Consider the following 144,179-nt stretch of genomic DNA (forward strand, 5'->3'; position numbering starts at 1 on the left):
ACGAGGTGGCAGGGATGTTCTTTCTTTGGGAGAAAGCACCAACGGGTACAGTGTGATAAAGTGTCACTTCAGGTGCCTGAGGCATCTTCCATTTACTTTATCTCCCACCTCCTCCTCCCTTCCCCTCCTTGTCCCCAACCTTGCACATTGATGCAGGACCGATGCTGACTCACATGCCCCCCCCCCCCCACGGGCCGGGGGAAAGGCCCAGGAATGGCTGTCATCTCCCCTCCTCTGTGGAGAGTGTCTCCAGCCCCGGCCCGCCTGTTGTACACACCGTGAGCTAATTCCTGATTATGCAAGAAGATGAGCCTCAGATTCATTTCTGATGTTCAATGTTATGAGACAAGCTCCCTGGCCATCTGCTCAAAGGAAGATTGTGGTACATATTTTGATTATTTTATTTTTATCTTAATCAAGTGGTGACTTTCCATCTCGACGCGTCTTCATCGGAGCAGTGTGGTGGGCTGGAACAGACAGCATGGAGAGGGAGGCAGGACTTACACCACCTGGCGCCATGTTGGAGTGGATGCTGCTCACAGAGGGTCCCCCTGGCTGGGCCTATCACCTTTCTTACTCCAGCACTTCAATGGCCATCGGAGTGCTCAGTGCTCAGTCTCCCGGGGCTCATGACACAAGCTAGGGCGGAAAGACATGAACATGGTGGTTAGGGTTGGAGGCTGAGGCCAAGGATCACCTGGAAACCTGGGAAGATGGCTGCTTCCTAGAGTAGCTACAGCCTCCCAACTCTAATCACATGTCTCAGACTTGTTCTTGATAGTAAGAGACTTTAGTCTCTTGTTCTAGAATCATCAGGCTTGAGTGAGATGGGACAGAGAGTAATGACTTACTGTGAGTCTAAAACGAAGCTGACTCAGTCATGTGAACTGACGAGAAGGAGATTTTGATATTCTTTCTTTGTATGTTGTGCACAGTTTGTGAGGAGAGAATAGAAGGAACCCCCTGCCAATCCAGTGCAGAGACTGCCTGAGGCAAAGGGCGGTCATATTCCATCCAGCTTCAGGGAGGCCCAGGCTGAGCCCAGCAAGGAGGCCCAGTTAGTACTGACTGCAGCCAGAAGAGGTTTTGTGCACTAGGCAGAACTGAGCTGCCCTGCAAAGGAATGTGCACTTGGAAAGATGGAGAAAGCTGAAAGGACTTTAAGACATAAGAGACAGGGTAGAGCATAGTGCAGGTGGGGATGGAGAATGGGGTTACAAACCAGGCAGTCGTAATGTACATCTGTAATCCCAGCTAATTGGGGAACTGTGATTGGGTTGATCATGGCTCCAGGTCTGTTCAGGCAGAACATTTCGAGAGACACCTTCTCAATGAACTGCTGTATGAGGTAAGCTCTTTCAGGAAGCTATTCTGGGAAGGTAGGTATGTGCCCAGTCAGGAAATGAGACCTGATTTAAAAAATAATCAGCAAAAAAAATAATAAGGGGCAGAGAGGCCTGGCTGAGCAGTAAGAGTGCCTGCCTAGTAAGCATGAGGCCCAGAGTTCAAACCCAAGTACTATTTAAATGGAGAAGTATGGGATTGCAAGCCATGGCGGTTTAAGCTGAAGGCGAGCGCTGGAGGATAGGTAGCCCTAAACACCAGACATAGAGCCCCACAGACAGCAAGAAGGAATAGGAGAGAGGAGGCCGGAAGCACTGATGACGGGAAAATTGTACCGTCTTTCAACACACAACCACAATGGAGAGGCTTGATTTCTGACATTCCTGAATGAGTAGAATTAGCTTATGAATTAGTAATGAATTATGTATCCTCAGCGTGGGCTGTATATTTTCCTAGGTGCTTTATACACACAACTAAGTCCATGGTTACCACAGTTTCTGAGATTGATCTCATTCTCCTTATTTCTAGAAAGGAGGAAATAGCAGGCTCACAAAGCTCAGTGTTAGTCAGCTATCCACCACTATATGGAAACACTTGAGAAACCACTTTATAAAGAGAAAAGGTTTAGGTCGCATGCTCATGCCTATAATCCTAGCTACTCTGGAGGCTGAGAGCTGAGGATCACAGTTCAAAGCCAGCCTGGGTAGGAAAGTCTGTGAAACCCTTATCTCCAATTGATTGTCAAAAGTGCCTGAAGCAGAGCTGTGGCACAGGTGTAGAGTGCCAGCCTTGAGCAAAGGAAGCTTGGTTCATCGCCCATGCCCTGAGTTCAAACTCCAGGACTGGAAAAGAAGAAAAAAAAAAAGAAAAAGTTTATTTTGGCTCCGGTTTTGGAGGCTCCAGTCTGTGAATAATTGGCCATGGCTTTGGACCCATGGTGAAGCTGGCGCATGTGGCAGAACAAACTGCTCATCCGATGACAGGAAGCCAGGGAGAGTGATAGAAAGGGGCTGGAGTGCTGGGGTCCCCTGCAGGTGACCTAAAGGCCCCCCCGAGCAGGCTCCACCTGGCAGTAATGCCAAATTGACTTAGGGACCGTGTCATTTGTCCGAGGTCACAGAAGTAGTAGGGACACAGGCAAGAACAGAAGCCAGGTGTCCCCAGCTCTGAGGGTTACTTAATGTCCCGAGTTTACTGCCCTGCAGATGGGAGCCTGCCACTCAGCCTGCAGTAGGGGCGGCCCTGGGAGCCAGAGCCAAGCTCGCCTTACTAAGGGCCGGGCCGCCATGGCGCGGCTGCTGCTGAGTGACCACAGGACCCCAAGAGGGTGACCTCAAGGTCAATGCCATCCATAGTCCCCCCGTGGGGCACAGTGCCCACTCTCTCCACCTGACACACGGCGGGGGGGAGGGGGGGGAGGGGAGTGGAATGCCCCACACTCCTCACAAGCAGAACACCCCCGTCCCCATTGCTTCCTGCAATGAGATGGGGACACCTCTTCTTTTTTTCTTTTTACAATAACTCTCCTTTTCTGTGTGCACGGAGAGGTGCTTGAAATCCCCACGCTTGGTGGCTTACCCTAATGGCTGATCACCAGCTGTTGTGTTGGCATGTTGTATGACAATTTATCGCCACTGTCTCCTGGCCGTGGGCAGAGGCAGAAGCCGGTTGTGGGGGTCACGCTGACGCCTCTTCCTTCTGTCACCAGGGCCTGAGATTCTCTTCAGTGATAAGTAGCTCAGGCTTAAGGGATGCTTAAGGCTATGCACAGTAGCAAAGACGCCATGTTCTTCTGTGTCTGTGTTGATGGCTCAAAGCCAAAATCATGGGTAGGGCAGTTCCAGGAAGGGAGGGAGGGAGGGAGGGAGGGAGGATGGGAGGGAGGGAGGGAGGGAGGTGGCCAGGTGTGTTCTCTATGGGAATCACATTGCTTTGTGAAGAATCATCATTTGTGGGATTTATACCAACACTGTTTTCTAAAGAGCAAATCTTTTAGCATCAGTTCCCGAACAAAACCAGGAATTGAGGATCTAGACAGGAAGGCATAGCTGACATCGCTCATCTGGTCCCTGTGGCCCCACCTGTGTGAACCCCTCTGCCTCCTATAGTGACTACTGAGAGGACATGGAGTTCTGGTGTCTTCTAGGAAGCCATTCAGGGACATCGCCTGGCATGGGCCTGATCACGTGATCTGGGCTGGGCCAACCAGACTTTCCCACTCAGGACTCGTTACCTAGAACCTAAGCTTCGAAGATGCATATATGAATAAAGGGCTGGTTAGGATTTATCCACAGGGCCACCACCGTGTCCTGCCGAGGTGGTGGTCGTGGAGGAGAGGCGGGTCCTGGGTTTCCACAAATGGCTTTGATCCAGGGTGGCTGTGTTGCTGGTTCTCAGGGGTGTGTGTGTGTGTTCACGCCACTTTGTGCAACTGAAGGTGAGTTTCAGAAGAGAATGGTTGGGTCTCAGAGTTCCTTCAAGTAACCTGCTGGCCAATGTTCTTCCAATTGTCAAATAAAAACCAACACTGGGCTCCCTAAGACTAGACTTCATTTGCAGGGCTGTGGTGGGGATGGGGGATGGATTGAGGAGGGACTGCTGTAGTGGTCCTTGCCCTGACCACCATACACATGAAATGCATTTGCCTAAGGTGACTTTGAAATGGGATGAACAGAACACAAGTCATCTCAAAACACACCCTCACCCTCTGCTATTGCTATTTCTTGAACAATCGAAGGGGTGTCTTAATTTTTCATCTTGAAAGGAAACCCGTTTAAGACAAAACCTTACGTTCAAAAATCCTGCAGAAGGAAAGAATCTCGACTGAAGTCTGGCTAGTGAGTGCTTCTTATTTCAGTAGTTCCTGTTGAGCCTCCAGGAACAAAACAGGTTCAGCCGACCCCATATGCAGTGCAGATCACGGGTCTCCCTGTCTGGCCTTGCCATAGACAAAGGAGGCCTCAGGAGGCTTTCATGTATCATCTTTGCACTATTCATTTTCCACAACAGAAAAGATGGGGACACATTTTTTTTTTAACCTTCTGTGTTTTCCAGGTCACAGGGCTCAGGTTAAAAAAAAAAGTGTCTCTGTCTTTTCTGTTGTGGCCTTGACCCTGGCCTTCTCAGCACCCCCAAATGGTGAACAATGCCCTTCTATTTCCCATCATTCCCCTAGTTCATGACATTTGCTTGTAGCAAATTCAGGAAGAGCATTAAAGACTTCCCTAAGGCTAGGGAACTATGGAAAGGGAATTGCCCAATCTAAGGAAGAGGAAAGGGCAACTGGCTTCACACCAGAGAGGGTGTCATGCTCCTTCCACCTCAGGGAAAGGAGTCTGGGAGGGGCTCTGCGTGGGGGTAGGGGTGAGGTTGTGGCGGCATTGGCTGATAGGTAGTGCCACCAGGAAGACACCTGCCTGCAGCAAGGTTGAACACTTCTGCCAGGCAGAGATGCCTGGGCTTCTTTCTTTGGCTGATGTACTTGGCAGGTGCACTCCAGGGGGTCCCTGACTTGCTATGCACAAGCATTCTCTGTGATCTGGGGTTCCATTGTGGAGATGGGAAGAGGCTGGCTGGAGGTGACAGAGGCCTGGGGCTGTGTAGATTCCTGCTAAGACAGCCCAGGAACCCTGAGGTGGAGGGGGGCCTGCCAGGACACTTCAAACTGAGCCCGTGGCTGTGGGAAGCTCTAGTACCTTCCTGTGTGGCCACAGAGGCAGGGACTTTTCCACAACAGTTCTGCCAGTCCTCATGTTTATCTGCTCATGGCGTTGGGTTCCTAATGAAATCCTCCTCGTACATGATTTAGGTTCATTTATATAAATTATACACTGATTTATTTAATGACCTACTTGGAGCACTATAAATTCTACAGCATCCATGCCATTTATTATTTAGATGCCATATAAATCATGTAAGATGAGGAGACAGAAGTGTGCGTTGGGATAATGGGCTTGGTTCGACGTGTCTATGGAAGCTGGCGGGGGCTGTGCTGGAGTGTGGAAAACAGACGTGTGAGCACATTGTTTTGTTGGGAGTTTTGGGGGTGGGATTGGGGACCAGAGACTTCTGTTTTGTGCTGAAAGAGGGAGGTCCCACCTATTCACCTGACACGGGGGTGGGGGGGGTGGAGGGTTGGGGTGGGGGGATGGGCTGCTAGCAATGGCAGGAACTCTGCATTTGGTTCTCTGACATTCCCAGCTGAGAAGTAAGCCCGGCTTGGTGTAGACATGGGCGTGTTAGGCCCTGGGTGTCAAAGCCTTAGCACCTTTACTTCAAAAGTATTCTCTCTGATGTGGAGTCCGCTGCCCCTTGGTCTTCCCTCGGTTGGTGGAGTCCTTGTATTTCCCGGCAGGCAGTAGTGGGAATAGAAACCCATGGCTATCTATCTATCAACAGATCTGTTCTTCATCCCCGCAGCTGTGGGGAGCTGGCACCTGCTGACAAGTACAAGGTATGGGGAGGCTCTTGGTGTGGCACACGCATTGTCCACACACACAGACACGGATTCAGCCATGCACGCCTCCTCCTTTCAAATAGCAGCCAAGTTCTTTCTAAATTCTAGGTACTGGGTGTATGGGCAGGTTCTAGAAGGAGCTTCTGTGCCTAGGGGTGAAAGGGCATCTTTATGTCAGTCACACTAGAGTCAGATGGTTGTGGAGCTGGGAAACCTCTCCAGTTCCCTTGTAGGTGGCCTTAGGAAGTCCTTCATGCTCTTCCTTAGGGTTCTCTACTATGAAGCGTGGCCAGTCACCATCTCTACCACCGGAGATCATTCTAGAAACATAGTGAGATTGTGAATATGAAGTGGTGAGCATGGGCCTTGGCAAGTAAATATTATTATGTGGTATTATGTTATTGTTTGATCCGATTTTTGTCTCTTATTATTTTCTATCTACCTATTATTATTTGATATTGTTATTACTTGATACAAAGTTTGCTCTTAGGAAGTGAAATGTGGGAGGTATTGAAAACTGTATATAAATAATGATGATTAAGATACAGAGGACATGAGCTAAGGTTTTCATTTTTTATTACTCAAAAACATTTTATAATGAGCAAAGTACACATATAATGCAAAATTTAAAAGGCACAGAAAGAGGTGCAATAAAAATCGAATTTCCCACAGCAGCTAGTGCAGCTGGGCAGACAAGCCCTCTGGAAGCAGCCATACAGTAATCTCTTGTGTGTTCTTCCACAGTCTGTACATCGATTGTGTGTGTGAGTGTGTGTGTTTGCTTTACACACAAGCCTCAGCACACCACCACTGACCTGAGTGCTTTTCTGGGCAATGCTTCATGGGGCCATGTGTGCTGGAAGTCATTTCATGCGTGGGTTCATGCGTGACCTGCTCTATATGGATCTAATGCAGGGCAGGGCATTGCTGAACCAAGTGGTTCTGCATTTGTGGACTTCTAGATTGCTTCCGTATTATGCTGATGTATCTATCTATCTATCTATCTATCTATCTATCTATCTATCTATCTATCTATCTATCTATCTAAAAGCTGCAGTAAACACTACTTTTTGTTGAAATATTTTATTATTTATTTGTCCAGTGGTACTAGGACATAGGATGGTATACTTGCTAGACAAGCACTCTACCGCTTGTGCCGCCCCTCCACCCTTCATGGATTTTGGTTGTTTTGATAGGGTATCAAGTTTGCTTTCCCCCAGGCTGGCCTTGGACCATGACCTTCCTCCCACTGTCTCACACATAACTGGAGTGATAGGCACGCACCGCCAGGCCTCGCTTGTTGGTTGAGATGTCTTCCGAACTTTGCCTAGGATGGCATGGAACCATGGCTCTCCCGATCCCTGTTGCTCGAGTAGCTGGAGTTACAGAGGGATCCCTGATGCCTGGCTTGATGTATTCACAGTTTTGTAATTAGGTGTGAAATTGCTGGGTTGGAGACTATATGTATCTGTATTATTATTATTACTATTATTTTTTTGTGCTATTAGGGGATTGAACCCAGGGCCTTATGCGGAATAGTCAAGCATTCTTCCACACAGCTACATTTCAGTCCTGCAATTGTTTTTTTTTTTTTTTTTTTTTGTCAGCCATGGGGCTTGAACTCAGGACCTGGACACTGTCTCTGAGCTCTTCTGTTCAAAGCTAATGCCCTACCACTTTGCACTACAGCTGCACTTCCGATTTTCTGGTGATTAATTGGAGATAAAAGTTTCAGGGACTTTCCAGCCCAGGCTGGTTTTGAACTTCGATCCTCAGATCTTAGTCTCCTGAGTAGCTAGGATTAAAGGTGTGAGCCACTGGTGCCCAACCTGACCTTTTCCTTTTAAACAGTCTCTTCATCTTCCACGGAGAAGCTGGCTTTCCCAGTGGATTGGACAGTTTTCACCTAGTAAGGAAACTGGCTCATTGTCAGGTGTTACAATTGCACCACCTCTGGAGCTGTCCTTGGGCCTGGCAGGAGGGGGCGTGGCCCTGCCCGCTGTGGCTTCCTATGGTGGGTGCTTCCCCACAGGGGTGAGGAGTCCACAGAGCCAGCTAACCACAGGGCCCTGGTATTTCCAGCTCAGTCTCTAGTCCGTTACCCGGCCTCTTTCCCAGCTCTGGGGAGTGGACCAAGCAAGCTGCTAGCAGACTTGTCCTGGGGCCCACTGGTGTGTGTGTGTGTGTGTGTGTGTGTGTGTGTGTGTGTGTGTGTGTGTGTGTGTGTGTGTGTATACAGAGCATGGATATACAGGCTGCATCACACACAAGCTTGTGTGCCAGCCTCATAGTATAACAAGTCAGGAGGTGAAATAACCATGTCTCAGAGCAGCTCTTTCTGCCGCCCGGCGGACTTCAAGAATCTAAAGTCCAACTTGGCCTTGCAGGTCATCTTGAAGGCCTATTTGTCAAAGGGAGAGAGAAAAGCCTATTTTATCTTAGTAGTGATTAGCTTGATTTATAACTTGTAAATGTATGACAAATGGCACAGGGGCCTCCATTTGTAATCTCGTTCTGGGCCCTGGAAAGGTCAGGCCAGGCCTGGCCATCTCCGCTTCGTAGGGAATCCTTGGGGATGAGTTTGCCTGTTACCCTGGCGTGAAATCACAGGCTTCCAATGTGGCAGGCATTCCTATGCAGATGAGAAAGTCTACCTCGTGAGTGAGCGGGACAAATCGAAAGCCTTGTTTTACAGCTGGGGTCACCAGGGCTCAGGGTTCAGTGGAGGGACTGAAGCCGATCTCTACAACACATCCAGCCTTCACTGCGTAATACGATCAGATAGCGGATCCATCTCCGTCTGGTTTAGAGGCAGGGATCCAGCCTGTGCACGCTGAACCCCAAATGCCTTCTGAGGCAGCCTTCCCATGGTGGCTTCCCACCGCACAGGAGTCTCTTCCTCTCCTCCTCCTGTGAGATGGTTGGGAAGCACACGCGCCGGAGAGCTGGAATGATGCCGCTAAAAATATTTATATTAGTGTGGAGCTGTTTGCATCTTAAGTCTGTGCTGGCTACCCTATTAGCACAGTGGCGGACGTGACATTTCCTCTCAGGTAATTGCAGAATCTGGAGGGAGATTGCCGGGAGGTGACTGTTCCGTTGACGTGGGAAGCATAGCCGATAGGCGGGAGGTTCGAGGATGGTGAATGTGAGACCTTTTAAAATCGATTTAGTTTTCCTTCCTGGCAATGAGACCCCGCAGAGATCCAGGCACTAACTTCAAGCCTGGGAAGCAGCCCCAGGTGAGAGGCACCCGCCCCCCCCCCCCAGGTGCATCAAGGGCACAGTACCCCCTCTTCCTCCTGTGCTGATTGGCATGGCAGCAGCCTGGGCAGGCAGGGGGACCTCGGCGGGGGCGGCCCTCCCTCCCAGGATGATCATCATCTCACGTAGCTATAGACCAGGGCCGCCGCGGGCCTCTGCAGGTCCGTACTGCCCACCAAGGCCAAAGGCACTGTCTCCACAGGCACAGGGTGGAGATGGGAGGCCCAGGGCCAGCCAGGGGATTCTAATCTCCCTGCCACCCTGTCCCGGTTCGCATCGGAGATGGTTGTAAAAGCTTATAGTTAAAAAAAAAAGTCATGAATCCAGGTCCATTAATCAGGCTGTGCTCCAGTGTGAATTCCAAACCCAAACGACAGCTCCTCAGCCCGGGACCTTTCTCCAGCCGGGATCCTCGCCTCCCTCCTCCAATACTGCAGTAATCACACCGTGTCCTCCTGTGCCGTGCCTCTCCATTCTCCCTCACCTCGCTGTTGTCCCGGTCTCCTCTGCCAGGAATCCTCTCCCTAGACATACGTGCAAGAAAAGCCTTCATCTCCAAAGCCCCTGTCTGCGACCTCAAAATTGGTTCCAGTTTTCTTCTTCTTCCTTTATTTTGGCCATACCAGGGCGTGACCTCCAAGCCCTGCAATGTGCGGCTCACTTGCTTACTGCTTGAGCCACGCCCCTGAGCCCTGCTTCTGGCTGGTTATTTTGGAGATCGAGTCCTGTTGACTTTTCTATATAGGCTAGCCTTGAACCACGATCCTTGAGATCTCAGCCTCCTGAGTTGCTAGGACTACAAGCATGAGCCATCCCAGTGCCTGGCTGTTCTAGTTTTCTTAACTCTCTTCTTTCTCCCTCATTCTTGCCCATGGTTTCATAAAGATTAGGTGGGGTCTCATCTTGCAGGACTGAGTATCTTGAAGGCCAGGGTATTTGATTATCTCTGGGGCTTAGTCTCCTGTAGTGCTGCTGACTGTTCATCAAGATTGAATGACGATACGGGCCCCAGGGCGTCGGATGGTCTGGTGTAGAGTTTGTGGGTGGACTGGCATTTATTAACTGGGCTTTTCCTCTCTTGTTTCCCCAGACCAACCCAGTGCCAAATAGAGCAGGTTTCCTGATGGCCAGGCCAGCGAGCGCAGTCAGATCACTGGGAGTACAGCCTCTTCCCACACCAGGCTGTTTCCCAGTAAGTCTTTGGGGTTCAGGCTGCTGGAGGGATGAAGGAGGGTGGATACTGTTGAAACAATTTCCAACGGTGAAGGTGGAACAGGAAACCTGTTGGGGATTTTTTGGGGGGGAGGAGGGGAGGGAAAGGAGCAAGAAGTGTGACAAGAAATGTGATTGGGGGAGGGGGTGAGATCAGGTAGAACACATTGTAATTGTGTGGGAATGTAACAATGAAATCTCCCCTAATATAGGCTAATGAAAACGTAAAAAAATAAAACCCCAAACAAACAAACAACCAAAGCCCAAATGAACAAATCTCAAAATTTGCACTTTGCTTTATTTCTAATTTGACTTCTCATTGTAAAAAATACTATATCCAAGTAGGCACTGGTGGCTCACACCTGTACTCCTACCTACTCAGGAGGCTGAGATTTGAGGATCACAGTTCGAAGCCAGCCTGGGTTGAAAAGTCCCTATGAGACTCTTATCACCAGTTAACCACTCAGGAGCCGGAAGTGGTGCTGTAGTTCAAAGTGTAGAGCACTAGCCTTGAGCAATAGAGCTCAGGGACAGTGTCCAGACCCTCAGCTCAAAGCCCCACCCTCCCAACCCACAAAAAAAAAAACCCCAAACAGGCTAAACCAAAATGAAACACCACATCCTCTGTTCACCTTTATAATAACAATTTAAAAAATGAAATAAGTAAAAAGCCCCACATAATACCCCTAGCCCACATTCATTCCCTTGGCAAGCAATGAAATGATCACGGGAGATTTGGATTCTTGGAATGTACCAAGCAAGATATTCTATGCTGCTTTCTCCAAGAAACAATCGCCTCTGTGGGTAGTGGATAAGACACGTGAGCATGTGAGTGAGCACACACGTGTGCATGTGTGTATGTATGGGAATGTACGCATGGGGTGTGGGATTTTTGAAAAGCTGGCAGCCGGGGTTCAAATTCAGCTGGACCGCTTGCTCAGCGTACGGTGCCAACATGGCCCCATGATCCGAAGTGACATGGCCTATGCCGGAACTTGGGTGAGATCCAGGGAGCCAGAGCTCTGTCCAGTTCTGGATTCTCAGACTTTCTCTTTTATTTTGGAGAAAGAGGGTGTGCTGCGCCCCGCCCCCCCACCCTCAACCTCTGTCTCCCGGACCCCCCCAGTGGAGCCTGCTGTATTTGCCCTGACAGTGATGGGCGATGCTTATTGTAATTCATAGCCGCTCCTAACTTGACCGGAAGCACCTTGGGGATGGGTCCGTGTCTGACACTTGCAGGCAGGCCCTCTTCATTAGGTATGTGTGCCAGCTGGGTCCTGACCCCCTCAGGGAGCCCCAGGAGATTCCAGATCTCTCTGTTTCTGGTTCTCACTCCCAGACTGGGAGAGGATCCCAACACCTAAAGATCATTCGAGAAGCTGCTCTTCAGCCCTTTATTTTGTCAGCAGCCCGAGCTGGGTGGCAAGATGGGAAGGAAAGGATGTGGGCTTCAGTTGCCAAGTCTGCCACTGGCAAGCTCGTGGGTGTGTATTACAGCCCTTCCTGGCCTCAGTTTCCTTTCACAGAGATGGGGGCAAGAACACTGCCTGTGGGACTCTTCTAGCATGAACTGGGAAGGCAGCAGAGCCCACTAACACAGGGCCTGGGACCCATGCCAGCACTCACATTTTCTTTTCAGTACCATTGGATGCATTGATAGATCCTTACAGTGCTCTCATGATGGAGGGGCTGCATTTCCCTCCTCATCTCTCTCTTCCCCAGTGTCTCTCAGCTGGACCTCCAAGACTCTACTTGTGTTTCATTCTTTAGCCACGCCTAGTGGAGGCAGGATTCCCTCCTTCGTGTTAACCCCACCATCAGAATCAGTCAGGAAGACAGAAACCAGGCTAGGCACACGTCAGACACTGGGGATTTAACTCAGGCCGTGGCATGCAGAAGCGCGGCAAGACTAAGAGACCAAAGTAACTGATGGCGTTCCTCTGCAGGACACAACCGACCCAGCCAGAGCTGGAGGAATAGAAGGACACGGGCATATTTTACTAGAGACTGGGGGTACAGAGGAATAGCTGCAGGCATGGAGGGGGCACTGTTGCAGCTGAGATGATGAAAATAATAACAGAGAAAAACAATGGCATCTCCTCCCCCCCCACCCACCCCCAGGCCTTCTCCTCTCTCCCAGCATCTTTCACTGTGAAAGCTTGGTGATAAAGTCAAATGACAAAAGGAGCCTGAGCCTCACTGCATCCAGAGAGGGCGACCATGACAGAACAAGTCCACTCAGGCAGTTGAAAAATAGTTATTAAGTTCCTTGAAAATGCCAGGCACTGTGTGGTGCTAGGGGCTAAGCAGAGAAGAAAACAGAAAAAAAAAATCCCTATTGTCTGTCTGTAAGCCAATGTTTTAGTTAGGAGATAGTCAACAAAAATATAATAAGACAGACTATCCGATGGTTGGGAAGAGCTACAGAATAAGGGACTGGGGGAGGGGGCAGGGACGCTCTCACCCAGCGGGAATTATTAAGGGAAGACTGGAAATAAGAAAGGCTGAGAGCCCCAGGCTGTCAGGGTAGGGGTGTCACAAGCTAGGTTACAGCAAATCCAAAGACCCTGAGACTCCCAGGGCCAAGCAATTATAAAAGGGCTTAGTGTGAGGGAGTTGGAGATGAGGCCAAGGGCTGGAGATCCCTTGGAACAAGCAGATGACCTGAAACTCTACCTAGACTTTTTGGTGGCTCCCAGCATTCCTGAGGGCTGACCTGGGTTCTGGTTCTGGTCTCCTCTTCCTCCTCCTAGGATCCTCCATGAGACTAGAGGACAGAAACCACCTTGGTTACTATGCGGAGTGAGATAGAAAACCATTTGACCCCAGGCCCTGCTCAGTACCCACTTTCGGCTCCCTTACCTCAAATCAGGACGAGAGGTCTACTTTGAGATTCTAACTGGGGCTCTCTTCCTGCAGATCTCAGAATGTGGGTATGCACACACATTCTCAGCTGTGGGCTTCTTGCCTGTTGGACGTATCTGCTTGTGGCATGGGGGAAATGCTTAGTAAGTGTCTGGTGAATGACTGAGGAGCTAAGCAGAGCCTCGTGGCTCACACTGCCCATTAGCTTTGTGAAAGGCAGACTCAACCGACTCCATCACAGTCAGTGCCAACTGGGGGTGTGCAAAGTCAGTCCGACAGGCTCCTTGGAGTCAGAACACAGCACATGGGCTTACTTGGTTGAATTTTGAAACTTAGTAACGGACTGGCAAGAGTCTCTGTCATCTGGAGCACTTCAGGGCCAAGGTGTTACTACACCGATGTGTCCACCCCACTGCTTTCTGGTAATGACAGCGGCTTCCACCCTCTCTGCTTCCCCCCCCCTTTTTATTAGTGATGAAAGGTTTGTTGGAGCTAATTGTATTTTGAGCAGCACAGTTAATGAACTAGCTAAGCATCATAGATGGAATCATAAAACCATTAAACACCCAGAGCAGTAATGGGCAAGTGTGTCTGTTGGTAATGAAATTAAGTGTCTTTATGAGGTCACTTTATTCCTCTTCTCCTCGGCTCTCTTGCCCTCCTGAGAACATGGCGGCTGCTGCTCCTAATTGCTGCCTCGCTCCTATGCACAGGGATAGCCATTCTACTTTATCTCAGTGTATTTCTAGGGCCATCAGGATCATTAAACCCTCCACCAAGAGAGTGTACTCGAAATGATGGTTAGAACTTCTCGACATGGCCCAGTGATGGAGAAGAATGAGGGCAGCAGGGAAGGTTGCGAGGGGATAAAAGAAGACCTTCCTCCTTTCCTTCTTTCCTTTCTTCTTTGCTATGGTGGTCTGAATGCGGCCCCATGAATTCTTGTAATTGAAAAATGCCCAATGCCTGGGCATAGTGGACATGCCTGTAATCCCAGCTACTGGGAGGCTGGTAGGAGGAACCTGGTCAGACAAGGAAAAAGCATGAGAGACTCTGTCTGAAAAATAAACAAAACAAAAACCCTAAAAGCAAAAGGACTTAGGTGTGGCTCAAATGATAGAGTACGAGGCCCTGAGTTTAATCCTCAGTACTGCAAAGAAAAAAGAAATCCTTACTGTAACAGGGTTGGATTTGGGACTTCACGGGGAATTTTAGGTTGTAAGATGACTGGTGCTGCTAGTAAAAGGGCTCTGGGGACAGGGCTCCCTCTTGTGTCTGCCCTGTGCCATGGGGGCACAGAATACAGGCACCCTGGAGTGATGAGTGGACTTGTGTGATTCCATGGAGAGAGTAGGGCGCCATTGGAACTCCCAGGGGAAAGTGGTCAGCTCTGCCTGGAAACATAGAAAGCTTTCTTGCAGGAGATGTAGCCCAGTGCGGGAGGAAGACAGTAGGGTTTGGGGGTGAGATAAGAGGGATTCCAGGCAGAGCAGGGGGATTCTACAAAGGAAGGAGAGAGAGGTGCATTCTGGGAGTTGAGGTTTGGTGCCTCCGTGATGGTTGTTGTTTGCAGTCTTCTCCTGACAGGGCTTCTATGGGCTCCATCACAAAGAAGCTGGGGAAGCCGGGAGCGCACAGTGGTGATAGAACAGGCATCTCTGCTAAACTTTCCCATCTCTGAAAGTTCATACGCTTCCTATTCATGCAAGTCCTAAACCAATTGCCTCGTGCAAAAGCAACGTGTTTTCAAATAGCACAGAAATGTAATAGATTTCAATCAATAGACTCAGAAAAATTTCCATTAAATCTGCTTGCTTATTTCCTTAAACCTTTTCTCCAGGGGGGAAGTGTGCCCTTTAGAGGGGATTGATTGGGTTGATTGTGTCACCACCACCGGCGCTCACACCCCTCATGTTTTTTCTCTCTCCCTCTCGTCTTCCTCTTTCCCGTTGTTGTCAAGCCACTGCTCCCAGCTGAAATATCAGGCAGGCGTCATACTTTTTCTCATTGTGGGTGTTGTTCAGATGTGTGCACGTGTGAAGCGATTTCAGCATTGCATTCTCCCAGCAGAGCCTTCGAGTGTTGTATGATGAGGATGTCACGCGCAAGGAATTCACCAGCCCAGGCTGTGGATGGGGAGAAAGCAAACCACAGTGTTGATAGAGAGGTCTTAGTGAATGCTGACTTGTCCTTCCCTGTAAGGCCTTTTGCAAAAGGGCAGAGGCAGATTGCCCCGGGGGAGTACGAGTTCTCTTGGTGTCAAGAGGCCTCCTGTGGTCCTTCCTTGCTAGTAGCTCAGTCCTCCATGGTGGTCACCGGAGGTGAGAATCTTTGGCTACTTCCACACGAGCCCAGGGAAGGCCTAGAGCTGTTGGAGGGCGAGGATCCCGCTGCCTTGGACTCCACACCCCATCGATGCCCTCACCTGGCTCTTCCTGTTGCTTCCGACACCGCTTTTGAGCAGGTTTCCTCATCTGTGAAATCACTTGTTTACTTGCTCATCCCTAAGACTCTATTTTCCATAGTAGTTCAAAGAAGAATACATTTCATTTGTTCATGGCTGAAGTTTATGTTGTACACCAGGAGGAGATCTGTGAGCGAACCAGGGTGGTTTGGGGGGAATAGACCTTGGGGCTCCCTGGGTTTGTCATGGTGTCCAGAACCAATGAGTTCTAGACTTTGGGTTTCTTAGATTAATGTGTACACACACACACACACACACACACACACACACACACACACACACACACACACACACACACAAAGACCCGGTGAAGAAAGGGACACAGGGTCACTGGCTTCTCCCTTTTATCTAGTAAAGTCATTAAAAATTTCCCATCTGCTCTTTATCATCTTGACAAAAGAACATTCTAAGAGCATTCTAACAAAAAAGAAAAATAAATCTTGAGTTTAACAAGCTGAACAGTATAAAAGCTTACTATCTGTCCCTTTTTCCCTGGAATCTGGGAGGCCTTCATTCCCATGGAACACTGTGAGTCATATAAAGTAGACGCTCTTGAACTGGCACCTTGGACTCCACCCATAAGGGTCAGAGGTCAGAGGGCCCATGAGCTTGATGTTTGACCTGCTCAGTCGGAAATGAAACATTTCCCTCATTTGCAAACACAGCAATAAGCCAGTGGTGTGATTTTGTTTTTAAATCATGAATAGAAATCACAAGTATTGTCACATCCCATTCTATTTGCTGTAGGTATCTGTTATGTCATTTACATCCACTGCTATTTCAAAATTACAGCAGCTACAAGGCTGTGTGGAAGATAGTGCATGATGGAAAGCTTCCTCTTGCTCCCTGCAGTGTGGCGGTCAGGACGCTAGGAGGTTGGGGCATGGGGTGTCTGAGAGCAGAAAATTCAAATGATTTCACGTGCAAGACCCAGAGTTTTCAATGTTCTTTTTCTAGCACTCTACCACTTGAGCCACAGAACCACTCTTAGCTTTTTCTGAGTAGTTTATTGGAGATAAGGGTCTCAGGGACTTTCTTGCTGGGGCTGGCTTCCAGCTGAGATCCTCAGATCTCAGCCTCCGAGTAGCTAGGATTATAGGCCTAAGATACTGGTGCCAGGCTATCTTCAGGTATTGTTTTTTTTTTTTTTTAAATCATCTGAATGAGATGACTATGTCAACTCAAGTGGGCTATTATAGAGAATAATCCCAGCTCTCTTGGCTAGGCTGATGTCCGGAAAGAAAAGTTGAGCTCAGTGAAAGTTAGAAATGTACCTCCACAGTAGACCTCCACACCTGGGAATACTTTAGAACTCTTTCCCGAATGGTTTGTATCTTGGTGGAAAAATCCTGAACTCTGTTGTCACCTAGCCTTCTTCTTGCTAATGGAAAGCCTCAACAGTGTTGACTTTGCTAAAGACCAACTTGCTGATCCTTATGCAAAAACTGGTTATAGCTAGAGTTCCAATAAAAAGCTTTAGAAAATTCTGGCACTCCTGGAGAGAAATCTCTCTAAAAAAAGTGTGGAAGTCTTTTTTTTTTTTTTTAATTGTCAAACTGATGTACAGAGGTTACAGTTTTATATGTTAGGCATTGGATACATTTATTGTACTGTTTGTTACCTCCTCCCTCATTCCCCCCTCCCCCTCCCTCTTTTCCTCTCCCCTGATGAGTTGTTCAGTTCACTTACACCAAACAGTTTTGCAAGTTTTGCTTTTGTAGTCATTTGTCTTTTTATCCTGTGTCTCTCGATTTTGGTGTTCCCTTTCACTTTCCTAGTTCTAATACCCGTGTGCACGGTTTCCAATGTACTCAGACAAGATACAGTGATAGTGCAGGTACAACCACAGGAAGGGGATACAAGAGGATCATCAACAATAGAAGCTACGGTTTCACATGGCATGTTGAAAGTAATTACAACAGTGATATAACAGTCGTTTCCATAACATGGAGTTCATTTCACTTAGCATCATCTTATGTGTATATAAGGGCATAGCTATTAGGCTCTTGTGCTCCTCTGCTGTGACTAGCCTAAACCTGTGCTAATTACTCCCTATGAGGGAGACCATAGAGTCCATGTTTCTTTGGGTTTGGCTCACTTCATTTAGTATAATTTTTTCCAAGTCCTTCCATTTCCTTACAAATGGGGCAATGTCATTCTTTCTGATAGAGGCATAAAATTCCATTGTGTATATGTACCACATTTTCCTGATCCATTCGTTTACTGAGGGGCATCTGGGTTGGTTGGAAGACTTAAATCTATTTCTAACAAAATATCTTTGAGGATTGGACTGTTAGCATGGTCACTACATAGACACATGAAAAGCAAAATTGATTGGATGTACAAAATGACAAATGTATTTGTCCATTGTTGTCTCATCCTAATATTTGGTGTTCTCAGACAAGCAAAGCCAAACTTCATGTCTTTCAAAGACTAAAAAGGAACTTTAATTGGTTTGTATATAAAAGGTGGTATTAAAAAATGCGATTCAGAGAAGCAAATTGATTCTTACGTAGTATTTTGAGAATGGTATTTCAGAATACTTAGTTTTCTGTGTAATCCTGTCTTTTGGTTTTATGTATTGGAAAACATAATTCTAAGAAAGGTCCCCAGGCTTTGCTTTTTGCTCAAAGGATCCAGGGCAAAAGAGTAGTGAATTCCTGCCGTGTTCTCAAGTTGCTTAATGGGAGAAAAGACAGATTGGTATATATTCAATGGAGTCTGGAGAATGACCAGCTCCCCTTACAAAAGGCCAATTCAGCCATGTGGCTCCCTGTGCTTCCAGGAAAACCTGGTGTTAGCTTTCTGCACTGGGACAGATCCCTGAGATAAACAGAGGGGACTAGTTTGGTGCCCTGGAGGCCTATGGTGAGATAAGTATCATACTGGAAAGGAGTGCCACAGTAATTTGGTGTCAGGAACCAGAGCATAGGGTGGAGAGATTGAGGAGGGTCACCATCTCTTTCAAAAAGCACCCACAGTGACCCACTTCCTCTAACTAGACCCTGCCTCCAAAGTCTTTGCTACCTCCCAATAATGCCATCAGATTAGGAGTCCATCAATGAATCCATTGACTAAAGGGATATCCCTTATGTTCTAGTCGCCTCTCAGTAGCACTGTCAGCTGGAGACTAAGCCTTCACACAGGCCTTTTGGTGGGACATTCCATTTCCAAACCAGAACATTCACCCCAGGTGGCAATGTCAAGTGTTCAACCCCACCACTGCCAGGGCAATGGAGGAAGAGGAGCGCATGGGGGGATGTCTCTTTTCTGCTCTTCCTGTGATGGTTGATTCTAGGAAACCAGCCACTTTCAATCTGCCTGGTTGGGAAGATGAAACCCATCACTGAGTTCTTCCTGTATGCATAGCATGTGATATGGTAGGCCAGACAGAAGGGCACTACAAGGTCCCTTTCCCTGAGGAGTGAAGAATTCAAAGGTGGAGAGAAAATTAGTGCATAAAACAATTAAGGGGAATTAAATGCAAGGCTAGAAGGTGTCTTGAGAAAATCCTTCCTTGGCTTTTAAACACAGTATCTCCAGAGGCTAGAAAAATAGCTTGGTTCATAATGTATGCTAGAAGAAAAAACTTCATTGAATAAGTAAATAAATGACTGAAATCTTAAAGGTAATACCTATTATGGGACCAATACAGTTTCATTAAAGAAAATTTGAAAAGGAAAACAGAGGATCACCAGCCAACATTTTTTTTCTTAACTTTTTCCTAAATACATGCAGAATACACACTCTCTCTACCTTTTGAGAATTAAGACTTGAGTTTTATAGCCTAATTTTTTCCCCTTAAAATTATATTGTGATCATTTTTCTGTGCCATTGAATATTCTTCAGAACATTATTTTTAATGGCTGCATTATACTGTATTCTATAAATAAATCATGGTACGTGTAGCCTAACTTATTAGCCACATCCCTATTGTTGAGCATTTACTGCTGGAAACATTTTATAATGCCAGGAAAATGCTTTGTTTTTTTGCTCTGCACCTCTCCAAGTATTAGGCTGATATTCTCCCACTATACACTTAACATCTTTTAATTCTATTTCATGGCAATCCAGTGAGGTAGAATTCATGACACATTTTAACAAGGGAAAACCTGGAGGTCAGAGGAATAATGTGTTAAAGGTTACTGTGAGGAAGTGACCAAATTAGGATTCCAATCCTGGTTCCATTTGATGTCAAAGTCCAAGCTCTCAAAACTAGCCTGAGATGCAAAATTCACATTCTGTAAGAGGATGGACATTCAACTAGGAAGCAGGAAATCTAGATTTATGGTAGTAAGAACAAGCAGGAACCAGCAGTCAAGTCTGGCAATGCATTTGCTGTATATTATTTCTTTTCCCCCAACAGTAACGATGCAGGGACCCTAAGTTCCTAGTTCACAAATGGGAAAGGTGAGGTCCAGAGAAGTAAAGAGGCTTCTCCAGGAGCTCTTAGCTGGGAAGTGGTTGAGCCTGAGCCTGACCTGTTATAAATATGCTCTCCAAGAACCACTGAAGCGGGGTTGAGAATATGGCCTAGTGGCACGCGAGTGCTTGCCTCGTATACATGAGGCCCTGGGTTCTATTCCTCAGCACCACATATACAGAAAATGGCCAGAAGTGGCGCTGTGGCTCAAGTAGCAGAGTGCTAGCCTTGAGCAAAAAAGAAGCCAGGGACAGTGCTCAGGCCCTGAGTTCACGGCCTAGGACTGGCAAAAAAAAAAAAAAAAGAACCACTGAAGTTAACAATGGTAGACATGAAAATAAAGAATTGCTTCAAGGCAAAATTTACTTCTGCAGAAGGGTGTGCCATCAGCCAAAAATCTAGCAAGCAAGCATACAGACCAGATAGGCTGCTCCTCTATTTATCCCTAATGTAGCAGCCCCTGCCTCTTCCCTCTGATTGGTTGAGCTCAGGTTCACAATCTGCTCGTGATTGGCTTGTTTGTACAGGGTAAAATACATTTACATAAGGTGGCTTTAAAATAAAATTAACAGTACACAAGTTGTCTCAAAATATACATGCACCCTTTGTATTTTTTTTTTTTTCGGAGGTGGATCTGAATTCCATCTTGAAAAACCAGTTTAAGACAAAGCCCTACATATCATACTCCTTCCTTATCCCAAGACAGTTCTTCTTTTCCTTAAGATGAGACCAGCCACCAGGCCAAAGCAGGAATTTCTAAGCACACACTTTGTTTTCTCTACACCTTGTACATTTTTTTTCTTTTTGTTTCCATATCTTGGGGATACCTCACACATTTTGCACCCAGCAACTAGAGACATCTTAAAATGCAAACCTTACTTCAAACCCTTCACCAAGACCCAGGATTAAACCCAAATTCTTCTAAAGCTTGGATTGCCCTTCCAGGAGACTTCAGGTTTGATTCCTAACTTAATACAGATATTCTTGGCTTTCTTGCTGTTTCCGAAACAGAAAGCATCCTGGCCTCAGAATCTTTAAACCAGTACTACCTAATATTTATAATGTTAAATCGTCCATATCCTTCATGAAGATAAGGATTGAATGAATGCGTGAATGAATGTATAATCTCCCATCCGCTTGGGGTAGCCATCCTAAACTTTTCTGCTTTCATGCCTCCCAGCTCAGCTCTGGGGATGGGTGGTCTATATCCAGATATATTTTATCAAGGCATAGGAAATTGTCCTCCTCGAAATCCTGAGTTGAAATGCATATTGCATTCCCATCACACTTGTGCGCACCAATGAATTACGTGGAGGAGTAAATACTTCTGAAGATCCAAGTTGCCCTGCCAGGTCTTTCGTCTTCTCTGTCAGGCCAGGCCGGGGCCATTCCTTACCCGTTCAACCTCCCTCATGGCACTGCGGACAGGCACTACCGAAGCTTCTAGCCCACACTTGAGGGCTCGTGGATCAATAAATCTATCTCGTGAACGTGGCCATCTGTACCGAATATCCAGGGAGCAGGCTAATTAAGCAGAGTTAGGTGGCTTCTTCCCAGGCAAAGCTTATGGTCTAGCACTTTCCCTGTGACCCATGGAATTTCTCCCTATAGGAAATAAATTCAAGCTCAGTATCCTTGAGCTGTGAGAGAGCAGATGACCCCATTCATTTTCTCGGTTCCCTTCTTTTTGGTGCCAACATCTTTGCCTTTCTCCCCCATGGTTATTTTCCCTTCATCTGTGGCATCCACCTCCCAATGCCTTTGTTAGTAAAACTGATATGGTACTGTCTACCCATCTCATGGTCTGCTCAAGATTTAATTATCACATTGTTAGGGTGTTAGCCTACCTAGTGCAAGGGGTGAATTGACAGATATTTACTCCTATATATGTCTAGGCTGGTCAAATGAGTGTTGGAACAGGTGAGTTTGCAGTTGCCCTTATGGGACTCAGAGAGCTGGCTGTGGACACCCATTTAGTTAATTTAGTATTAGTAACACAGGCTGATCTCGTCTGCCTTGCTCCTTATACATGCACGTCAGACACCAAAGGATGAAGAGACCTCAGCGCACACATTCTGTTCTTCTGTTCCTATTTCCAGGTTCTGCTGGGCCTCCGACCCACCTGCTCTGGGGCTGCTGACTCATTCCTCCTGTTAGGTCTTCCCCTCAGCACTGGATTTGACAGCCAGTTGCCCTTGGCCAGCCATAGGCCGGTCTCCCAGGCTAGCCATAAGATAAGTGGGTTGACTTCAGGCAGTTGTGGGAACCCAGAGGGTGACAGTTATATATGTCAGGCAAACTGTGCATTTCTTTTTGGACAATGTCACTCCTTCCCTTACTGGGAGTGACTCTTGCTTTTGCACTTTATTAGTTGTGAAATTTTGGCAAGTTTCCTTTTTTTTTGGGGGGGGAAGCTGTAGTTTCCTTCTCTATGAAATGAGAATTATTTGTGATGATCAAGCCAAATGACATTTATCAAACATGTGGCACTGGGTCTGGTTTATTTTCAGTGCACAAAAATGGTGCCTGGGTGCATCGCTTTTATTTCTGCCATGAGAAGCAGAGTAACGTGGTGACAAAGACCAAGGACTTGGGAGTCCCAACAGATCGGAGCTCATGTCCATATGCTGCCACCAAAGAGCTGCACATATTTCTCAGTTCCATGTTGGCAGGACAGGGACATGTCTTTTTTTGCCCCCATCAGTGGTGGGACTTGAACTCAGGGCCTGGGTACTGTCCTGAGCCCTCTACCATTTTGAACCACAGCTCCACTTCTGGTTTTTTTTTTTTTTTTTTAGTTCTGGTGGTTCATTGGAGATAAGAGTTTCACAGACTTTCCTGCCCAGGTTGGCTTTGAACCGGGATCCTCAGATCTCAGCCTCCTGAGTAGCTAGGAGTATAGGCCTGAGCCACTGGTGCCTGGCATCACTCATGCCTTCTTTTGGAGCTTGTGGGGTATTGAGTGATGTACATGGTGTTAAGTAGCCAGGAGAGGGACTGATATATAGTAGGCATTCCACAATGCCTGTCAGCCCTCCTTTTCCTCCCTCCCTCCCTCCCTCCCTCCCTCCCTCCCTCCCTCCCTCCCTCCCTCCCTCCCTCCCTCCCTCCCTCTTCCCTCCCTCCCTCCCTTCTTCCCTCCCTCCCTCCCTCCCTCCTTATTTAATTAATAAATAATTTATTTTTTTACTGGGGATGAACGTAAGTCCTCACCTTGCTAAGCAAGTGTTACATCACTTAAGCCATCCTCAGCCCTCCCTTCTTTTTGTGGCCCAAGTGAGAGACACAGAAACCGGCTTATTTGATAAGGAGTAATTTCTGTTCTCATTTTGTTTTTCATGTTGGCATACAAGCACTAGAGGAAACGGAATTTTCAGAGAACTGCCTTGGTTTTGGAAACACATTAGATAATTTAGGTGAGATATTTTATTGTTCCCTGAATTACTGTTGCAATCGTTTATTTTCCTTCTTTGAAGACAGCCAGAGTGTCTGGTCCGACACCCCAAAGCAATGCTTTTCTTTTGTTCATGTCTGATATGATGTGCTCGCTCAGTGGATGCCTTGTTTAAGTGAACTTGTTCTAAGCGAACTTTAATTGTTTTTAATGCTCTAAATTAATTATAGCCATTTCAGTGACTCCTCAGTCTTCACTGTTTCGCTGCTTCATCTCCATGGCAACCTCCCTTCCAAAGAGGAGTGTGTGTGTGTGTGTGTGTGTGTGCATTTGCATGTACACGTGTATGCACACACACATATGCCTTCTCTGTTCTAGATGTTGACTTCAGCTTGCCTTTCATTTTTATAATATCAACTCGATAAAGAGCAGGATTCTGAGGGTCACACATGAAATGCGTTTGTTGTTTTGCCTTCTGGAACAATATCTGCTTAGAATACCGGTGCTGACCTCTGTTCCCTTCCGCCCTGCTTCAGCTTCTCGCCGGGGAAGGGCCCGGGAGGATGGCACGGAGTTAATGCAGAGACTATTTAGTGCAATGTCTGCAAGTAACCAATGAATATTCATTGGACATTTGTGTGCCAGTTGTGGGTCTTCACCACAGTGAGTTGACTTGGTCCTTGCAGCCCTCTTCTAAGCCGGGAGCTGCCATTTTCATGGTGGAGATGAAAGAAAGACACACAGACACAACAAAACAAAAGGTGGTCAAAACTGCTCAATTCGTCTGTCTCTGATGTGAAATAGTGGGCTCTTTTCACTCTCCTTTTACTGAGCAGGGAACCTGGCTTTGCTCTGCTTTTATGAAGCTAGCAGAAAATGCTCCATCCGTTTTGAACGATTCCTGATTAAACCAGCACACTTTACCTGTCCTCCTCTGGGGTCCGAGCCTCTTAGCTTTTGGTCTTCTTTGGTGGCTTCTCTGCTTCATTGTCATTTCTGTTCGGCTCTGGTCTTTTCCTAGAAGCAACTCAAGGGCAGGCAGATGTGTTGTCATCCTTCGAAGCTCTTGGGCCCGGCTCAGTGTATCCCACAGGTGAGTATTTGGCAACTGTGGAACCAATCCGGAAAAATGCATAGGTGTTTCGGATAGTTACCCTCTATTGTAAAAATGGCAGCTGGTGATTATTATCTCTACTGTGTTTTCTTTTCTTTTCTTTATGACTGGTGTGGCTGTCACATTCTATGTTCAGGAGTCTCTGCAGGGGGAGGGGGAAAATTCATCCAGGCACGTTGTAAAATGAGCTGCCTTGCTGCATGGGCACAGCTTGGGGGACTCCTGTTTTGGGGGGCATCTTAGCCTGTCGCCTGCTAGTTCACGAGAGCTGGTAAAACCTGGTTGGCACAACATCTGGATCAGGAAATGGCAAGAGCTCAGGGTTCCTCAGATTGGGTTGTTCAGGCAGGAAAGGAAGGGAGGGATTAATGGAAAAGGCTATTGGAAGGCAGAAGGGAGAGGCCTGGATCCAGAAGTCTCCATCTTGACTCCCTTCCAGAAACTTCCTTCCCGTAAAAGCTGGTCATTTCGTGCAGGGGGAATCACACAGGGAATATATATGGAGCCTGAATGTGTGTGCCCAGGTCATCTGGCACAGAAAATTTCAAATGAAAAGCTTTCCTCTTACCAGGAAACACCAACACCTGTGCTTGATACGCCTTCCTTCTCCGGGCTCCTAGCCCTTCCTTGACCTTCTTTTCACCCTCCATGCCCTCTTCAGTCCCTTCCCTGGCTTTGAAAGGAGGCTTGGAGCAGAGAAGATGGACTGCAAGCTTAGGAGTGCCATTTTGCAGTGGGCATGTCTAAACAAGGTGGATGCATCTGGTTTTCTTGGGACAGTCATCGTTACACTCGTGTTATCTTGGCCTCATGGCACATAACGCACTCTATAAAAATGTCCCCATTGGGGGGCTGGGAATGTGGTCTAGTGGTAGTGTGCTTGCCTAGCATGCATGAAGTCCTGGGTTCGATTCCTCAGTACCACATAAACAGAAAGGGCTGGAAGTGGTGCTATGGCTCAAGTGGTAGAGTGCTAGCCTTGAGCAAAAAGAAGCCAGGGACAGTGCTCAGGCCCTGAGTCCAAGGCCCACGACTGGCAAAAACAAAAAACCAAAAATGTCCTCATTGGGATGATAAAGTACATGGTCACCAAGTTTAAAGCACACTTTACCTGCCATTGCTTTGCATAGCTAGTTTTTGTACTATCTCAAGGTGTTTGTAGGGTTCCTTTGGAAGGCTTCATATGCAGAGCTAGGGTCTAGCCTCGTTACTGAAGATGAAGCTGGGCGTGAATGATCTCTGGATATCCCTGGCTCTCCTCTAAGACCTTTCTATTCTGGAGAAAATTTCCAGTTACACAGGAATTCTCTTTCTTTGTTTTTCTTGTTGTTATTGGTTGTGGGACTTGAACTCAGGGCCTGGGTGCTCTCCCTGAGCCTTTTTGCTCAAGGCTAGGGCTCTACCACGTTGAGCCACAGCCACTTCTGGTTTTCTGGTGGTTTACTAGAGATCAGAGTCTCATGCACTTTCCTGCCCAGGCTGGCTTTGAACCATGATCCTCAGATCTCAGCCTCCTGAGAAGCTAGAAACGCAGTCGTGAGCTACCATCACCCTGCTACACAAGAATTCTTGATGACCCTTCTTCAACTGTCAAATCTCTAGGGCATGTAGCTGGTAGTCAGATATTCTGGGCACAGCCTCATGACCCAGTTGGCTTCTTCAAGCAGTCAGAATCTAGCCCAGGGCTTCTCCTGCCCTGGCAGCAGCCTGGGGGTATTTGCAGGCAACTGGGAGTCCTGAAAACCAGGGTCTTGACCTCTGTGTGTGGTGCTGGGCTTAGCTGGAGCCACCGAGGGTGGAGTTCAGGATCTTCACAGAGAAAGGAGACAGTTAATTTTCTTTTATAATTCACAGCTTTGCTGGAGCTCGGCTGTCTGCTTGATCACATTAGTAGAAAACACATTGTTTTGTTGTGTTTGATTTTGGTGTTAGACTGAAGTGGTTGAGAGCTGTTTAAAATTTAATAAGAAAAAAGTAAAATAAGGAAGAAAAAATTCCTCTGGGCATGTGGTTATAACTAGATGTGTTAACCATGGCTCTGCCTTTCCAGGAGCAGAAACCTGCCTCAGTGGATTTGGTATGCACCTGCTGTTGGCCCTGGCCTAGCAACATCCCCATCATAGGAAGGCCTCAGGGTCACGGGGCAGGTGGGAGCTGATGAAGCTCAGGAGAAGAGAGTTTCTAAGAAGCCTTGAACAACATTCCTTCCCTGGAAAGTTCTGGAAAGCTCCAACAGTCATGTTTAATCCTTCAGATTCATTTGACGGATGACCTGTGTACTTGTTATCTGCTAGGCAGTGCTATGTGTTGAGGCTAGAGGTGAAATTGGCGTGAATCTGTACTCAAAGAACACACAGGCTAGCATCTCGCAGCTACAGTGCAGTGTGAGCGCCAGGTGTGCAGGAGTCAACCATGGAGCTTCTGTGGGAATGAAGAACTTGGTCCCTGGTTGCTTGCGTGGGCTGCTGGCAAAGGCAGGCTGAGGGCCTTAGCTCCCAGCATCCTGAGAAGGCCCCTTTCTCTAAACATCCTGTCCAGAATCGTACCCTCCACCTCTTTGCACCAATTTGGTGTAACACATGTAGGGACATTCATGCCTTGGATACCTCAAGAGGCCCACTGAGGCCTACTGAGGCCTTTATGGGGGCTGTGTCACAGCTCACCTCCTCTTTTCTGCCCAACTCTACTTCCTTCCCTCCCACAGGTGTCAATCTAAGAGTGGCCACAGCTGATGGTTCTGCGCAGGAATCTTGTCTCAGCTCAGCTTCCTGGGGAGCTCAAGCTGCTGTAGGTCATGCAGCCAAGGTCCAGGAATACCTTCTGAGAGGAAGTGACTTGCAGGCTGAAGTGGATGGAAGAGTAAGAGCCAGTTTGGTGTCAGCAATGGATCGGAGGGGAAAGAGATGCTGGCTCGAGTCAGAGAACATACACAGTGGGATAGGCTAAAGGGAGCAGACATGTACAGGTGGAGGAATGGCAAAACCAGAGGTTGGGGCTCTTGTGAGCTGTAATAGGGCCTTAGGTTTTTATTATAAAGGCACGGAGACATCATTGAAGGTCTTCAAAGAGGGAGGGAAGTGCCATGACTGATCTTTTGTTTTTTTTTCTTTTTTATAAAGAGAATTCTGAGAAGATGGAGGTAAAAAGGAAGGCATGGTTAGTATACTTAAGAGAGATAATGACCTGACTGGAAGCAGAAAGAGGGAGGTGGATAGATTTGAGAGACATTTACTTAGGAAAAGTACCACTTCTTAGGATTTAAAGATGGACTGGATTTAGAAGGAAAGGAAGGAGGCACAGTTGAGACTTGAATTTCTGAGTTTAGTAGTTGGGAGGATACTCTGCTATTTAGTGAGAGGAGGAGGGACCAATTTAACGATCTATGGGAAGTGTACCTTGCTCCTAGGTGCCGGATTGGATTGAGATTGTGATATTCAAGCACAGAGTGGAGGCACTTGGGTTTCTGGATATAAAGCTTAGGAGAAGGAGTTGTAGTCGTGCACTGGTGGCTCACTCCTGTAATCCTAGCTATGTAGGAGGCTGAGGTCTGAGGATCACAGTTCAAAGCCACACCTGGCAGGAAAGTTCATGAGACATTTTGTTCTCCAAGTGGTAGAACAGAAAATCCTTGAGCAGAAAAGCTCAAGGGCAGTGTCTAGGCCTAGGACCTCCACAGGAAAAAACAACATAAAAACAAATAAAGAGGAGTTTATTTAGTTATCTCTTGCTTACAGTTAATTACCGTCAAAACTTAGTGGTTTAAAACAACAATAATAAGGGAACCTCTCCCCCTCCCCCAACTGTAATTGCTCACCCTGCACAGTTCTGATGAATGAGGAACCGAGCAGCGCCTTAGGCTGAGATCTCTAATCAGGAGGTCACCAGAACTCTGCTTGTGACTGCGGTTGTCCAAATGACTGAGGCTGAAGGATCTGCTTCCAACATGGTGACTTCAGTGCTGCCACATTGCTGCATCGACACAGGGTCTTAGCATCTTCCCTTGGGGACCTCTCCATAGGGGCCCAGTGATTTCATGATAGGGCAGCCCTTAGAGAGGGTGATCTAACGAAGTAGGGAAGAAACTGTAATGTCATTTACTGAGCTAGTTTCAGAGCTCATCACAGGGACCATTTTCTATTCACACAGCCTGACCCTGTTGTAACAGTATGTCAGGGTGGGAATACCAGACTTGAAGGAGCGCTGGAGCCATCTTTAAAAATCACTGTTGCAGTTGGAGAGAGAGGCTTGAAAGTCATTCGCATTTAGATGATATTTGATGGCTTGGTAATGGCGAGATCACCCATGAGAAGAGGAGGTGTGGAAGACAGAGAGCCCTAACAGGTATGAACCTTAAGGATCAGTTGAGGAAAAGAAGCCAGTGACAAAGTGAGATCATATGTCCTTGTTTGTAATTTGTTCATGTTTATATTGGATATGTTCATGTGCTAACTTATTCTCTACCATTTCCTCTTAAAAACACCCCTGGATTGGGTGAACAATATGCAGTGATTTTATCATAAAAAGCAGCCGGAGCAGTAGAGGGAAGGAGGAGGAGCTAGAGTCCCAATGGGAGCAGGACAAGATGGCCTCTGAGGACTGGAGTTGCAGATATTTGCACTCTGGACATAGGAACCGGGTGAGAGGTGAAGAGAGTTGAGTGTCATTTCTAGAAGGTTAACCAAGTCCTGCAGTGAGAACATGGTGGGAAATATTTTCTTCTAAAGTACCAGGCACAAGAATATGTGTAATGGGTGAAGAAAGGGCTGCAGGAGGGGGAGAAATGGAAGGTTTACTCTAGAGGTCTCAGTATCGCAAAACTTAAACCCAAGATGAAGGCGCAGAGGCTAATTAAAAGAAGCATCAATCCCACCAGTCCAAAAAGAACTTAATATAAGAACAAAAATTGCTTATAGGGTTATAATGGTAAATAAGTACTGAATACAGGGCTCAGGGTTGGTTGTTACATTGAAATTGTATCCTTTAGGGAAACTGGTTCAACTACTCTGTAAGCGGTATAGAAATTCCTCAGAAGGCTAAACATAGAGCTCCCCTATGACCCAGCAGCCCCTGTTTTGGGTATCTACCCAAAAGACCACAAACAAGAACACACTAAAGCCACCAGTACAACAATGTTCATCGCAGCACAATTTGTCATAGCTAAAATATGGAACCAACCCAGATGCCCCTCAGTAGGCAAATGGATCAGGAAAATGTGGTACATATACATAATGGAATTTTATGCCTCTATCAGAAAGAATAACATTGCCCCATTCATAAGGAAATGGAAGGACTTGGAAAAAATTATACTAAATGAAGTGAGCCAGACTCCAAAAAACATGGACTCTATGGTCTCCCTCATAGGGAGTAATTAGCACAGGTTTAGGCTAGTCACAGCAGAGGAGCACAAGAGCCTAATAGCTATGCCCTTATGAATGCATAAGATGATGCTAAGTGAAATGAACTCCATGTTATGGAAACAACTGTTATATCACTGTTGTAATCACTTTCAACATGCCATGTGAAACCGTAGCTTCTATTGTTGATGATCCTCTTGTATCCCCTTCCTGTGGTTGTACCTGCACTATCACTGTATCTTGTCTGAGTACATTGGAAACCGTGCATACTGGTATTAGAACTAGGAAAGTGAAAGGGAACACCAAAATTGAGAGACACAGGATAAAAAGACAAATGACTCCAAAAGCAAAACTTGCAAAACTGTTTGGTGTAAACCAACTGAACAACTCATTGGAGGAGAGGGAAAGGAGGAGGGGGGAGGGGGGAATGAGGGAGGAGGTAACAAACAGTATAAGAAATGTACCCAAGGCTTAATGTATGAAACTGTAACCTCTTTGTACATCTTTGACAATAAATAAGAAAAATATTAAAAAAAAGACAATACCAGTTGAAAGCTATATTCTAACTCAAACAATTTAGAAGAAGCCAGCTCTTAAGTCCATAATGTTGTATGCATGAGAAAATCCATTTCAGCTTAAGCATTCAAGACAACATATAGTTTTGGAAAACTAATATTTACCTACTTTTGATTTTATGTGACTTTGCAGCAAAGTTTTGAATAAAGTGGTATTCCGAAAAAACAAAAATAAAAGAAGCATCAACCACCCCAGTCCCCTGGAGCCCCCAGGCCTTCCTGGTGAGGACCGGGGCTTTCTTGCCTGGAGGTCAGTGTGATGTGGCTTGAAGGTACTCCTGAGGTCTCTTGAGCTACCTTCTGGTTCACATCACTCTCTTCCTGCGTCCTCCTCTGGAGATGCTCTTGCTTCAGCACCTGGCTGTGGAGCAGCAGAACCCGCACAAGGTCGGTTGCGTGCTGGGAAGGTGGGTGGGGACAGAGATATTAGAAAAGATCTGAGGGTGGCTCAGTAGCATGAACTGAAATGGATCCTTCTCCATTCCATTCCCGGTGGTGACGAGAGGAGGAAACTGGAAACTGGGCTCTATTGTTGCAGCCAGCTCAGGCAGAGACATTTGAGGGCTCTTTTCAATGAACTGGTCTAGCAAGGGGAGAAAGGATTTCTTTTTTTTTTTTTTTTTTGGCCAGTCCTGGGGCTTGGACTCAGGGCCTGAGCACTGTCCCTGGCTTCTTCCCGCTCAAGGCTAGCACTCTGCCACTTGAGCCACAGCGCCGCTTCTGGCCGTTTTCTGTATATGTGGTGCTGGGGAATCGAACCTAGGGCCTCGTGTATCCGAGGCAGGCACTCTTGCCACTAGGCTATATCCCCAGCCCAAGGATTTCTTTTTTAGCATACAATGATCAACAGTATTGCTTCACAAGGAACAAAGTCAAGGGCATGCAACTAAGATGAATATATGCTTCCAAAAGGAAATGAATTCTTGTGGTGCTGAGGTCGGCTTCTACTTCAGAAAGTGAGGAAGAGGTTGCTGTAGGGGGGAATGAGAGAGACCAATGTGCCTTTGAATGACCTGCACACGCTCTCTACATCCACACCGTGAGCGGAAGCCCAGGTGGGGAATGGCTTTTCTTGACTGATAGCTGAGACCCCATAAGAAAGGACCCCACTAAAACTGTCAGGACTGGGAAGGGGTGAAGGGTCTCATGAAAGGGGAAGGGGGCCTCTCTCTTACATAAAAGAGAGGCTCAGGGAGTAAGGAAGAGAGACATCAGCCTGGAAGGGCAGGTCTTGTCTTCCTCATGAGGCACAAGTTAAGGCAGCTACAGGCTCCTCTGCTGCCCTTGGAGGGAAGCGGTACCCGGGGTACTTTCGGGAGCCCTCCACTCACGTGAGGACGGCATCTGTTCACTTGACCTCACCTTGGCATTGCAATATGGATGAAGTAGGGCCAAGTCCTTGGACACCCAGTCCTCATGGATTCCTTCCTGTGATTCAGTGGTATACAACAGAGGGTGGAGAGAGGACATTTATCTAAATCCCTGGCCAGGAATCCTCCAGCAACTTGGGCCTGTGCTGAGAAGAGGCTGCGCAAGGCGTTAGCAGATGAGGGTCTTGTTGGAGGGGGGAGGGCCTATGTTGAGCTCATCCACTGCCCATGCTTGGCTTTGCATGCACACATAGGCACAACAATCCGTTGCCCCCAGAGTCTTGGCAGAATAGAGATCTCACTGTGTCTTGTAGAAACTGCCAGAAAGCACCATGTTGCATATCTTTCCGGCAAGGAGTCAACTCTTCCCGACAGCCTTATTATTTAAAAAGCCAACTAATATGGTATAATTGCAAATGTCTGGATTGTTTGGCCCTGACAGGAATTGTCTAAAGGCAAAAACAGCCCGGTCCAGCTGGGGGAGGCTGGTTCCTGACAAAACCATTCTGCTAATGTAAGAATGCTGTTACATCCTAACTCCTCCATTTTATGGCAGGATGTAAATTCTGCATAGGGTATTTTTTTTTAAAGAGTCCTTTTCTTGATGCTTGAATTCTGAATTTCATTTCTCCCCAGAGAGATGCTGAAATCATCCAGCCATCCTCCTCGTCAAAGTTATGCGCAATTTGACCCACCATTTAGCCATTTCCTGGAGCTGGCTGAATGGTTCTTTGGGCTGATTCTGCCTAGAAGACAACCCCCGGTGTGTTATTGCCCGTGCAGACGAGGACAGCCCTGTGACCACTGGCTTGAGACTCGTTACCCTTGCAAATGTTAATTCCTCCTCCACTGGACTGGTGAAGGTTTTGCCAAGTCCACAGACCCTAAAGGAGGCATGACCTCCTCCTCCTCCTTGTGACTAATTTCATTGTAAACAGCAAGGGGACTGAATAGACAAATCAAGGAGAGAATGGATCAGAAGGAATGTCACGGAGAGAGAAATCTCCTAAAGTCTGAGCCCCGCTTCTAGTGAGAGAAACACTAGCTGACCCCAGTGCCTGTCCTGGGCTCCCCACTGTGTTCCTTTGCCAAACAGTTGTTGGGCACTTGCGGTGTGATGGACGTGGAGGTGGAAATGAGGCTCTTCTGTGTGGTAGTGTAATCGGACCGATTATTTCACCAGGGTGTGGTAAGTGTGAGGGTCTCATGTGTATCTTGGCTCATTGTGGGAGGCGAGGTTTAGTGGTAGCAGTTGATGTTTGGCAGATCCCGAGTTTAATACTTCCAACATCTCAGTGCGCAGGTATCATTCATCCCATTTTATAGATCAGAAAGCTGAGCTTAGGATAAGAAACAAGCTCAGCTACACTGGCAGTAAGGAGCTACATGGGGCTCTAAAGCTAAGACTTATCTCCCTGGACTGGGAAGGAAATACTAGTGTGGGCAGGGGTCGCCTCTAGGGGTATCCACTTTCAGAGGGGTAGGGGTGGAGGGAACCCTGGTTCCCAAAGCAGCTGCCCTTCTCTTGCTACCAGAAGCTTCCATAGGAGGTTGTAAATTGGTGGTGATTTAACTGAGGAGTTTTTGCCAAGACTGGAACCAGCTGGAAAGGAGGAGAAAGCTAAGAGACCATCGCAGGGTTGAAGCTAAATATAGCCGTGCTGAAATGTTTAATTTTTTTTCTATCCCTATTTTCTTGTTGACTTTGAAGGAACTTGGCTCCCTGGAGGACATGTTTTTGGCTGGAGAAATAGAGGTTTTTTTTTTTTTCTTCCTCTAGTTCTTCTTCAGTGTAAATAAGAGGAAACAGGCAGCACAAATGTTACAGTGGGTTCCTTATTGATTAAAGTCCTAACAAGTTAAACAGCATCGCAGTTAGCCAACTCGCTGATCTTGGGGGAATTGCTGCCTTGTCCTCTTAGCTCTGCGGTCTTGGTTTCTCTGTACCTTGTTACCTTTGCCTGCTTCTCTGTATAATCCCATCCCTTTCCCTTCACTTATGTCTCCCCTCATTTTAAACTTATTTTTATCGGTGTATATTTTCATTGGTGCATAGTAAAGACCGTCATCCAAACACTTTCCTACAAGCACATCATGACCTTCGATCGTATCCACCCCCTTGGTTACTCTTTCCTATCCTCTCTCCTGTGGACATCTCTGGTAGTCCCTTTATATCACTCCTTTTATGCAATTAAAATGTCCGCAAATCTTCACCTCTCATGGGTTTTTCTGTTCTAACTTGGGATTCTGCAGTAAGCAGAGCAGACACAGACAGACTCCGAGCTCCAGGGGGTTAACAGGTGGCCACTCTCTGATCCTCCCAGACAGTTTCACCTGGTGACGGTCAGGTGTGCTTCTCTCATGCCGCCCTAGTGCTATGAGGAGGAAGATGGAAGCCCTTCGGAATCTGTTCCCAGTAGCTGTTTGAGAGTTGTGGTTACGGCTTCATGCCAGGTCAGTTTCTTACCTAGAGATCCGTCACTGAGTTCTACAGAGACGAGAGAGCCTGTGAAACAGTGAGCACAACTCTGAATAGATGTGTGTGTGTGTGTGTTTACTTTTTTAAACAATTTTTTTTATTTTGGGTGGTTGTGAGGGTTGAACTTGGAGCTTAGGTGCTGTCCCTGAGCTCTTTTGCTCAAGGCTAGCGCTCTACCACTTTGAGTCACAGTGTCACTTCCGGTTTTCTGGTGGTTAATTGGAGACAAGAGTCTCACAGACTTTCCTGCCTGGGCTGGCTTGGAACCATGATCCTCAGATCTCAGCCTCCTAAGTAGCTAGGACGATGGGCCAGAGCCACTGGTGCCCAGCTGTTTCATAGGTTTTGTTACATTCTCGGGGGTGTGTATGAGCCAGATAATGCCATGAACAACTACTCAATCAATGAGAATGGGTGGATGGCCTTGTCACTTAGAACAAAGAATTCAAGATATGTTCTTAGTGGTTCCCTTTCTCATTTGGAGTCTTCTTTACTCCTTTTCAAGGTGTCTGTAAAGACGAATCACTAGTCATCTTTGATCTTTTGACTTATTTATCTTAAAAGACATTAAAAACAATGTTTGGTCTTATCTGGGTGCTGGTGGCTCACGCCTGTAATCCTAGCTACCCAGGAAGCTGGGTTCTAAGGACACGGGTTTAAAGCTAGCCTGGATAGGAAAGTCTGTGCAACTCTTATCTCCAGTTAACCAGTAAAAAAGCCAGAAGTAGCAGTGTGGCTCAGGTGGTAGAGAAACAGCCTTAAACCAAAAATCCAAGCAAGAGTGTGAGGCCCAGTATTGGCTTACATACACATAGCTAAAAATCTAGTCTTGTCCAGGGATTGACTTACACGTAAAATATACAGTTATTATAAATGATATATATTATGGTATTTCCCCTGAAGTGTTCCTATGCCAGGGGAAGGATGACGTGTCTATTTATTGTACTCTTCCTTATGTCCTAGAGTTATAGAGGCTGAGTAAAGTTCCATGGAGCCTGCTGTACAGCCCTGACCCCTGAGGCCTCATCTAGAATATTCTCTATAACATTTCCAACAAGAGGCTGTACAGCTCCTTTTGGAGTCAGAGGATGTTTGGCTCATTGGTTCACCCAGCCATTCACCTGTAACCTCTCAAAAGCCATGGTGAGTGAGATTAATAATGCTGGTGTGCTCAGGGGGCTCATAAGCCAGTGATCTAGAAAGGCAGACATTGAGTGCACAGTGTGTGTTAGAGCAGGGAGAGCTCTGGGGCTCGTGGTGTGTGGGTGGTAGTGCGTGGAAAGTTTCCCAGAAGAAGGAGCATCTGAGCTGAGCTGAAGGAAGCATACAGATGAACAAGATGAAGGAAGAGAGGATGGGGGGAATATTGTAGGTAGAAAAACCAGAAGTTCAAGGGTCCAAGCATAAAAGAAAAGGACAAAGGCTTAGGGGGAGAGAGGGAAGTGAGAGAAGACTAGCATGGCTAGAATAGAAAAACTGAATTAGGAAAAAGAGGATGGTTTCCATGGCAACCCATTTCTGCATTTGATATAGCTCCAAGTCAGTGAGCACAACCTGACATACTTTTTAACCTTTCACCTGTGGCCTTTAACCTTACCACCCATTACCTACACTTTCAGGTATACAAAATCCTTATGGGACTTGTTACACACACACACACACACACACACACAACAGGAAAGCACACACTTACACACTTAGATGACTCTCCTCTTCCATTTCCATGTATTTAGACAGAATTTTAAAATAGAGTATCAAAATACACAAGATTTGAATACTTGCTTGAGGTGTTCCGTATCCTTGCCGTGCACTTTCCCTGTGTCCAGCTCTATCTACTCAGTGGTTATCTTTTGAGGGTTTTGTAAGTATGTTTTCACTGGTCACCTTCTGTCACATCGGGTGCTTCCGAGAGGAAGGGTCCAGACCATGTCTAGTTCCCTGGGGGACCAACATGGGACTCTGCACACTGCTGATACTCCGAGGGGGCTTTGTGGTGGAGGAATAAATGGACGAGTAGCTTGGATGCTGTTCAGTAATGAATCCTAAACACAGATCTCAGTGGGAAGCAGAGAGCCAAGCAGAGACATTCGAGGAGCCATGGCCGGCACTGTCTCATTCACCCCAGGAAATTGAGGTTCCCTCCAATGCCATGGATTTCATGGATGCCATGATTATTATAATCCTCAGCATATATTTATCTCCTCCCAAATCACAGTAGTTCCTCTGGTTGCACAGTACTTGGTTTACAAATTTAATATCATGAGATGTGTGCATAAGAATCACAATTAGATTTTAAAGATCTAGGGAAGTTTGTATTACCAACCAACAAAAAGAGCCCAGTGTGATGATAAATACTGCAAAGCAGAATGTAGGACTGGAGCTATCCAATTTGAAGAACAAAGGTCTTTGTTGTCTGTTCTGATTCTGTTATTTTTGGCTCATCAATGTGGTTATCTTGTCTTGCGTTTACTTGATATATTGTATTAGATTTATTATCTTGTCATCTAATGATATGATAAATATTGATATTAATTACATTGTATTATATTGGTAGCCTCCTAGATAGCATCCAAGAAAACCTCCAACAATCCCCAAACTGATGCTTTTTGTTGTTATTGGTAGTGGCAGTAGGGTTTGAACTCAGGGCCTGAGTTCATCTCTGTTCCTGAGCTCTTTTGCTCAAGGCTAGCGTTCTACCACTTCAAGCCACAGCTCTCCTTCCTATTGATGCTCTGAAATAGACCCTTTCTCTTCAGAGAGGATGGGACTTTTGAGTTTCATTGCTAACCCAACAATAGGCAAAAGTGATGCTGTAACACTTAGGTGGCAGGGTTATGAAAAGAGATTAGCTTTGTCTTAGGCCTCTATCTTTTACTGTTTGACTCATTTAACATCAGTAGAACTTTCATATTGTGAGCTACCTGCTGCAGAGGCCCACTTATCAGGGTAATACAGGCTGCACCCAACCAGCCAAAAGCAGAGAACAGAGGCCTTTGATGTAACAGTCCATGACAGGCTGAATTCTGCCAGCAATCATGTGAGAGACCTTGGAAACGGATCTTCCTCCAATCAAGCTTGCTGTTGAGACCCTAGGCCCTAGTGGGCTTGTTGGGTGCAGCCTTGTGATAGAACTTGAGACAGAGACATCCAGCAAAGCCCCATCTGTGTGGCGAGATAATAAGGGTTTTAAGCTTCTGAATTTGAGATTTTGGTGCATCGATACATACTTTATATCAACTATGATACCAAGGGTGGTTGATGATGTAAAAATATGTAAAATATAAATAGCCCCTTTTTAAGTCATTCAGGAGATGAAGATTTAGAGAAAGATCTATTAGTAAAAACACCTAAACTGAAAAGAAGAAGAAGGGAAATATTTGTTAGGAAGTGGTCAAGACTTAAACCTTTTGCATTTAGTAATGTGGAAAGTAGGAAATAATGCCAGGACCCAGGCCCCACAGACCAGGCAATGATGTTTATTGCTTTGGGTTTCTAAATTTTGGGGTAATTTGTTCTGCAGCATTTGACAACGAATATGATTGAAGCCATCATGATCATTATTATATTGTCTAGGCAGACAGAAGAAAGCTTATCTTTTGCTGCTATGGTGAAAAGGCAAAACGGAATTTCCATATCAAGAACCCAAGGAAGTTGAAGGAGATCTTATTGAATTGAAATAGGAAAGTTAAATAAAAGTTAATATACCAAATGTTGTAACCAGGAAACATTTGACCGGTTCAAGAAGAAAGACCTACAGAGATTCCTATCAATTGCCTTCATGAAATTTAGTGTAGACCAGATTGACTGCATATTTATTGTACAGAACAAGGTGAGTAGGTCACAGCCATAATCCCAGAGATCCTCATCAGTATTGTAGCATGCCACTTTTAAATGTATTAGTTTATCAGTCCATTTTCTGTTGCTGCAACAAAATGCCTGAGGCTGGGTACTTTATAGAAAAAAGTTGATTTAGGCCACCGTTTTGGAGGTTAGAAGCCCAAGATCAGGAGATTCCATCCGTTTGGATTCCGATGAGGGCCTCCTGGCAGATGCTGACTTAATGGTGGCTTCTGTGTGTGAGCTGTTCCATAATGAGACAGGAATCCACAGGCATCAGGGACCAACTGTGCGCTCCTTATGATAACTCACTTGGCAGGAACCAAGTCACTCCGCCAAACTCAACATCGAAGGCTTCTGAGGGCAAAGCACAAAGCTCCTATGACCTAATACCTTGCATTAGGCCCCAGCTCTCCCCCCTCAGCTACCCCCTCTCAGCCTCACCACACTTGGGACCAAGCTTCTTCTATCGTGTGTGTGTGTGTGTGTGTGTGTGTGTGTGTGTGTGTGTGTGTAGCAATCTGTTTATACTTGAGTAGGCGAAGAAGGTAAAATGAAAGTTGCAAACCAAACCCAAACGAGAGAAAGGTAATCTGGACGAAATGGCAGTTGTAAAGGATGAAGAAAACTTGAATCTATGCAAATGCTCAGAGACCTACGAGGAGACAGGGAAGCCAAAATCCAGGAGAGGACGCTGGGCAATAACAGCATACATAGAGGCGACCAGCAGCTGTTGGGAATTTAAAATTTGTTAGCAGAAATACAATCCTTGATTGTAGCATCCAAAGAGTGTACAATCACCCAGTCACTTTCTCTTTTCTCCACAGTGACATTTTTGGCCCTTTGGTCATTGCTTGGCTCAGAATCGGCCCTCTTAAACTTACCGAACACATGAATTGAGTGAATTATGATGAAGTTGGGTAAATCTTCCTGGAGCGGAGCACAAATACAGATGTGGAATGTAGAGAGGGAAATTACACATGGTGCAGTTAAGACCTCCAAGAGAGCCAACATTTCTAATGAGGGGTCCAGAAGGAAGGAATGGATACATTAAGTGGAAAAATAATAGCCATTTAAAAAAGCTATACAGAAGAAACACCTCAAAATGAATGGCAGGAATTTCTGGGATGACATGTAGAGGAAACAGCCAACCCAAGTCCCAGCGTGATAACATTTCAGAGCATCACCGACAGCCATGTTGGAAGCCAGCAGATTGATGGAGCAATCCTTTCAAAGTCTGTGGGAAGTGGAATCCCCAGATGGATCCACACTCAAACATTTATCAATCCTGTGAGGGTCAAGAGAGAGAAATCTTTCAAGACATTCAGGTCTCAAGACTATACCTTTTCTATGAAACTACTGAAGGGTGCATTGTAAAAAGAGGAAATAAATTAAGAAAAAGAGGGGTGAGATCTAAGGAATGGGTTGTGACACAATACCACGATACCCAGAAAATGGCCGGAAAAGAGATTCTCAAGTTCATTGCGTAGACTGCGTAAGTGGCCTGGGTGAACAACCATTCTGGTTTGGAGAAGGCCAGAGAGCTCCAGAGAGATATCCACAAAAACACGAAATGAATAGAAGAACATTGAGAGTGTATAAATCCACTGAGAAGATATTTATACATCCGAGAAGTACTTGGAGTTGAATTGGTGTTAAGTACGTAGGAAGCAGAAAGACCATTATTAAATGCAGGGGGGACAGAATATGCAGAAATAGAAAGCTTCTTGTTCTATGAGGAGAATGTGAACAGGGAGGTGGAAAGTAGACCAGGAAAACGTTATAAAAATTATATATGTATGTATATAAAATTATATTATATTGTGGCAGTCCAAGCATATTATTTATGGACAAAAGAGAAAGCTGGATAAGAGAGTTGAGAGTGCTCACCTCCAGGGAGTGGGAAATGGAACAGGGGTGGTGGGAGAGACCCTGTTGTCTTCAATTGCCAGCCTGTACAACTATTTATTCTTTAAAGTATACACATACACATCTTTGATAAAATACCCACTAAATTAATAGAAATAAAGGAAAGCAGGAAGTAAACCAGGGGGGTATAAGAAAAATAAGCAGGGCCAATGTATAAATAGCAGGACTCTGATTGTACACAGAAAATGAAAATTGTAAAGTGCTAGGAACAGAACCAGAGGGCTCTCTTCCATTCTTCACAGAGTCGATTATTTTTCCTGCCTGAAATGAGAAAGTTATTTTGACGATAGTGTGTTTATAAAAGAGCTTATAAAAGTGAAATATTATTGTATTAAAGAGCATTTTTTGGCTTAGGAAAAAATATGGAAGAGTCTCCAGAACAGAAGATTGTAAATCATGGAGAATCTCTCTTGGTAAACTTTTTTTTTTTTTTTGGCAAAATATTTTTTTTTAAGAAAACATCCCTTCCAAATGATTGCTTTCCTGACTCAATGTGTATTTATTAGGCATCTTATGCATGCCAAATCCTTAGTAAGAGCTTTGACATAGACCATGTTGCCTCATTTCACATCTACGTTGAGCAAAGGCAATTGCATAAGTGTTATGTATATAGGTGAAGACTTTGAGGTGGAGGGAGGGTCAACCACCTCTACCACTTCACTAGACAAGTTGGTGGCACCCACCTGGGTCTGTCTGATCTCAAAGCTGGCACCACAAGCATCATAGTCCTCCTGTGGGAAGAAGAAAAACAAAGTCCTGGATGGACATGGCTTGTCCAAGTCTGTGGACTTGGTGGTACTCAGGGTAATGGTTCCCAGCCTCCTAGATCATGAAAAGCCATGGGTCTAGAAGCCCATGTAATGGGCCAGGAAGTAGGTGACTGAGCTTTGGAGTAATAGATCTGTTCTTAAATTGCTGGTTATCCTGGCACTAGCTCCTTCATTTCTCTGCCTCTCGTTCTTCACCTTCAGAATATGTAGAGCCTGAAGATCTCCTCATTTCTTCTCTTTTGGAATACTAAACAATTCCATATTAAACGATTTCATAACTCATCTCTGGTGCATAAGAAACGTGAATGACACAGAGGTCAAGGACAGTGGCTCTCATGCGGGAACCTTAATGCCACTTGGGATTTCCACGCCACTGACCGCTCCGCAAGGCTGGGCGAAGAGCAGTAGTGCCTTCCTGCTTTGCTTCTCTCTCACCGCTGTCTCTGGCACCCACTTGCAGATCTGACTGCTGTCACTGAGTGTATGTAAGGGTGGTGGTGAAGAGACCCTGGTTTGCATGAGAAGACTTCAGTGAGAGCCTGGTGTTGCTGCCATGATTCATTCATTCTTGCATTTATTTGATCAGGCATCTTCTCCGTTACCGGGAGACATAGAGATGAATAAAAAAATAAGTGGTATGTGTCCTCTGAAAACTGCTCGTTTGGTAGGAGAGAGAGGTGTACAAACGAATGACTGTGATGCAATGCATCATCTGTCCACACAGGTCACCCATTTTTGCAGGAAAAGTGGGTGGTGGAGCTGGAGATCATCCTGCTGAGTGAAGGAGGCCAGATTCAGAAAGACAGGTATCACGTGTTTTCTCTCTCTCATATATGAAATCCAGGAGGGGAAAACAGTAGAAGAGATTCAGGAGGAAAGGAGATGAGAGGGTAATGGAGGTTAACATGACCAAAGCATGTTTAAAAAGGTCACAGTGAAACCCAGTGTTTTTGTACCACTAACATGCAGTAATAGGATGTTAGGATGAAAACATTTGTGCGGGACACAGTACATAGCACAGTAGACACAGGAGGCAGTGGGCAGAAAAGGTTGCTCAGAGAAGAGACACGAATTACTTTTTTTCCCCGCTGGGGCTTGAACTCAGGGCCTGAGCACTGTTCCTGAGCTGCTTCTGACTAGTGCTCTACCACTCGAGCCACAGCGCCACCTCTGGCCTTTTTCTGAGTCATTTATTGGAGTCTCATGGACTTTCTTGTCAGGACTGGCTTTGAACCACTATCCTCAGATCTCAGCCTCCTGAGTAGCAAGGATTACAGGTGTGAGCTACAGGTGCCTAGCCGCAGATAACTTTTGAGCAGGAAAAGGTGGGACTGGGAGCGGAGGTGGCAGACACTACAGGCAGAGGCGAGGTGGTCTGGAGAGTTCATCCCGTTCACACAACTACAGGAGGCTGTGCTGCTTGGGTAGAGGGCCTCACCTTTGCACGAGGAGGAGATGCAGGAACTGGGAAGGCTGAGTGGTCACGTGGGAGGAGAGGCTCAGAGGCCTGGCTGGGCCAGAGGGCTGCCTTGGAAGGAAGCGTGAGGCTGGGGGAAGCGCTGGCTGGTATGAGAGAGGGAAGAAGGGGTGGGGGCTGCATATTGGTCAGAGTTGAATATGCATGGGCTAAAACTGGGCAGGTGGACTCAGTAGTGTTGGCTGACAAGGGTATCACGCTGAGTAGGTTCCAGGCTGCTGGAGCTGCCAGTCTTTGGGGGTTCTAGCTGGCATAGGTTAAGACAGGCTGCAGCACTTGGGGGAACGGGTCTTGACGAAGTTTCCTGCCTGCATGGCTTGCTGCTCCGCTGGGCAGGCAGTCTTTGATCTCTCTGAACCTGTGGCTCCCTTGCCTTGAAGTGGAGGTGAAGATGGCAATAATAATACCTAATTCTTGGGGTTGTACTGAAGAAGAGCAAATGTGGGAGAGACTAGAATGATCAGGCAGGGAACTGTGAGGACTGGGGTTAATTTAAACTTCCAGAAGTCCGTTCCTTTCTGTGTGTTGAGGTGATCTATGTCCTGTAGCTTTGAAATTTAGTTTGAGCTCCCCTTCCACCTTGCCGTTTCCAAATCTATGTTCAGAGATCTGAGGTCTCGGCAGTGAATTGATCAGCAGTACCGAGGAGATTAAGCACTCCTTCTCTTGAGCTCATAAAACCTTGCTGCTTTATTCTTTCTGTCTCTCTGTCTCTCTGTCTCTGTCTCTGTCTCTGTCTCTCTCTCTGTTTGGACAGGGCATTGCTTAGAATGATTACAGAATTTGATATTCGATAATCTAGCTTTAAAAAAAACCTCATATATCCATATATAATGTTTCCTTACATACCTGTGTAGACATTGACCTTTTTATTCTCTAGAAAGTGCATAGAACAAAGTATGATTCTAGCATTTTATTGTGGATTGGTTCTGATCGGCAATTTCTTTGCCTCCCTTCCGTCTGTGTCTCTCCTCCCTTCTGATAGGTAGATTTCTGCCTTCGAAATCAGTGTGGCTCAGGCCTCCTGGGTCTTGGCGTTTTCATATCAGAAGACAAGAGGTGTGCTTGATACCTTGCAAGTGTTGCATCGCTGGACCCTAGAGTTCGGCAGCAAATATCCAGTCCATCACGATAGTGAGGACTTAGCCTTCTGCTCCATAGCTGAGGGACTTGAGAAGGCTAGCATTGTTGCCAGGCTCCCGTAGACTAGCGCCCATTGTCAAATGCTCAGGCATCTATGTGGGCAGTATGCTCTGGTGGTATTGGGTGGTATGTCATTCACTCTCCTGTGGTTCCTTTTCTTCCCTGTTGTCCCCTAACCTTGGTAGCATGTTGGCTGGATTGAGACTTACTCCTCCACCTTTATCTCCAGCAAAGGAGGCTTTAAGTTGGATCACACATTGGAGTGGAGCCTGGAGAGCCTTCTGGAATGGAAGCTGCTCTAGCAATGTTGCTGATCGCTTGCTCTCTCATGGCTCCTGTCTTTCTGTCTCTCCTTACTCCCCACTGTTCCTACAGGATTCTACACCTTCTATCCCCAAACATTTTCTTTTCATCTCTGGCTTGTCAGGACTCTTACCGGCTCTGAACTCTCAGGATGCCTTCTTGCCTTCCTCTGTGAAGACAAGTGGTCCATTCCTTTAGGGGATCCTGGTTAACATCCTGAGATTGAATCTGATTGGTTCAGCTCATAATTTGCCCGGTTCTGTCCAATCCGCTGTGGTTGTGAGGAACACCGCTCTGTGCGGCCGAACTTCACCATTTATGCAATGACACATTGCGGTGGGTCGGAGCTGTCATGGGAGAAACACACAAGGCAGAGGAATGCACCAGAAGAACTGCACAACACACTTTCAGGCAGAGGACTGTGATTAAACATCTTAATAAGTTAAAAGCTAAATCTAGACTCCAGGTAATGGCCTTTGTATTTATTTTGCATTAAAATTAAATGGCTACTGCATTACACTGCAGGTACCAGTAGTCTCCCAAGCAGTTAGGCGGGAATAAAAGAATCTCTAAAATTCAAGTCAATGTCTGTCCCCTTTAAATATGCCTCTGGGCTCTCAGTTACTCCTTGCTAGAGGGCAACTGGCTCAATTCCAACCCCCAGTGCAGACTTAGAACAGTTGCCCAGGAGACGAAAGTTCTTCTAATAGAAGGAATCCATCCGTCAAACACTTCCAGATACTGAGGTAATTTCTAGTAAAGGTTTTTTTTTTCCTTGTGGCATTAATTTGTTTTACTCTGACAACTTGATTAATCAGTTTTATTGTGACAACTTGTTTTGCTGCAATGCTGTCTAATCAGAGAGCTGTCACCAAAATACTTTATGGCTTCCCTATTTTCCATCACAAATCAAAAACTCCAGCAACAGCTCACCAACATAAGAAGCAGCAATAATTAAAATGCATTCCGATGGAATTAGGAAGCATTCAGTTGGATGATGTTTTTAGGAGAGATTGCGCTGGCAGAGAAAGGAACAATCAGATGTCACCCTTTCCAAGCAATCATGCCACTTCCCCGGTGAATCCCCAAAGCCACACCTGTGTAATGGCTCAGAGTCTGAGCTCACAGCACTGCACACACCTCTGCTAGATGCCCGTAGCTTTCCCCGCTGGAGTGGGAAAAGCAGGGCCCCTGCTCTTACAAGACCATCAGGAGCAGAGCCATCAGGATTCATGCAATGGCAGCAGGAAGTCGAAGAAACACAGGAGGCATAGGAAGTGACCGCTTTAGAGGATTCATGTAGTTTACGTTCCTACCTCTTTTTTGTTTACATTATACCCACAGCAGAGTGGTAAAGTGATTCATTGAAGGCCCAGTCTCCCAGCAACAGGAAATCTAGGTTGTTAATATTTATAAAACCCCAAAACATAATGATAATGGCTGCAATTTCTCTAGTGCTTCCAGCAGGCTGCCTCCTCTATAAGCAGCTGTGTGTACATTGCGTTGTTTAATCATCCTAACAATTCTACAACGGAGGCATGCACAGCTCCATTTTCCCAGGGAGGAAAACTGAGGCTCAGAGAGGTGAAGGAAGTTGTCCAGTGTCTCGTCTCCATAGCATGTGACTTAGAGAACCAAGAGTCAAGGTCAGAGAGGTCTGACTCCAGAGTTGGGCCATATCAGAACTCTTCTGGTGGTCTCTCTACCCTAGGTAGGACACATGGTATCTTTATCCCAGGGAATGGCACTAGCTGCTAGGGATTGTGGTCAGCTGTTCAGATGTGGGTAGAGAGCTCCCTGACTCCTGTCAGGTCAGTTCTGGCAGTGGGTCTGGCCCTGTGTGTGGAAGTGCCAGGACAGGAAAGGCCAGTTCCCTTCTCATCAGGCTTCCTGTCTTCTTGCCACCCTGAGCTAAAACATGGGCCTGGGAAGCTCTCCCAGGGAGGGTCCTGATTTGCAAGAGCTATGGGGCCGAACCTTATGATAAGCAGGACATTTATGTCCCCAGATGCCATGGGGCAAAAAAGTCAATATGTTACATGCTCATTTAGCATGTTTGACTCTAATGGAACAGGTTGGAAATAATTGGCTTTTAAAGAAAGGCTGCATTTCATTTCATTTCAGTCAGAAGGCATGCACCCACCGGGCGGTTGTAACTCTAGCCTTTCATAAGTTTACGTTGTTCTGAGATTGGCAAGTGAAGGCTGGTGGTGAAAGTAGATGCACATGTGAAGGTGGCAACAGGGCGAAGGTGTCTCTGTGAGGAACGTGGATGTCTCTCATGCTGGAGAAGGGTGGGGCTTCCATGTGGTCAATGACTTCCTTGCCAGTTGCTTCATGGTCTAGCATCCCTGACCTCAGATGACTGGAAATGGTTTCTGTTTTCCTCCTCCATTGATTCTTAGATGAAGTTTACGACACCATGAATGGCGCGCGTTTAACAGTGGGAAGTTTTATTAGAGTCAAGAGAAGGATGTACTTTGATGTTAGGATTGGGGTGGAAGAGCAGAAACTAAACCGGAGACTTGATTGAACAAGTGTTGGGGGCTGGAAAAGCAACACAGAAACACTGAGGTGACCCACAGGCAGGAACTACATGAAGTAGATACCATTCTAGGGCTAGGGAAAAAAAGGAAGCTGTTAGAGCTGTGGGAATCCAGAAGCTGGGAGTTGGATCCCTTGTTGGGACTCAGGCCCAACAGGAGGAAGGAGCTCTTTACGTGTGTGCTTCGGGTCAATGCTCAAAGAGAGCCAAGGCCGGAACTTGGGCTGTGTTTGCGCTGGTTCTGTGTAGCCACTTTGCCTAAGACTTAGTATCCTTGGTTAAATATAGTGGAAACTTTAATATCGCTCTGTGCATGATTTTCTTCCTGTTAATCTGGAGTCTTCAAAAGAAAAGGCTCCAATTGGTATAGGAAGTATGATTTGTACCACCAGGTTTAGATTCTGGGAGGAGTGTTAGGAAAACAAGAGGAACCAGGACAGAGTCTTCAGTGGAGGCTACTTCATGAGAATTGTAGAAATAGCTTTAAGACAGAGAGGCTGACTTGGAAGTCGGGGGGGGGGGGGCGGGCAGGGGAGATGTTGCTTTATTACTGTAACATGTGTGAGTTCATTTTTGTTTTGATAGAAAACCCTCTTGAGAGCTTTGACCTTGGCTTTCACGATTTTTGACTGTGAATTTCCTTAAATGGTTTTCGGAGAATAAGTCACAGAAGTAATTTTATACTCAAGAAAGGTGACTTTTAAAGTCAAATATTAAAACTACCAATTGAATACTTCTTTTTCCTTTTTCTTAGCTATTGGTCCTGGAACTTGAACTCAAAGTGTGGGCACCGTCCTGAGCGTTTTTGCTCAAGGCTAGCACTCTATTGCTTGAACCACAACTCCACCACTAGCTTTTTTGGTGGTTAATTGGAGACAAGAGTCTCATCTACTTTTCTGCCTGGGCTGGCTTTGAACTGTGATCTTCAAATCTCAGCCTCCTGAGTAGGTAGGATTACAAATGTGAGCCAACTGAATACTCTGAAGTGAACCCAACTACACTGCTAAGCAATTAACTTTGGCCATAATTTGGTTGAGAATAAAGATGACAGGTCTGGAGCTGAGTAAGGACAACAGGAAAGATGGCACAGCAATGACAATTAGGAGAGAAAACTTTGTCCCCAGAATTACTGGTTTGGGGAAGGTCCCATTTCCTTCCCCTTTATTTGGGTCATTTTGGAATCTTGGTTTTAGGCCCTAGGTCTCTGTAACTTCTGCCCAGTTCTCCTGGGAAGTTTCTGTCAGGCCTGTAGGAGATTCCTGCCTGGCTACAGCTGGGTCTAGCAGAGCTTAAAGAGGCAAAGCCATGGATAATGGAGAGGTTGGAACCGGGTTTCCAGACTCTAGACTCAAAGTCTAGGAGTCCTAAGTTAGGTTTGGCCACTCAACATCATATGCCAAGTAAAGAGGCATGGTAAAGGGCAGAGAAAGGAGATTTATGACAGGGAAGTCATGGGAAGGCAGGTCTGAGGATCATCTTCAGCCATCTTCAGCCATCTTCAGGGACACAGAGATTGGCTTCAGGCTAAACAGGGAGAATTAGGGGCAGGGAATGCCCGGAGAGGAGTATGCACAGGTAAAACCATCCCAGCTCATAGGTGTGGCTGAGCTGACCAGTAGCTCAGTCTTTGTCCATGGTGGAGGAGTTCAGGGAGAATCATGATCGCTTTACCACTGGAATTGGGACAGAAACAGGTTGCCTGGAAAGTGCGCTCCTGAATTTTTGTTGGTTTCCTTTAGGATGATAAGAAGAAGGCATTTCCCATTGAAGGATCAGTTTGCCTTCCGGGCAAGGCACTTTTCAGTGAATCTTCTCTTTCCTGAAGACCATGGTATTTTTTTGTAAAGTGACTGTAGCAGAGGATAGTTCAGATCCAGGGGCAGAGAGAGACGGAGAGAGAGAGAGAGAGAGAGAGAGAGAGAGAGAGAGAGAGAGACAGAGACAGAGAGAGACAGAGAGGGAGGGAGAGAGGGAGAGAGAGAAGAAGAAGAAGAAGAAGAAGAAGAAGAAGAAGAAGAAGAAGAAGAAGAAAAGAGAGGAAGAGAGAGAAGAAGAGAGAGAAGAGAGGGGAGAGAGGGAGGAGGAGAGAGGTGAGGGGAGAGGAGAGAGGAGAGAGAGTGTGTGTTGGGGAACTTTTAGTTGATTCACAGGGTCCAGTGAAAGCCTCTAACAGTTGCCTCTTACAGAATCAGATGGGACACATCTGTGAATAATCACTCCACATCTGTGATCCCAGCACTTGGGAGGCTGAGGCAGGAGATTTTTGGGTTTGAGACTAGCCTGGAGTACACAGTAAAATACTGTCAGGAAGAAGAAAAAGGAGGGAGGGGAGGGAGGAGGAGGAGGAAGTGAACAAGGAGGAGGAGGAGGAGAAGGAGGAGGAAGTTATTTTCTCTCCTTAATTCCTAGTGTCATTCTTTCATGTTTCTTACTCACAGGCAAATAGAATCATAAAAGTTGATATCCAGTCATTTTCAACACGTCGACCCTTACCTATCTTAATAAACAACAGGCAGTACTTCTAGCTTTTAAAACTTGCCTAGAAGTTATTATGTCCTATCTGCAATTCTACAGCTGGCTCTTTCGTCATATTTTAATTTTGAAAATAACTCAAGTCAACATATGCATAATTGTATTTTGGTTTACTTACTTGTCTGTTGAACATCACGGATCATATGTCAACACACAAAACGTGGCAAATCCACAGCGGGTGGTGGAATCCACACCTGTCCTTTCTCCTTTTTGCTGCTGGGCTCCCTTCCTGGGCACCCCTCAGCTAGTCCCTCCTCCCCCCAGGAGGGGCCTAGGCTCCCAGCAGCCCCCGGATTCCAGTGTGGTGGATAGGCTGTTAAGTCAAGTGACCATTAAGGATGGGTTTATGGAAAGTGAACTCTTCACAACTGTACTTTCCGCAGCTGCCTTCATTCTGTCCTTTATTTCGTGCTTGATGGATCATTTGTCTGAAGTTGGTTCTGGACTGAAATCATTTTCTCTTTAAATTGTGAAGACATTTTTTTTTTCTGTTGGAATCTAGGTGTTGCTGGTGCTCTTATCTGTCTCATTTGGGGGATTTGAAAGTTTTCCCCTTCTCTTCCCCCCTCTCTCTGTCTCTCTCTTTCTCTGTCTGTCTCTCTTTCTCTCTGTCTCTGTCTCTCTGTCTGTCTGTCTGTCTGTCTGTCTGTCTGTCTGTCTGTCTCTCTCTCTCTCTCTCTCTCAGTGTTGGTCCAGGGGCTCTGTCCCTGAGCTGCTTTTGCTCAAGGCTAGCACTCTACCACTTGAGCCACAGCTCCACATCTAGCCTTTTCTGTGATTAATTGGAGATAAGAGAGAGTCTCACCAAATTTCCTGCTCAGGCTGGCTTTGAACTGCAATCCTCAGATCTCATATCCCTTAATAGTTGGGATTATAGGTGTGAGCTGTTGGTGCCTGGCTTCTTTTTGTGGTGGGTTTTGTGCTTGCTAGGCAGGCATTCTGTGTGGCATTTCCTCAACTTTCTCTTTCAGCTGTTCTATTGATTTTCTTTTATTTCAACTACCACGCATGTATATTTAAACATTTTTAAACCTTGTTAATATTCTCAGAATGTTCCTTTTATAGCAGCCTATTTTCTCTCTTCTTGTATCATGAATATAATCTCTGTGAAGATTACAGTTTTCTTTTAATTCTCCCCTTTGCTGTCTCCAGTTTTGTGCACCTGCCCCCCATCCTGAGAAATTCCTTCAGAGGTCTGACACCAATGGTTGGCCCATTCTATGAAGGTGTCAGGCACCAAGGAGAGGGTGTTACATTATGAGAGTTGCTTGTTGACAGGTGTACACATTGGTATCTATTCTCTTGGGACATTGTGCTTCCCCAGCGAGCAATCTACCAGTACATTTCCAGTCTGGAATCTATTGACCTAGGATAATAACTTGCGGCTGAGCAAGGATATCAAATCATCAAATCTGGCTTCATTAGCACCTCTCCTCTTCTCTTGGTTGGTCTGGTCTTCCTCTCTATGGAAGCTCTGTGGTTTAATTTCACCACAGAATAGACCAGCCAGGACCATCTATTCCCAACCATAGTGGATTGGCAAGGGTTTGTTTCTTGATTTTGCAAAAGGAGGAAGGTGACTCAGTGATCTACTTTTTTTTTTTTTTCCTGGTCCTGGGGTTTGAACTTTGGGCCTAGGCTCTGTCCCTGAGTTTCTTTTTGCTCAAGGCTAGCACTCTCCTACTGGAGAGACTGCACAACTTCTGTTTTTTTTTTTTTTTTCTTTCGGAATAGTTTATTGGAAATGAATCTCAGGAACCTACCTGCCCCAGCTGGCTTTGAACTGTGATCCTCAGATCTCAGCTTCTTGAGTAGCTAGGATTATAGGTGTGAGTCACTGGCACCTGGCTTTTTTTTTTCCTTTCCTTATAACTTTCATCCTGTAAATCTTTTCCATCCTTCAGCTCTGCTTCTGTCGCTCCGGGCACTGTACTACAGAGCTGAGCTCCGTCCCAGGAGTCTGCACCCGGCTTTGACATTGACACCCTCCTCTGCCTGCACTTGACATTCAGCATTCCCTGGCCTGTGAATACCTTCCCTTCCCACCATCCATCATCTGGGGCTAGTTCTCATCCTCCATTCTCTTTGCCCTTGTGAGTTGGTAGCATTTTTAATCTCCTATTCTCATTTTAGTGGAATTTGGGGAGAACACTATGTACTTAAAAGCCACGTCTAGCACATGATTTGCATATCTGTTTCTATCTAATCTTCAGATGTTTACTCTTCCTCCTCTACTCCTACATGGACAAAACAGCCACAATCAATGCTGCTACTTTTAGGTGAGGCACTTTGTCCCATTTCTCTGCTTCATGTAGGAGACAGGTTCCAGGCCTTTATGAACACTTAAGACTAGTTTTGGTTTCTATTCTTCAGCAATTAAAAGCTACAGCTACTTCCCATTTCTGTGGCCCTATTGGCTTTATGACTCAACTCTAAAACAAACTCTCAGTGGAGTGCTGGTGACTCTCACCTGTAATCCTAACTACTCAGGAGGCTGAGACCTAAGGGTCGCAATTCAAAGCCAGCCTGGGCAGGAAAGTTCATGAAACTCTAATCTCCAATTAACCGGCAGAAAACCAGATGTGGTGTTGTAGCTCCAAGTGGTAGAGCTCTAGCCTTGAACAAAAGAGCTCAGGGACAGTGTCCCGGCCCCAAGTTCAAGCCCTGTGACTGTCAGAAAAAAAAAAAATTAACATTCCCCCCCCAACCCCAAAACTCTCCTAGATTCCTTTACTTGGAAGGCCTACTGTCATCCAAAATAAAACACACTTAAGGACAAACATCTCCTTTTCCTTATTCCTAGATTATTCCCTTTCCGTTACCTGGGAGTCTTCCTTGAATCCTCTATCTCATCTTCTTATTCTAATTGTGTTTGTTTTCAGGTTGTCAAGAAACAGAGACAAGGTCCGCTTGCCTCATGTACTGGGAGCTTATTTGTGCTGAAAGGAACGATGTAATGGCAATAATCAGGACGCCTAAGACAGACAACCTGAGCCAACCCAGCATCAGAAACCTCAGGACTGGCAGTGGGTGGGACTTGCTGGCTGTCGATAGCATGCTACCCTCTCCGACACTGCACTTTCCTATACTTTTCCTCTGTCCTGTGCATCTTTCCTCTCCATCTGTGGTTGTCCTTATATCTCTGATGTGCTGTGGCCTCCATGGTCCCAGCTCTTCTTCCTCCTCCTAGAGCATAACTTCAACTTGCTCTCATCCAGGTCTCCATCTTCCCTCTTCCCAGCCTGCTTTCCCCTGTGTTGAGTGTTTTAGATTCTGACGAGGCGTATGCCAGGTGCCCATCTCACTGCAAACACCTGGAATAGGAGGAGCAGGTGAATAGGATCTGAGATATGACTTGTTTGCCATTTAAGTGGTGCACATCAGTTCTTTAGGGGTGAAGCTGGTACAGCATATATTTGATCAACATTGCCTGTTGTATTCACTATTCCATCAAGTCTTATTTATCTTACGGGTTTTCAGACTTGTATCCGTCTCTGCATTTTTTTGTGTGATATTAGTGTTTTTAAACCTAGTATCTTGCACTTGTTGGGTAGGCACTCTATACTCTATCACTTTAGTTATGTCTCAAGCCCTCTTTTGCTTTTAATTATTTTTTCAGATAAGGTCTTGTCTCTGCCTGCCTAATTTCCTGCCTTCCTGTCCCCATTCTCCTCCTCTCCTCTCCTCGCCTCTCCCCTCCTCTCTTCTCCCCTCCTCTCCCCTCCCCTCCCTTCCCTTTCTCTCCCCTCCCCTCCCCTCTCCTCCCCTCCCCTCCCCTCCCCTCCCCTCCCCTCCCCTCCCCTCCCCTCCCTTCTTTCCTTGCTTTCATCTGAGACTGGGACTTGAAACTCAGTGCCTGACATGTTCTCTCATTGTCTAGTGTTTTCCTAACTGAGCCATGCCTCCAAGTCCAGCCTTGTACTTTTTGTCTGGAGTGGGACCCAGCACCCTACCTTGTCCTAGGAAGCTGGATGACAGTCTTGTGTACCACTTCCCACCTAGCAACTTCTGCTTTCTCTGTTTTCTGTCTTCTTTTCTTTTTTCTCCTCCTCCTCCTCCTCCTCCTCTTCCTCCTCCTCTTCCTCCTCCACATCCTCTAATTGATAATATCTATTTTAAAATGGCTCGACATATTGAATAAAATTTGTCTTTTTATTCATAACTACAATATCCGAGGAATTCACTTTCATTTCTCCCTTAAATGGAATCCAGAAAAGCTCCCCGTATTTTGTTGTTCTCTTACTTACACACCATTAATCTCTCTCTTCCCCGAGGGTCCGTGCTTCATCAGTGCTGTAGCCAATGTTTGCGAAGGCATCCGATCATTGGCTACAATGCAGCCTTGTCCATCCAGTCCGCCTTCTGCATTTCTTTCCCCAAAACGAGATCTGTCATGCTCCTCACTCCAAGGCCCCTGTGTGGAACGCAGGCCTGTTTCCTGAGATCGCACTGGGAGAACCCTCCATCCACACCCGCCTCTCCAGCAACGGCCCCCAGCTTGATCTTCTGGAGAACACTACACTAAGTTAGTTTCAGTGTCACTCTCTGTCTGTCCATTGGATTCATTCTATTTATCTTCAAAGTGAAAAATTCACTTAACGTGCTGTCTTTCTTACTACCATTGAGCTATTGATTTAGCTGTCAGACACAGAGCCAAGCTATACAGGAAGGTTCCAGAACAGCCTGAGCTATATAGCCAGACTCTTTCTCAGGAAAAGAAAAGAAAAGAAAAGGAAGGAAAAGGAAAGAAAGGAAGGAAGAAAGAAAGAGAGAAAAAAGAAAAGAAAAGAAAAGCAAAAAGCAAAGCTAGGCACTAGAGGTTCATGTCTGGAATCCTAGTTACTCAGAAGGCTGAGATCTGAGGTTCCTGATTTGAAGCCAGCACAGGCAGAAAAGTCCCCATGAGACTCTTATCTCCAGTAAACTGCTCAAAAAGAGCTGGAAGTGGAACTGTGGCTCAAGTGGTAGAGCACTAGCCTTGAGTACAAAGAGGCTCAGAGACAGTGCCCAGGTCCTGAGTTCAAGCCCCAGGCCTGGCAAGAAAGAAAAGAAAGAAAGGGAGAAAAAGAAGGAATACTGAACCAAAGTTCATTTATTTGTTTGTTTTTGAGAGAGTCTCACTATGTAGCCTAGCTGGGCCTAGACCTAGCTAGTGATGGTCCTGCCTCAGTGTCTCATGTGTGTGATAGGATTACTGGTATATACCTCCATACCCAGCTTTGAAAATAGTTTTGAAAGATGTTTGAAGAAACACTAGCTATTAAAAAAGTTTAAGGATATTTGAAACAGAAAGGCAGCAATGGTTCCAGAAAAGAATCATCAAGGAGAAATTCCCTGAATATTGAAAAAAAAAATTTTTGGCCAGTCCTGGGCCTTGGACTCAGGGCCTGAGCACTGTCCCTGGCTTCTTTTTGCTTAAGGCACTTGAGCCATAGCGCCACTTCTGGCCATTTTCTGTATATGTGGTGCTGGGGAATCGAACCCAGGGCCTCATGTATACGAGGCAAGCACTCTTGCCACTAGGCCATATCCCCAGCCCTGAAAATATTTTAATTAAAACAAAACAAAAACTCTAGCCTGAATAAGCTGAAAAAAGACTCACGAAGCTGAAAGATGGTGCTGAGAATTCACCTCAAATGCAGAGTCACCCTTTTCTCTGTGGTCAATACGGTCTTTCCTTCTTTCCTTCCTTCCTTCCTTCCTTCCTTCCTTCCTTCCTTCCTTCCTTCCTTCTTTCCTTCCTTCCTTCCTTCCTTCTTTCCTTCCTTCCTTCCTTCCTTCCATAAAATTATATATGTGCTTTCTAACCTGATTATAAAACACACACACACACACACACACACACACACACACACACACACACACACACACACACACACACACCCTGTAGAAAATGTGGAAAAATATATAGGCAGAAATCACTTTTAGCTCTATACCCCAGAAACATCTTATGAGTGAAGATCTTATTGTTCCCTTCTATGTTCTGTTCTAGGACACATATACTCACATTTGATGCTATCAATCATAATTATGGCATATACATATATGCATACTTCCTTTATTCTCTAACTCTATAGTGCCCTATCAGGCTGGGGATGGTAATGCACATCTGTCAAGCCAGCACTTAGAGGGAGCTGAGGAGGTTGTGAGTTTGAGGCCAGCCTGGCTTACACAGTGTGATCCTTTCTCAGGAAAACCATCCTATACACATATACATAAGTTTTTTTCCTTTGACATTACTAGTGGAAGCACCATAGGGTGTGTGTGTGTGTGTGTGTGTGTGTGTGTGTGTGTGTGTGTGTGTGTGTGTGTGTTTACCACACTTCTGCTGTTGAGTTTTACATTCTTTCTGGCTTTCCATTAATAGAAATAATATTTTATGTATTATTATCTTTATATCTCTGATTCTTTAATTTCCTCTCTTCAAGATATTCATTTCAGGAAAGTGTAATTTTCCAGAGCTTTTCACATGAATTTCCAGGCTTTTTTTTTTCTTCAAAAATCATGTTGTCAGGGAATATTTCTTGTACAATATACACATTAAGAAGTTACTGACGTTTCCTTTGTAGCTCAATATCAACTTCTGTAAATGTTTCATGGGAATATGAAAAGAAGGTGTATTTAGTGATTGTAAGGTACATTATTTGATGTATTTTCACTAATTCAGCCTATTTCCTTTATTTTTCAAATCCTTCCTAACTTATTTTTCTTTCCCCCTCCCATCTATTAAGAAAGGTGAGTGTTGATTATGTATACCAAATTTTCCTGTGTGCTCCCAACAATGTTTGCTTTTTTATCTGCTGAATTATCTGACTTATAAAAATTTATGAGTATTATATTTTCACAGTGGATTGTAACTCTTACAAATGTAAAGTGACATTTTCTATTTTCCTGAGTACTTTGTGCTTGGAAGGAAACCCTCTCAGAATTCCACATCACCATTCCTGTGTTGTGTTGTTCTGTTCTTGCCTGAGAAATCATTATTCACACTTTTATTTCACACAGTTTTCTTTGCTATTTTGCTTTATGTCTATTTCTTGTAGGCAACGTACCATACGATTTAAATTTGTAGCAGAACTGAAGGATATTTGTATTTTAATAGGGTAGTTAAACTTCTTATATTTATTTCAAGATTGATTTATTTGCTTTTTTATTTGCCACTATTTTATACTTTGCATTTTTATGCTTCTTTGGTTTTTCTTTGTTTTCCAGCCTAAGCTGTATAGAAGATGTTTTATAGCCTTTTATTTTCTTCAGTGATTTGGAAAACATATCCTATTTCAAATGTTGTTACTGATTACCTTGAGGTATTAGGAATATTTAAGTAATGTACTTTAAAAACTTTTTATTGTGCTGTTTAAGTATGTGAGGTAAATGTGTGGTATACCTAAAAATTACGAGATTAGATTTTTACACTTAAAATCTCATTGCATGCCCCCCAAATTAAGTATGTGAGATATGACAAATGTTAATTATCTTTATTTAGTTGTTCTAAAATGTATATTATATAACAAATCTTATGCACAATAAGCGTGCACAATCTGTAATCATCAATTCAAGGAAATAATTTTTAAAATGCATAAAATACACATGTTCAGTTTATTGAATTATTATTAGAGAAGTACCCCTATAAATACTACTTCTTACTTTCATTCTTTATTGTAATGGCTTTGATGGTGCTTCTTCCCAGAATGATAATAGCCTGTTTTTATTTTTAATATCACATGGCTTTCTTTTTCTTTTTCACTCTGAGTTTTCAGTACAATTTAGATTTAATGTAATTACCAGTGTTTGTGTTTAAATCTACTGCCTTATTTTTGGTTTCCATTTGTTCATCCAGTTCTAAGTTTCTTCTACGCTGTTTTCTTGAATTTGTTTGCACTTTTCGAGTATTTTGAATAATCATTTACTTTTTCTTTTGGCCAGCTTAGAAATATTTTCTCTTTCTATTCCTTTGATGTGCTCTTATCAAAAATTTGAAGCTATGTTGCTGTTCCCCTTCTGATATTACAAGAACCTCAGAGAGTGTTTCTTTCCCCTTTCTATGCTGGCTTGTATGACACCTGTCATTTTACCACACATGTCGCTACGACATTTGTCACTTTATGACAAGGATGCATTCTGGTAATGAATCCTGGGTGATTTCATCTTTGGGTGGATATCATGGAGATTTACTTATATAAATAACAGATGCCCAGGTAACCACACAATGATTCAGTCTTACAGGACTTCCATCGTGTGTGTGATCTACCATTGCTTATGTGTCAAAAGGTTGTAATCGTTTGTCTTACTTGAGAGAGGTTTCATTCCTTCCTGTGGTCAGAGAGAGATGGGAGAGATGGGGAGACTGGTTGGAAGAATGTTCATTTTGGGCTTCCCAGCACAGGAGAAAGAGAAAAAGGAATAGAAAATGTGTTAGTTTAAATTCCCATATAAGCGACACAACAAACGAGCCATCAAGTTAGGGACAACTGGAAGTTTTCTGTAGTCCTCATTAGAATATGTCCTAGGCCTGATTCTGGTGACGTTGGACATCTATTCACATTTCCCGTGGGCTGAGCCTCGTTATAGGTCCTGGTAGGAGTCGTAGGCTTTCATCACAGTCCTCTCAGAGTAGCTGGTTCCGAAAATTCCTGGAAATACGTCCACGTCCAGCCTTACTGCCCCTCAGGTCCCGCCTGGGTCTGGGTCCGATGGTAGCCGCTCTCTGGCTTCCTGGTGTTGCTCCCTCATTGAACCAGTCAGTCTTCACAGTCCTAGTCATTCCTCTGCCCCTCCCACCCCACCCCTGTGCTGCAGGAGTGCACACCAGGGCTGCCATGGCCCTGATTGATGCCTCATGGTGGGCCTCCATGGCTCCCCGCCTCGCTGTCGAGGATAGTCAGCTTCCTCTGCTGGCCAGCTCTGCTAGCAGGAGTTCACCAGACAGCGTTTTCTGAGCCTACCCTTAATTCTTATGTTTTTACCCCAAAGGTAAGCCCCTTGGCTTCCCATCCCGGCCCCAATCAAAATGGCTCCATGAAAATCAAGGAAGGTACCTTGGTACCCCCATCCAGGTGCCCTGAGCATCCAGCAGTGATTTACAAACTCCTAGAATGTTCTACGACCAGCACTGAGGAGGCTCATCTGCCTGAAAGTAAGAGGTACTTATGAAGTTAGAACCTCTGTTTCTAGGGAGACGAGCGTGTGAAGCGAGTGTGTGGCCTCCCCTCTTAGGTGAAGTTGGGGTCTGGGGTTATGACCTCACTCCCAGCCCCAAGAATCCCAATCTGAATCCCCAAAGTGACTGGGTTTCGCCCAGTGTGTGTGTGTGTGTGTGTGTGTGTGTGTGTGTGTGTGTGTGTGCTAATTTAACTGGCATCTGCACAGTGGCAGCATCTGCCTGAAGGTGGAGGGACTGTAATTGAAGTTCCAGAAGGATGGAGACATTTAGAGGAAGATTAACTTTGGGGAGCATTGTGTTTGCAGGAAGAGCAAGGTGACTGGCCTGGGGGCCTAGCAAAGGATGCTTCAGGATGCGCTTACCACGGACTGGCAGCCAGGTAGCAGCTCTTCTGTGTGATACACAGATACACCGTGTGTGTGTGTGTGTGTGTGTGTGTGTGTGTGTGTGTGTGTGTGTGACAATACTAGGGTTTGAACTCAGGCTTGAGCACTGTCTCTTAGCTTTTCCACTCATGGCTGGTGCTCTTCCATTTGAGACACAGCGCCACGTCCTACTTTTTGGTGATTAATTGGAGATAAGAGTCTCATGGATTTTTCCGCCTGGGCTGTCTTTGAACTATGATCTTCAGGCCTTGGCCTCCGGAAGAGCTAGGATTACAGGCTCTCACTCATACCTGGTGAGATATACCTTTGAATTTTAATAGTGATGCCAAATATCTTGGTACCTGTGGGTTGCGAATTTGTCTACCTGGCGGAAGGGTGTGTTTCAGCTTCTTGGAAGTCATCAAATATGTTCTGGAGCAGGGCTTCCTGCTGGTTCTTCTTATAAATGAATGAATCGCAAATCCCCACCTGAGTGGATGGGGGGAGGGGCTGAGCCACAGAGGTCACCCTGGTGGCTGCTGTCATTGCACAAGCGGTCCCCTACCTCTGTGCTCAGGAGATGTGTGAGTCAGTCTTGGTTGCTAAGCTGTCTTGGGACGCACTGGCTGCCTCCTCTTAATGCGGGGTCAGCCTTTCACCATTCTGTCAGGGGAGGGCAGTGTCGGGAAGACCTGGTGTGACAGAAGGGAGATGTTCATTACATTCAGACAGAGGGCTGAGAGAAATTGGGCCAATCTGTGATCGGTGTCTTATTCGTTGTCTTTGCATTAGGATGTGGGCTTCTTGTCACAAATGTCAATGTCCTCAAAGTTGGTTCCTCAGTGCTCAGACTCACGCACCCCATGCAGTTTTCTGGAGACCTGGGGTTCTATAGCACATGGAAGAATTTTCTGTGGCTGTGCGTCCCTTCTCCCAGGAGTACAGAAGTAGCTGGAGCAGACTGTGCTTGAAATCCTCTTGCCTGGCACTCTGATCTGTTCAGAGGCTCTGGAAAAGACAGGGAGGCCTGCTAGTCCTAGCACGAGGTCTCATGGGCTGGCAATGGGAAGGTGCCTTCTCTTTTCTCTTCTCCCATCCTCAAAGAAGTTCATATCCTCCAAGGCAGAAGAGGAAATTAAGCAAACCACTATCCTAGATGTTTATTTTGATTGCATAGTAGAATCTCATCTGCATGTGTTAGAGTGATCCAGGCAATAGTTGAGTGTATTAAAGTGTGTTTTCGCAAGATAGAAATCTCCTGGCTTTAGACAAAGGCTTGACATTGGTACTCTGTGGCCCATGAGTGATTTGACAATCAGAAGGAACAGATGAGACCTACCACGTCTGACCTCAGAGGGCCCCAGACAGGTGCTCCTGTTTCTAGAAGACTCCCCTAAGCTGCCTGCCACAGGGCCTGACATCCCCTCAATACTCATTTAGATGGAAGGAACTGAAGCTACTTAAAAAAATGTAAATGTTGTCTAGAAGGGGAACCTATTAAGCCATAATTTGCATTAGCTTGAATTAATTTATCAAGTTAGCACCAGACTCTTATGAGTGCTTGGAAGATGTGGAAATTGATTTTGATTGGGGCCGGGATGGGAAGCCAAGGGGCATGCTGGGAAGGCAGGGTGGGTGGGGGGTGGGGCCTTCGCCTGTGAGGGCAGCCATGGCCACTGGCCCCCTGATGGCGGGGGGTGAGGAGGATGCAGAGCTAGGTGTGCAGGCACAGGAGCCAACTTTGCACGCAGTTGTATTTTTAAGGGCATGCATATGCCACTTCATGCATATGCCACCAATGTTTTACCTACATGACCCCTCATTGCCATGTGCAGTTCACGTCTCCTGCCGAACCCAAACCTCTGTGTCTTTGTGTCAGTCCTTTCGATGGTCTCTGCACGAGCAGGGTAGCATTCTCACACCAAGGCCCAAGTCCGCCCATTGAATTCGGGATGGATGAGCTTGTGTTGTGAGAGTGTGCGTGTGTACAGTGCTAGGGATGGAACCCTGGGGGCTCTTGCACACCAAGCAAGTGCTCCAACCACTGAGTTACAACTGACGAATTATATAAAGAGTGCAACCCCAGTTTCTGTGGGCTCTACTGGATGGGGGAAGAGGGAAGAAAGCGGGCGTTTCCTCCACCCTCCCACTAGCTCCTGCCTCTATATGGTAATGAAGCACCTTGCACACACTTCCAGGACTCAGCCTACATAAGGAGGGAAGAGGAACTAACAAATAATGGTGCACAAGAAACACAGGTTGAACGAGTACATGAAAAATGGTATCCTAATACTCCTGGGTACGTAAGACACAAAAGAGCAATGGAAGATACCCTTACATCTTAAACGCGGATGGAAATGAGCTTGAGTCAAATCTTCATCCCCTCTGGGGTCTCTGGAGAAGCATCTAATACATTTTGTCTCCAGGACCGGAGTCTGGGGCAGAGGCAGGTAGGTACAAGTAGATAGTTAGAGCAAGGACTCTTCAACTCTTTCTGATGAGGGTATTAGATTCTAGATATGTTCTAGATCCAAGATTATCAGCTTACACATAGAGGACTATGGATGAACAGAAAAAAGAAAATCAACCATGTCCTTGTTACTGGTGAAAGAAATGAGGATAGTGGTAACTAAGCAAGTTTTTTTTTTTTTTTTTTGCCAGTGCTGGGGCTTGAACTCAGTGCCTAGGCACTGTCTCTGAGCTTCTTTATGCTCAAGGCTAGCCCTCTACCACTTAAGCCACAGTGCCACTTGAGCCCTTTCTGTTTAAGTGGTGCTGAGGAATCGAACCCAGGGCTTCATGGATGCGAGGCAAGCACCCTACCATTAGGCCCTATTACCAGCCCCTCTGAGCAAGTTTTTATTTGGTATATGTTCCTCACTGATTTCTCTTTATGTTTTTTCCTCTTCATTTTTATTTTGTCTTTGTTTTTCATTTTTCAGTGGTTTGAACTCAGACCCACAAGCTACCACTTGAGCTATGCCCCACCCCCCTCAACCTGCTTTGCTTTGATTATTGAATAGGGAAGACCATATTCTCACTGATTCTCCTGACCAGCATGGACCACATTCTATTATTTATGCGTTCTGCACAGCTGGGGTGGCAGATGTGCACCACCATTCCCAGCCTTTGGTTGGTTGATATTGGGGTCTCGTGAATGTCTTGCCTGGGTGGGTGTCAAACTTCAGTCCTGCTCTCACTCTCTAGTCTCTAGGACTAGGGGCTTCAGCCACTGTGTCTAGCTTTCTTCCTTTCCTTTAACCTGTTCTCTCAACATTAATACTACTGATAATTTGGGCCATAGATTTCTTTGTTATGGGATGGAGTTCTCTTGTACATTGGAGACTTTCATACACCCTCCCATTAATTTTTTTTCTAACTGTGAATAAGCTCTAGTCCTCCATTCCCCTAGACCTGACACTCAAAAATGTCTTCAGACACTGGGGGAAAATTTACTCCAGTGTGAACCATTTGGTTTTTAATGTGAGAATGTAAAGCCCATTAGAAGAGGAGACATATATATTTCCTGGAGACCCTAGACACAAAGGGCTACAGTGATGGTTGGAATCTCCAGCAACAGCCTTTTCTCATCTCCAGTTGGACTTGGGCAGGTAATTTGAAACGTCTTATGAAGATTTCTTCCTCTCTTGGTGGCTCATTGTTGTGTACGTGTTCAAGTTCATTGATTCAGAAGGTTGGACAGCATCCAACTCAAGTTAACTCAGGTCTCTCGGTCACTTGATAACTCATGGTTAGGTAATTCTGTTTTAGCCAAGGCCAAGTAATAAGCCAAGACCAGTGTTCCTGTCCAGAAGGAAATAAAATATCAGCCAGGAGGGCTGCTCCGGTGTCCTGGGGGTTTGTGCTATGATTCTCCTACTGGAAATCCCACAAAGCCTCCTGATTGGCTACAGACTCAAGAGCAAGGTTGGCTGGGCCAATAGCAGGGCTGTTCCTTGCCACCTTGTCTCTGGTCCTATTTTACACCATAGCCTTACAGGTCCTCGGCAAATGGGTCTATGTGAATGGCTACTGTGACTTGTGCTGCCACCCCAATCCAGAGAGCCTTTGAGGCCAGCAATGTGGATCCGGAAAGTGAGCAACCATGAGACATATCCTCAACTACTTTGTTCAGGCATATACAACTACTAGGAGAGGGACAGTTTCTGCAGAACTTTCTTTTAGAAGCTATAGAATGCTAATCCCTCCCTCAGAGTGAGAACTGGCAGGCACTACTTGCTGGGTGTTTTCCCAATGTCTAGTTCACATGCCTCTATCAATTATTAGCATTTGTTTTCTCCAGCTTGTTAATTAAACACAGATACTGTGCCTGCCTGTTTCAGTGCTGGAGTTGACACAGCATCTAATTTGCAAGAAAATAGAGTTAGTCTGGATCTTCTTTTCTGGGCTCAGTGTGTGGCAGGCAGCTCCTCACTTGAGCTCTCAGTATTAAGTGTAGCAACATGAAAAGATAATGACTATAGGCAACCTTCCTTGCTACCTGGTGTCCAGGAGACTCCCACAGGAAATCCGTTCTGCAGGGAAACAAGGCATTCCATGGCCAGGAAATCTGAGTTGCTAGAAAGTTCCTTCCAGATTGGATTTTGGGTAGTTAGACTTGTCACTTAGCACTTGAATGCCAGCTTATTCCCCTTAGGTGTGTTACTTTCAATTAGGAGTTCTAGTTTATTGTCGCAGGATCCCAAGAGTTTGGCTTCCTACAGATTTGTTAAGCTCAAGTAAAAGGCTCTTCTTTTCTCCAAAAAGAGAAAAGAAAAGCTTTCTGTTGAAAACAAATAAAAGTCATATAGCAGAGACAAACCCCAAACAACAATAACTAACACCAAATGAAACAAAACCCAATTCTCAGAGTGAAATTCACCCAAACAGTTCAACATTAGCTCTGTTTAGTTTTATTATGAAGTCTTTTTGAGTTGGAGGCCATAGCTTTTGGGCTTCTGGTCATTTATGATTCCCATATGCAAATGAGAAACATCTGGACTGGGAAGGCTAAGCCACTTTGTTAAGTGGATGTGGTAAGTATCAGGGCTAGAATTTGAATCCCACTCTATGGGGAGACAGAGCCCGTGTGCTTCCTCCAATTCCATTCACAGCACGGAGTCTCTCACAGGTGGAAACTCAATATAGAACAGCGCGCATTCTGGAAACCAAAGAAAAGCTTTCGTCTGGAGAACAAATTCAATTCCCCTAAAAGAGAACTATGCGAATCAGCCACCTTGGCTAGAAATCTTATTTCCAAGTTGTGCAGTAGGGTTATTCTCCATCTGACTTTTCTCTCTCTTGAGGTTGTTTTGGTTGACTACTGTTGATGAAAATGCAGTCCAAGTTCCATCTTTTCCAAGATAGTGTGTGTGTGTATGTGTGCGTGTGCATGCCTGTATGCGTGCGTGCGTGCGCGCGCGCACACACACACACACACACACACACACCAGTTCTGGGGCTTGAACTCAGGGCCTGGGTGCTATCTTAATTCCTACAGTACCACTGGTCCACTAGTCTATGTGGGAGGTAGGAGGTCCCTGGCTGGACACACCCCTGCAGGACTGAGGCTGAGATGTGGACTTCATTATAACTGCAGTGATAGCTATAAGACATCTACCTCCATGTCTAAGGAGGTGAAGTGCCTGGGTTTAACCTCTTCCTGGGTGGGCCAGGATTTGGGGTGGGAGGAGTGGCTGGTGTCCGCCAGGGTAGATCGTGCTATTCCCCACTGAGCCTGCTGCTCTCCCAAGTTCCCTGACTGTCCTGGCAGGAATGACATTTGCACCAGCTGCTTTCACAGGGAGTCACTCCGGCGAAATGTCATCCCAAATGGCCCTTTTCCATCCTTCATTTCTTTTCTTGCCGCCTCCCTCCTACCCCTCAAGTGCCTTCTTTATTTTGAAAGGACACTGCCTCGATATTCAAGTGCAGGAGAAAGTAATTACATTTTCTCTTCAGGTCTGCTTCTCAGAAAGCCTTCAAATCATCTTCTGGCCGAAGCACTGAGATTATTCTAGAGAGAAACAGTATTAATGGCTGCGCCGGCTGCTTCCCTCCCTGGGTCTCTGCTCATTGCTAAGGCAATAATGACAGCCTGGGAGATTGCTGCTGCCTCCCGCCACCTTCAGAAGGCGGAGGCCCTCTTGCTACAGAGGTCAAGCGTCTGATTCCGTGTACTACTACTACTACGGGAGGTGGTGGGGCTTACCTGGATTTGTAGCAGGGCCTCTCAACTCTAGAGGCACCGTTTCAATCACTCCGCCACAAAATTGCAGTGTCTGTTTGCAGAAGTAGAACCGGAGAAGCATGATCTGATAAATGACTTTCTTTCCTGATTTATTGCTTTCCCCCCCCTTTCAAACTTTTAATATGAGGAGCCATATGAGAGCAGAAAAATGAAATCATGCTTTGTTATCCATCTAAATAACATCGTCATGATTGGAAAGAAGAAATGATAGATGATTGGAATTGTCCCAGGCAATCCAGCCCACAGGTTGCTATGCAGGACAGTGGGACTTAATGCTTGACCAGGTATCAAGAACCCTAGGTTTAGCCCCAGACTCGTGTGTGAAGTTGGTTAATTTACTTCCCTTCTCAGAGCCCCATTTCCTTGATGATTGTGTAAGAGGAAAGGATTGTGTAAGAGGTCTCAGGGCCTCTCTAGTTATACTTTTAGGTTGGACTGTCAACAGTAGATAGACGAGATGCCAACTTTCATTCCCTCCTACTTTTCTTGAGACTTGGCACTAGCTGAGCCATCTGGGAAGCTAATTCTTTCTTTCTCTTTTTCTTTCTTTCTTTCTTTCTTTCTTTCTTTCTTTCTTTCTTTCTTTCTTTCTTTCTCTCTCTCTCCTCTCTCTCTTCTTTCTTTCTTTCTTTCTTTCTTTCTTTCTTTCTTTCTTTCTTTCTTTTCTTCTTCTTTCTTTCTTTCTTTCTTTCTTTCTTTCTTTCTTTCTTTCTTTCTTTCTTTTCTTTCTTTCTTTCTTTCTTTCTTTCTTTCTTTCTTCTTTCTTTCTGGCTGACCCTTGGGAGTTTAGGATTCTTCCAACAGAATGATACTTTGCTTCATTGTTGGCTTCTTTCCTTTTCTTCCATCTAGACGCCCTCTCCCCTCCTTCTCTTCTAACTCCATCATTCCCCAGCACTTCCCTACTTTCCTCCATGCTCACATGTGAAACTTCCCCGTGTCTCCTGCTCTTTGGCGTTTTAGTTTCTCCACATATAAAAATCCAGCTCTCCCTATAGTCAAAGGAAGGAATCGATAAACCCTGCCATGCTTGGCTGTGCTGTCCGTTCTGCATGTCACATTTTTCTGTCCTTGTCACCCTTCGGAAACCATGCTCTAGAGCTAGCCTATGTCTTGCCACAAACTATCTGTTTCTTCCCCACTTTCCTGACCTTTCTGCTGTGTCTGGCCCTGCCATGTCCATCTTCTTGAAATCCTCTTCTTTGGCTTCATTTATCACCACACAGTCCTACCCTGTCTCCTTCATTTTGTGCTCCTACAGGTCGGACTTGGACTAAGTTTGGAAATCTCACCTGCTCTTGCAGTTCCCACTAGATGTCTTTTGAGGTTCCTATGCCAAATTTATCTATCTCCCCCTCGGACCCTTGACTCAAGTATGTCCTTGTCACTGCATGCAACACATTGACAATGGATCTTGCCATTCTTGGCCAAAGCCTGCTTCCCATCCCAGTTTCCCATGGCTGTCAATTTCCTGTCATTTGCGGAAGGGTGTTTGAAGTATAGTCGATGTGCCTCATTCTTCCTCCCTCCTCATCCGCTGCTGTCAATCAGCCACTGAAACTGACTTATCTGTGATCTCTTCCTTACACGTGTGCCTGAAACTGGAGTCTGAGGCCTCAGGCTCAACGTGAGGGGTTCCTCATGTCAGATCCAGAGACCCTCCCTCACACGCCAAATAAACAGATGAATAGTGGTGAAGGTGAAAGAAAAGTAGTTTATTATGTGGCATGGGTAGCTTCAGGAAGAGATAAAATTGAATATTATCTCTGTTCCCCACTGGAAGGGGTTCCAGAGAAGTTATCAGTGTCTTCACTGGAGGGGAGCCATCTCATCAGGATAAGCAAGTCATTTTCCCCTGGCTAGTGCTCTGTCTGAGGATGTTCCAATGTTCCTGTTCTTGGGGACCAGTTCATTTCCTTCTGTACCTTGCTGTAAAGATCCTATCCATGAGTCCTTCACTCTGTGGATTTCATGATGACTACAAGGTGAATGGCTCACAGCAAAGACAGATACAAAATGGAGACAGAGATGCCATGTCTTTTTACTGCTTTCAATTAATTTGTGAGTCCCAGTAAGGAGTTAGTGATTCCTCCCTTCCTTCCTTCCTTCCTTCCTTCCTTCCTTCCTTCCTTCCTTCCTTCCTTCCTTCCTTCCTCCATCCCTCCCTTCTTCCCCCCTCCCTTCCTGGTTCATAAGTTTCTCCCACGTGTCCTTGTCTCTACTTCCACCACTTCTAGCTAGGCTCAAACTCACAAAATCTCTTAACTAGTCCAATTTCTTGATTCTCCACAAGGATCTTGTTTTCCTGTATGCCAATAATCTTCCAAAAATATCACTTTGCACACTCCTCTATACTTTTCTGCTTCTTACCTCCCACCTACCACTGAATGAGGGGCAGGGCATCCCCCTGTTTCTCAGTTTCCACTCAACATTCAGGAACTTGAGATTCACATGTGAAAAGAATATCAAGGTATTCTCATAACGTACAACTTTCCGTGGGGATTTATTTCCTTTGTATGTCACCCTTAGTATAACACTAAAAAAGAGAGTGATAATATGTATGTCCTAAGAATAGTGGGGAAAAAGGGAGAAACATTTCTGGGCAGGGAATGGGAATGAAAGACTCGAAATGGTGACTCTTATCTATGACTTCGTACTTTCTGAGCTGGGAGAGAATGCATCATGACCCTTAGATAAAACACTGAGATGTGAGCTAGGCCTACCTAGGGGCAGTAGATAATGTTTTTTAGATTTCCCTTTGTCAGAGATACTGCATTCCAATTCCCTGACTATGAAGAACTTGTAGGTTCTTAACATCGCAGAGAATAGAGATGCACAGTCTTCTAGTCTTGAATCTTAACAGATAAAAGTAGGGGTGAATAGAAAGTTGCTTTGGCTTTCTTCAGTTTTGAATGTCTGAGTCTCAATTTTAACTTCTTTGTCTCCTCATCTCTCCTGCTTCACCATCACCAAGTATTCTTTCAGAAGTGGCAAGTTAGCTCCTTAAACTGTCAGGCCAGTATTCAAAGACACTCAAAATTTGGCCCCAACAAAATCTGCTCTCCCTTCCCATTTGTTCCCCGACATGGACTTGTCTGTCTCCCTGGCTTTTTCTGTCCCTTCTTTCCTCAGAGATCATTTCCCCTGTTCTATGTGCCTGGCAAGCAAGTAGCTCTCCACCAGTCTATTTCCACATCTCTAAACTGTTGACTCCTGATTTCTGGAGGGGGGGTGTGAGGCTAAACTTTACTTATTCAACCAGTATTTATTAGAAAGGGACTGGGGATTTTCTCAATATTCATGGGCTAATGACGTAGGGAGAACAAGTAGCCACCGCCATCTTGGCCATGTAGTGGATGGTAGGGTCTGGCATCTTCTCTTCATGGTGGGACAAAGTGAAGCCCCCGCCTCCCAGGTGATGAGCTGCCTGAATCCCTGGAGACAGGGTGAGTGCTTGGACAATAGGTTACTAAAACTGTCAGTCCAGTGCTTGGGACTGGGAGTTTCCTGTGACCCTGCCTCCTTCCTGACCTGACCCTAGTTAGGCCCAGGCCAGCTCAGGTGCCGTGTCGCCATGCCACGTGTCTCTGTGTTTGTGTCCTGTCTCCTGGCTCATCTCCAGTCACCATGGCATCCCATTTCAGCTCTCCATTGGAGCTGAATTGGGTTGTTGGTATTGTTTTTGTTCTTTCTTTCCTCTCTGGCCTTCATGGCTCAGTTTCCTAACAGTGTTAAGTGTATTTGCTGACTGCTGGTCTTTGAGACGGGAGTCCACCATGTAGTCACTAGCCTTTTCAATAAAGACTCCAAGATTCGATCCTTCAAAATGTGGCTTCCCTGTTTTCTCACTTTACAATACTAGGTTCTGGGAATTTGCAGAGGTAAATAAGTTATGACTCCTCCCTGGAGTTGCTCAGGTCGTTGGGGGGGAAGTACACACATTAAAAAAAACCAAACAAATTGCTGGGTGCTGGTGGCTCACACATGTAATCCTAGCAACTCAGGAGGCTGAGATCTGAGGATTGTGGTTCACAGCCCACCCAGGCGGGAAAGTCCTTGTGAGACTCTTATCTCCAAATATCCACCAGAAAACCAGAAGTGGCGCTATGGCTCAAGTGGTAGAGCACTAACCTTGAGCTGAAGAGCTCAGGGACAGCGCCCAGGCTGAGTTTAAGCACCATGACTGACAAACAAACAAACAAACAAAAAACCCAAAAATCATGAAATCAGGAGGATGATATGATCTGGGTGGGTCTGCAGGTACACCGCATGTCCTGTTTGACCCTGCCCCATCAAGCTGCTCAGTGTGGAGAAGCCGCCTTTTATCCAGGACTACCAGCCAGTCCTCTTCCCAATCCTGCAGGGCCCAGCTTCCTGGAATGTGAAAACGAGTGATAATAGATGCTAATGTAATGTGTTACTTCTCGCAGGTGACATATTTACATTTTAATAGGAGACAATTCGAAGGAGGGCATTTCAAGGCTGTGGCAGGTGGGTGGGACCCTACTTCGAGTTACTGAGGATCTGGGGAGCCTCAAATCACACACTGTGTGGGTGCCCACTCCTTCTACTATGTCGGGTTGGCTACCCTGGGGAGTCCAGAGGTGGAGGTTGTCCCCCCACTGCTGCTTGCCCGCCCCGTGAGAGCACTGAGGAGGAGGAGTGTCGGACTCCTGGTGCAGTGATGGATGAGACATCTGTTCCATGATGGGCTATTACCAACAATTCATTACTGCAAAATGGACTTACCCTCATTAGCCCAGGAGCTCCGAGCTTAATGTGGCATTCTGCAATCTCCCAGACTCTGCGGCACACATTTGAAGGCGTGCATCACATTTTATGGAGCCAGGAAACCTGAACTTCAGGAAACAATGGAGATTTAGCATGCCTCTCGAATTAGTTGACATATTTACTCTTCATGAATAAGCCTGTTTTGTAGACAAACCCTGTAGCTCTCAGCCTCATTATTAGAAATTAGTCCGCTCCACTGCTCTGCCCAAGGGCATGGTTCTCCTTGGGGAGCCCTTCTGCCTTTATCATCTTGGGGCTTGCAGTAGGTGAGTGGGTTTCTGGGGTTTGGCCTGAGATGTTTCTCCTGGAGTGTTCTGGCCAAGGCTGGGTTTGAAGTCTCTACTGGCCTCCCTGGGGGGTGGGGGGCACCTGTGTGGAATTTGCATATTCTGAATCAAGCCATTTTGGAAAGATTTTTTTTCCCTTTGTGATGCTATTGAGTACAATCTCCACTTTTTTGTTTTTTTTTTTGAGGAATGAATTATTCACAGCTAGTAATCAAATAAGGTGTGGTAGAAACCCTGTGGATTTGTTAAGAACTTTCATCACTACAGGCCTGGATGTCACTGTGTGAACTGCCTCCTGGCCTCAGTTTATCCTCAGGAAACTACCCAGACGCTTGTTACATGCCCATAAAGTGGCAGTTACATGCCCATAAAGCTGGAAGCAGCTTTCTTCTCTTCAGTAGCTCAGGCACCTCTGAGCTACAGTTCCCCTCTGTAACTATTATTCATCTCCCTCTTCATTATTCATTCTAGATTTACCTCACCATCAGCTAAAAGTTCTAGGTTCCAGCTTGCTGGGTTGCCTGGTCCATAGATACAATGGCTGGCGAAGATCCAGACTAAATTCATCACCCATTATCAGGTCCTTGCTGGACTGTGGTTTCTGCACCTCATTATAGTTCCCCCCACCCCCACCCCCGGGGTGTTCAGCACCTAGGAAAGCCCCACTGAGCCACCTGGGTTATAGAAATGATTCTTCTCAGTTTCATTGTGCAGCCACGACTAGAGAACCTTCTGGAAATCAGGGTTACTGAGTCTGCTAGCGTAGTAACTTTATGCTACTTAGCGCAAAGGGGTGTCTGGCAACTAAATGACAGCCTGAGGTTCAAGTTCACTGATGCCCTTACCTACAGAATTGTTTCTTCCATGATACCTATTTGGTCAAGTCTAGGCCAAAGACAGAATGAGGATCATGCATATGGGTGAGAAGGATGTTTCAGAGTACATGCGTTTAACTGTTACTCCACTGGAGCCATGGAAAGCCATTTAGGAGAAAGGTTTGGAAGCCATGTTGGAAATTAAGTGGTAATGAAGCCTTTAAGATCCAGTAGAAGGTCATCTGCTTTGGGGGGTACAAGAGGGCATTCTTCATTGGGTTGCCTGTGGCTTCTATGGCTGTCTGCTCCACAGAGAAGGCACCTTCCTTCATGTCTCATGTCTTAGCAGACAGGCAGCCCTGTCTGCTGTTTATATACAGGTGGCCAGTATGTGTATATGTTTTCTCTTTTTCCCCCACAGTGTATTTACACCCAAGACAGAGATAAACATCCATTTGCTTTAACACATGTGGAAAGCAACCTTAGCAACTTCCTGCAGCTCTGGCCTGTTGCTAAGCAGTGACCCTACTGCTACCATGGCAACATCATGGGAGCGATGGGAACATGAGCCTCCTGACTAGACTTGGGGCCTCAGGAGCACGTTCCTTCTTGATGGCAACCTTGTTCTCTGACAGTCAGGCCCCATTAGGAGAGCTCCTGTCCTCCTGAGAGACACTGCCTGAGGAGAAGAGCCCTTGAGTGCTCAGCTGGTGAGATCCTAGTCCTAACTGCTATGACTTCACCTTTTCTCCACATGACGGGGGGAATCCCTGTGGACAAGGGCAGAGTTCAAGATGGCTGCCCTAGAAATGTCATAGGAGGTATGGAAAGTACTATATCCCAACTCCTCCTGAGGCACCCCATCTCAGGTACTTCTATCTAGCAGAGGAGAGTTGTAGCACAACGTGGGTGTAGGCAGTTAAGACAGATGTGTTGGTTGGAGTTGCAACCGGAAATAGAATCTCAGGGCTCCAAGATTCGGAGGAAGGAATCATTTATAGAGAGGTGAGGTGTGTGGACTGAGAGTGACGCTGTGTAGGGGTTAGAGATCTGTTTTCTCTGCGGATTAGAAAATTAAAAGGCAGTGAAGTGTTTAAAACAGATAGCAAGTTTATTTAAAAGGAAAAGGGAAGCAACAAAATAGACTCATTGTCAAGATGGGCCCCAGAGCTGGGAGTCCCATGGACTCCTCTTGGAGGGTGGTTATTATAGTATGGGAGCTCCTCCCATGCCTTCTCCCCCGGGCTTTGTGCTGATGTAGCATCTCGGCTCTTTTCATTGGTTGAGCAGGAACAACCCAGGGCATTATGGGAAAAAGAAGCGCCATGATGGGGCACGGATTTTCTATCTCTTGTTTTGTCTGCCATTAAAACAAATCCCTATTTACCTAACGGAGGAGGCCTGACTCGCTCTCCCTCAAGGGGACAGGCAAGGGGTAGTGATGTACTGGAAATAAGAATAGCAAGTAGATCAGTACCACTTGCGGGAGAGTTTTGCAGAAATGGTTTTCTGGTTTTAAAGCTGGAACCAAGCAGCGAGGGCACCGGCAAGTTCAGCCTAGGCTTGCATCCTCTGGAGGAGAGGAATGCCAAGTCCCAAGAGGGCAAGAACAGAAAAGCAAGGAGATCTCTCTGTCAAGCCCTTTTATGAAGGCCCCTAATGTTGAAATAAGGCTACTGGGTCTAACTTGAGCCATCTTGGTCACATGGTGGATGATAGGAAATTGTGTTTAACTGGTGTCATCTTGTCTTCATGGTGGAGGAAGATGAAGTTCCACCTCCCAGGTGATGAGTGTACCTGAATTCCTAGAGGCAGGGATGGGGTCATGGACCTGCCAGTCTTGGGTCATGAACTGTCAAGCTCTCTGTGATCCTGCCCACTGACCTGACCCTATGTAGGCCTGGACCAGCGCAGGTACCATGACATCAGACCTGTGTCTCCTGGCTCTCCTCCGCTCCCATGGCGTCCCTTGTCAGCTCTCCATTGGCGTTGGTTTGGTTTGTTGCTATTGTTTGTCTGCTCCTTCGTTCCTCTCCTACTCTCGTGGCTCACTTTTCTAACAGTGTTAAGTGTATTTGAGGGGCTGCAGGTCTTTGAGACAGGAGTCCACTTGTGGTCACCAGCTCTCCAATAAAGACTCCCAATTCGACTCCTCAAAATGTGGCTGCTCTGTTTTCTCATGACTGAGCTCCCGTACAACAATCTCTCATTCATTCAAGAGGGGGGAGCTCCCATGGCTAGTCACTTACTAAAGGCCTTAACTGGTAGGCCTAAATTTTGGGAGGGACTCCCTGAATATTGGAATCATCTAAAGAATTTTATAAAGGTGCAAAAGCCCAGGCTCCACCCGTAAGGCTTCTACTCTCCTTAAACCACAGAATGGGGCTGATTCCCAGTTCATCGTGCGGTCAAGAAATCCACTCCTCTTTGAGGACCAGTTATCCAGCCACAAAGTACGTGAAAACTGAGGCTCAGAGAATTCAAGTGACTTGATTAAGGCGTGTTCACTTTGCATTGTGCGAGGCTGAGTTCCCGGTTCCCCAGACTGTGTACCTGGATCAAGCCCCCCCACCCCCCCGGGGTGGTGGATGCTTCTGTGGCTCAGGACCTAACTCAGCTCTGGCCAGAGCCTCACCCGGAACCTGACAGTACCAATGCTGGGACCAAAGGGAAGGCTTTTCTTCATCTTGTCAAGTAGGAGGTCTGGGTTGCTAGGCAACCACACAGTCTAAGGCTGCTCTGTGATGGTGCTGTGCATGTTAAGGTTCCTGGGGTGGTTTCTGCAGACCCTCATGAGTTTGCAGTAGATGGGAGATTTGTGTGTGTGTGTGTGTGTGTGTGTGTGTGTGTGTGTGTGTGTGTGTGTGTGTTCATCTAAAGAATATTCTGATGTCCTATAAGATTGGATGTGAAGAGAGCAAGGGCTTTGTACCTTCTACCCTGGGGAGTGATGGGGCTTGAGATAGATGGGGGAATGGTGGAAGGGGTATCATTGATCAAGATACCTTGTACTCATAAACTGACATGCTAAATTGAATTTATTTTGTACAATTACTTAAAGATAAAACACCACTTGTAAGAAAATGAATAAGAACATTACAAAGTACATCTAGATTACTCTTATTTTTAATAGCTGATCCATTCAAGGGTTAATTTACGCCCCCCTCTCTCTCTCCCTTGCTCCCTCTGAGTTCCTGAAGGAAAAGTGGATATATCTTGGCCATTTATCATGAAATATATTTTAGTGCCTATTTCTCCCCACAAAAGATAGATTCTTTTTTTCTTATTGAATCTCAGGGTAGTTCTAACTTCCAAATATTTAATAGAATACAATATTTTTATCTTGTTCATTTTTCTGTATATTCCATTTTTTTGTTAATTAACCCTATGATGGCCTAATTTTTTTTCTTTCCTCCAGTGCAGGATTCAATCTAGGCTAATATATTACATTTTATTGCCTTTTCTTAGAGTCTTCTTTGATCTGGAACACAGTCTTACATGTTGGGTTTATCTTATGCTTCCTTATCATGGATTTGGGGAGCAAATTCCAGCCAGAATGTTTCATAAATGATAAAGTGTCTCTTTTAAGGTTCCTCTCTGGAGTGGCACCATGTCAATTAGCCACTTATCAGTTTTGATCAACTGGTCAAGGTGTTCAATTTTTTCCCACTGTATGGTTACTATTTTATCTTTCACAGCTAATAAGCAATGCAACTTCACGCAGCATCAAAACTCTCTAGGTGAATATGATCAAAGTGTTTCATGTGCATGTATGAAAGTAGAATAATGAAACCTGGCAAAATTGTTTTAAAAGGGAGGAGATAAGAAAAAGTAATAGAGGGGGTGAATTTGATCAAAGTGCATTATACACATGTATATGCATATATATATATTCATACATAGGCATCTGTGGAAATTTCACAGTGAAATCTCTTTGTATAATTAATATATACTACTGTAAAACTTAACTCCAGAGTTAGCGTCATTCTATTGATAATTCTTGCATGAAACAATCTTTAAAGTTTTCATAATGAGCTGGCTGCTGGCTTATGCCTGTAACGCTAGCTATGAGGAGGCTGAGATCTGAGGATCGTGGTTCAAAGCCAGCTGAGGCAGGAAAGTTCATGAGACTTTAATCTCCAATCAAGCACCAAAAAAGGCCAGAAGTAGAGCTGTGACTCAAGTGGTAGAGCACTAGCTTTGAGGCAAAAAAGCTCAGGGACAGTGCCCAGGCCCTGAGTTCAAGGCCCAGGACTAACAAAGAAGAGTTTTCATAATGATGATTTTTCCAACTCCAGCATTTTGAGAGCTTCTACACCTTCCTGATTTGGGTTCTAAATCTCTGCTGGACCTGGGTTCTAGTTTCTATCATTTTAGCTCATAATTGATGTTTCTGAGTGAAGGGACATTTCCCTTCATTTGTTTATTTGTTTAGACAGTTAACAAGGGTCTGAGTGTTTTATAATGACTATGTGCTGCGCTGGAGCTTGGTACTGACAGCTTTACAGTCTAGTGAGGAAGACAGACCCTTTGCATAGTCCAGAGGAGACTGAAGTCTAGGAAAATGGTGAGCAGTGATTGCCTTTGGGGCCTGTGTCAGTGGAAGGTAGCCTAATCTGAGGTCAGGGGATCCCTTCAGAAAGAAATACACATGAGGGTGACTTGAGATGTCCCCAGCAGAGGGACAAGTGGTGGGCCCAGCCAGTATAATGCATGCTGGGCCAGGTGCGAGGCAAGTATAGGAGAAGCCCAGGACGAGGATAAGAAATAGCAAGGATCTAAAGTAAGATTTGGGGGTTTTCCCCTAAGAGCCAAAGAAGAAATTAAAAACAATTTAAATTTTGAAGAATTTTAAAACAGAAGAGTGGCAGCACTGAGTATGTAAAATAAACAATAGATCATGGTGGCTGTTGTATGGATAATGGATCTGGATGGGAAGGAAAAGGAGGAAGCCAGGGAAAGAAGTGGGTGATGGGCTAGAAGGTGGAAGATGATGATGGTAGCCTGATTAGGTGGCGTTGGATGGTTTGTTCCCTCTGACTTCCTGTCTCTCAATAGGCATCATAGATACTATACAAGGCTGTTAAGTTCCTGAGAACCATAGCTGCTTTGTCCACACACATGATGGAACCATATGACACGACACACAGGATGGAGGAAGCAAGCGCTAGGCCTTACTGGAAAACATATACAGAATTATTAAGGAAGAAGTTGCCTCAAATCCACACACACTGTGGTCTAAGATCTTGCTGGGTAATCTCTCACTTGCTTTTCTATTTTTACAAAAAAAAAAAAAGAATTGATTCTATTACTAAGTATTTTACAATGTAATTTGATTTGCGTAACCATTTGCACTTCAGAAGCATTACAGACATGGCTAATGTTGGCCCCAGACAATACAGAATTATAATGGAATCTTCTCCCCAGCCCAGCCTTCTTTGCTTTGACGGCAGTTTTATGGCACACGATACGTCCCCATTAACTTTTATTGGATCCATAATTTTTTTTATTAACATTGAGTAATAAGTGTTTTCAGTGGTCTCATGCTTCCAAGGAACCCTCAATTAGTAGACCATGAGAACAGTTGCTAAATTGAAGTTTCTTCTGCCAGCATTTCACCCGCAGTAAATCCAACCATTCTACCTCATCTTGCTTAAAAAGCCATGAAATTTCCAGACATTATCAGAAAAAAAAATGACCACAGTCAAAGTGCTCTAAATGGAGATGGAAATTGGGCTCTGGTCTATTCAAATCAAGATGGTTCAGGACTAGAGGTGGATTGTGGGAACTTTCAGAGAGAAAAGTTTTCTCTGTGGGATTTCTCCTCTAGAGAGGTAATTAAGGATCCTTGGCTCCATTGGAACTGTGGGTGACCAACAAAAAGTGACTCGTTTTTAAAGTAGTAGCCATTAGTGATTGTTTTTCTCCCTTAGGTTAAGTTTAAACTGCGCAAGTGGGGGAAGGGATATAAGACCAGCTGTGATGGGGTGATGTATCTGGCTCAAACTTTCTTGAGTTTACACTGAAGTTCCTCTTATCTAGAAGGACATAACTTTAGTTTATCTAGTATCAATTCAGTTCAGTTCAACGAGTTCCATTTTATAGAAGATTCTTCATATTCTTCATGCTGTGGCCAGTCAAGATTCTTGTATTCATGAGCATTGACTAGAGTGCAAGTGACAGAAACTCCGAAAATTTCCCTCAAATCAAAGAAATAGAGAGTAAAAAACCGAGGGCTCTCTGGGGGAAGTCTGGAAGCAGTCAGGAGCCTGCGCTGCATCTTAAAGGAGTTCTGACATCTCCAGCCTGTGGCTTTCAATACCTGACTCAGTGTACCTGACTGAGATCCAGCCATCCTATCTACAGTCTAGCAGAAGAAAGTGAGAAGGGTAGAAGATAGAAAGTAGCTGGGCCACATTCCTTTAAGGCCATTCCAGTAAGTTACAAATGATCTTTCTACTTAAATCCAGAGATTAGTCATAGGGTCACATCTATCTACCAGGAGGACAAGTAATAGGTTCCTATGACAGATGTACAAGTTAATCTTTTTTAAAGATTTCTTTAAGTTGCCATATATTGCTGGTTGCTGGTTCCTCACACCCGTAATCCTCGCTACCCAGGAGGCTGAAATCTAAGGTTCTCAGTTTGAAGCCATCGGGGCAGAAAAGTCCTTGTGAGACTCTTATCTCCAATTAACCACTCAGAATCAGAAGTGGTGCTGTGGCTCAAGTAGTAGGGCACCAGCCTTAAGCACAAAGAGGCTCAGGGACAGCGCCCAGGCCCCAAGTTCAATCCCTGCAATGGACAAAAAAAGGCATATATTAATTGAACAAAAGAATAGATTTCCTCTCCCCTTCCCATCTCCCTTGTTCTATACCCTTCACTCTCTTCCATTTACAAGGTAAACTGCCTGGATTACCTCTTTGCTTTCTCTCTAATCTGGGGAATGAGGGCTGTTTCCTACCTTTCTCTGAGGTAGCCTTCCAGTTTCATGATGATGTTCAGATGTCCTGGCATTTCTCTTGTGAGTTCCAACATTGTTCCTTGCTTCCTCTCTTTACAATACAGTCTCTCCCCTGTTACCTTGCCACTTCTTGTTTATGGGTTCTCCTGGAGGAAACTTCTAATCTACTTTCTTATCCCAGAAACAATTTTTCAGATTTCTTTGAAAAGGCACCCCCTTTGTTCTTGAAATATGTAGGGAAGAAAATTTAAAAAGAAACATTTCTAACCCTTAAAAGTAAAGTCCAAAGCTCAAACGTGCAAGAATAAGAGTGGCTGGGTAACATCTTTTGATAGTTACATAGCTGGGAACATTGAGAAATATGGCTTAAAAAATCATCCATTCATCCCTCCTTCCATCTACTGAGTAGTTTCTATGTGCCAGACACCATGTGCATAGCTAATATATGAATCCTCACATTCAAGGAACTCATGATCTGGTAGGTACGTTAATAACTTCACAAATAAATATTGTAATAGAATATTCATTTATTTTTCACGCAACAAAAACTTATTGAATACTGTCAGCATGACAAGTGCTCTTCTAGACCCAGAGAATAAGCATTTGAAAAATAAACACTTTATCAGAAAAACTGAAGTGCGGATTGGTACAAGCACTAGTGGAGGTGTATAAATACTGTAACAGGAGGAAGGAAGCCCAGACCTGCCCGGATGAGCTAGGAAATGGTTCTCGCAGGAAGTAACTCCTGAACAGAAGCATGGAGGAAGAGAGGAACCATCCCAAGGCCACCTTGGGATTCTATCTTCTTCCAAGTCTAACCCTGGGTCTAGTAAGCACTGAAGGCGTTAAACCCCCATTCTTATTTGTGTTTATAGATGATTTCATATTTTTGTTTATATATGATTTCATATTTTATAGGTGGCTGAAATTTGCCTACAATCTATGCTGAACACCTTTGAATAATAATTCTTCCTGTGGGTACCCAACTGAGTTCCTTCAAGAAGAATACTGTTGCCTTGGGAATATTTCTTGTGTGAGTCCTATGGTCATGGGAGATAGTTGCTGTTTTCCTGGGTTTTAAGCAGGGTTGCCATGGGGGTGTTTTCTGTCCACTGCGGTCTGGAAGGGCCCGGCAGTGCACTTCTGCCATGGTGGAAACCAAAAGCGATTGTGTCTCCAAAACAAAATGGAGAGTCTGACAAAGTACATCCTATCAGCGAAATGAAATTAGATATCTGCTGAAATGCATTTGTCTTCTAAACAACCATCCATATGTTTTATGTTTTGGTATAAATAGACATTCATCAGTTTATCACAATAGCTCTGTCAGAGTTCAGCAATTCGAAACAGAATTTTTAAGATCCTTCTAGAGCAATAACCTAGCAAGACTTTTGGGGGTTGGGTCTTTTTTTTTTCTCTCTTTCTTTCTTATTTCGTCTTCTCTTTTGATTGCCTCTGGCTTCCTTTAAAAGCCCACAGTTTATTACTAAAGAAAAGTGAAACATCTATTTAAAATCAATCCAATACTAGCATGTTCCAAAGCGTGAATCCTTGCCTGCAGTTAGATATTTGCAGAGGTTTGTCCACCGTCTTTCCTCTTCAGGTGGTGTGTGTGTGTGTGTGTGTGTGTGTGTGTGTGTGTGTGTGTGTGTGTGTGTGATGTGTGTGTGTGTGTGTGTGTGTGTGTGTGTGAGAGAGAGAGAGAGAGAGAGAGAGAGAGAGAGAGAGAGATGGGTGCTAGGTTTTGTCTACTAGGTTTCCTAACTTCCTGATGGCTGAGGAATGTGGCCTTACTTCAGGCCCAAGAATGGCAATGGGTGGGGAGGCTTGCTCTGTGTCTTTTCTCCCATCTGGGCCACCATCCTTCCTAATTTGTCCAGGCAGGGGCTACAGGCATCAACAGAAGACTGGGCAGCCTGCACGCTTTGGCGGTGGAGCATTCTAGTCGGACTGTTTCTGTAGCAGCTAACACAATTACTATCTTGTCAAACATTCTGTCCACTGAAGAAAATGAATATAACTTTGCAGACCAAAGCACATTTCAACCAAAGCTCAAATGCTATGCATTTAAATAAACCCTGGACTTAAGGCTGTGATTAGCCTTGGTATTTGCCAAGCATATAACCTCATTATAAAAAATGGTTTAAGAATCAAGCCATCCCTGAAAGATGGAAGAACCCTATGGAATTTCAATAAAGTTTCCATCATGGGCACATTCTGGCCCCTTGTCCTTGTGAGTTCAACTCCCTGAGCCAACTCTTCCTTGGTGCTCTACTTAATGGAGGGAGGGGAAGATGGTGCATGAAGACCAAGAAAGAAGAAATAAAGAAATTCTGTTCCTAGAGGGGAGGTGAGGTGGGGACAGCTCACCTTCCGGCTCAGGCTTCATCATCAGTGGAAGAGAGGCAAATCGACCAGAGAAGGAATCACAGTTAGTTGTCTAGCCAGCACTCCCTAGACCCAGGCCATCCATGTATTTATTTGCCCCCCTTCCCCACTTCCCTCCAGCATGCTTGATCTTATCAGTCAAAGCCAAGCTTGCTAGCAGATAGAACTTGGTGCTCCAACCATCGGAATTCGCTCCTGTTCTCTCAGTCCCGAATACACAAAGTTCCTTTGTGATACTTGCAGCTCATCCTCATGTAAACTTCCTCAACCATAGTATTCTTCTTTTTTTTTCAAAGCTATCTGAATGTTCCTAGAGACAATGTGTGTTTTGCAGAAAAGAAGTTGGTCCTTTCATCTTCGCAAATCCAACTTTCAGCACTGTCTACCTGTAGAGGAGAATGTCCCACGCATGGGCTGTATAAGGCCCTTGAAATTATTCAGTACATGCTAGGAGAGACACATGTGCTTCTCATCAGCTGCTCATGGCTCAACACGTTGGAATGGCCTGTAGATTATGTTATAAACATCCAAATGGCCTGTCAAAGAGGAAAGTCATTTTTGACTCCCTCATGATGAATGGCACTTTGTCCCATGCTGTGCGCTGACTTTTGACATCATCAGTCCCATTGGGAACAGCTGATACCACTGTGTGATCAGTCGTTTGTTCTTGGCTTTTGCAATGGCTTGGAGATGAAGTTTATATCTTTCAAAATGTTTAGAAAGGCACCAAAGAATTGGCTTCAAAAAAATCTAACAAATCTTTCTTGGATCACACAAGTTTAGAATATCCTGGGAAGTGTTTGTAATCTTTCAGGGATTAGATACAAATGCTTTAGCCCAGATCAGGATGAATATCTGTGGTTGAAATAACCAACACGAAATATAAATGACAACAACTAAAACCAGCCATGATTCAGTGGTAAAGGTCCACCCAGTGAAATTTAGATATGCAGAATGGGCTTGTTCAAAATGGTGGCAAGAGTATACCTTTAGTGGGTGCTGATGGCTACACCTGTAATTATAGCTATTCAGGAGGCCGAGGTCTGGAGGATCTAAGGGTCAAGTCCATCCTGGGCAGAAAATGGGACTAGACTTCATAGCCAACATAATCAGCAAAAAGCTAGGCTGGAGGCATGACTAAAATGGTAGAGTGCCTACCTCAAAAGTACAGGACCCCGAATTCAAACTCTGATAACACACACACAGACACAGACACACAGACACAGACACAGACACAGACACACACACACACACACACACACACACACACACACACACACACACACACACAAAATGAATGTGCTTTAGCCACAGGCCTAATCTCTGCTAATGTGGACCTTGATTCCCCCCATCTAGTATGAACCCTGATTCTCTCATTTGAGATCATGTTTTCCATATAAAAAGTCACATCACCCCCATTTCCAAGTGACGCTCTTGCAAAAAAGTCTCTGTGTGAACCCCATAGGATGTAACAAGAGGTACACTCCACTCATTGCGGCTGGGATTATTTGGAATTCTTCAGCCCTGGGGATCTGTTTCTTAGCCCCTCCTCCCACTGATTTATTTCAGAATAAACTCATGGATATTTATTTTGTGCTTTAGCTCCTAATCCAATCCATTATTTCTTTTCTTGCTCAAATTGTTCCAGCTTTGGTCACTGGAGTTCATTTTTAATTGGGCTGTTTGTTTTTCCCATTGTTGAGTGTGAAGTTTTTGTGTGTGTGCTTTTTTTTAAATTTTGCATACACGTCCTTCATTAGCTATGCTTGACACATATTTTCTCCATGTCTGTGCCTTATTCTTTTTTTCTTTCTCTTCACGATATCTTTCATAGAGCAGAAAATTTTAATTTTAGTAAAGTCTAACTTGTCCATTTTTCCTACATCGATCTTGCTTTTGGTATTATATCCAAAAACTCATCATCAAATTCAATATTATATTGATTTCCTTTTTTATTTTCTTCTGGAAATATAATGGTTTTGCATTTTGATCTGCCTTAATCTGTTTTGCACTGGTGTAACAGAATACACGCTGGATATTGATAATGAACTGGAATGTAGAGACTCGAGTTTTGGAGGTGGGCAGGTTCCAGTGAGGAGGTGTGGCATCTGACCAGAGCCCTAGTTCCTACCAGTTTATGTCTCCAAGGGCTCCTGTTCCACCCCAGAAAATCTTAGCCATCTGTTCTTGCTTTGTCTAACATGTCTGTAAGATGTTGAGATTCCAGTTTTCTATGTAATCTCAGTTCTCTGCTGGGTCCAAGAAAATACATTGCTTTTCCATTTTTTAAAAAAAATTCAGGGCTGGGAAGGAATATGGTCTAGGGGTAAAGTGCTCACCTCGTATACATGAAGCCCTGGGTTTGATTCCTCAGCACCACATATATAGAAAAAGCTGGAAGTGGCGCTGTGGCTCAAGTGGTAGAGTGCTAGCCTTGAGAAAAAAGAAGCCAGGGACAGTGCTCAGGCCCTGAGTTTGAGCTCCAGGACTGGCAAAAAAAAAAAAAAAAATATATATATATATATATAAAATAAAAAATTCAGATGTTTCTTGATGCCAAGGTGGGTAGGAATAATAACTTCCAACCTTTCTGGAACTTCAATTAAATTAGACTTTTCCACGGTGTCCTCTATATCTCTTCCCGTCTCTTTCTTCTGATCTCTTTCTGTTTTTTTTTTTTTTTTTTTCCTTCTGGAACTTCTCTTCACAAGCCATCCTTTCTTCTTCTTTTTTTTTTTTTAAATTACTTTTTTTTTTTTTTTGGCCAGTCCTGGGCCTTGAACTCAGGGCCTGAGCACTGTCTCTGGCTTCTTTTTGCTCAAGGCTAGCACTCTGCCACTTGAGCCACAGCACCACTTCTGGCCGTTTTCTGTATATGTGGTGCTGGGGAATTGAACCCAGGGCCTCATGTATAGGAGGCAAGCTCTCTTGCCACTAGGCCATATCCCCAGCCCCCCATCCTTTCTTCTTAATCTTTGGTTTAATCTACATGTTAGGCCATGGCTTTCAATTATTATAGCAGCCAATTCTAGAATTTCTATTTTGAATTTTGTCCTTGTTCAGTCTTACCTTTTTATATTATCGAACATAGGAAACCGTTGTTGTTTTAAAGTCTAAGTGTGATGAAACTAATATTTAGAGACCCTGTGGGCCTGTTTTTATTGTGCAGTATCATTGCAAGCCTTATCCATATACCTTTATTCCTCCTGTGCCCAGTTATTTGTGATTGTGTACTGGATATTACATCGCAAACAGCTTGTAGGAATACTTAAAGTTTCAGATACCATCTCCTACTAGAGAGAAGTTATATTTGCTTTTGATTTGTGCTTGGAGTGGATTAACAATTTAACAACACCTCAATCCACTTTTAGGGTTAGAAATGATTTGAAGTTGAGCCATAGTCCCTAGAACAATTTTTATTTTATTTTTTGCCAGTCCTGGGGCTTGAACTCAGGGCCTAAGCACTGTCCCTGGCTTCCTTTTGCTCAAGGCTAGCACTCTACCACTTGAGCCACAGTGCCACTTCCGGCTTTTTCTGTATTTGTGATGCTGAGAATCAAACCTAGGGCTTCATGCATGCTAGGCAAGCACTCTACCCCTAGGCCACATTCCCAGCCCCCTAGAACAGATTTTGAGTTACATTATTGGAGGGTATGTGTTGGTTTCTGGACTCTTTTTTTTTTTTTTTGGCCAGTCTTGGGCTTGAACTCAGGGCCTGAGCACTGTCCCTGGCTTCTTCCCGCTCAAGGCTAGCACTCTGCCCCTTGAGCCACAGCACCACTTCTGGCCGTTTTCTATATATGTGGTGCTGGGGAATCGAACCCAGGGCTTCATGTATATGAGGCAAGCACTCTTGCCACTAGGCCATATTCCCAGCCCGGTTTCTGGACTCTTATTAAACTCTTATTTTTGTGTTCTCTCTCTCTCTCTCTCTCTCTCTCTATCTCTCTCTCTCTCTCATTCTAAGGGCATTTGTCAGACTTACTGTAGAATTTGCAAACATTCCTCAGAGAAGCATGTCATGTGAGCCTCTTGGCTTATGGTAAGTCCCATCCTTCCTTGTTTCGGCTTCCCTGTCTACCTTCTCAACAAGACTTTTCAGTCCTCTGAATTTCACTACCACTCTGTGGGTAATACATGTTGAATAGTTAACCCAGGTATATGTGAATCCACTCCCTTAACATTGTCAGTGCATGGATTACAAAGCTCTTGAAGGAAGACATATGTGATTTTCTTTATAATCCCTTCTTTGCTGAGACTTGTAAATTGGAGATGCTCAATACATAATTTCCCCAAAGCTGTGTCATGCATAGGTCTTCAGATTACATGATGTCACATGGCATTATATTTTGTCCTTCTGTTAGAAAGGTCCCACTGCCTACTCAGGCTATATGGTCCTGCTGTGGGGTCTTCTGTAGAAGGCGTGGACCCAGACATGAGCCCCCATCTTCTTGTTACAGATAATATGACAGAGATCTATTCTTTTTTTTTTTTTTTTTTTTTTTTTTTGGCCAGTCCTGGGCCTTGGACTCAGGGCCTGAGCACTGGCCCTGGCTTCTTTTTGCTCAAGGCTAGCACTCTGCCACTTGAGCCACAGCGCCACTTCTGGCCGTTTTCTGTATATGTGGTGCTGGGGAATTGAACCCAGGGCCTCATGTATACAAGGCAAGCACTCTTGCCACTAGGCCATATCCCCAGCCCCAGCGATCTATTCTTGATCTACACATCAATCAGTTCCTTGGTCCAAATTTTAAAAGGATGTGAGGTTTGACATTGAAATGCTTTCTTACTAGCATTTCTCTAGGAAATGTTAGATTCCACACAAGAGATGATAGAAGAGGGCCAAGAGTGTAGCTCAATGGAAGAGCACTTGCCTACCATGTGCTCCATCCCTAATACCAGGGGAAAAAAGTCCCTAAGGAGGAAGTGAGAGTCACTCTGAGTTATCAAAGAAAGCTGGCTGCTGAAAGATGGAAAAGGAGCTCCTGTGTAGAGACTGTATAAGAAAAGTCCACTAGCCATTGAAAGTCTCACCTTCTCGATCCCCCAAATTTCCAATGTTTCCCACAAGGCCCCAAGCTTTGGGGGTATGTGTTGAGACATTCCATCTATATTTGAGGTTAGTCTTGCGGCTTCTGTTTCTAGCATAGGCTAGAATAACCATACCATCTTTGCAGTGTTCTGACTTGAACTCAGGGTCTTGTGCTTGCTAGGTCAAGGCTCCACCCAGCCCTTCGTGTTTTTGGTCATTTTTCAGATAGTGTCTCATGCTTTTGCTTGAGTGGCCTTGGGCTTTGATTCTCCTACCTCTGCCTTCCATGTGGTTGGGCTTACAGGCAGGATCTGCCCAACATGTATCGGTTATGGGAGCTTTTGGGTGCATATAACCCAAACCAGTTCTGGCTAATTTAAGCAGAAAGATGGCATATTGGAAGGACAAAGGGAGGTCAGTATTCCTAAATGGCTAGAGGATCAGACCTGGAGGACAGAAAGGCCTGGTGTAGGACTATAGGACCAAGAAGCAATAAAGCCAACAACTGCCTGTTTAACCAGAATACTTATACTCTTGCTGGGATGATTTGAGTATAGCCCTTTCCCCACTTTTTTGGGAGTATTGGGAATTAAAATCAGAGGGCCTCAAGTTGGTAGGCAGTTGCATTTATTTTTGCTTTTAATGACATACCTTTCAACATGGTGACAATAGGACCAAATATGTCTTGGGAGGGAAATGAACAAACCATATCCAAACCATAACAGCTGTCTCCTGGGTCTCATCAGCTTGAAGGTGAGGGAAGGAGAGGGGGAACCAGCTATGAATTTCAAAAGGAAACTGCTAGTGATGTCAGAGGGAGCCAGGAAGGACTGATTCCTCCTTGAGGGGGTGTGTGCACTGGCATTCACCCCCATGTTTATGTGAGTCCCCCCAAAGACTTGTCTCTTCTCCACCCCACTGTCCACATCTATTTAACGCTCCGGAGACTTCTTGTGTTTATTTCCCTTTGTTAGATCACAGCCTCCTTTGTGTCTCTGGGTCTAACACAGATTCTGACATTTGGTAAACTCAATAAACATTTAGTGCATAAATGCATTGGAATTTTGAGAAAGACAAAGGGTAGGCTGGCATGTTCAATATTTTTTTTTGTATGCATGGAAAATGAAATTGTGAATGCTAATTTAACTCTGATGTTCTCTAGCATTCACAGCAGGGTTCCAGGGAGGGTGAAGGAAGGCCATTGAATTCAGCCTTCAACCCATAATGGCCCCCATACACTGGTAGATGGAAAGCCTGTCACCACCCTGGCAAACTGGTAAGCCATGAGAGATAAACTCTCCGCCAAGCAATCCTGCTTCCCCGGCCCCAGACTCTCATGTCCCCATCAGGAGAATTCTCTGAGGGATTCCCCAGGCCCAGAGCTCAGCCCTAAATCTGCACGGAGCAGAGGACCCCACTCTTGGGAACTCATCCTTCCCATGGGCATGGCTTGGAAAATCAAACTCCATTTTGTGTGTCTTTAGAATGGCTGGGTAGCTAGTTATGTTATTATTGATCAAACAGGGCTCTGGAGAGACCCCCGCTTAAGATGAGGAAACTCTTAAAAGGCTCCGCGGGCTCACTCAGGCAGCTGTGACTGCAAGTCAGAAGAGCCAGCCTTGTGTTCCCATGAGCACCACCGAGCTGCCTGTTGGAAGGTAGAACGCTGGAAGGCTCTGTGTGGCTGCTGGATGCTGTGCTGGATTCGGAGCTCCGGGTAATTAGGACGCCACACCGCAACGCTCTCATGACTGTGATGAGAGCAAACCCCAGGCCTCCCTCTTCCGGGCCGCTCCTGTTCCTCCGCTGCCTGCTCCTGGGTTAACACGGACTCCACTCATTTGCAAACATCCAGCTGCAGGGCTTCTGTGGAGCCCAAGTCTTCCCTGAGCAGCCCGGGTGGGGTTGTGCTTGCTGTGTATCTCGATGGCAGTTCCCAGCTTCTCAGGGGACATTGCAGCCTTTGTTGGTTTTATTGTGCCGATCCTGGAGCTTGAACTCAGGGCTTGGGGCACTGTCCTTGAGCTGCTTTTGCAGCTGGTGTTCTACTATGTGAGCCGTAGTGCTACTTCTAGCTTTATCTGTGTAGTTCGGGGGCAATAAGAGTCTCTCTCATAGACTTTCCTGCTTGAGGTGGCTTTGAACCACGATCCTAGGATCTTCAACTCCTGAGTAGCTAGAATTACAGGCATGAGCCACCAGCACCCAACTGCAGTCTTTCTTTTTAAAGAAAGATGCCTGAAAAGGAAATAGGATTTTGGTCTAGGTAGGTCATATATCTTACTCCATGTGGGCCACACAGGTAGGTAGGATTTAGATTCATGTAAATGCTCAGAGAACGTATGCAAGGTTCACAAGCTTGTAAGAAGCAGAAGTGGAAAAATCAAGCCTAGGAAAATACCCAAGGTGAGATTCAAACCCAGTACGTATGCTGCCTAGGGGAAAGAAGTAGTGGAAAGGAGGATAGACATAGAGTTGGGGGGGGGGGTGAGGGGATTTTTGATGGAGTAACAGTAGCATGGGGGAGAAGAAGCTCCCCACTTCTGCAAGTCTCCACTCCCCAGCTGGGAGAAAGAATGGCACCTTGTGGAAGAACTTACTTAATCAAAGCTTTATAAATGGGATTTAAAAGCATCAGCAGGGCCTTTATGTAGCTGAAGGAACAGCCATTAAGGGGTGGGAGGCTCAGTAATGGGCCCATGTTTTATTCTCAGAGGTCCAGAGGGGTGCAATTTGAGTGGGGTTTGGGGACTGGGAGGAGAGGAATTAAACTAGTACCATTCTGCACCACGGCATAGAATATTAACTCTGTGGTGGGCAGAGATGGCCTTGCAAATTAAGGAATCGTTAGGTAATATTTCTTTTCCTCCTTATGCTCTGAGAATTAATGTTCATCATTGATACGTTCGTTCAATATATGTGGGGCACTTTGTGTCTGATTAAAAAACATTGCTCGAGACCTGAACTATTGACTATAGTAGCCATAGCCGTGTGTGTGTGTGTGTGTGTGTGTGTGTGTGTGTGTGTATGTTAAAACTTAAAGTCATTGAAGAATTCAGTCACAGTGGAGGCTAGTAGCTTCTGTTTGGGCTGGCACAGGTATGGACACTCTCTATCACTGCAGGAAGTTGTGTGGGACAGAAACCTTAGGGCCCTTAGACGAGCAGGTGGCATCTCCTACCTGCTGGCATGTCCCACAGGGGGCTAAATTTGACGTTCCAAGTCACAGCTCAAGGGTCCTGGGTGTGATTCTAGATTGACTGATTGAAGAAATGAGTGAGCGGATGAGACGGGCCGAGGGCGGGGCTGTCAGGGGGACTCTGGGGACGGAGGAGCCACGTCAGGTTTTGAGACGGGAACACTGGAGCGGAGGCTGAGAAGGGCTGGTGTAGTATGGAGGTAGAGGACACAGGGATCCAAGGCATGGACAGAAGGAGTGTTTTTGAGTTGCCATGGGCGACTTGCACTTCTTTCTTTCTTCCTCAACTCTTGGGTTATCGCTCTAATCTCTGCTTTGCTTTTCACAGGGCTCCTCTCCCTCTCTGTCAATCTCTCTGCATCCAAACTTCTCTCTTCTTATAACGACAAGAATCATATGCGACTTACATCCTATTTCCAAATAGGATGGTGTTCAGGAGTTCCAATTAGACATGAAGGGTGGATTTTTTTTTTTAAATTTTCTGGTGGGGTGGAGGTGATAAAGTTTCTCACTTAGCCCCTTTCCTGTTAGTTCAATGCAAGCAGAAATCAAGATCTTATTTTCCCAGGTTCTTCCTGAGCAATTTTAAAAATTGGTATGCTCCATGCCAAAGGAAACCGTACTGACACTGGAAGTAAAAGGAGGACAGACACAGCTCTTGATGCAAAACTTGTGCACCAATTCACCTGCAGCCTGTGTGTGATTGGGTTTGATTTTCAGATGTTCTCTAAGAAGTTACTAGGAAGTCAAGGGTGCTGGGATGTTTCTTAAGAAGTTGAGATAGGCGTATGCTGGAACATCTCCCAAAGGCCCATTAGGTAAAGGCTTGGTGCCTAGCGCATGGTGTTATTCAGAGGAGGTAAAATCTTTAAGCACATGGTCTAGGGACATTACCAAGTTCATTTTGCCTCTCCTCCTCCTCCTCTTCCTCTTCTTCTTCTTTATCCTCCCTTTTCTCCCCCTCCTTCTTTCCAGTAGCAGTACTAGGGCTTAAACTCAGGGCCTCACGCTCTTACTTGCCTTTTTCACTCACTCAAGGCTGGGGCTCTAACACTTGAGCCACATCTCCACTTCCTGGGGTTACCCTTGAAGGGGACTGAGGACCCTTGTTCTCTCTCTCTCTCTCTGTAATTACCTCACCATAAGCTCCTGCGATAATATGATGCCTTTGTCATAGGCCTAGAGGTAACAAACCCAACTAACCCAAACCAAACCATCCATAACTGTGAACCAGAATCAACCCTTTTGCTTTTCAAACTGTTTGTCTCGGTTATTTTGTTACAGCAACAGGAAGCTGTCTGGCAGAGTATGTGAGGGAGGAAATCAGAGGTAGTCCAGGAAGCACAGGGAACACGCTCCGTGGGGCACAGTCACAGCTGTAGCCAGGCTCTGAGCCTGAGGCTGTCTTCTTACCCTAGAGGCTTTCAAGATGCCTCACATCTGACCCAGATGTAATAACATCACTTCCACATTATCCCTGTGAAAATACTGTCTTGGCCTGGTTCTATGATTCATGTTCACGGACCTCCCTTTGCAAAGGAAATCTATTTTGATGTAATTGTAATTTATGGCAGTGAACAATTTTAATATGCCCAAGAGTTATCTGAATGTCATAATGAGCCATTCCCAAAATGGGGATCTAGAAACATGAACTTTGATCAGAATTTTATATCGACTCATGAAATAATAATGAATTTCCCTTAATGCAGTTGGGTGGGGGTGGGGAGGGAAGTCTTAGGGATTATTATTATTTTTTCCAAATGGGATTGATGAGACTCAGTGGTCGCATAGCACTTACCCCTTTTACAGTATCCCTGCTTCTTTTCTCCTCCAGGGACACATAGTTCTGCCTGCAATGCTTTTCATTCCTTAGGGGGTAACTATTGCCCACATTTTCTGTAGGAGAAAATGCTTGTAAAATAGCTCTAGAGCACACAGGGTGTGCTATTCTGGTGTGCAGTTGAACTTTGCATTAATTATGCCCGGCCCCCCATCAAAATGATTTTCTCTTGCAGTGAGGTGCTTTAGGCTGCTCCAATTCCCTTTGGGGTGGAAGAATATGCTGGCTGATACCGGGTAAATCTGATAAACAACCGCACCATTACTCATGAGTCCTTCCGACAGATCCATAATGTTCCCTCTCCCCCCTCCCCACAAAGCTAATGTGAACATTGAGTGTAGCAGAGCTCTCTTTGGGTGACCTCCAATTATTGTGTCATTATTAATAGAAGCTCTTGTTGTATTTCCTCTCATTTTTCAGCTCAATTATAGAGACGCCCTCCCCACTTTTCTGTCCTCTGCATTTGTTTAACACATGCTTGGAGAATATTTTCAGGGTGGACCATTCACTGGTGTTAGGGAGTGTAGACAGACTATGTCTTCTAATGGAGGCGTGAGTCACACTACTATTTTTCTAAACAAGAAAATTGTAGTGGGAACGGAGAACCTTGATTGCAAGTGAAGTGCTATTGATGTAATTAAAGGGCTCAGAAGGTGAATTTCATTATTGTTGGGTTACTGGGAGAGCTCAGGCCATTGCTAAAACCTATCTGGCAAATCTCATTTTCCTACATGGGTGGGAAAGGTCTGTGGAGGTCTCGGTGAATCTAATGAAGGCATGAAGAAGCCAGGTCCCAAGGGGGAAGACTAGGAATTGCACTCCTTTCCTCTTCTGATTGCCAACAGGAATTTAAAACAAACCTTCCATTAGCAGGAAGGATGACCCCTCTTCTGCCAAGATCCTGTGCTTCAGGGGCAAGTCTGGATGAGGTATTGTAGGGAAATGAAACAATTCACCGAATCCAACAACTGTTACAGAGGGAGAAAGATGTTCCTAGATTCCTCCTTTCCAGGTTTATCCTTTAAAATACACACATAAATCAACTTCAGCCAAAATCTTTCATTTAGCATAATTTCCAGGACCAAAATGCCTTATGACATAAAGTTGTGGACAGCTAATGGTGTCAGAACAGACATGCAATCAGGGATTATGTCGCTCAGAGCCATAAATTCCACCACTCCCAAAAGATTCTTGCCCATGCTATATTCTATGATAGGCCTATCTCTATCATAGCTCTATCATCTATCATAGACTTAGCCCATATCTCTCTGCTGAGATAGATGCACCTCTTGATGGAAATGCATAGATTCTCTCCCAAAACAGTTCTGCATGCTCACGTGGTCCAGTCTAGACAAGAAGTGAGACTCTAAGGGAAAAGGACTTTAAGAAGCATTGCGGTAGAGCCAATGTAACTAGCCAAGCTCAAGCATCTTTAGCATCTGTATGCAGGCTGCATGATGTTCAGTGAGCAGACAAACTGGGGCCTGTCACTGCAGCTTCAAAACAACTTTCCCGATGAAATTCATTTTTCCAGCCATTAGTATAATCACCACAATCAATCTCCTGGTTGCTAAGCACACAGAATCCTTGCTATAGCCAATTCTCAGTGATGTCAAGTCACTGATATGCCAATCAGATAAATATTGTGTTAAATGGCACTAAACAACAGTGACAAATGGCACGTTACATACACACACCTATGCACATTAAGACCGTGTTTCTCCTTAAATCCATCTCAGGATTCAAGGACATCCCATTAAAGCACATCATCCAATCAGTTAAGTGATGGAGTGGGGGTTGTCAGGTGCCTTAGAGCATTTCAGTCCTTATCACAAACCATAGCAGAACTCGGTAGTTTAAACAAAAATGGCGTTGTGTTTTTTATGGCACTGCAGTGAGGTGCTGGCTGAAGTCTGGGCGGTCCTTTGGCTCAGTGAAGGGCTGCTAGAGTCGGGAGATCCAATATGGCCTCTGCCTTCACTGGAATGGCTGAGTGATTAGAAAAGGCCGAGGCTCTGCCTTGCTCTCTCCGTACGGCTTTTTCAGTGGCTTCCCTTCTTCACAGTGGCTCGAGGGGCCAAGAGGGGGCATTTTCAGAGGATGAGCTACAACCTTAAACCCTAACCCAATCTCTCTGCTTCCTTGTGTTGCCCTAATCAAACCAGGTTCTTTGGTCATGCCCAGAGCTGACAATATAACACAATTATAAGACAGCATGGCTAATTTGTGGCAATTATATTCATAGTCTGGAGGAGTTCCCAATGGAGTCCAAGCTTCTCTCCCTCCCCCCCTGCCCTCCCCCTACCGCTCACATATTCTCTCCTTGATATGTGTCCCATCTGGGGACCGGAGCACAATACTTCTGGTCACCAAAAAGCTATCTTCTGCACCTCTAAAATTTTCACCTCCGCTTTGTCCTCTACCACCCAATCCTCCCTCTTCTAGTTGAGCAATACATAATTTATATGTCATAAATTCCACTTGCTTAATATGTGTAATTCAAGGGATGTAGCCGGCAAACTATACAACCATTTCCATCAGCCCATTTTAGAATATTGCTATTACCCCCCACAGAGAAGAAAACACTTGTACCTATTAGTATTTTCATCACACCCTCTCCGTATTTCCTTCTCCCAGCCCTAGGTGACCACTAGTCTACATGTTTTCTAGGTATCTCACATAAAGGAATTCATGCCATATTATGGTGGCTTGCTTTTTCTTTAACACATTGTTTCCAAGGCTTTATTCGTTTTATTGATGAATAATTTTGTTCAGCCTTTCATCAAATGATAGATCCTTGGGTTGTTTCCATGTGTGTCTGTTTTGAATACTGCGGCTCTGAATGGTCACAGGTAAGTTGTGTGGCCATACATTTTCGTGTCTCTTGAGTTGATATCTTGGTGTGGAATTGATGGGTTGAAACCCTGTGTTTAATATTTTGAGGAGCTGCCATACTGGTTTTTTTCTTTGCAATGGCTGCATCATTTTACATTCTGATCTTTGTTTTTACACTGGTGGAAGAAAGATAGTCCCCTTTTCAAGATGGCATGGTAAGGAGAAAGTGGAGAAAGCCAGTTTCAGTCCCAGAACATTGTAACTCAAGATGTGATTCCTGATACTGAAACAAATAATGGAACCAGCAGGAAGGTCTGCTGATGTCCTAGGTTCTAAGTCACCAAAGACAGCAGTGACCATGGCCCTGGAGCTCTGGGCTCCCTGGGTAAGGTGTTACACATCATGGCCAGTTAGGTCTGCATTTGGAAGCTTGACTCCTAGGTCATACAGAGGGGAGGGGGGCTTCCTCTGTAGGAAGGTGCATGAGGACCCCCTCCCCCCAAAAAAATTGCCGTGGGACCCATTGTGGGACTTGAGCCACTCTGAGCTTTCAGAATCACTCTCTAGACACTTCTCATTTTGCTGTCATCCTGGCCAGCCAAGAATCTTGTGCTCCAAATTTCCGAGGTTGACCTGGGAGGGATCTGATCAAAGGAAAACCTCAGCTTTTGCCTCCTGCTGCTTAGAACCCAATTAGGAGGTACCTGTTGTCACCCTCAGAGGCTCTGAAGGGCCCGGGGATTCAGGTGGCACAGCCTGGAACCATTCTTTGTCCTGTTGATTTGGCCAATGTTTGAGAAGCAGCTTTCCTTTGTTCTTCCCACTCTCTCTGTGGACAGTGACTCTCCTGAAGCAATGGCCCAGGTTTCCTTTACATACCAGGAACTGCCCCTTCTTAGCCAGGTGTGGGAGGACCACAGGACTGCATCTCTGGGGCCAGGTGCTGTGAAGAGCTGGATGTCTTCCTTGGGTCCTTTCCAATTCTGAGGGTGTCTGGCTGTGGAGCGACTTCTGTTTTTCGAAGATAACCTTAACATAGATTGAACTCTTTTCCACACAATAACTGTCTTCAGCATTTGGGAAATGCAGCTCATCCTTGTGGTAGAACCTGGGGGGGAGTAACAGCTGGAAAGACTCCTAATGTCTCACTGGCCATCAGCCTCAGGTTCTGCCTCTGTGTTTTATTGTGATTTGTTTCCTTCCTGCTCCTGTTTGTTGAGTTCTCTGCCTTCTCTCAGGATGTCTCTTCATCCTGCTACTCCTCTCAGCAGAGACACTGGACCCCTTTGCTTACCTCTTAGTGCACCTGTGCTCACACCTTGGTTCTTTATTGGCTGTAGCCTCAGCCAGTGATACGCCTGGGCTCACCACCTCAGTTCTCTATTGGCTCTCGCCTCAGCCATTGATGAGGACTTTCCCCTGGCTTCTTTGATGACATTAAACATTTTAACCATTCAAAGGAAGGAGGGGAGAGAAAGAAAACAAGTGGGGAACCATTTTTTCTTTCTCCTCCAGGAGAGCCTTAGAAGCTCTCTGCCTCCTACCTCCTCTCCACTAGGAAGGGGAAGCATGGCGGGCTTGAGGGTGGATAGTGAAGTCAGGGAATGGGTGGGTGGGGCTGCGGTTTGTATTCCTCCAGAAATAGATTCAACGCCCACAGGAGAGCCCTTCTGCTTCCTGACTTTAGGTGTGCACCCACCTCACACCTTTGCACTTCACCTCTTCCATTTCCTAGCCAAGACTACAAATGGCCAGGAGTATCCATCCTTCCCTGTAGACAGCTTGCCAAGCAGAACGGAGGAAGCTTCTGATACACCTGTGGAATTCAAGCACATTGGGTTAGGAAAAATGGTGTAAAATAAGAACTCAAAGGGGGGAGACTACAGGAAGAAAGCCAAGAAGGAGACTTTGGGAGTGCAGGGGCGCGGGGGTGGGGGGATGTCTCCAGGAAGCTTGCTCTCGGTACAGTGCAAAAGGGACAAGGTGGCCAGACTAGGGGCCAGTGCTGCTACAGTGATCGGGCTGGCTTCTCTGCTAGTTGATTGAATAGAAGAAACGAGCAAGGAAGAGAGAAACCAAAGTCAGGTGCAGAAGGAAAATTGCAGGTAGGCCCAGGCATGTTCACCAGCTCATTTGCATCTCTCAGGAGCACTTGGATGATGGAAATTGATGCCTGTGATTTCAGGACAATCAAATCCAATGAGCACATTCCCGCCTCTCCTTTCCCAGGTGTGGTTTCCAGGACCTATTTTGTTGCTCCCCTCCAGATCATTAAGGAACGATGGGAAGAAACAGGGACACCAGCAGGTAACCTACAGTAGGGGTATGGAGGGAGGGCTGCAGAAGGAAGAAATGTTGTAGGAGATGCATGGGGAGGGGTCCCAGTAACAGAGACTGCACCTATCTCTACTGGCTTGCTCCCGCTCGCTCGCCCGCTGCCCAATGGTCTCTTGCTGTTTGTTTATTTTTCTTGTCTATTTGAAAGGCCGGCATACATACACATAGTTGCTTGCATATACAATTAATCAGGCAGAGCATTTCTGATGTGTGGTTTAACCCTGGCCTGCATTTAAAAGGTCTGGGTCGCTTGGCCCTGTGGCCCGCTCTCATGGTTCCCTAGCAACCAAAGGAGACAAGGAAATGTGCCAGGTTGCATCACCACAAGATGTTAGGTCAATTAATATTCATTAGCAGTGCCTGTGTTGGGCTATTAGGAGATATTCTACAGAAACAAATCTTTGTTGCCGGAATGGAGGATGGAAGGGGAGCTGGGCGCGGTGAACGCGTACATTGTGTACTCAGAACACGCTTGCTGATAGTGAGCACCCCGGCCCGTCTGCACAGGAAAACGGATGTTGGAAAAAAAAAATCCCTAGTTTGTATTTATAGTTCTCCTTCTCTACGTGTTATGTGGAAGCAGATTTCAGAAACAATAGGGAGGTTTCTACCCCCAAATAGTTATGATGGCCCATTTAGGACACCTCAAATAGGATCACAAGCAATTATTTCATTTTACCTGTGATCTGTTTCACAGTACTTTGTATGATCAATGTAAGAAACTCAGATGTTTGAAAAATATATATAAAAGAAGATAAATCCAGAATTTTCCTATATGCTCATTGTATATAGATAACCACTGTTTACCTTTAGGAATGTGTCACTGTCGTATATTTTCCCCTGTGAAGGTGGTACCTAGCCATATACAGTTACAAAAATAATATCATTCTACGTGTGCCATTTCATAAGCTGCATTTTTACAATCTGGCACTGTTGCTATGAACATTTTCTTGTGTCTATAATATAATTTTTTATAAGTTACATTACTATTTCGGCAAATGTGTTTCCTAGGGTCCATTTAACCAAACTCTTGTTCTCAGTCATGCGATTTAGGTTGCCTACATTTTCTAAGCATTATCAATGGTTCTTCAGTGGGCCTTGTGTACCCAGCTTTGGGGCCCTGTCCCATTATTTCTTTAGAGCTGATTCCTAGAACCAGAAGTAGACATTTAATTGTCTTTCATATACTGTTACAATTCCTTCCAGAGGGAAGAAAACACTCTTTTTTTTTTTTTAACCAATAGCAGATGAAAGTGCTCTATGATCTTCTTTTCATTAAATTTGTGCTTTGGCCATGCTGAGATTTGAACTGAGGTCATCACTCTTGCCAGGCAAGGGGTTACCAGTTGAGCTCTGACTGTTTTGTGGGGTGTTTTTTTGTTTTGTTTTTTTTTTGCTTTTTAGTTAGCTTGTTTCCGATCGGTTCTTCAGTTTTTGCCTAGTGGTGGTCTTGGACTGTAGTCCTCCTCTGCCTCCTGTACAGCTGGGATTCCACGCATGAACACACATACCTGGTCACCATCTTTTTAGATGACCGTGAGGAAGATCATGACAGTCCCAGTGTTTTCTCAGAGGCTTCCTCTCACAGTTACCAAGGCTGGAGCCCTGAGCCCTTTAAGGGAGAGGATGCTGGTTCCAGACTAGGAGGAGGGGGGTGGGGGCGGAAATCTGGGGCTATAGAAGATTTAACTTTTTGCCCTGTCTGGGCCAACTGTTCCTTCGCAGTTCTGAAGGGCAGCCTGAAGCCGGCCTTCAGGAAGCTTCTCCCTGTAGTGATGACATAGTCCATGGGCCTTCAGCCTCCTCCCCATCCTGCATTCTGGAGAAGTGAGTCACAGGTACTTGCCCCACAGTTCTCGCTTCAGTCTGCCTTCTAGCAAGATGGTAGGAGGTCGGTGGGGGCATTAAGGGTTCATCTCCAGGAAAGAGAGACAGCAGGTCAGTCCCCTTGAGGGCCAATGAGATGACAAAGGTAATACTAGCCATGGCAGGGGACACCTACATTCCAAGAAGTCCTGCCAGTCCTGATCTAATTTGGCACCATTGCCGCGTGACTCCCGGCCCACACAGGACCCCCCTCCCACCCCTGGCAAGCAGTTGGCATGGGAGGTGGGGAAGGGGAACAGGAACAGAAAGCTGGCTGCCCCTTTTTCTGTATTCTGCTTAAAATCTGGTCCTGGTCCAGGATGGTCAAATACAAATTGAACTTCCAAGTCAATGGAACCAGGGCAGACACTGGTGCACCAACTGGGCCAAGGAGCTCACCTCTGGGGAAGATCAGCAGGTGTAGCCGAGGTCTGAGGGCTTGGGATAGGGGTAAGTGGACAGAATGGACCAGTACAGACCACAGCTTCCCACAGTGTGGTCTGTGACGAGCCATTGCTGCATCACTTGGGAGCTTATCAGAGTGCAGCTTTCCTGGGCCCTCAAACCTATTGGATTGGAATCCCTGGGGGTGAGGCCCAAGAAGTGGTGGTGGTAGGACTGCATCAAGTGTGGGAAGATGTTTGACACAGAACACAGGGACCTGAAATTTGAATCTAGGCTTTGTCATTTAAGGGGACACTGGGCAAGTCTTGTCTCTTGGTTTGAAGAGACGATAAATGGGCTTAATGGTTTTTGCTGCAATCCTTTCCTCATTCACATAATCATAGAACTAAGTGCATTTCTCTGCTCTCTGTGCTCTCTCTCTCTCTCTCTCTCTCTCTCTGATTCTTCATTTCCCTTCTCCATCTTCTCACATGAAACGAGAAAGACAAAGCTTGTTGGAAAAAGCCCTAGGCAAAAAACCCAACCATGTACCAAAGCCCATTGAGGAGACAGATCTTGAGGTTCCCTAAGGAGCTTCTTGGCAGCTCCCGGAAGGATGACAGATTCCCCAGGGAGTCAGAGATGGGGTCCTCACAGTCGGGAGCACAAGCAGAATGATGGGTTTGTACTGGGAGTGGTTTGAATTTGTGGGGTTCTCTCCATTTACCACTGTGTGGGAGTGCTCATTCCAATCTGAGCTATTCCTAAAAATTAATCAATTGAATTTCTGATTCAATAAAACGTTGTTTCTCTGGATTTTGAGGATTCTAATTTTGTTTTTTCTGGTCCTGGGGCTTTGAACTCAGGGCCTGCACACTGTCCCTGAGCCACTTTGTGCTCAAAGCTAGTGCTCTACCACTTGATCCACAGCACCACTTCTGGCTTTTGCTGAGTAGTTTATTGGAGATAAGAGTCTCACAGACTTTTTGGCCCAGCCTGGCTTTGAACTGCCATCCTCAGATCTCAGCCTCCTGAGTAACTAAGATTACAGGCAGGAGCCACTGGTGCCCGGCTCCTAAAATTTTGTTTTAGTGTGTCAGTGTGTCTGGGTTTGAATGCAGGCTCTAATAGTAGTAAGTGAGTAGCCATAGGCAAGTCATAAACTCTCTCTGTACCTCAGTTTTCCCATCCACAAAACTGGAAGACTAATAATGGCAATGACTACCGTGGGGGTTACACGAGCTGACGTATGCCAGGCATGGAGGGCGCAAGGGTGGAGTTGTGGCTCTGATCATGGTTCCAGTCTCTCCTGCTCCAGTTCAGACTCACGTGGTTTCCGTGCAGCTCCGCGTTGCCTGGGACAAGGCTCACATCAACTTGCTGTGTCATTTCTGTAGCCAGGTCCAGCTGCATGGGGAAATAACCGCCTCTCATTTGTTTACAAGGTAATGGCTTTCTCTCTTTTCATTCCCCTCTCCCTTCCCTCTGATTTCCATTTCTTTTGTGAAATGGTTAAAGTGCTTGACATAATTAGCTCTTAATTGTTAGCAGCTGTACCCATTATCAGTTTAATGCCTAATTAATTGCAACAATTAATGCTGCCTGTCCTGTCTTAGGAACTGTTGATGAGGGAAGGCTGGTGGTGTTGAAGTTATATCTTAATTAATTTACCTCCAATTTTTAGGATTTCACTGAAGATTTTCATAGGAAAAGCGATAGGAAGAGTCCCTCAGTGCCACTCAAATGAGCCAGTCCGTTCAGCGCAAGTTGAGTTTCTCAAAGTCTGTCTCTGCCTTTGGGAAATGCAGCTTCCAGCAGTTCTAGGCCACCCTGCTACCTAGCGGGGGTATGTACCTGAAATGATAGACCAAGCTACTTACAAGCAAGTGTTTCCTCCCCACACTGTTCAAGTCTGCACAGAGCCCTCGGAACTTCAGTTCTGGCTGGGGTTGAATATCTGAGGGGAAGACTATCTGGGCCGGACCACACCTCCACCTTCAGGAGGATATTCAGGAAAAGGAAGAGACTGGAAAGGAGATAACCTCCATTTATCACGTGTCTCCTGTGAGCCACATATGGCATTGTGGGCTTCACATGCCTTCTTCCAGACTTACGTAACACTCTTTGTTCAGGTGGGTATTCTTTTCCTATCTAGCTCCATTTGGCTCCTGAGGTGGGGTAACTGGTAATTAATGGGATTATAGCTCCTACCTGTCCAACTCTGATTCCAGTCCAGCCTTCTCACCACACCACCTTGCTCTCCTTGCCTCAGGGATGGATGGGGAATCTTGCTGCCATGTTCTGAAGTAGCTGGGGTGAAGGGAAAGTTCTTCTTCCTTTCATGCTGAGAAAGTTCCCTAAAATGAACTGATCAAAGATAGCTTATCTGGAGAAATGATATACAAGTAGGTTAAGGTTTATAGGCACAACAGCAAAACGCGATTTCCCTCTAGTTCAACACAAGTCCACGGCGGGAGGGGAAGGAAAGGAGGATAGAAAATGTGTAGGAGATGCTGGGCTTGGATGCTATGGCCTTGGACCCACCGATGATTTGCAAATGATCGATTCTCTCCTCTTACCTCACTTCCTCTTGGTACATGGTTGGAACTCAAGGCCCCCCATGTTCTCTACCGCTTGAGCCATACCCTCATCCCATTCTTGCTTTTGCTACTGTTGGGATAGGGTCTTGTGTTTGTCTCTGGGATTTGTCTTGGGCCATGATCCTGATTCATGCACCTGTACTTCCCACATAGCTGGGATTACAGACATGGACCATGGCGAGATGAGGGGCTGGCTAGCTTTTTGCCAGACTGGCCTCAAATCTCAATCCTCTTGATTTCTGCCTCCCAACTAGACTGCAGACATGAGTTACCACAGTCTTAAGTGATTTCTTTTTTAAATAAAAAGAACATTCAATTAGACCAGGATAGAGGGCAATAGTGTGTGGCCAAAGTCTTTTCTGCTGTGTTGACAAACTTCCTTCCTGTCTTCCTTCCTGTGATAGGAGTTAATGAAAACTCTGGGAAGGAACCAGAGGTAATTATTTTCTTCTTTGACTGGCTCAGACTTCAGGTAGATAAGGGCTGATTAGAGTAAAGCCTCTTCTAAGAGCTGCGGCTCTTAGAGTTCCTTTAATTTAAAATTATCAGTGTACCTGGGCACCATATTTTGGGGCTCTGGTCCCTGTGCTCGCTCAGGTGATTGGCTTGCTGGCAGAGCCCTGGGATGGGAGTCCGTCTCTTGGGGAATCCAGCTGTCAATCAGCAGAGGACAAGGTCCTGGAGGTTGAAGGTAGAACAGGTGGATGTGGCCACGGGATGCGAAAGTGGGTGGTAGGGAAGAGCAGAGGGTAAGGACAGGCTCTTCTTTTTGGGCCTGGCTGTGGAGCAAGCCCAAGGACCTGTGGAGCAGCACAGCAGCCAGCCAGGAGCTTCAGGGAGACACTGCTGGCAAACGCCACTGTGGCCCCAGGCCTTCAGCTCTGAGAGGAGCCAGGATTGATATGCAATTGTGGTAGGCTGAAAGAATGCTCACCATCCCAGATATCCGAGTCCTGTCCCTGGCTCTGGTCTATGTGACTGCATCTGCCAACAGAGGATTTTGCATCGTGAGGTGTAGATGTGATCGTGGGTTATCTGGATAGGTCCTCCTAAGATGGAGACAGAAGGAGATTGGACATGAGAAAGGAGAAGGTGGGGCTGGGAATATGGCCTAGTGGCAAGAGCACTTGCCTCGTATACATGAAGCCCTGGGTTCGATTCCCCAGCACCACATATATAAAAAACAGCCGGAAGTGGTGCTGTGGCTCAAGTGGTAGAGTGCTAGCCTTGAGCAAAAAGAAGCCAGGGACAGTGCTCAGGCCCTGAGTCCAAGGCCCAGGACTGGAAAAAAAAAAAAAAAAAGAAAAGAAAGGAGAAGGCAACGAGAGCACAGAGGCTGAAATGTGAGTAACGTAAACGTTAGCCCAAAGAAAGCCAGGAGCCCGAATGGAGGCAGAAAGCAGGTAAAGGGTTCTCTCTGAGAACCTCTGGAGGCATGGCTCTGTGGATGACTTCACCGCAGTGATACTGACGTTGGGACTTCCTTCTCCAGAACTCGAAGAGAATAGATAAATCCCATGCTGCCTTCGAGAGCTCCAAAGGACCAGGCTTCTTCTATCCAATTGTTCTGGTCTGTGCGTGTTATCCTCATGGTCTAAGATGGCTGCTGCTGCTAGAGTTCTGGACATCACATCTGAGATCCAGAAGCAGAATGGAGAAGATGGAAAGAAAAGCCTTCCCTCTTACTGTTAGGAGGACCTCCAGGAAGTTTCCTCCTCATCTCTTCTTACATCGCTGGTTACAAACTAGTTTCATGGTCACACAGCTGCAACGGATGATTGAAATTGGAACTATTTTATCTGGGAGACAATTTTCTCAGCTAAAAAAGTTTGATTCTTGTGATTCAAAAAGAAAAAAAGGAAGAAAGGGAAGTGGATAGTTATTTCTACTTTACCAGCCATTCAAGTTCTGTGTTTATGTCAGCGAGAAGGAGGGGGATATAGCAAATGATAATGTACTGGTGTGTGTGTGTGTGTGTGTGTGTGTGTGTGTGTGTGTGTGTGTGTGTGTGTGTGTGTGTTTTAACCTTACCTGGAATAGATTGGGGTTTTAATGCTCCCATGGAAGTCTGATGTTTGTTTATAAGCTGGAAAGGATCCAGGTGAAAGCAGAGGATAGAATAGCCATGGGTCTGAAATCCTTAAGGAACAGGAGAGGGAATGAGTTGCTTAGGTGAATAGACTTTTTAAAAAAAAATTTTGGTTAAGGACAAAATGACCTGTTTTCAAGTTAATGGATGGTTTGCTGTATGCACAGAGTGAACTACATCTATGAAAAGACATAATTGGAGTGGGGGGACAAGGAAAGCCAGTTTTAGCTCCATATGAAAAGGAACTACCAATAATCGAGAACCAGTGATGGATGGATAACTGCCCTGGGGCCTTGACTCCCTGCCTGGGCTCTGGGCTGAGAGCCATGAGGTTGGATGGAGGGGGTGGGGGTCCAGTCCTGAGGGAGATAGCACTGTATAGCTTCCTTGTGGTCATGTGACCCTGCGGGCAATCAAGGGATCCCCCCACCCCCCAGAAGCTTGTTGGACCACACCCAAGCACATGGCCCTGTAGGGGTCTGTGTTTAATTAAGAATCAAATGAGTGAGGCTGTCCAGGAAAAAGAAGTCTTCGTGTCCTAGAGAAACAAAGCTCTGTCTGTGCTTGGGTAAGGCCCGGGGCCTGGGCCAGCATCTCCGGGACAGGATGCAGGGAATGTGGCTTGAGCCCGGAGCTGAACTCCAAATATGGACATCCCACATGGAAAGGGACCAGGAAAACAGGATGGCAGCCATCTTGTTTCACTCAGCTCCTGCAGTTCTAGACTTTGTAGGGAGGGTCAGCCTGTTTCCAGTATCTTCTGAAACACACTGGGCCACCTGAAGTTTCCCAGGGTCAAAGATGGGACCCATGGGGATGGCAGCTGGGGTGTGTGAGTGGAAATGCCTGTATCTTTTATCTGATGAAATTCGTATGGAATTAAAGACTACAGTCTTAGTCTTGGTGCCAGTGGCTCAGGCCTGTAATCCTAACTACTCAGAAAGCTGAGATCTGAGGATCACAGTTTGAAGCTAGCCTGGACAAGGAAGTCTATGAGACTCTTATGTCCAATTAACCACCCAGAAATCAGAAGTGGAGAGGATCAGGTGGTTGAGGCTGGTGTTTGTTGTGTGTTTGGATCCTGGGGCTTTGTTGGGAGGGGCTCATACGCAAGGCATGAAGAAGACATGTCTCTGTAGCCAGAAATGCTCACCAGATGGTGGTCCCAGGCCTACCAACCCTAATGCCAAACGAGGACAAGGCTCTGCCTTAGGAGTTCAGGGCGACCTGGTTTCTTTTCATCAGCAGCGGATGGCACTGCATTATTAGGAATCTCCTTCCCTCTCACCCTAGACTTTGGATTTTGGTTGACCTGGACTCTCTCACCTCAGCCAGGCCATCGCCTGCAAGAGCTGGTGGATGGCGCGCCAAGCCTTTGGCTCACATTCCCGCTGCCCCGGGTCTTGTTTCTCCATCGCTCCTCTGTTCTAAAGCCAGATGCCGGTGGGCTGTGAGACAATTGTCAGCATCCGAGGGCCTCCGGAAACAGGAAGGTCCTTCGCGGGGAGCTTGTAGACAAGACCCAGCATGGGCCTCAGGGCCTGCAGTGCCTTCCTTCTTCAGCTGCCCAGGAGCCTGGGAAGGTTAATTTGCCTGTTGTCCTCAACCAGGCGCCCTGCCAGCATTTCCTATAGCCTTGCTAGGGCCCTTTAAGGGCATATAGCAATGGCTGCTTGTAAGCACCGGGGGCATGAGTGACAGCAAAGAAAACTCCCAGCCTGGCTTGCTAAGCGGAGCCGAGCTGGACCATCCGTCCCATCACGCTTCCGGCCTGGCCCTGACCTGACACCGCAGACCTCTCAAGCTCTGGACTCTGGTCTCCTTGCTTGGCTTGCACCTGATGGAAGGCCTCTGTTCTCAGCCTGGAACCAAGCTCTGGAATCATCCCAGTAAAGGCAGCCCGGACTGTTTCCACAGTGCGCAGGCACCTGCCTGCTGTCCGTCTCAGGTGGGGGCTGCAGGGTCTCTGCTCTGATGCCTGAAAACCATTCTGGCTGAGTGTTGGCTGTGTATGGGGACTGGGTGCACGCAGATGCAAAGGGTCTGGACAGGGAGTCTCCCCTTCACAATCAACACCCTGAGTCCTTGCGATTCAAATCTGCAGGGATCAGGATTCCCCAGCCGAAGCAGTGGAAGCGTCTCCCCGTATCAGTGGCACCTGGAGACACAGGCTTGAGGCGACAGCTGCAGAAGAATGTTCCATTACAGGTGGCAAACTTGGCTAATGATCAAATGGCGGTGGCTGCCACCGCTGCCAGCCGAATGCTGTCAGTTCACATCACGGCCAGGAACCTCAACCACCGCTGCCATTGCTGCCTTCAGGGCCCATGCCACATCTGGCCCAGCAGTGTCACCTTGCCATCCTCTGCCACCTGCTCATGTCTCGGTTGTAAAGGACATCAGGAGAAATGGTGCCCTGCTCTTGTTTTCACCTCTGGGAGGCCAAAATCCACAGGAGGAGAACATGCTCCGGTACTGGGGGGGCCACTGAGATGGTGCGTGGCAGGTGAAATCTTGATTTTGTTTCTTTGCAGTAACTGGGGCTTGAATTCAGGGCCTGGGCACGATCCTTTAGCTCTTTTCCACTAAAGGCTGGTGCTCTCCCACTTGAGCCATACCTCTACTTCTGGCTTTCTGGTGGCTGATTGGACATCAGAGTTTCATAGACACTCTTGCTCCAGCTGTCTTGGAATCATGGTCCTCAGGCCTCCTAAGGAGCTAGGATGACAGGCAGGAGCCACCGGCGTGAACATCTTGTAACTTCTTGCTCCCCCGGCCCCTTGGGAGGAGATGGCTTCTGATTCCTTCCAGAGTTTGCAGATTTTGAGTGATGCGTGTCAGGAAGCCATTAGAACATGCCAGCATGCTCACCTTAGGCTTACTTGAGGAGAGGGTAACAAAGATCATTTACAAAAGTATAGGCAAGTCCTGGGAGGAAGGGAGGAGGCTCCAGAGGGATACAGGAAGGGACAGTGGCCGGACCCATGAAACTCAGCTGGCAGACAAGGCCTACTTCAGAGAGTCAGTGGCCAAGGAAGATGGGCAGCCAAGGCTCCCTGCAAGACAGACAGGGACAGAAATGTTCTGATTTGCCCTCCCATCAACCATGGGGGCTCCCCCGGCAAAGCTCAACAGAGTTTGCAGTCCAAGGAGCCTGTTCATGAAGTCCATCTGGTCAGCCTGGTAGCAGAGACAGAGCAGGAAAGCTGGAGGGAAAATCTGATGCCTTCACCCACAGCCAGGAAGGACAGGGGCCTGTGTTAAAGACCCTGAGAGACCGGCTGGGAATGTGGCTTAGCGGTAGAGTGCATGTCTAGCATGCACGAAGCCCTGGGTTCGATTCCCCAGCACCACATCTATAGAAAATGACCAGAAGTGGCGCTGTGGCTCAAGTGGCAGAGTGCTAGCCTTGAGCAAAAAGCAGCTCAGGCCCCAAGTTCAAGCTCCAGGACTGGCAAAAAGAAAGAAAGAAAGAAAGAAAGACTTTGAGAGTGACAATTGGAGTGTCACTGCAGGTGATGAGCCTATGGCTCCTCTTTGCTTTTTCCTCACATCTAAACTGCTTACACAACCCACAGAACCCATACACACACCACACACACCATACAGGCATGAATGCATCAACACAAGAGTGTGCACATACACACACCTCAGACAAACACATGTGTGTGCATATACGTACATGCCTGTCTGCATGTGTGCAGTCACATGAACAGGCACTTCCCTTGTGCATATGCGATGAATACACGTGCACACACATGCATGCGTGCGTGTATCCCACACTTCACCGTAGTCTGCAGACACTGCTTCTGCTCAGTAAGAAATTACAGGAGATAAAAACCAACAGAATTTCAATGAAGATGAGAAAAAGGAAAAACAGGAATGATGGGCAGACATCTCTAATTATTACTATTTTTAGAAGCCAGACAGAAAGAGGTGGCGGGGTGGGGGGAGTGAGAGAGAGAGAGAGAGAGAGAGAGAGAGAGAGAGAGAGAGAGAGAGAGAGAGAGGAGAGAAGGGGTCTCCTGCAAACAGGAAGCAGACTGAAGAGTCCATTGTTTCCTTCATTACTGGGAACTGAGAAAGGAGGCAGACAGGCGTCATGCGGGGAAGTTAGGAGCAGGAAAGCCCCACGGCCCCACAGGCTGGCTGACCAGGTAGGCCTGCGCCTCTCCCCTCCCGCTTCTCCACGCTTCTTCACATCCCCATGGACACGGGAAGATGCTGCAGAGCAGAACGGGGACACTGACCCGGCCGGCGCTCCTCCCGGGCCACCAGACTTGCGGATGTGTGAAGCCGAATGTGCTTCTGGAGGCCAGCTCGGGACTACCAGACAAATAAGAGAAACCCCTTGGGCTGAGCTTAGCACCCCAGGGGCTGGGAGGTCCCCAGTGACAGATGGGCACCAGCAGCTAGGTTTCCAGCCTCCCTGCCAGGCGCGTGTGTGCAGGGCTGCCTCTGCCCACCGTACCCAGCAGGCTGACCCCCCTTCCCCACAGTGCACTGTGGCTCGTCCTTGCCATAAGTGGGGGAGGAAAAACAACAACAGTGCAGGAGCCCAAAAGCAAAGTGAGAAGCCCTGACTTCAGGAATGAAATGCTTCAGCCTGGCTTCCCTGCCATCCACGGAGGGCCAGCAGAAGCCAGTGTTGATATCATCAAGTAGGACATGGGAGGATTTAGGGTCAGGCAAGGCGTGAGCCCTGGGCCATGTCATAGTGCCATCTCCTCATCAGCCTCACCACCGTCATCCTGACGTAGGAGCTCCCTGCCCTTCCTGATCTCTGCAGGGAGCAGCCCAAGAGCTCCAGCCTCCCAGTCTTAAGGAATTCCTACTTGATTGGGGAGGGGGGGAGTAATTCTGCACCTCAGCTTCTTTGTCCAAAGAATTAGGTAAGTGAAGTTTCATTTTATAGTCGAAGGAGGAGGAGGAGGAGGAGAAGGAGGAGGAGGAGGAGGAGGAGGAGGAGGAGGAAGAGGAGGAGGAGGAAGAGGAGGAGGAGGAAGAGGAAGAGGAGGAGGAATAGGAGGAGGAGGAGGAGGAAGAGGAGGAGGAATAGGAGGAGGAGGAGGAAGAAGAATAGGAGGAGGAGGGGGAAGAGGAGGATGAAGAAGAGAAGGAATAGGAGGAGGAGAAGGAAGAGGGGGAGGAAGAGGAGGAGGAGGAAGCGGAGGAGGAGGAAGAGGAGGAGGAGGAGGAAGAGGAGGAGGAGGAGGAAGAAGAAGAAGAAGAAGAAGAAGAAGAAGAAGAAGAAGAAGAAGAAGAAGAAGAAGAAGAAGAAGAAGAAGAAGAAGAGGGTTTTCTTTCTTTTTTATTTTTTGCCAGTCCTGGGGCTTGAACTCTGGGCCTGAGCACTGTCCCTGGCTTCCTTTTTGCTCAAGGCTAGCACTCTACCACTTGAGCCACAGTGCCACTTCCAACCTTTTCTATATATGTGATGCTGAGGATTCGAACCCAGGGCTTTGTGTACACGAGGCAAGCACTCTTGCCACTAGACCACATTCTGTGGCTTCTCCTCGTTGTTGCCTGCCAAATGGAGTTTTGGATGACCACTGGGCTTTGTCCTCCTGGAGTCCTTGGCCTTTTGCCAGGGGCTTGGCTGTCAACTCAGAAGGCAGATTCCTATTGCCTTACCCACAAGGGAAAGAAAAGAAGATTCATATTCCACTAGAAGACTGTAGGTTAGACTTGAGGAAGAACTTCCTGGCAGTGGAATGGATGGATAAACGAGGCTTGATTCCCGGAGGAGAGCAAGGATCTTGGGAAACAGGATTGAGTCCCTCCTCTGCCAGGGAGAAGAGGGATATAGAAGTATATTTGGATTTACTCCCGGGACACTCTGAGGCATGGAGATAAGAGTTGTACTTATGAGCCCCTTCTAGGCTCCTCCGAAGGCCCTAGGGGTTAATGTTTCCATTTAAATGGAAATTGAGTGCAAAATTATTAGCAACTGTTCAAAAAGAACCGAATTACAAGGAGCTGTTCTTTGCACAGTACAAACACAGCTGCCGCCCATGATCTGCACCTTAAATATTGAGGTGAGTCCTGCTGAAAGTCGCTCCTCCGGTGCAGAGCTGAACCCCGGAAATGTTTCATTCAGAACACAAACTATGAAGCCATAAAAGTTCCCTCAGACCTCTGTCCCACTAAACCCCTAGAGACAATGTGTCCTGGACAGGAGTCGGTCCCACTGAGCTCAAGTAGGCCTTCCGGTGTTTAATGTGAGGACTCTTTCAAGTCCTTGTTTTGGTGATGGGGAGCTGACTAGCACAGCTCCGCTCTCCATCTCTTTCCTCCTCCATGATTTCTGCTTTTCCTCCTCCCCCAGGACCTCGGGACTCTGCACCATACAGAGAGAGAGAGAGAGAGAGAGAGAGAGAGAGAGAGAGAGAGAGAGAGAGAGAGAGAGAGAGTCAGTTTCCCATAGCCACCATCCCAGGCATTCTTCAAGGCCAGAGTCCTCTGTGTCCAGAAGTCAGTGACTCTGCTGAGCCCTACAACCAACATCAAGGTTGATGGGCTGTGCTATGCAACCCAGGAAGAGGCGCTCACTCTGTGAGCCTCAACTGCATACTGCAGAGAGGTGTCTAGCTTTGGTTTGGACTGGACTGAAGAAGAAAGAAGCAAGTAAGGAAGGAAGCAGAAGCAGCAGCGGAGGAGGAGGAGGAGGAGGAGGAGGAGGAGGAGGAGGAGATGGTGGTGGTGGTGGTGGTGAAGGAGGAGAGAGAGGAAGGAAGGAAGGAAGGAGGGAGGGAGGGAAGAAGGAAAGGGAGGGAGGGGAGAGGAAGGCAGGGGGAGGGAGGGAGGGGAAGAAAAGAAGAGGAGGAGGAGGTGAGGAAGGAAGGAAGGAAGGAAGGAAGGAAGGAAGGAAGGAAGGAAGGAAGGAAGGAAGGAAATCAAGCCTATTTGCAAACACTTCCTAAGGCCAGAACCCGACATGATTGCTTCACATCATAGACTTAGGTGTTAGGCTGCTGAGGTTCAAACCTCAGCTCTGCTAGTGGAGGATGAAGCAAGCCCTGATGGAGGGATTGATCCTCTCCAGTCAGAGTAATAACAGTTTCTATTTCTTGGTGTTTCCATGAGGATTATCGTGTGTGTCCACACAACATCTGGCGCATGGTATTCTGTAGATGTCAGCCTGACTTTTGGAAACCTGCTCCAGGTGTTGGGAAGCACACCTTCCTGGGAACACTAAGAAGGGATTATTTTTAAGAGATGGTATTGATAGATTCAATCGCACTTGGGTGTTCCATGAGTTGCCTTCCTCCTTGGACTCATCCTGGTGAATCTTAGATAGGTGTGCAGCATTTTTCTTCAGGCAACTCTGGGATGTCTGCAAGTCTCACCTGGCAACGCAGGTGAGGGCCCGGACCCAGGAAGTCACGGCGAATGCATCACCTGTCCTTGGAGTCCCAGACCTTGTTACTGTTACCTCCTCTGTGGTCCCCAGCTCTGCTTGCTGCACCAGAGACTTGTGATTCCCGTGAACTCTTGGTCCTGGTGGCCTCATTCCTCCACAACTCCCCTCTCAGGCTGGGATCATCTCCCAGAGGAGGAGTAAAGGATGGGGCAACACCGGTCAGAGTGTAACCCTGAAAATGTCCTTCCTCAAGAGGGACACTTCTTGAGGCGGGCAGAAAGGTTCCACTTTCCTAACAGTTGTGTTTGGGAAGTGCCTGACAGAGACAGGAGTCAGTGCAGGTCCCATCCCTTCCCCTAGCCCTTTCTTTACTCCTCACTTTCTCTCCTCCCATCTCTTGTTTTCTTGTCACTGACAATAACAGTAACATATGGAGCCATTTTAGAGCCTGAGGCAAAAGGGAGGGAAAAAAACAACAACCCACACCACATTAATACCCATGCTGTCTTTATTTCATTCTTCATGAATTACTTGTGCTAATTTTGTAGTTTGAAATATTGCTGATTTTCACATATTCTTTATCTTGATTACTGAGCATTTCATACCCTCTTAAATTTTGTGCTCGAGGCGAGTGCCTTCTTCACTTCACCCTGGTACCAACCCTGCTTGTCAGAGGCGGTTACAAAGTCATCGGAGATGTATTTCATTCCGCAGCAGCCAGCTTCTCCTGACTTCTTGGGTTAAAGTGTAATTTAAGTCAGTTTTGAAAAATAAGAAGAGTTGTGGGTTTTATTTTTTTTTTCTTCTTCACTTAAGCTTGTGCACGTATAGACGTACTGAAACCTTAGCCAAGGATATTGCTTTTCAGGAGGGGAAAAGGGAAGGAGCTGGAGGAAGACTTGCCTTAGTATTTGTTGTTGTTTGCTGTTACGTTTTGTGACGCAAGGGCCTGGACATGCTAAGCAAGGACTTTCTCACTGAACTACATCCCCAAACCTGTATTTTTTAAAAAGTGAAGGAAAAACGATGTGACATTGATCAAGATATATAAAACTGCTTTGTTAAATGGCACTTCTTTGTACAACTACTGAAAGATAGTAATATTTTTACAAAAGCTAAAAAAAATTTCCTTATTACAGAAAAGTAACACACAATGGACAACATTAGAAATGTGGATGAAACAAGAAACAGAAATTATTAAACATTCACAGTCTCACCCTTCTCTTAATGCCTTAGTGCTCATCTCGTTCTAGACCTATGTACAAACATTTTAGAAATATACTAATGTTCGTGAATTATATTTTGTGGTCCATTGCCATTTAACATACACAATGAATCAATTTCTAAATTAATAGAATTATTATTTCTGTTTTTTTTTGTGGTATAGGATTTAAACTCAGGGCCTTGTATTTGCTAAGTCAAGCACTGTACTGTGGAATCATGCCTCCACCGTTGTTTCTTTCTAGTTGTTTTTCCAGACCAAAAACATGAAAAAAGACCCCCTTTTCAATTTACCCCAATTCTTATCACCTTCTAAGTTTTTGCTGGATCTCTACCCTTTGCATCCAGTGTAGACATACAACTCCGTTGGTTTCCCTAAGGAACATTTACTCGCTTTAAATCATCAAGTGGAAATGTCTTCTCTCAGACATTGTGGAGGAAGACCTTGTCTTTTCACCATCCTGAATGCTGTTTTCCTGAGTCTCTGACGTAGAGGTTGCACAGATGATGTTCATTCTTATTGCTGGGAAGCTAGCTTTCAGGCTGTCACGCCTTTCTTCTTGCACAAGAGAAACATGAATAAGTTCCACTTGAATAAGTGAATAAGTTCCACTCCTGTTCATTTTGGGCAAGGAGATCTTTTCTCTAGATATTTCCTTCCTTTAGAAACAGACAGAAGTCGAATGATGCTCTCTTGGTTGCCTAGTTAAAACAATGGCATTTAAGGCACAAGGAAGGAGCTCACAACAAATGTGTGTGGTCCATATAACCCAGGAGAGGACCGCTGTAGTTTATCCACCATCCCTAAAAGTCAGATCATAGTATTTGAGGAAGGGACTTGGAAACGGGCCCTTGGCTTTGGCCATAACTTTGGTTTGCTCAGTTTATGCTGTTACCCTCATCCTTGCAGCACAAGGACTCTCTCTGAATCAAGTACTTTCTCATTTGGCTCTGCTCAGCTTCTTGTACCAGGGGTGTCGTAAGCCAAGGTCTGCGAGACTCTTTATTCACCCTGGGCTCAGAAGAGATAACAAAGGCTGGGGACACTGCTTTCTCTGTCTTTCTTTTGCATGTGTTTGATCATAATAAATAGATGTCTTTGCTTTTATAATTGCTTTGCGTTACAGGGTGTTTGACACAGATAAGCCATTTGAGTGGACCATGGAGAATAGAAATGGGCTGGAAATGATTGAATGTAGTTTACTTACGTGGTTTTCCAGCAGCTACCAAGTTGGTCTCTGTAGGGGGATGCAACAGTCTTATATTTCTCACTGTAAGGAGATTTTATTTTTCTTTTGGTGGTGTTCATAGGGTTTGAACTCAGGGCCTAGGCACTGTCTTTGAGCTTTTGTGCTCAAGGCTAGTGCTCTACTACTTGAGCTACAGCTCCACTTCTAGCTTTTTCCTTGTGGTTCATCGGAGATAAGAGTCTCATAGGCTTTCCTGCCCAGGTTGGCTTTGAACTGCAATCCTCAGATCTCAGCTTCCTGAGTAGTTAGGATTACAGACATGAGCCACTGGCACCTATTCAATAGAAAGATGCTGAGTAATTAAATCAGCAAGCAAATGCTAGGTACTTAGGTCCTCTTGTGTTCCACACAGAAACATAAGCAAGGCTGCCATCTTGTTTCTCAGGCCCCTCCTCGGGCTGCCTTGTTGGAGCACGGAGAGGAAGGAGCTGTATTTTCTTTTCTTGGGGTTGGGTTTACACAGCCTTCTCCTGTCCTAAGTCACTAGTCTCTCCCCTTGCTCTCAAAAGCCCAGGAGATCCACGACTGATATTCTAACCTTAAACAAAAACTAAGCTACAGGGGATGGGTGCTTTTCCTATTGTTCAGAAAACATGATGTTCATGGATACAACTTACGGCATTTAAAATTTTACCCTCCTGAGCCTTTGATACAAGCTACGCCATTTACCTAAGCTAGAACCTGGTTTAAGATAGTATCTGATATGGCAAAGAAATGTATCTGGAGCTATATTGTGCATAGTATGTCCTTATTTCATGATGTTCTTGAGGGAGCCCCTTAACTGGTGGCTGTGTGGCCACAAAGTGCAAGCTTGAGACACACTCGAAGGGACAACCTGTGGGCTCCCTACCTCAAGTGAAGTGTTACCATGGGTCTGCTGGGCACTAGTGGCTCATGCTTGTAACCCTAGCCGCTTGAGTGGGCTAGACTAACTGTGGGAAGATCATGGTATAGGACAAGACTAGGAAGAAAAAGTTGGTGAGAGTCCATCTCAAAAATAACCAGTGAAAAACTTGAGTGGTAGAGCACCCAAGTATGAAACCCCGAGTTCAAACTCTAACACTGTATCACCAAAAGGAAAAAAAAAAAAGGTGGGTCTGGGTCAAGGTTTGTATTTGTATCCATCACCATTTGCCTTAACAAAGCACAAACGCATTCGGCGCCATGGCCTCTCCGCTCTTGACCTTCTTGCACCCAGCCACGTTTTCTGTTTTTCTACATCTCTTCTCCTTTCTGTGACCATCTTTCTAGGCCTAGAAATGACACCATTCCCAGCCCACACATTGCTCTACCTTTATTGCTCAAGCCCCTCCTCTGTCGTGGGCCTTCGGCTTCATGGAGATCCTCTGTTACAGTGTTTTGATATGATTGTCCCACTGAGCTCAGGCAAGTGTTTAGTTTTACGTTAGTGGTACTAAGTGCGTGGAAACTTCGTCTTATCATGATGTTTGATAGATTAGATGAGTTCATCAGGGTACAGATCCCCATAATTGAACCCCTAGTGGCTTTATAAGAAGAGAGAGGAAGATCTTCACAGACATAGAGGTTTATGCACATTGTTTTCCAAATTTTATTTATTTTTATTGTCATTATTAAGGCGATTTACAGCGGGGTTAGTTACATAAGTCAGGTCACAAGTACATTTCTTTTTGGACAATGTCACCCCTTCCCTCCCTCTCTCCCAATTTTTCCCTCCTGTCCCCACCTTCAAGTTGTATAGTTCGTTTTCAGCACAGTTTCTAATGAGTACCACTGTTGCATTTGTTCACCTCTTGTCCCTCCATTTCTGTACCTCCGATTACCTTCCCAAAGACAGATACATGAACAGACCACACAAAAAAGAAAAGAAAATAAGAACCACAACAAAGGAAAAACAAAACCCTTTTGTTATCCATTTGCTGGATATACACACTGTTAACAGGAAGTTCCAATCTATGCCATACTGCTTGGGGAGCTTCCGGAGCTATGAAATACATAACCTACTTTCTTTATAAAGTAGCCTGCCTTGAGCATTTCTTTTTTTGCCAGTCCTGGGCCTTGGACTCAGGGCCTGAGCACTGTCCCTGGCTTCTTCTTGCTCAAGGCTAGCACTCTGCCACTTGAGCCACAGCGCCACTTCTGGCTATTTTCTATATATGTGGTGCTGGGGAATCGAACCTGGGGCTTCATGTAGAGAAGGCGAGCACTCTTGCCACTAGGCCATATTCCCAGCCACTGCCTTGAGCATTTTGTTATAGTGATGAAATGACTCATCTGACTTTCATCTCTTTCCACTTTCTGTCAGCCTTCCTTCCTGCTTTGTCCAACCTGAAATCCTCCATTGGTCATTAAGATCCCTTCACAAGCACCATCAGCTCCTTTGCCTCTTCTCTGTCCTCTGACCTTGGCTCACAGTTAGACTTGCAGATAGATTTCTCAATGCCACTTTTCTCCTGTGTCTGCTTCTGAGCAGCTGAATATTAAGGATAGGAAGTCACAGGAGAAACAGTTCTTTACGAATCCATGATGACCATACATTACAACTGGCCACACATCCCTGCCTGGCTATTCTATGCTGCCTCTCTAAGTGTACTTACTCTTCATTTCCCAAGTAATCATTTCACACCTTCTCCTCCCTCTTTAAACACTCATTCACAGTTGATGACCCCAATCTCTTTAGAAGAAATAGAAATGATTGGGTGCCAACTCCCCCGCGAACCCACCAATCCCTTGGTATCAGCAACAGTTTCCTCTTTTCCTTCTATAATGGGAGAGTGTCTCCTCCATATAAAAGGATGACTCGTGTGTGTGTGTGTGTGTGTGTGTGTGTGTGTGTGTGTGTGAGAGAGAGAGAGAGAGAGAGAGAGAGATCCTGGGGCTTGAATTCACTGCCCCTCAGCTTTTGTGCTCAAGGCTAGTCTTCTACCACTTTGAGCCACAGTTCTACTACTGGCTTTTAAAATTTTTTGATGCTTCACTGGAGACAAGAGTCTCACAGAGGGGCTGGGGATTTGGCCTAGTGGCAAGAGTGCTTACCTCGTATACATGAGGCCCTGGGTTCGATTCCCCAGCACCACATATACAGAAAATGGCCACAAGTGGCGCTGTGGCTCAAGTGGCAGAGTGCTAGCCTTGAGCAAGAAGAAGCCAGGGACAGTGCTCAGGCCCTGAGTTCAAGCCCCAGGACTGGCCAAAAAAAAAAAAAAAAGAGTCTCACAGATTTTTCTGCTCAGACTGGCTATAAACCTTGATTCTCAAATCTCAGCTTCCTGAGTAGCTAGGATTGCAGGTGTGAGCCACTGGCTATATTCAGCTGAAAGGGCAATTGCCATCCTAATATCTGGTTGTATCTCGTTTCACATTCTCCAAGATTGTATTTCTCTGGCTGTAATCTATCTCAACCCAGTACTAAGTTTTCCCACTCTACTGAATCCTTCAAATCACACACACACACACACACACACACACACACACACACACACACACACTCTCGTGTGTCCTGATTCAGAAAACATCCAGCAAAATAACCTTCCTCTAACCTCATGTAATCTAGCCACTGTTTGTCTTGGTGGGTGGGGAGTTGTTTGGGTCTCCGACCGCATATTTACAACTGAACCCATTCCCCACAGAGTATGGGAACTGTTCTTCTCAAGTTCAACCGTTGCTTTCTGGCCACAGCCGTTCTCCTCTTGATTTCTCAGCAGAATTCGACACTGGTGGTGATACTTGTTCTTTGAAACAGGGAACTCTGAACATTCTGTGACTTCTTGGCCTACCCCTCACTCCTTCCTTCCCTGGTTTCCTTTGCTGGCTCTCCTCCCTCTAAAAGCGAGGCCCCTTAAAGGCTAGATCTTTCTCCATCCTGCACTCCTTTCCTAGACATTCTTATTCCTATGACTTTAAAATGGCATATGGGTTCTAATCATTCTCACATTTGTATTTCCCAGCCAGCACTGTCATGTCCAAGAAAAGAGCTCCTCTCGCCCATGTCTTTACTCAGAATTGCCCTCCCCTTGTCTGCTGCACTATTAAGTACCACGAACACCCATCTCCTGCGTTAGAATTCCAGAAATTGTCCTTCCCCATCTCTCAGGCCCCATCCTATCCAATCCAACAGCAGACTCTGCCAATTCAACTTCCCATAGCAGATTCTGTAGCCAATGCCCTCTGCAGCCCTCCACCATCACCTGCCAACAGAGGCACCGAAATGTCCTAACGAGGCTTCCCGTTCCAAGCATCCATAGAGATGACCTCTTAGAAAACAGATCTTAGGTCATGTTCCCTGCCTGCAGAAAGCCCTTCCATGGGTTGAGACACAAGGCAGCTGTGTACTGCGCTGATCTAAGTTACGGCATTCCCGTTCTGTCCCAGTGAATCTGCCTTCAGGGAAACACCCAGTCCATTGATTCTCTCACCTCTGGGCGTGGCCATCTGCTCCGGGCAATCATCAGGAGTGTGCCTCTGTGGTCTCTCCTCACCTTTCCCTGAGGCCTCCCTGCAAATATCTTCTTTAACCTGGTATTTAAACAACATGCTTCTTTATACCCACCATCCATCCACCTGAGTCCTTCAGTTCTTTCCCTCATTGTATGTAGCATAATGCAAAGTTGTTTTTTGTTGTGTGTATGTGTGCATGTGTGTTCATGCATGGATATGTGTGTGTGTGCACATGTGTGCACCAGTCCTAGGGTTTGAACTCAGCATTTGGGCACTGTCTCTGAGCTTATTTTGCCCAAGGCTAGTGCTCAACCACTTGAGGCACAGTTCCACTTCCAGCTTTGTTGGTAGTTTACTGGAGATAAGAATCTCATGGACTTTCCTGCCCAGACTGGCTTTGAACCTCAGTCCTCAGATTTCAGTGTCCTGAGTAGCTAGGATTGCAGGCATAAGCTAAAGGTGCCGGCTTAAAGATTGGTGTGTGTGTGTGTGTGTGTGTGTGTGTGTGTGTGTGTGTGTGTGTGTGGTGGGAGGAGGTTGGATTGCTTACTTTTGAAATAATCTTTACTAGCAATTGGAATTCTGTGAGGGCAGGATCTATGTTATCTGAATTTCTCATTATGTCCCCATGCCTGTCACAGTGCCTGACTTTCAGTCACATTGTACAATGAGTAGATGAGTCATAAGAATGTTACTGGAGACTACTTTATACCACACCCAGCCATGCAATGTATTGAATGAATCTGAATCTCTTCCCTTTTTTATGGCGGGGTCGGGAGGGAGGGGGGCGTATAAGAGAATATCCTAGCGAGACTCACGCCTATAATCATAGCTACTCAAGATGATGAGATCTAGAGGATCATGGGTTAAAGCCAGTCCAGGGTATAAGAATCCATCTCCAAAATAACCAGCATAAAGTAAGGCTGGAGGCATGATTTAAGTGGCAGAGCCCTAGCTGAGCAAGTGTAAGGCTCTGAGTTCAAGCCCCAGTACTGTTAAAAAAAAAATTCAAAAAGGAAGAACACCCCATTCTGAAACTGTTGAAACTATTTCCTCTGCAAGATTAGTGTAGCCCCAAAGCCACTGGAGCAGGCAACAGTGGTTTAGGAGAGAAACAGGGCTCTGGAGAGAGAAGCTCTGACTGGAAGCCCTGTACTATGGCCACAAGTTGTTTAACCTAGGGCAGCCCTCAGCCCTCTCCAATCACCATTTTTTTCTCATCCAGAAAATGCTGAGTGAGATCTGTTTCATCCACTTGGAGGGGCCATGGGGGTGACTAAATGGGATAATGTGGGTGCAAGACCTTTGCAAATTATAAACTGCTGAACAAATGATTTCTAGAGGTTTCACCACCGATCGCTTGTGAGGAAGTGATGTGCCTTTCAGATCCCTCCCGGGAATGGACGATGTCTTCACCCCCTGCTTGGCTGGGGCTTGTGAGCGCTTCCCACCCCCAGCTTTCAGGCCCTGCTGGATCCTGGGAACACAGCAGCTGTTTTGGGCCCACAGGGCACGGTTCTGTCTGTGGACAGATGGAATGTGGGGCTCTCCCGCCATGGCGTCAGAAGCATACTCCAGAGCCAATGGGTCACATGGCCTCTGGGGGGGTCAACCAAGGCTGAGAGTCTGGAACAGCCAGTTACACCTGCTGTTCTGCCCACCCCTGCCATCCTCGGCCCGTGCTGGAGGGGAATCAGAGCTCTGAAAACACAGCTCCCACTTCCACCAGCCCGGCCTTTCACTGGTCAGTGCCGAGTGCTAATCTCCACTCCCAGGAGGAGATTCTCACCGCGTCCAGCACCTGTTCGAGGCCCAGTGCTGGTTGTGGAGCTTAACACAGCCATTCCCCATGCTCCTCAGCCTGGGAGCCTATGGCCTGGCACGCATTCCGATGACCTAGCTGTGACTTCCAGGACTCTTCAGAGCGGTGGGCGTGGCATGTGCCCCACCCACCTCTGCCTTGGTCCTATCTACTCATATCCTCTCTCCTAACATTGCTTCATCCTGGAGCTGGTGGTGGTGGTGGTGGTTGTGTGTGTGTGTGTGTGTGTGTGTGTGTGTGTGTTAGCGGGCCTCTAGTCCCTGAACCTCCATACCTCCTCTCACAGACTGAAATAGACACTTGGTGCACCTGTGAGAATCAAGGGAGGAAAGAAAACATGGAAACTCAAGAAACACTAGAATGATTCATTCGGCCCACACTGCTCTCTCTGAGTTGACATCTGCACAGCACGGGGTCATAGCTCCTTGGCAATTTTGCCTCGTTATTCTAGTGTTTCTTGGGGTTTCATGTTTTCTTTCCTCCTTACTTGGTTTTAGGCTCTTGAGGCTGGGGTGGGAGCTTCAACTGCTTACCAGAATATTTGGGGACCAAATACGAACTTGAGCTCAAATTGTACCTCTACTAATTACCAGTTACATTGATATTAGGAACTAGAATCCTAGTTTAGAAACGAGAATCCTTAACCTAGGAACTTCTCTGGGCTTTTGTTTGTTCATCTATAAAATAATGAAGACAACGATCTATGTAAAGTAGAAAGATGAGAAAGGAAGAGATCATAAATAGAATGTTTTTAGCACAATGTTTTGTATATAATCAATATCCAGTAAGTGACAGTAATAGTGGTGTCTTTTTAAAATGGGACTGGTGTTTGAACTTCTACATCTGCTAGCTGGGTACTCTACAACTTGAGCCATGCCTCCAGCCTTGCTTTTTTGCTGGTTACTTTTTGAGATAGGGTCTTGAGTCTTGCCCAGGTACATGCTTGAACTGAGATATACCTATTTCAGGCTTCTATTAAGTTGCTGGGACCACAGATATGTATAGGTCACTGTGTTCAGCTTAGCACTATGGAGATGAAATCCTATGGACTTTTCTGTCAGGGCTGGCCTCAAATTGTGATCCTCTTGTTCCTCAGCTTCCAGAGTAGCTAGGATTACAGAACTGAGCCACTGGTATCTAGTGACCGTTTTACAGATGGGCCTCCGGTGTATGTAATTTGCTTAAGATCATGGAGCTAGTGAGATCCAAGTTGGGGCCCCTAGCCCGGTGGTCACACCATGAGGCCCTATCAATGAGCTTCTTTCTACTCAAGCTGAGGAGGAGGTGATAAGAAGCCATCAAGGTTGCCAATGGCCTCTGGGCTGAGGACTGACCTTTCCAGTGTGGTGTATTAATGTAGTGCTATCTTGACCCCTTCAATTAGCTGCTGGACAGAGCTAGGCCCAAGGGAGATGAAGTGCAGGGCTTAATGGAAATGAGGGTGCGGGTGATGATATGAGCCATCTGAATGATGGTCTCAATTTGCACAGAGGCTGATGGATTTGCAATAATTCCAAACCAGGTCAAGCGCCTGTGTCTCCTCTTTTGCTGATTGCACACAAAATCTCTCTATGTGGCTGGCTCTGAGTCCTTCCTCCCTACATTTTCTTCCTGTGCTCTGTCCCTGGGGCACCCTTGTGACTGGGCCTGGAGGGAAGAGTCTTCCCATTGGGGTACCGGCCCCTCCTTCCTCTGCTCTTTGGTTGCACCTTGGTTCAGGCCCTAACCGGCCTGTACCTTAGCATTCTTCCCATTCTTTCTCTCCCAGGCCTCCCTCATGTGCTGAACAAGTGGGGCCTGGTCCTTGGACACCTGACAAGTTACCATCGGGATGGCCAAACTCTCTAGGGGCCTGGAGCCCTGTGGCACTAAGGGTGGACTCCTGCTGAGCAGAGTAGAGTTGGCCTAGCTTGGGGGGGGGGGGTGTCTCTGTTTTGGATTGGGTCTCTATAGCTGAGCCCCTTTCAGGCAGGAAGCAGTCTCTGGAGTGTTTGTGTGCATCTCTTTAATCAGTGGACAATTCCCGAGGAAGCTCCTGAGACAGATGGAGCCACAAGAAGAGGGGAGAAGACAGGGGAGAGGGAAGAGGAGAAGGAGAGGAAGAGGGAGCCAGAGACAGAGCTAGCTAGGAAGAAGAAGGAGTAAGAAGAGGAGGGAGGAGAAGGAGAAAGAAGGAGGAAGGGAAGGAGGAGCAGAGAGAGAAAGGAGAGAGGTGAGAGAGAGTAAAGAGGAGGAGAGAAAGAGAAAGGGAGGGAGGCAGAAGGAGGGAGAGAGAGAGAACAGAAATAGAATATAAGACCATGAGATAAACATCTCAGACTTCACAGGCCTTTGCTGGGTGGTCTTGGGGGGAGTGGTCGATGCTGGTCTCCGTTCCTCTTCACATGTGTACCTGGAGCTCACCAAATCCTCTGGTACCTGGAGAGGATCGCCCCTCCCAGGCTTCCTGTGGAATGTTCCATCTGAGAATGGTATGACAACAAGCAGGAACTCAGTCCCTCCATTTCTCCTTATGGGTGGAACTTCACCTAACTCCAGAGCAACGAGCTGGCTGAGGGCAAGGCTATGGAGTTGATTCTTGGCTAGAGCACAGGCAGGTTTCTTTCTAAGAGCTCCATAGCACGGCTTGTGACGTATTTGCTGGGGGCCAGGCATTCATGTGTAACATCCTGGTCTAGGAAACACCTTGTCCTGCTGTATGAAGAAGCATGGTTTTATGATGCCCAACATGGCAAGGTGGATTAAAATTCTCTGCAAATTAGAAGGACGAACTATGTGATGTGTTTCTATTACTGACTTCATCATTCATGAAACAGACAGATTTTTCTCTATTAATCTAGTGTGAGACACAGCCCCTGCCCCTCACCCCACCCCCACTCTGTCTAGTCTGGCTTCATTTCAGGAGGTGACCAAGGAGGAAGTTCAGGCCCTTCCAGTAGGGTATCCCATGTGATTCCCTTCTAGACTCTTCCTCAACTGGCTTTCAATTTCCTGAGATGGTTTCATTAATAAACCAAAGTGATTAGACACATCTGACACTGTTTAAAGGAAGGTCAGAGATAACTTTCCCACTTACTTCTCTCTACCTTTGTGAGAGGAAGAGAATTAGCAAGGATTATATGAGGATACTACAGCCCACCAGGGCCTCCTCTGAGAAACACCATCTCCTCATAATTCCTTCTGTCCTCTCAAAGCTTTTCCTAAAACAATATTATTTAATTATCTTTAAGTAATTGTACAAAGGAGCTACCATTTAACAAAACACTTTATGAATACAGTGTGTCTCTCTTGAAGTTTTTTGTGCAGCGGCTTTTATCTGTTTGTAACTGCATGCTGTGAATACTTTTCTCCATGCATTTAGGTTTTTATTTTTGTAGCTGTTTTCATTTCTTCAGTCCTTCCCCAAGGCATGTTGTGTAAAGGAAAAGGTTAAGGCGTTAGCCTTAGAAAACTCACATCTGACACTTACTTGCAGAATGATTAGGCGGGGTGTGGGGTGGGGGGAGTAACTTGACCTCTTTTTGCCTCTGTTTTCCTCCTTTGGTAAAACAGAGATGGTAGTCATACAGCCAAGTTATTTAATAGCCATAAAACTGCCTTGTAAGTGATAGGTATGAAATACCCTAGTTATAACCTTCTTTTCTAGCCCAGATCTGTTTCTACCTAACTACTCAATAAAAGAGAGAAGATATCATTTATTTAGAAGCTACTAAGTGCCAATTTGCTTCTAATAAACTTCAGTGACTTTATTATGGAGAGGACAAAACCTTGGCTTAGTTTGAAGTACTGGTAGGTTCAGGATCACAAAATGTTGATCAGAATTTGTTAATTCAAATCTGTCTGATGCCACATACGGAGCTTTTATTTTGCCTACAATAGACTGAATAAGGGCCCCTCAAATATATGTATACCCCAATTCCAAGAACCGTGATGCTACCTCACCTTACATAGCAAAAAGGGACTTGGCTGTTAGTTAAGATACAGATCTTGAGACGAGGACATTATCCTAAATTATCTCAATGATACAGATGTGCTCACAAGGGTCCTCAAGAGTCAGATTAAGACAGCAGAAGAGACCTGAAGATGCTGAACTCCTGGCATTGAAGATGGCAGAGGAATACAAGAAATATATGGTTTCTTCTCTGGAGCGCCATCTCTATTGGTACCTTGCTATTGGCCAGCAAAACTGAGCTTCCACTTCTGGCTTTCAGAAGTGTATAAGAAAGTAAATCTGTTGTTTTGAGTCACCAAGTTTGTGCTATTTCCTTCTTTTTCTTTTTTCTTTTAAAATAACACCCGTAAGAAAGCAACACCATACCATATTATGGTGCCCTTAGTTCAATGTTTTAAAAATTCTCTTTGCTATCCCAAAGGTACAATCTTTAGCCTTTCCTAAGCTCTCCCAGACCCTGGTCAGTCCTTCCTAGCCAAAGCAATCGACTGACAAATACCTGACATATGTCTATTAGGAGACTAACCCTGTGCCAGCCATCGTAAACGATGTCATGGAATGGTCCTCAAGGAGCTCATGAGTTATCTGTGGTGTAACTTTGGACTCCACATTACAGTGGCTCCACATTACACAGATTTTATTGTGTCCTGCAGGAACCCAAGAGCTGCAAGGCAAGTGGCTCTGGTTCAGAGTCTTTCCTGGGGCAGGGACACACCCTCCAGGTGCCAGCGGGGATGACAGTTTGCTGGGGTTTGATTGGGGCTTGGAAGATCTTGAACTCAGGGCCTGAGTGCTGTCCCTGAGCCTTTTTGCTCAAGGCTACTCAAGGCTAGTGCCTTACCACTTTAAGCCACAGCACCACTTCCAGTTTTCTGGTGGTTAATTGGAGATAGGAGTCTCATGGATTTTCCTGCCAGGTTTAGCATTGAATCACGATCCTCAGATCTCAGCCTCCTGAGTAGCTAGGATTATAGGTATGAGCTATCAGCACCTGGCTCAGAAGATCTACTTTGGGGATGGTGGAAAAAAAAACAAACAAACCACAACAACACTAGGGTTTGGTATCAGAAAAAAATCTCAGTGTTTAAATTACTTCCATGCTATAGAAAGGGACTTATGCCATTACTGGAAGACCTCGATTTCTTATTGCCTGTTGGGAAGACTTACCACATGGGCTGCTTGAGTGTCCTTTAAGCATAGAAGCTGGCTTCTCCAAGAGAAATAGAAGAGAGAGAAGGAAGGGGTGGAGGAAAGGGAGAGAGAGCCACTGTGTCTTGATGACCCAATCTCCTAGCCTTCCTATAGGGACAAACGGCCCAACCTGACATTGAAAGGCAGGAGTTTGAGCCTGGAGCCTAAAGCTCCATTTAAAGTATGAGGACAGGGTGAGGGTTGGAGATGAAGTTCTGGACATGGCACTAAGTCTACAGAAAGGCAAAGCAGGTGTGTGGAAATACTAGAAGATTTGGAAGGAGCGTGTTGGTGGGAGTCAAGAAGGGGAGTGCCAAAAGCAAGGGGCAGGATGAGACCCTGTACACAAACTCAGGACAGAATGACCAGTAAAGATAATAAAGGAAGTATTTGATCAGCAGGCCAAGGTAAGCCGGTGGGGGGCTGAGGGCTGTGTGCCCCTAAAGAAAGGAGCTATGGGAAGGGCAGACTTTTGGAGATACCAAGCCACCAGAGTCAAAGGGACAAGGGACAAGCCCCTGCACAGAGAACAGATCTTTCTCTTTGCCCGTGAGTTGGAGAGTCATTTGATTAAAAATAACCATTGCTACCTTTAGCTAAGTACTTTCTCTGAATCTAGAGGTACTAGGTTTGTGATATATATTATCTGGTCTCGTTTTGACAACAATCCAATGAGATTTTATAGTCTTATGCACTGGATAGATAAAAATTTCACTGCGTGTAATATAAAGCTCCAAATAATAGTAGCTAATGTGCACAAGAGTTTATTCTTGCATGTAAGGACCAAACATCCCAGAGCTGGCATGGAGTCTCCTCAGAGTAACTCCATCTCTCTGCCTTGTCAACCCCAGCTCATTTCCTTTATACTCTTGGTCATCTTATGGCCCAAGATGGCACCTTAAGAACCACTCATTGACCTTCACATCCCGGGGAAAGACAAAGGGCTCATTCTTCAGCCACATTAGTTCTTTGTGAGCATCTTCTTTGCAAATTGTCCACAGTACTTTTTCTCCCATCTCAGCAGCCTGAAGTCATCCATATGGTTCCTTCTAGCTTCAAGGGAGCTGGGTATTTAGTTCTGCACATTTCTGCTCTAAAGTCAGAGCTAAGGACTCACTGTGTAGCCCAGACTTGTCTGGAACTTACCATGTAGCCAAGGTGCATCTTGAACTCCTAATCCACTTGCTTTAGCCTCCTGAGTGGTGGCAGTGGAAAGTTAAGCAGGCTTCGTGTGATGACTGACTTAGAGAGACCTAGTTGTCTGGTAATGGGGTGGTGAGGCCAGTAGAGGGGCTGGGTAGAGTGACCCTTTAGCCTACGTTCCCAAAGTTCTCATCCACCTACAGTATTAGGGTTCTCTTCTCTTGTCCCTAATTTCCCTCCGAACTTTTAGTCACTCCTCAGACAATAGGTGACCTTTCATTTTATTCATCTGGGAGATGAGAAGAATGTAGTGTGAGTGACTGTGTGTGTGTGTGTGTGTGTGTGTGTGTGTGTAAACCAATGCACTAACACACCTCACTGAACTTCACTGCTCATTCACCCTTGAACTTCATGTTGAATGCAGCCCACTCCATTGAGGTAGCTGGGTGATTCTCAACTCATCTTTCCCTTTCACCTGTGCATTAGGAACTTCTGAAGATTTAGGATGGAGAGACCAGATTCTGGTGTCTGAAATGAGGAGCCTTGCAAATAGTTTACCTGAAAGCATGATGAGAAAATTTTATGCCTGTCACTGTAGCTACAAGTCACCTTTCCACCAAGGGGCATCTTTCTGATTTTTTTTTCTCCCTATCTAACGACTCCACCTTGAATATCTTTAAATTTCTTTAGAAGATAATTATGTATGATTTTGAAAGCAGAGTTCAAGTTTTGATGTGTATATTTCATCTTGTCCTTTTATCCTTCTCAGCCTTAATTACCTTTAAGTCTGTAAATAACATGGAATTCTACTGCAGTCTCTCCATCAAACTTCAAGAAAGAGGCTTGACCAAGGTAATTTCCTGGATCTTGAACTACAAGATGCCAACATGTTCTGCTTTAGAGAAATTAGAAGTTGGAGAATTCAGACATTCAGAGTGGAGCTGGTCAAAACCGGGACAGAGTGATGTCTGTGTGGTGGTGTTCAGGGTGAGGTTTGGTGGGAAGACTTTGTTGCTGGAAATAGGGGCTGTGATTCACAGAGGATTTAGGTACCCCTCCCCACCCCACTTTCTCCAGACCACACCCTCTGCAAATGGATCACAAGCCTTATATTTAGAGGAACTTCTAAACCGATTGAATGACAATCCCTTGATACCTGCTTGTGGAACAAAGACTCTCTAAGGACTCTTTGTCTGCCTTCTTCTCCTTTGCTTTTTCCAACCATGAGTAGTCATCAGCAAAATAGAACTTAAACATCTTGAGCTCTAGAAGTTCCACGTTGCTGCATAAACACTGTTGCTTAAACACTGAAGACAACCGGTGTGTGTGTGGCCACTTCTGGTCCCTCTGTCCTGGCTTGCTTGTATGTTTGAAAGTAGCGGAGCATCCCGCAGAACAGAGGGTGACACATTCCAAGGATAATGACTGGGCTTTGCATTCCTGACAGCCTGGGACACTTGCTCATCTACTTTATCTGGTCACCAGAGTGTCCTCTGTCCGCCACTTCCACTGGGTCGAAATGCAATGAGCAGACATGGATCCCATCTTGGCTTCCTTCACCCTTAGGAGAGACTCCTCTTCTACACGGATCTGGGAGTTCTGGGAGTTCCTCAGCAGGATTGAGGACCAGGTGTTACAGGTTACAGTCATGGCCCATAAACCTTGGATTCTCTCTCTCCCTCCCCAACTTGTCTCATCTCATCTCATCTCATCTCATCTCATCTCATCTCATCTCATCTCATCTCTCCTCTCCCCTTCCCTCTCTCCCTCTCTCTCTCCTTCTCCTTCTTTCCTTCCTTCCTTCCTTCCTTCCTTGCTTCTCTCTCCCTCTTTCCCTCCCTCCCTCTCTTTCTTTCTTCCTTCCTTCCTTCCTTCCTTCCTTTCTCTCTCTCTCTCTTTCTTTCTTTCTTTCTTTCTTTCTTTCTTTCTTTCTTTCTTTCTTTCTTTCTTTCTTTCTTTCTTTCTTTCTTTCTTTCTTTCTTTCTTTCTTTCTTTCTTGTCCTGGGCACTGTCCCTGAGCCTCTTTGTGCTCAAAGTTAGTGCTCTACCACTTGAGCCATGGCACCACTTCTGGTTTTTTCTGAGTATTTCTGTTGGAGAGTCTCACAGACTTTCCTGCCCTGGCTGGCTTTGAACTGTGAGCCTCAGATCTCAGCTTTCTAAGTAGTTAGGATTACAGGTGTGAGCCACTGTTGCCCAGCTCTCCTCTCCCTTTTTAATGTGCATTGTAATCACTTCCCAAATAAACCACTTGTTGGGGGAACTTGAACTGAGACAGACTCCCATGACTGGTGCCAGACACCAAGTGAATGGTACCACCTGCGTCTCCTGGGAGGCCCATAATATGGTGAACATAGTTCAGCTACGCCATTGCAGCCCAGCTGCCCAGGACTACCATTTGGTAGTTGTGTGTGACCTTGGGGTGTTGGGAACAGCTGTGCCTTTAAGAGGCCACAGCTGGCTTTAGCCTGTCCCCTCCCCTTCCACCTGTAACAGGAAGAGAAGCCCCCGCCCCTGGGGGGCGAACACGTGCGTGCCATCATAGCGAGGACTTCTACAGAGACCCAGCTCTTGGGGGGCTGTAATCCCCACCCACAGAGGAAGTTTCATGACATCACCTGATGGGCAGCCCAGTCAGCCAATCAGTCAGTCACCCCAAGTCCTTCCCCTTCCACCTTTGTCATAGTAATAAATTCTTCTGCCCGCCCTCTGCGTGGCAGAGGCGCATGGACCATCGAATCGCCTCCCCGATGTCTCTCTCTCTGCTGCCGTTCCACACGTAAGGGGACTGGGGAGGGGGGCCTCGGCATTTCTCCTCAACTTAGCGCAATCCATTAGAACACGCTTTGCCTTCTGCTGGCAGAGGGACAAAGCCGAGTCTTCTTTCATAGTTTAGAATTCAAGCATCTCCCCTGGAGAAGTGGGGAGAAGGGGTCCCAGAGAGACCCCGACATCTGGCGCCCAATGTGGGGCACAGGTGGGACCGCACAGCCGGGAATTTTGGGGTTCAGCAACCCCACAGATTACGCTAAGTGAGTGGGTTTTCAGAGGAGGAAGTGCCCGCCCAGAGAGGGGGCAAACACATAGAGAGAAAACAGGCATGGGCTTGTGCAGCTTTGCGAGTCCCGCGACGCGGCTTCATGCCGAGCAAGGGAGAGCAGGGAATGGCGGCGACGCAGTCCATTCTCACATGGTTGCTGTAAATGCTAAATGAAATATCCAATGAAAAGCACTGACAATGATATCTGGCACAGAGTATGCCATTAAAGTAATAATAATCACCGTGATTATCTCAGTCAGCAGCTCTTCTCCTCTCAGAGCTCTTCAATTTGGCAATCTCCAGGTTGTTCTTAGTGCCCCCCCTTCAAGCTTCTTAGCCAAGTTTGATCAAACCTGTATTCTCAATATCTCTCCTGTTTGTCCATGCCGGCATACATTTGCTCCTTCCTGAGTACTTTCCTGGCTTGCAGAGATAGCTGCCTGCCTGGAATCTTTCTTCTTGGACTATCTTCTACTCACTCTATCTCCACAGTGACCTTTCTTCAAAGTCGTTCTCTTTGTGCCCATGTCTCTCCCCACAGACTGCTCAAAGACTTCCCATTTTCTTGAGGAAAAATCCCAAGCTCCTCCCTGAGGCCTGAAGGGACCTACAGAATCCCCGGGACTTAGTCCTTTTGGGCGCATCAGCCCCACATCGATTTGTTCTATTTTGCGTGATACACCTAGAGATGTGAAACCTCTCATTTCTCTTATTCACTACAGGGTCTCACATGTTGACCTGCACCTAGGGGCCCGCTGGTTGAAAAGCACTTCTCATGTCTCTTCATCTGGATGGGCTTTACCTATTTCTGATCTCAGTTCAGATGTCTCCTCTCCCAGGAAGCCTCTCTACCCGAATGCCCAGGCTCCTTTAGTACCTTGTAGACCCTAAAACCACCACTTACCACTCCATGAAAATAGGAACTGCTTCCCCAGGAAGATGGCAAACTCCTAAAGACAGAAAGGGCTGAGTCTAAGCCATCTTTGTATCTCTAGAACCCAGCATGGTCTTTGGCACATCATCTGTGCTCCACATATTTTAGCTGAAGTAAATTGATTTGCTGGGAGACAGAAAAGCTGGTGGGGAAGGTTGCATGCAAACAGGACTTCAAAGTGACTGTTAAAAAAGATATTGAGCCAAATCTCCTTGCTCAGGGCTGTGAGTTCAAACCCAGGTTCTTTCCTCCAGAGCCCTGCCACCAACCTGACACGTTAAGAGTTTCTTCCAATTTGGTTTTATGCTGTCTTCTGGCTCCCAGCTCATTCTCTGTTCTCTGTGCCGCAGAGATATTTGCAGCACCTTGTTGTGAGGTCCAGGCATCAATGCGTGGCTCCCTGAGCTCAGGGGAAGCTCCAGGGCTTGCAGTAGACAAACAAGATGGTCTGTGGGCTGCGGCTTGCAGGAAAGGGTTTGGAGGGAAATATGAGAAACTCCAGTGAGGCTGTCTCTGCCTGCCGAGCGTATGTTTATTGTTCTGGCCTCTGTATTTGGAAATGTCAGGCTCAGAAAGGCTTTTCACTCCCCTGGCCTCACCACAGGGCCCCCAAACCCACTGTAGCCACGCAGGCTGTTTAGAAGAAACTCCCCGCTCTGCAGTTTTCGGACACCATAAGCCATTTGTTTTCTAGCGTTCAGAACATTTCCACAGGAGTCACGGAGAGGGCAAGTTCAGGGTCTGACTGGAAGGTTGCTGGGGTAAAACAGAGTCATGTTTGCCTGAGAACATGGTTCTGGTATCTAGGCTGGCTGGCTGCTTAGTCCAGCAGAGGAAAGAGGCAGATGTCTCACAATTACACGTGGTGTGGCTTTTGGTGCTGACCTATGGTCTAATCAGGACCTTACCTGGATGTTGGCTCCAGTTCAGATCTTCTTATTGTACTCTCTCTGTCTCTCTCTTCCCTTTTTTTTTTTTTTGGTTGGTCACGAGGCTTGAACTCTGGGCCTGGGCTCTGTCCCTGAGATCTTCACCTCAAGGCTAGCACTCTACTAACTGATCCACAGCACCACTTTCTCTCTCTCTCTCTCTCTCTTTCACACACACACACACACACACACACACACAGACACACAACTTCTATTGGGCATCCATACATGTTAGACAATGGGAAGAGAAACAAATTATGACACCCTCTCCCTCTTTAGGAACCCGTGGTCTGGTTGAAAATTGAGGGAGGAAAATAATGACATGTAGTTAGCGCACTGACAGAACAGGTACAAGGGGAAGAGTGACTGCCTGTTTGGGTGTGGGCCTCTAATTAAACCCTGAAGCGGGAGCCGGGGTTCCTAGGTGACAAGACCCTTTATCTTGGTCAATATTGATCTTCACTCATCAGTGGCTATCCATTTCATAGCCCTCTGCAACAGTCAAGAGGTGGAAACTTCTGTGTTATTCCTTCACCTATAACTTCAACATTCACAGGCACCGCCCCTAATCCCCAACTACTTTCACTTCAGAGGAGATTCTGGGCTGGATCAGAGTTCGTGTCGTTCTTCAGCTTTAAACACCCCAGATCAGTAACGACTGAGATGTTCGCTAGAAGCTGCCAGTTAATAATGGTCAATAAATATTAGCTCCTTTGACGTCTGAAGCCCCAAACACCATCAGGGTCAGAGATGAAGGAGGCGGGACATCCGGACACCCTCCTGCAGCAGAGTGGATCTGTTCTTGTAAGGCAGACGTAGCACACACGGAAGGACTCGAAGCCATGGCTACGCACAGGCTCCTTCAGTGGAGCTGGAGGAATGGAACGGCTAGGACTGTAATTAACAGGACCTGTAATTGTGGCATAACTAAGAGCCCAGGCACTGACAACTATTGTTATTGAAATGTCATGTTTTGAATGCAAAAAAAAATACAGTTAAAAGTGTAGGGAAGCTGGGTGATATTAATGTATGCAAATATGCTTCAATTAAAGCTCAGCAACCACTGGTTTTTAAGTAAAAGAGCTTGGTTTTAATACTTAAGCAAATATTATACTATGACAGGCTACATAAATGGTAAGCGACACTGCAAACACCACGAAGAAAAATCAACTCCCAGATCTCCCCCTGCGTGTGAGATGTGGACTGAAGGAAAACAGAACATCGAACATCTTCCCAAGAGTGGGAATGCTCCAACCTGGTCTCTGGGAAGGTTGTGAGACATCCAGAGCAAGAAAATTCACCTTTAGTACTATCTGAAGAGGCCGAGCCAGCCCAAGTAAGCTGAAAGCAGCCTGGCCACCTGTGAGACCCCCTCTCAAATGAAGGGAAGGAAAACTGGCCAATTGGAGCAGTCAGCAGTAAGTCCCTGCTAGCCCTGAAGAACAAATGGTTTCGAGATCAGCAATCCTTGTGGTGCTTAGAAAGTGCAGAGTTAAGTTGTGAAATGAGGAGCTTACTAACTCTTGGAGGATAACACAAAGTTCCTGGAATGTATGCTTGCGATTAGATGCTGATCTCAAAAACAGGATAACAGAGTTACAAGTCAATGTCCTGCTAGCCTAACTGCAAAAGTCTTGCTTCTGTCAGTTGCTTGCTTGCTTTGCCTAACTTGCCTGACCACTTGCGTGCGATACGTGTCCATTTGTGTGTGGTACATGTGATTTTTGCTTTTAGAAACCTAACCCTACTGAGGCCCAGTGCTATTCTTCACTATCCCAATGGTGGTGAACAGACACTGTGCACAGCTAAATAAAGACTCCTGGCCCAACTGGCTGAGTGTTGGTGACTTGATGGTTGTGTGTTTGAGGCCTACCTGCGCGTCTGGTATTCAACATTTTGTGGCGTTTATGGGGAACCTGTCTTGGAGTCTCAAGGACAACAGAGGGAATCAATAAAGCCATGACCACACTCCACTGAAATGATCTGTTGACCACGCCTCTTCCTCCATCTGATTCTCCCCATTGGAGGGTGGCATTCAGCTCTCAGACTCATCTCTCTGTTCTTGGCCCCTGGTTCTGTGCCTTACACACACTTAGTTCTCAATATATGTATTTGGTGAGAGGAAACTCTATATTTATAGCTCTGGACCAATACTCACAAAGGATTTTTTTTTTGGAGGGGCCAATATTGAGCCTCATTCTTGCTATGCTGATACTCTGCCATATAAGCCACTCCTCTAGTCTGCTTTTGCTGGTTATTTTCTGCCCAGGCTGACCTTGAGCCATCCTTCTGCTCTTAGCCTCCCAAATAGACTAGTGAAGCACTCAGCTTCATTGAGGAAATTTGACAAATCTCAAGGGCAGTGTTCTCTTGGCTTCATATATACATTCCATCTCTATGTCTCTGTCTTCACTCTGGCTGGAATCCCAGCAGTCTACCTTTACTGTAAAAGAATGAATCAGTGCTGCACCTCTGGTGGGTTATATGGGGTCATTAATGGGCGCCTTAACTCTATAAATCCACAAGGGTAGATTTTGAGGGGCCTGGGTCCTTGCTTTGATAGTCAGTAGTAAAATTCAAACATACTCATGGGAAGTATAAGAGATCGCTACATCCTGATGTGTTAAAATAATTGCAGAGAGAGTAAAGAGTTAATTCAAATAAATAAGTGTTAATTCAAATAAAGAGTTTATTCAAATGAATGAGTTGGCAGACGATGTATAAATTAGCCCTTAACTTATAAAATTTACCAATTCATACTGCTAGAACATTATACATAGGAGTGATATGTAAGATTAAACATACAAAGCACTTTTGTGTCATTTTCTGAGTGACACAGAGAAATGATGCTTTTAATAGAAGGAAGACACAGGCTTACTGGTTCGTGATTATACCGTTCCATTAGTATTTTTCTCAATGACAAGAATGTAGGACTAAATGAATAGTGGCCCTGAAATATTGCAAATGGATTTAGTAACTATTAGTGGTCACTGTTAATGGTCATTAGTTGACAGTTGATATCATTTATTGGGCACTTATTGTACACTAGGCACTTAACTATAGCACCTAATTTATCTGTATAATAGCGATGAATGGTAGATATTATTATTCCCCTGTAACTGATAAACAACGGATCCAAAAGATTAAGTAACTTTCCAAACTCTTACAGCCAGACACAGTAAAGGTAGATTTTAACAGAAAATTGAATCCAATAATTGTTGTCTTTCAATTGGTAGGTTTAGGCTAATTGTAGTTAATATAATTTTCATAGGATTGGATATAGCATTGCTATCTTATTTATGTTTATCCTTAGTGTTTTCCTTTAAAAATAGACATTTTTAAAAAGTTTTAGGTTTACAACAAAATTGAATGGGGGAGGTGCAAGGGTTTTCTTCAGATAATTTTTTTTCCTGCCAGTCCTGGGGCTTGAACTCAGGGCATGAGCACTGTCCCTGCCTTCTTGGCTTCTTTTTTGCTCAAGGTTAGCACTCTGCCACTTGTGCCATGTTCTCAGCCCAAGGATTTTCCTTATTTTTTTTTCAAAATTTTATTATCAAACTGATGTACAGAGAGGTTACAGTTTCATACATTAGGCATTGGATACATTACTTGTACTGTTTGTTACCTCGTCCCTCATACCCCCCTTCCCCCACCCCCTTTCCCTTTCCCCCCATGAGGTGTTCCATTCACTTAGAAAGGATTTTCCTTATAATCCCTCCTCTCACTCCCATACAATCTTCTCCACGGTCCCACCTGAGAGTGGTACATTTGTTACCTCTGATAAACCTACTTTGGCATATCAACCAAGTCACTAGTTTATATTAGAGTTTATTCTTGAATTGCATGTTCTACGAGTTTTAACCATATATTTGTTACCTATTAAATTGCTTTTTGAGTTTTGAGTGTTACTTTTGTCTACTAACTTTGAAAAAAAACTATTTCACTCAGTGTCTTCCATGGTTGCTGTAAGAATTGCTGCATATTTTTCTGACCTTTGACTTACCAACTTAAGTAAAACGAAGGAACCTCAGAGCCATCAACTTCTACAGACTCCCTGTTTATGTGAGAGTAGTGTTTATCACCTGCACACAAACGGAAAACTCTCCTAAGCACACACAGGTACTATTAATAGGAGAAACACAGTCTTCTGTTTCTCCAGATGTTTACCATTGGTGCCATTTCCCCTGCAGAATTTCTTGTAACTTTTCTTTAATGGCAGGTCTGCTGGTTATAAAGATGACAAGTCATGTTTTCCTCTTACCCGAGGATGTCTTGATTTCACCATCACGTATGAAAAATTGTGTTGCTGGACATGGGATGCTAGCGAAGGAAAGTAGAAGTGACCCCAGGGTCTCTTCCCCACAAGGCTCCCTGCCTCAGTGGCCAATATAGCCTCCCCATCTGCTTTTGTTGATTCTGAGTCCCTAAGAGAGTTGCCTTTTCTACATCATCCAGAGCTCTTAGTTCTCATCAATGAGAAAGATGGGCTTCATTGGGCTGGCTCTACCATAGGATATTCTTATGTAAAGTGGGATTTGAACCAAGGCAAACCACAGGCTTCTGTTTTCCTGCTTTTCTGTATCCTGCTATCTAATTCCCAGGTTTTTAAGCTCATGTATCCCAAACTGGCCAGAAGATTTTTTCATGAAGCATCATCTGACTGCTTTAGATTTGCACATGGTGTTTCTGATTTAGTGGTAGAAGGGAAGTAGAGCCAGCAGAAGCCAGCAGTTAGTTTATCTTTGCAAGGGAGAAAAAAAAATTAATTACACGGTGATTTGCCTTCTCACCACCATTGGCTGGCTTCTCTTATGGATGACAACTCTTCCCTGAAATTCACTCCACATTGAACAAAATAGTTCTGAGAATGCTTGGTTTGTTTGTGTTTTATGCCTATAGCTGAAGGATGGAAGAACCTAGGGGAAAGAGAAAAGAAAGAGGGGAGAAAAAAGGAGTGGAATAATTACAGGACCAAGTACAAATAAAACCTTCCTTTCACATTTTGTACAGTAAAAGGAACTCAAGAAATTCAAACAAGTGAAGTAAATTTCCCCTGAGGAAATGGATTTAATTATAGAACAGATCCTGCAAAAAAAAAGTCTGAAAAATAATACCAGTGCATCAGGCTTCAAACACACATAAAATAAGGAGTTATGGGAGATAGATGAGTGAACACAAAAGCAGAGAGCGTCCTCTATATGTATAATTCATAGGTTCTGGGCAATGCTCTACTCTGTGTGCATGTGTGTGCATGTGTTTGTGTGTGTATATGCGTGCTTGCACATGTACATCTAGACACGTTGCTACTGGGGCTTGAATGTAGAGTAGGGCCAGAGCACTGTCTCTTAGCTTTTTTTTTTTTTTTGGCTCAAGGCTGGCACTCTACCACTTGAGCCACAGTTACTTCCATTTTTTTTTTTTTGCTGGTTTATTGGAGATAAGAATCTCACAGATTTTCCTGCTTGGATTGGCTTCTAATCACGATCCTCAGATCTCAGCCTCCTGACTTGCTAAGATTACAGGTGTGAGACACCAGTGCCCAGCTACAACACTCTATCTTGGGTCTGAGTGTGTACAGCATGTGGGTTTGCATGCATGTATGCAGGATTCTTTTCCTCTTAAAATTCTACCCACAATAAGTTATGAACGGCGCATACTTTACTGTTTCAATTAGCAAAGATTACTATTTGTTTTTCTTTCTTTCTAAGTGCTTTGGCAGTAATTATGCCCAGGATGAGAGAGTTTTTTCAGGCCACTTTCTCTTTTACAGGCACTCCCCGAACAAAATACAATAATAAGCTATCATAAAATAAGTTGGTTCATTGGAGAAGACTGGCCAGTCCTAGCAGACAGGCCATTAAAGGTAGATTGTGGAAGAGGATCAGCAAGCAGCCATCATAAATGGATCATCGGGCAAATTAGCAAAGCATTTACTACTCAGTGGTGGGAGAAAGTCCTTTCCAATAACTTTTCTTAATGCCACTGTAATTGGAGAAATATCTGCTGCTGTACAGCTGTGCAGGCCATTATCTGAACAAGTGCTTGCTCTGTTTGCTGGGACGGGGGGGTGTCTTCTGCTGAAAGACTGTCTGTGAGGTCCAGGGGCCCTAGTTATGTGGGAACATTCCATGTACTGATGCATTCCTGTTCCTGTCCATGGATGAGTAGGAACCAGTAGGGTTTGTGGGAGAGGAAGGGGAAGAAGGGCTTGGATAACAATCTTCCTGAATTCTATTCACAGAACTGCTAGAAGCCAGCTTATTTGGGTTTTGAGATCTAGGAACTTCATTTATTTATTTATTTTTAGCACTATAGCTAAACTTTTTTTTAACCTGTAGATAATTGGGGTTGCCTACAGATAATAATGATCTTCATCTCTCTTTACAGTTTATAAAGCATTTCCACAGGCATAACTTCATCTTCCCATCCACGTTGGGGGGTAGATTATTATGATTCCCATTTTATAGCCTAATGAGCTGAAGCTCCCAGAGGAATAACCAACTCACCTAAAGTCAGACGATGAGTTAAATGACAGCAGCTAGGATTTTTTTTTTAACTCCATTCTTCCCATAACTGAAAACACACTTCCTAGCAGTGTCCTGTCCAGTGGCAGCATGCATTGTTGCAGAATGAAGCCCTGTGTAGGCCATGGCACGCTCCCCAGCTTGCAAGCTCCAGCCAGAGATTGAACTAAGCACGGCCTCTGACACCACATTCAGGGCTTATCCCGTTCTTTGTGTTTGAATGTGGGTGATCTTTCCTAAGTCTAGACTGATTGAAGTCTCTGGCGTGTACGTCTGCCAATATCTTGTATGGGGTGGGTGCTCTATGTTCAAACAATGGCTGAGTAACCATAATTAAAAAGTAGCCTCCTGGGGCAAATATGATGGCAGACATGCAGAATGAGGTAGGGAGAGAAAATGAGAGTCACAACCAGCCTTTCATGGGGATCATGCATCATGAACAGAAAAGATTTTTGAGGTGGTGGTGGGTGTGGGGGGGTGATTCAGTCTAATCTTTTGGGTTTCTACATGGCAAGACTGGAAAAACTGAGCAAGGTTTCTCCATTAAAAAGGAAGACGTGGGAGGGGGCAGCCCATCCATGGCTGGCTTGAGCACCTAGCACTTGGGTTTTAGACTCTGATGTCTTGGAAGCAATCTCAGCTCATTTCTCTCTCCTGTCTATTTCCTTAGTCTCCTGATACAAAGATAAGGACAGTATAGTAGATTCTTAGTATCCATAGGCAAATCATTCTAAGGAGACTACCGTTGAGGAAAAAAGACGCATTGTCTCATCGGCTCACAAGGTACGAAATAGAACTAGTCAGACACACGTCGTACATCATAAAAGGGAAAATGGAAATGTTGATCGATAGTCCTAATGGCTGACATAGGCAAGAAGGAGAAAGCAGTCTGTTGGGAAGGAGGCCTGGGAGGGGCAGGCAACAGGGATAGATGGGGAGGCTGGCTAAGGACAGTGGGTGATGGGGTCTGGCACTGTCCTAACCACAGGGAGAGAGGAGGGGAAAGGGTCCTTCTACCAAAGCGGACATAGGATTTTTTCATGTTGGATCCGTGAGACCAGAGACTCAGCGGCGATGCCCAGACAAGACCCACGTCAGACTCAACTTCCCGTCTCCTTCCAGTTCCTAAACCTCTTGGTGCCGGTCCTCCTCCTCTGGAAGGCTTCCCTCTCCAACATGATTCCAGAAGGATCTCTGCTCCATTGTGTCATCGCAGAATCCCCCATCCTCAAAATGTATTAGCTAAGAATTAAGGCTTAAAGGGCCCATGGAGGAATGTTTGCATTTTAATAACTTTTGAAGTCTTTGGAAACTAAGTTAATACATCTCCAGTGACAGGACTGTGGGACACAGTGAAGGAATAGTTAGTTGTTTTAGTGGAACTAGCTATGTGCTTGACCCCATTTTATGGACTGGGGCCTCAGCAATGACCAACCGTCTTTGCCCTTCTGGGGCCAATATTCTCTCCAGTGGAAAGAGACATAATATGGAAATAAATGAATCCAAATAGCTAAAGTACCATGGGGGAAAGTAAAGCAAGATAAGGGGATCAGTGAGAGAAAGAGAGTTAGAGAGAAGGGGGGAGGGAAGGAGGGAGGAGGGAAGGAAGGGAGGAGGAGAGGTAGCAAAGGATGGGAGCGTGTATAGACGTAGGCCATCTTCCAGTGACATGTCCACGAAATTTCTTTCAGGGAATTCTCTTCAAACTCAGTCTTTCACGAATGGAAACCTGGAGATTTTCTCATATTTTTCTCTCTGGTGTTTCTGGAAATAAAGCACCTGGCCAAGGGGACACTAGCTCAGGACACCTTAGGCAGTGCCCCCCTGGAAGCCGGGCTGGGCCATCCTCCGTCTACGGTTCCACTCTGCGCAGCCTCCCATCCCGGGCCTGTCCTCTCCCCGCTCTGCCTCCTGCTCATGCAGGGACTGGCTGTCGACAGCTGGCTGTCGAGCCTGAAAGGACAACTGTTGGAACAGGTGCCTGGTGCTGTCTCAGCAGCCTTGTCAGGCTTTCAGCATGAGTCACTCAGAGGGATGAAAAATGACAATAGGACTGCCAGCCTCCCAAACAGATCCAACATTTTGCAAGAGCCCTGGCCTCGGGACCTTCTCCCTTCTCATCACTTCGACCTCAAATGAAAGCCAAATAAACAAGCCCAAAGCATGCACGCACTGGTCTGTTAGAGCAGGCTGTTTTCCCATAGAGCTAATGCTCCTCGCCCAGGCTGCTGAATCCCTCTGTTGCTTTTTGAAAAACAACAAAAACAAAGAAGAAACCTAGCACTGCCACCCAGACTCAGCCACGCATCTTGCCGTAGAGCTGAGCAAAGGCAGGAGCGCCTTTCCCCTGTCTGTCTGTGCTTATAATTCTCCTGGGCAGGTGGCAAGGTCCACTGCTCAAACAGTTAATATTTTTCTGACACAGCAGTGACTGTGTTTGGAATTTTAAATGTAAAGGATGTCGGGTTCTACATTTCAGAGGGAAACTTGGGAGATCAGCCAGGCCATTCATCTGCCAGATTCTGTGCTTGCAATAAAGGAGTAGGGGGTTGGGGGGGTGGGGAGGAGAGGAGGCAGAGGGAAAGAAGAACACTTTCCAGGACCAAAAAAAAAAAATCCACTGAAGGAGGAAGCTGGATGCCTCATTGTCCATTAGCAAGCATAGTAAATGAGATTGAGCCTTCCCTAGGTCTTCCCAGCTCCACTGGGATGGAACGGGTGGTTTGCATGAGACCCATCTGTCTTCTTTGTGTCCTTCTCTATGTAAACGTGGTCTTGTGTATGGGCTGGATGTGAGGCTTACTGTTATAAAAATGGAAGATATTCTTCCAGCTGATTAGAGGGAAAATGCTTTACGGACCTAGGGCATCATTATTATTGCATCAGAGGAGTCTTCTAGTAAAGCGCTAGGAGCCTGGATTGCCAACGTTTGATTCCAAGCAAAGTCTTTGGGTGCGATGAGCCAACACTTTGCAGAAAGAGATTTCGAGGTCATCCATCAGTCCCAGCTCCCTCCCCGGTGCACACGCCTCCACGTCCCCACGGGGCCCAGAGTTCCATGCACAGGACCACTTGCTTTTGTGGGCGTTTTGTTTTTATGATCCAGAGGTTATATCTTTCCCTTTTAATCCAAGAACAAGACGATGGCACATAGTAGGTAGACGACGGCACATAGTAGGGACACAACAGACGCTGTATTGAATAGATAAGGAATCACATGAATGTTCCTGGCCAGTGTTCCTCCAGACTTCCCAGACTTGGGTTGAGAAATCCCAGGGAGGGACATGGGCTATCCCCGCTTGACAGGTAAGCTTGTTTTATTCCTGGAGGCCATAATCATCTGGACATTCTCCCATGCGGGAGCTGGAAAGGAACTCCTCACATTACACCCCTTTTTAAAGTCTCCATAGAGCCTTCTGGGACTCAAAGAAAGAGGGGAAAAAAATCCTAAGGTTGTCTTCCTTAGCGACTCCACCTTTTCTGCTTCCTAAACATCTCTTTGTTTTGGTCTTTAAAAAAAAAAAAACCCGAACAGACTATAATTTGTAAATGCTGGCCCTAAAATGTGATGCCCAGACTTATCCAAATATGATCTCGCTGGCACTTGATTTGGAGGAAAATGGGTACTAAAGTTTATTATTACGAGGTCCTCGGTACCTTGATGGGCACTTTATGTCCGTCAGCCCTTTTCATTTCATTAAATCTGTGAAACAGCCCTGTGCAATGGGGATCATTATCTCTATTTTATAAGAAACAAAGGCTCGGTGAGTTCATTCCACCTGGCTGTGGTCTCACCGCCAAAACAGCAGAACTGGGACTTGACCTCAGCCAGGTCAGACAGACTTCCTTCCACTCAGCAAGTATCTGCTTTGTACTTCTCTCTGCAGAACAATCTCAGGGCTGGATCCCTCCAAAACCCCCAGCTGCCGTCTCTGTTTCCTGCCTGGAGTGGGCTGTGTTTAACACAGCAATTTGCAAGCATCACAGTTCCACCAATACCACGCTTAATGTGAGACGGCCTAAGAAAGCATCTGTTGAATGCATGAAGTGCTTATTTTGCTGAAGCAAAAAAGAAAAAGCAGTGCCTTCTATGCCTAAAGGTAGAATTTTAGCAAGGAAAGCCAGAGGGGAAGGTCGAGGGGAGACAGAGGAGAGGGGGAAGAGAGGAGAGAGAATGCCTTTGTAGTAGCCAGAAAATCAAGTCATCTTTAGTCATTGCTGAGCTGATGGAGTACCTGAAGCTACGCTGTGTCCAGTGAGTCTCTGGCTCGATCTTGCTACCTGCTGCCTATGAACGTGGCCTCTCAGGGTTTGTGAGCTCCTGGCTAGCTGTGGCACACTTTGGTTTGTGTTGAGCTTGGGTTCCTCAATTCCCAGTCTTTCAAATCCTAAGTGGTTTTACTTCAGCATTTGTTAAGACCGATGAGTGCTATAGTCCGCTCTATTTTAGGGCCTAATTTGGGGGGGGGGGTGTGACATGGTTAAATTTCACCTATATTATTGTTGTTGCTGCTCATGGGGCCTTAGCTCAAGGCTAGTGCTCTACATAGCTCTGCTTCCAGTTTTCTAGTAGTTTGTTGGAAATGAGAGTCTCACGGACTTTCTTTGCTAGCCAGGCTGGCTTCAAAACAGGATTTTTAGATCTCAGCCCCCTGAATAGCTAGGGTTACAGCTACTCTGCGCATTAGTTGTATGCTTGTTATTTTATTTAACCCATATGCTATCACCAATGGATGGTACCCACAAACTTGATTAGCCTGTTTTTGAATTTTTTTCAATTTATGGAAATAAATAATAATGAATAAAACTGTTGGGATGGTGTCAATGACAGAGTCCCAAGGCCTCTCCTGCTGGAGGTTCAAGCATAGAGGGACTTTGCCAGTGTTTTTTTCAATAAGTAGCTAAGACTTCATCCGATCCTCTCCTTACAGTATCTGTATTTTTAGTTAGGCTTCAAGAGCATTGTGGGAGTCATTGCCAAATATTTGACTGAATTCTACATACTTGCCAAAAAGAAATAAGATAATTTGGGTTGGATATTCTTTAAAGAAGGTAGTGGTAGTTCTAATACCAGTATACATGGTTTCCAATATACTCAGATAAGATTACAGAAATAGTGTAGGTGCAACCACAGGAAGGTGATACAAGAACATCATCAATAATAGAAGCTACAGATACACATGGACGTTGAAAATAGTTACAACTGTGATATTGAAAGGGAATACCAAAATTGAGAGACACAGGGTAAAAAAAGAAAAAAAAAACTACAAAAGCAATACTTGCAAAACTGTTTGGTCTAAGTGAACTGAACACCTCATGGGGGGAAAGGGAAAGGGGGAGGAGGGAGGGGGGTATGAGGGACGAGGTAACAAACAGTACAAGTAATGTATCCAATGCCTAATGTATGAAACTGTAACCTCTCTGTACATGAGTTTGATAATAAAAATTTGAAAACAAAAAGAAGGTAGTGGTAAATAATAGGATCACCAGCGTATTTATTTATTTATTTTTTACCAGGATTCAGAAGTCATCTGAGTGATCGAGTCTGAACTTCTACTGAGATTCAACATGGAGCCTTCATTTCTACAGTTCCCTTTCACCTTTTGTGCAGGAGGCCAGAATCATGTTCCTGTTTCTGACCACTGCCAGCATGCAACAAAAGTACATCCTATCAGAAAATGCCAGGACAAAAACTTTTGACTAAGTCTGACAGAGAGAACTATCTCAAAATTGGACAGGATAAAACAATTGTGCTTGATGAGAAATGGAAGCCTCAAACAGCACCTTGCCTGCGAACTTACAGGCATGACCCAGATATTTCTATCAGTCCATTCCTAGAGATCCTGAAAAAGAATCAAAACACCAGCTCAGCACGTTCATCCTGACTTGTAATAGAATCATCCCAGCACCTGACCATCATTCCGAGTTTCAGTTCTTCTGAGGTGATTAAATATTTACATACACACGTGCCACGTGGATCTATTAACTGTCCACCAGGACCTCGCCTCCAGCTTCTGCCTGGAAGGGCTAAGCTATTTTGAAACCAAACCAATTAAGATCAGCAAGGCCCTGAGGCTGAGGGAAGACCCAGCACCCACAGATTCTCACAATGGACCATCCAGGAACTAAACTAGCTTATGAGGTTAAGATGTGGGCTCCTGGTTTGGATGGAGCAGTTGCCAAATCTCACGTGTAGGTAGTCCATGTCTGGCTTGATCTTCTATGAGAAGGCATCTGGGTACTATGGGTACTGATGGCAGTTGAAAGATGAACCCAATGCTAATGAATGATGACAACCTCCAGCTATGTGTGGAGAGGGAAGGCATGCTTAGCCAGTTTGCTAGTGACATTTGAGTCACAGCTTAACATCTGTAAAATACTTACATCTCATTCTGTCTTACCAATGATACACAGACATGAGCATGATCGTGATGATTGCCTCCAATCTATGGATAAAGAAACTGAGATTCAAAACAGTTAAGTGACTTGCCCAAAGCCATACAACGGCAGGAGCTGGACTTAGAATCTCAGGTAGACCAGATAGACAAAGGCAAGATAATGCATAATCCATACCTTTATGGAAATGACATTGTAAGTGGGCAGCTAAGTGCAGGGTTTTTGTATGAAAGGAAGACATTTTTTCCTGTAGATGTGTTTAGACCTAAGTCAGGGCACATGACTAGGTCTGAAGCATGAGTGCTGGACTTCAGTGGGCTCTCTTGAGGGATATACAAATTGAGTCAAGGTCTACAAGGCCTAGACATTTGTCTGGCCCTGGACTGTAAGACTGTGACACTGCTGAACTGTGTGAGGGTATAAAGTGTGGAGCTATGGTTGCCTCCCAAGCCTGAGTAGGGAAGTACGTTTTGCCTGGACAGAAGGTGTTTTGCTTAGAAGGATCTTACATTTAAGTTGAGTCCTGATGGATGAGTAGATTTTCACCAGACAGATGACAGAGACAAGGCCCTCTCTGTCAAATGAAAGTATGAATTTAGGGCAGTAATGTCATGGGCTGTAGATGTTCGTTGCCCACAATCATGGGAGGCCGTCGACCAGTTTAAATAAATTAATATGACAAGGACAGCCTCCATGTGTATCTAGCCCCAAGACCTGCATTCTAGTCCTCCCCAATGGCTTTCGCTTCTTCTATACAGATGATGCCTCTGGACCCATGGGTGACTAAATAGTGGAGTTCCTATCTTGTTGTGTGAGGAGGGAGGGAAGTAGAGGAGGGAGAGGCTGCTTGAAGGAACAAAGGGTGAAGGAGTCCTAAGGAGGAGGTGGCCAGGCTTTTGTAACAAGATCACTGGGGAGAGTCCATTTCTCAGCTTCGGCTGTCATGCTAGGTGGTCCACTTGCTGAGCCCCCCCTGCCTCCCAGCAAGGCACTAACAGCAGGATCCAGGTCAGTGGAGCCGAGGTGTAAGGACAGAGATGTAGGGAGGGGAGTCCTGTCAGGGGCAAGGCTGAATAGGGGGAAGAAGGAAGTCCAGAAACACAGTGGGGTAATTGGTGCCCAGAGAACTGGCCTGGGAAAGGCTGATCCCAGGAGAAGGTTAACTTTCTTTATTCATTCTCCCTATCAGATATCAAGTACTCTATAGGCACAGAGGCATGGCAATCAACAGTCTTTTCCTCTGCTTACTTTTGATGTCTTTTCTGGGTCTGCTTCTAAGGGCAAATCTGTCACTTTACCCATCTTAATTGCATCCGCCTCACGATTCAGAATTCAGATCTGAGAGACGATAGGATAGCAAGTCTGTTTTCTCTCCAGAGCACTGGGTGTCAGGGATAGGAGGGTGAGTCCCGTCACACAGGAAGTAACAGGCTAGTCAAAATAAGAGCAGGGTCCAGCCATCGGGGAGGGAGAACAATGGAATTTGATGATGGATAGCTGTGCATTAGCTTCTGGATTCTTGGGGCTATAATAACATATATAACATATATCATTTCTTCCAGGGTAAGGAGAAGCCGGTTGTATCTTCTACCTATTAATCACATCTTCCATTAATCAGGCTAACTCACCATAATTGTGATTACAGTTGGGAATCAATTAATGTTCACCTTAAAATAAAGTGTAGAGAGGAAAGCAATTAACATAATAGAGTTAGAGCATCCAAACGACACAAATGTTATTGACAATTATGAATCACGTCTTGCTGTTTTCTGTCTAGTGCTCTTTCATGGAGAGGTTTACAGTGGAGGAGGACTAGGTCTTCCATGGACATAGGGTCCTGCTCTCTTCATCCCCGGACGGGCTTCTAGGCTGGCTTCTGCCTCCATCTCCCACCTCCAGTGGCAGCCAATCCACTTGCAAGGACTGGACACTTCCGAAGACAC

This window comes from Perognathus longimembris, chromosome 3, assembly GCF_023159225.1.
Source record: "Perognathus longimembris pacificus isolate PPM17 chromosome 3, ASM2315922v1, whole genome shotgun sequence".
Classification (NCBI taxonomy): domain Eukaryota; kingdom Metazoa; phylum Chordata; class Mammalia; order Rodentia; family Heteromyidae; genus Perognathus; species Perognathus longimembris.